Below are 144,179 nucleotides of genomic sequence, written 5' to 3' on the forward strand. Positions count from 1 at the left end.
AGACAAGCTCATGTACTGTAAAGCCACTACTGTGAGGAGGTAAGTAGGCCAATCTTCCTTGACATTTGCAGCGTCACACTCCCTGTTACTGCTGCTATGCTGTATCAAGGTGCAGTCTGTCAACAGTTCATAACAAATCATAGTTAAGGAGATGTTTTCAGTGCACACAGAATATTAATCAGTGCTCCTGTGCCACTATTCAGAAATCTCCATTCTCTAGTCTAGGCTCGCTGGCCAGTAGTTTGACACCCCTGCTTTAGAGTTTGAAATTAAAATGAGCTTGAAATCAAGTGTCCTTTTCGCAAATTTAATTCTACCATCATTGAGTGGCCATCAAATATGGAGTAGCAGGTAGAAAGGCCTTTTGAAAGACGCGACAATAGACACAGCGGAAGGCAGCGAGGCGGCCCCCCTCATTTTCTGCCACTGAATAATTCATGGGAGAAGATTTTAATAATTCAGTGAAATAACATGATGAGAGCGACTGCTGTCTTCATCGGCGACCGCAGGCCTCTGGGGTGAGGTAATGACTGGATAAAAGCATGAATGAAAGAATTCAGTCCATGACGTTTTAAATTATCATAGCCACTAAGAAGAGGAATCATCAACAACTAGAAATCCAAATTACTGATGGAACGTGGAAATAAAAGCCAATGTCATACAGCTGGCTAGTGCAAATTATTATTAAGGATTTGTTAACTATACATTTTCATTATGGATTTCATACAAGACTGCCAAGTATGTTCTTCATTAGTTTCAACAAATACTGCAGCTGATGGGGTCAAGATTTTGGATTTATGATGTTCCAACCCAATGAACAGGCTTAGGAAGAAACTGTGATGCAAATACATTGCCAAGACCTGTCTTCGCTTCGGTCACAAGCTGAAAAGTTTCCATTCCTCAACAAGGAACGGATTTTCCAAGGGAATTTAAGCAGACACTGTAAGTCGTTCTGGATAAAAGTGCGAGCTAAAAGTACCTAAATATAATATGTAAAGTACATATGAAGAGAGATGTTCAAGTGGAGTTTGCCTGGTTCTACAGTTACCAGCTGAACAATAACCATCATGACGCTTCACTCAATTGCACACAGACATGCCGCTGAAAGCAGAGAACGCTGCCTTGCCAACTGTAGATCGACACAAAACTGTCACGCTCTCGTGTTTCCTGAACCCAAGACCTCTGCTTTGACGACCTTCTCTACCAAATGCGCTTTCAGACAACTCAACATTTTAAATGTTTTGATTAAAATGGCCAAGAAAGGCATCTGTATGTTAAATATTCTGCAAATATATTTGTCTCACCTCTGAGAATGGTCATCTGAAAGATCAGCAGCTCCAGTAATACTGCCTTCCTTCTAACCCAGATCAATTGTTAATACTGAAGGTTAAGAAGACTAGTATTACATCACCTGCTGTTGGCTGGCAATAAGGGTTATAAGGTGACCAAAACACAAAGTCAAGTCTTTGGTTGGCTGTCTGACTTGGGAGTAGTCACGGAAACTGAAGCCCCCACCCAAAAATCCCCTAACCCATCCATTCAGAGGGTGAGGTGTTGGCGGTGTCACCAGGAGAGAGGTGTGGAATGAGGTGCAAAGGGGAGGAGTGAGACAACGATATAGGAAGTCAAGGTGTCAGTGTGTCACTGGGGACAGATGAACCCACCAAGAGCCCTGTATAATGGTACAGTATAGACTAGACTGGGTATGCGCAATTTGCGCATGCATGGCAGTGAATGGCAGATGAGTGGCAAAGTGAGTGACAAAGTGAATTTAATGTTGTTTAAAGTCATTAAATGCTGTTTGGATGTGGGCTGTCAAGGCCAGAAAGTATCGTTTTTTGCCACTCAGTAGGCTGAAATCTGACGTGACGGCACACTTTAAGTAACTTAATGGCATTGTACCTTGACAGATGAAAAAAAGACAACGTAGACAACATAGCCACACTGCTTTTGAGATTTTCAAGTGGGCCCCGATCCAATAAAGGTAGAGAACCACTGCATGAATTATCCGGTCAATGGTCATGTAATGTAAACCATACGTTCAGGTTAAACTATTACAGTGTGTGTACAGTCTTCCTCCCTGCAATGCTGATACGTGTGTGCATTGTAGAGGAACTCACCTCTCTTGATGTGTTTGAGCTGTCTTTCAGCCTCATCCCTCTCTTCTGTCAGTCTGTTACACTACAAGGGGAGAGAACAGAGAATAGGGTCAACAATGGCTCGTATTCCACAACAGACTGTAGGCAGGCTACTGAGACCATCAGAATGCAATTACATAGCCACGCTGTGACCGAGTACAGAAAGGTGCATCTACACAGACATAATATGCAGGCGTAATTTAGGGACTCTAGTGATTTATAAGGAGAACAGCATTACAAGTCTTTGCCTGTGAACGCCCAGTCGAGTGATGACAGTCACTTTGAAAATCTGAATGAGTTACTTGTAAAAGGTTAGCATAATTTGTTCTTCACGAATAACCAATAATATTTAATGAAGTCAGTTGCTTGCCCATTCAAACGCACTTCCCGTCGGGCAACCTGAAAGCAACCTGAAAGCCTGAATGTTTTATTTACTTGTAAATTGCCACGTGAAGTTGAACAACCATTAGTGTCAAGTTCTGTCAACCGCTGGAATCCCTATTCGGGGCACGCCATGATATGCAAAATTTCGAAATAGATAAGCAAACATTCTGCAAAGATAGCCTATTAATAAACTCAAAAGGCATCGTGTTGGGATGCGTTGTGAGCTTGTACTGGCTGTTTTCACTACATACTGGCTTTAATTAAGTGGTTAATAAATGTAATTAAGTGGTTAATAAATTCAAAGTGCTGTCAGTACCCACTTAACTACACAGATAACAGCGAAACAATCATTTTGTGACCTCAACACATATTTCATATTTTTATTAGATATGATCTCATCATTGATATGTTTTATAATACTAGAGGTTCGGGGGGCTATGCGACCCTCACATCTACAGTTCACAGTCACATCCAAACTATGTGATTATTTCTAATTCCTATTCTAGTTGTAAACTAGATAAAATTACTGTTCAAATACAGTTGAGATGCCCGTTAGGAATGATGCCTATGGGATACAATGCCCGTTGGGAACAATGCCTATGGGGTACAATGCCCGTTGGGAACAATGCCTATGGGGTACAAATACAATGCCAGTTGGGAACAATGCCTATGGGGTACAATTTTTGCCCGTTGGGAACAATTCCCAGCAGTTACGCATGTCTCTCCAGGTATGCAAATACCTGTTGTTGTAACTGTTATACCCATTGTCATACGCGAGACAGACAGAGACACAGACACACACAGTCACACACACAGTTTCTGTGCATTTATAGATAGATTTAGAACCACTTAAACACTATACTTTGTTGCACATTAAATAGTAGAAATTGCAGATCTACAAGCTGCTTACAAGCAAATTTTGCATGTGAAGTTCATGTGAACTTGTAAACTGTATCTGCTGAATATATGCCTCTTTTTAACGTATGTCAGGCTCGGAATATGGACTCTGGAGTTCATGAGGTTCAATACATTATTATAACCTCATCATTTGCCTATCTGGCTCACTAATGAGTGTAGTACTGACCATCTCCAAGGGCTGCAAATGTTGCATGAAGACCTTTTTGAGAACACAGAAATCCTATTAGCTCTGACCAGGGACAAATTAGCCATTGGGCCAGTGGGGCCGTGGCCCAGGGGCCCTTGGCTATCAGGGGCCCTTTGGGGAAATTGGACCGTGAGGTACTAGGTTTGACGCCCTGAAAAGGGCTTCTGGGGTCCTTCATTGGCTGTTGATTTTGTTACATTTAGGTTAAAAAGATGACAAAAACACGGAAAAACACGAAAATGCCGAGCGCACACGCGTAATGGGGGCCCTGCAAATATTACCGGCCCAGGGGCCCTCATGGGGGTTAATCCATCCCTCGCTCTGACTAATAACATATCATCTTCATCTGATTTTGCTGAAGGCCTATAGGGGCTTTCTACTAGTACAATGTGATCAGTGGTCCTAAGTGGGCATACAGGCATACATGTGGGCAGGTTCTCACTAGGACCCAAGTGTTGTGTAGACCAGTGGTGCTCAACCTTTTCAGGCCACGACCCCCCAAAAGAATCATATTTTTGATATATATTTGATATATTCAAGTCTTAGTGTTTTTTCTGGTTTTATCCTCGTAGCAGTTTTTGTATTGACCTGTACTTTTGTTGAAATGTACCCATTCTTCATAGTGTGAATAAAATGTTCAATCAATCAATCAACCAACCAATCAATCAATCAATCAAACAAACCACTGGGGACCCCCTACCCTGTCAAGCACTAGGAGTTGAGGCATTACATTTTGTGTGACTCGATTCCACAGAAAGATATTGTGAAAATAGCAGATCTACAAGGTGTTGTGAGCTTGTACGGCTACATTTTTTTTTGATTGTCTCTTATATTATATATAAGAGTTTGATCCGTTTTTATAGTATCGTTTGTTGGTTATGTTTGATCATGTGGGGACCCCCCTGGGGTTCGCGACCCACAGGTTGAGAACCACTGGTGTAGGCCAGTATCAGTGACTGATACAGTGGAGATTGACCTTAAATAACACATGCTCTTGTCTGCAACCTAATGTTGTGACCCACTTTTTTGTCCCAATTCTAAGTGGGCATTTGCAACGCATTCGAAAACATTCGAGGTAATGGGAAGTTGTAGAGTGACCCCTTAGCCTACATCAAATAATAACAGGATATATAAAGATGGGGAAGTAGTAGCTCTGGTCCATAGCCCAAGCATTAGGGCTATGGACCAGAGCTAGGGAAGAAGTAGTAGCTACACAGACAACACAGTTATCATTATAACATTCCAATTATTCTACAGCAATAATTGGCTAGAAAATGTTTCCTCCTCTGTCCTCTTCATTATCTCTGTCCTTCCTGCCCAAGAGCAGAACACAGACATGGCCTGGGAGAAAGCACATGGCCCACTTTCATCCACCTAACACACTAGTGGAAGATTTAAGACACGTTTGACTTCAAGTCATGATGCAGAGAAACCCTTTGGTATGGAATTACCTTAGGGTCATACTAAAAGATTTATCCAAAGACACAAGCTGCATCACCCTTCATTTATGAAATATACATGTTTTTCAAAATGGCCGCCGACAATAACCCACTATTACACCATACCCCATATCTTTGCTTCTGTTAGAGCTATAATAATAATATTGGTGTCAAAGTATACATTTTTAGGGTCAAGGAATCCAATTAAATAGATTTCAAGAATAAAAAACCCAATTGTTTTCTCGTTACCATGACAACAGGGGTAAAATATGCAAATTTCATTCGAAAAAAAATGTTTTAACAGGGTAACTTTACCCCCCCTCACCCACTAAAGCTTTCATTTAGTTTCCTCTTTGGCATGGAAGTACCTTAGGGTCATAGGAAAAGATTTATCCAAAGACACAAGCTGCATCACCTTTCATTTCTGAATTATACACCTTTTTCAAAATGGCCACCACCATTTACAGCAATACAGCATAGCCCGTATCTTTGCTTCTGTTAGAGCTATAATAATAATATTGGTGCCAAAGTATACATTTTTAGGGTCAAGGAATCCAATTAAATAGATTTCAAGACTAAAAAATCTAAAAGTTTTCTCGTTACCATGACAACGGGGGTAAAATATGCACATTTCATTCGAAAACATACGTTTTAACAGGGTAACTTTACCCCCCCTTATCCACTAAAACTTTCATTTAGTTTCCTCTTTGGCTTGGAAGTACCTTAGGGTCATAGGAAAAGATTTATCCAAAGACACAAGCTGCATTACCTTTCATTTCTGAATTATACACCTTTTTCAAAATGGCCGCCACCATTTACAGCAATACAGCATATCCCGTATCTTTGCTTCTGTTAGAGCTATAATAATAATATTGGTGCCAAAGTATAAATTTTTAGGGTCAAGGAATCCAATTAAATGGATTTCAAGAATAAAAAACCCAATAGTTTTCTCGTTACCATGACAATAGCTGTTAAATATGCGAATTTAAATCGTAAAATATGTTTTAACAGGGTAACTTTCCACCCCTCACCCCTAAAACTTTTATTTAGTTTTCCCTTTGGCATGGAAGTGCCTTAGGGCAATTGGAAAAGATTTATCCAAAGAGACGAGTTGCATCACCCTTCATTTACGAAATATACACATTTTTTAAATGGCCGCCACCATTTACAATAATACAGCAGATCTAATGTTTTTGCTTCTGTTATAAAATTTTGCTCATTTCCACTCATATCATCATACATCATCAGCCAATCAGCTGAGCACATTCCGTGCTCATGCACACACGAACACACAAAGCTGTGCATATAGGAGCGCCGCTAAAAAACCCCCAATGTTTTTCTCATTACCATCACCATCCATCCATCCATCCATCTTCAACCGCTTATCCGTAGTCGGGTCGCGGGGCAACAGCTCCACCAGAGAGCTCCAGACTTCCCTCTCCAGAGCAACATTAGTGACTTCCTCCTGGGGGATTCTGAGACGTTCCAAGGCCTGTGAGTTGATGTATTTCCTCCAACTGCGCCTTGGTCTGCTCCGGGGTCTCTTCCCAGTGTGTCGAGGACCTCCCTAGGGAGGCGGCCGAGAGGCATCCTAACCAGATGCGCGAACCACCCCAGCTGACTCCGAAGGCGAAGGAGCAGCGGTTCTACTCGTGTCTCTCTCGTGTGACTGAACTTCTCACCCTATCTCTAAGGGAGATGCCAGCCACCCGTCGAAGAAAACTCATTTCGGCCGCTTGTATTCGTGACCTTATTCTTTTCGGTCATGACCCACACTTTATGACCATAGGTGAGAGTAGGAACGAAGATTGCTCGGTAGACAGAGAGCTTTGCCTTCTGGCTCAACTCTCTTTTTGTCACAACAGTGCGGTACAGCGACTGCAATACCACCCCTGCCGCTCCGATTCTCCGGCTGATCTCCTTGTCCGTTCTCCCCTGACTCGTGAACAAGACCCTGAGATACTTGAACTCCTTAACCTGCATGGGTAATGCCTCATTCCCTACCCGGACTGCACAATCCACGGTTTCCTGCTGAGAACCATGGCCTCAGATTTGGAGACGCAGACCATCACAATTGTAATTAATCAAATAAGTCTCAACAAGTTGACATAAAAAATTCCCCAGCATTGCACAATACAGCGGTTCCCTGCTGAGTACCATGGCCTCAGATTTGGAGATGCTGATCCTCTTCCTATGGCCACCACACACTCGACAACATAATCTGCAAAAAGCAGTGAAGCAACCATTAGCTCCCCGAAGCGTACCCTCTCCTCCACGACTGCGTCTCGAAATCCTTCCCTTTCAGGTCATAGGGGCAACAGCTCCACCAGAGCTACAGACTTCCCTCTCCAGAGCAACATTAGTAACTTCCTCCTGGGGGATTCAGAGGCGTTCCAAGGCCAATTAATGGTTGTAATCCCTCCATCTCATCCTTGGTCTTCCCAGGGGTCTCCTCCCAGTGGGACGTGCATCGAGGACCTCCCTAAAGGGAGATGCCCGATAAGCATCCTAACCAGATGCCCAAACCACCTAAGATGGCTCCTTTCCAAAAGAATAAGCATGACTGAACTTCTCACCCTATCTGTCCCTATGTTGAAAATATGTGTCAAGTGTCAACCAATCCCCTCAACACCCAGAGCCTTCAGCATTTTTTGACGGATCTCACCAACCTCTGGGGCTTTTCCACTGTGGAGTTGCTTAACTGGCTGTCCCGAGTCTCCTGGGATACCATATACTGACCATAACTGTTATGGTCAGCCCATGATAGGCACAGAAGTCCAATAACAAGCCACCACTCGGGTTCAGATCAGGGAGATCGTTCCTCCCAAACACGCCACTCCCAAGTGTCTCATTGCCCACGTGCATTGAAGACCCCCAGTAAGACTACAGAATCCCCCACAACAGGCACCTTGAAAATGCTGCGTGTCAGAGCATACATGGCTCTCTGCAAATACTTGTCTCGTATACATTATGTGAATAGGATTTGCAACCCCGTTGTCATGGTAACGAGAAAACTTTTAGATTTTTTAGTCTTGAAATCTATTTAATTGGATTCCTTGACCCTAAAAATGTATACTTTGGCACCAATATTATTATTATAGCTCTAACAGAAGCAAAGATACGGGCTATGCTGTATTGCTGTAAATGGTGGCGGCCATTTTGAAAAAGGTGTATAATTCAGAAATGAAAGGTGATGCAGCTTGTGTCTTTGGATAAATCTTTTCCTATGACCCTAAGGTACTTCCAAGTCAAAGAGGAAACTAAATGAAAGTTTTAGTGGATAAGGGGGGGTAAAGTTACCCTGTTAAAACGTATGTTTTCGAATGAAATGTGCATATTTTACCCCCGTTGTCATGGTAACGAGAAAACTTTTAGATTTTTTAGTCTTGAAATCTATTTAATTGGATTCCTTGACCCTAAAAATGTATACTTTGGCACCAATATTATTATTATAGCTCTGACAGAAACAAAGATACGGGCTATGCTGTATTGCTGTAAATGGTGGCGGCCATTTTGAAAAAGGTGTATAATTCAGAAATGAAAGGTAATGCAGCTTGTGTCTTTGGATAAATCTTTTCCTATGATCCTAAGGTACTTCCATGCCAAAAAGGTTCTCTGCATCATGACTTGAAGTTAACGGCGAAAAAATCGGCCTTAAATCTTCCACTACACTGTCAACTCTGATAAATCCCTGAAGGGTGGAGAGAGGGGAGCGTGCAACATTTGAGGTTAGTGAGTTTACAAGTAGAGACCCATGCAGGCAGCTCACTGCTCAGTAGCCTATCAAAGGTGTGATGTGAGTGACTGTGAGCTGAGCTTTGTAGAGAGGCAAATTAGGCTAGTCAGTGCATCAATAGGTCCAATTCAGTCCACGCTGCATATCTTTAGGACCGCTGGATAAGATGACAGATACACCCCACTTCAGAGCACTAAACTGACGCACAGCATTCGGTGCACTATAATGAATAAATGCATCTGAAAAGGGAACCATAGTCTCGGGCTACTATTTCTCAGGCAGGATTATATGCCTGTGTAAATGGCGAGAGACTATGGAGCGACAATTTTAGGGAGGGGTCAGTCAGCTCTCTTCCATTAGCGACTATAATAAGAGCAAAGCCGACTGGCATTGGAAAAAAATAAAAGAAAATAAGTAAAAATAAACTTCACATTTCTATCTACATCAATACAATATCAGTGAGAACAATTTTAAATATATAATTTCTTTACCTCTATGTGGATCTGTGGTGGTGGGTCTATCTCATCTCCGCAGCCTTCCATCTGCGCTGATGAACAGGGTAGCATTTCAACCCCCCGCGGACTACAGTTGAGCAAAAAAGAACAAAAATAAAATGTCCGTTCTTGGTAGGCCCAACGTGCTAAAAAACAATGACATATATTTACAGAGCAGCAAGTTTACCGATGATCCTGCATGGTAACTCAGCACATGTTTAAATGCGATTCCATTTTTGGATGGTTTGGATGGAGACCGCTGCTAGCACCGCTGCTGGGACCCGGCGAAGAGGAGGATCCTCCTTCGCTTTCGCTAACAGCATCATCTGCCCCCCCGTACCAGCCCCCCCTGTAGCCCTCCTCCTCCTTGCCCCGATTCTACATTTTATTGCGCATGCATCTTTCGCCTAAAGCTAGCAGCTGAGGCTGCGCGGAGGCGACGTCTGCTTGCCCTGGTTTAAATACCGGTATAGGCCTACTTCGTGATACAACGGTGCCAAATGAACTGATACAGTGATACTTAAGCTAGTGTTACACACTACGCAGCATAGTCTCATGATTAACATGTCACTGACTGAGCCTGTAAACTACTGTAATAACTAGAAATCTAGAATAGAATCAGGGAATTCTACGTTTACACAGTTAGAAAGGAAGGGGAAACGTATAATATAGCCTACTTGTTTTGTAAAGAAAAAGTGCCCTTCTGGGCACAGGTATCCACCAGGAGGATAGGAGAGTGTGTGATGTTTGGCAAAATGTTTAGGAGTAATTTAAACATGTCCACAACTTCAGTTATGATATTTAGCGTGGTGACTTCTCCTTGCACCAGCCATCCAAATACACTTTGTGACTACCGGTAGTCCTGACCTTCATTCAGTCTCGATCCATTTTTCCTGTGACCATTTTCCAATATTGGTCTCCGCCAATTAGGACTGATCCTAATTCCACTGCATCCATCCCTATGATGGGTACATGATACATCTGCTATGGGCATTCCTTTTGCTTAAGTCCCTCCTTATCTTTCCGTTTGGCGCTTTAATCATCTAAGAGCTCAACTTGGGTGTTTCCAATAAATCAATGCTTTGATTGTTCTTAATATTTCTCAAACGAGACTTCACTTTCCTGCAGGTAATTATCTGGGGTGTTTTGGAACCAAACATACATACCGGTATTCAACGTTTCTTTACCTTGCAGGTAAACCCTATAGAGAACATTATCTCTATGGAGAGTAGTCTCTTGAGTTGAGACAGACTAGAGAGACCCAGATGGCCAGGTGGGGGCAGTAATGCTGATGTTATAGCCCATGCAATGGTTAATTGGATTGATCCCTTTATTTGCATTTTAGACTAGCCTACTATTGCTTGTGTTATGAAGTGATGTAATGAGGTGAAGTGTGTTATTTATACAAATAAGTGTAGGCTACTCACGGATACTGTGGGTGTATACAGTAGGCCTATACTCTCTTTTAAATAAAACTGTCCATACAACTTGACTTGAGTGTAAATGTCCTCTGGTGTCCTGTGTGCAGCTACCTCTGTTTGATGAACAGAAGTACATATTGATCCTGGTTGTCTCCCTACTATCACAGGAGGAGGCTGGTGAAGAGACACACCTACCTGAGCTGGTCACAGGCTGGACAGCACCATAGACCAGTGGTTCCCACAGTGGGGTCCTCAGCTAAATGATAGTTTGGAACCAAATGGACCCTTACGCGTCTGTAACTCTGAGAATGTACAAATGAAACCTAACAGTTCAATTTGGTTCAATTTGGACACTCTCAGAGTTAAATTAACATTGGCTGGGTTTCCCCAAACACATGTGGTGTAAGACTTCAACTTGTAGTGCTGCACATGCTCAGATGCCCATATAGGCCGCACACAGACGCCTGTGAACATTTCGTGCATAATATAATATATAATATTTATGTATATATATATTATTTTTTAAGAGTAAAGAGAGCCTACTGTCAGCTGTCCAAATATTATTAAATTAAATTTCAGAATGGCCTACCATTGCGTGGCACATCTGCACGAAATGTCTATGTTCACAGGCTTCTGTGTGCGGCCTAGAGGGCATCTGAGCATGTGCAGCACTACAAGTCTTACCATAATATGGTAAGACTTGTAGTGCTGCACATGCTCCCAAACTCATATTATGAGTTTGGGAAACCCAGCCATTGATTTTACAAATATAAATTGAGGGTCCCAGAGATAGAAATGCCATTAAATGGGGGTCCGTAGACTAATGCATGTCAAACTGGGGGTCCTTGAAATTAAACGGGTTGAGAATCACTGCTAGAGCAGTAGAAATATTCTCTGGCATGGGGGGCGGGTCTCTGGACCGTTGATAAGGATCGTTCCAATGTGAATGCATGCGTACCTAAAGAAGGAAGTGGACTGTTTTTGAGTGTCACACGTGTGTGATTTTTTTTAGAACGTGACATAATCTCTAGTCGACGAGCCAAGCGTCAACAAAAAAAAACACAGGCGCCTAACACCAGCGCATTTCTCAACGCCGCCCGTCTCCTGTTGAATCTGCTTAAATACACGCAGACTGGCGCAGTACACACTGATCTTATTCTGCGGACTACATGTGGCTCTTGGGCTTTGCTTCGCATATAGTCTCGGGCCGAGCTAAACAAAATAATAATGAAGCTAAAGTAGAATCCATAGCAAACTAATCAAACACGATGCTGGAGCACAGAACTGACTGACACAGTGAATAGCAGGCAGGCTGAAGTAGTATAGTATAACGGCAAAGAGCCAAATTGATTGATTGATTTATTAACAGTTTGCAGAATTACAGTACATTTCAAGTACAACTCAATACAAAAACTGTTAACAGTGAGTGGACGACATCATAAAGCATTACACTTGTTTACAATAGGGCCCAGTCAGTTTAGAATTGCAGGCGTCCGTAGGTGCCCTTTGAGAGCCGTTTTGAAGGATTCAAGGGATTCGCATGTCTTAATGACTGTTGGTAGGGCATTCCACATTTTGGTGGCATAGGAGCGAAATTAATTTAGTCCCTTGTTTGTGCCGAATTTGGGTTGCACATGGTTTATTTAACTTTCCCTGGTGTTGTGGGTGTGGACTTTGTTGACATTAAGGAAGTATTTAGACAGGTACATGGGTATCTTGGTGGTGTAGCGAATCTTGTGGACCAGACCCATTACAAGGTGCTGTACTCTGTAGTCAACCCTAAGCCATTCCAGCCTGTCAAAGTGGGCAGGGGTGAGGTGGGTTCGGGGAGTGAGGCCAAGTAGTAGCCTGGCCAGTTTGTTTTGGGAAGTCTGGAGCCTTGTTTTAAGGGCCTTAGAGGTGATGTGGTACCAGGAGATGCAGATTCTACCAAGTTCAGAGCTGAGCTGTGCTGTTCTGAAGCCAGATTGGAATTCATACATACATTTTTTTCGTGGCAAGATACTTTTCAACCTGTTCATAGACTATTTTCTCCATCACTTTCGAGATGGAGCTAAGAATAGAAATAGGGCGGTAGTTGCCGGGGTCTAATTTGCTCCCTTTCTTGTGCAAGGGGGTCACTTTGGCCAGTTTGAAATCTTGGGGGACCCTGTTTGATGGAGATGTTTATTATGTGGGTGATGATTGGAACTATAGAGCTGGCCGAGTCTCTGAGAAATTTGGAGGAAATATTGTCATGGCCAGTGGCCTTGTGGGGTTGAAGGGCACTCAGTTCATTTTTTCTAACTTGTTACCATTGTCAGCTTAAAATCATCTTTACAAACACCTAGGTTTTTGTAGAAGGCTTGGATGTGCTCTACACCAAAGAGTGGGAGGGCAGTTTGTTAACCAGCGTTGTTGTTGCAATGTTTGTAAAGAAGATGTTTAAGTAGTTGGCTACATCAAGTTTGTCAGTGATGAGGGTGTCGTTCGATTTGATGTTTGTTTGTAAACCTGTTTTTTCTAAAACATATTTTGCACTTTTACTCAAGTAAAATAAATTAATACTGTATAGCCTTTTACTATCAGAATACTTCGTCTACCACTGCTCATTGTAAACACATGCAACATTAACTTATTATTACATGATAGCACGGTTCTAGACAGTGCACAGCCGTCTATGTCATTTATTTATTCAAAATCTGCGAAAACACAGAGGTCAAACCCTTATTCTCAGTACAATAGAATTGCCGTATCAAATCAAAAACATCAATAAAAGCTAAACAATGACAGCTCGATATGAAATCAACAGAATCCACGGACCTGGCCTGGGCCGGCCGAGCGGTCCAGGCACCTAGGCAGCCTGACAGCGTGTCGCGGGTTCGAGTCCCGATCATGACGACCTTTGCTGCGTATCTCCCCCCTCCCCATCTCTCTCCCCCTTTCAGGTCTAACTACTATCAATAAAAGGCAAAAAGCACCAAAACATATAAATTTAAAAAAAAATCCACAGACCTGACTCAGTGGGATTAAAGTGTAGTAGGACTTCATTCCTACGCCAGAAAGAACTGGGAGAAAACAGTTGGAGGAAATCATCAAATGGTGTGCCACTGTAACAGACCTCTCATAATTACTGTATATACCATGTTTCTTTTATTTGAAAATAAATTAATAATGTTCATAAATAAAAACACTTTTATATCTCGCCATACAAGTGTTGTGAAAAACTAGCTAAATAACTATAATAAAAAATTGTTAGAGGATAGCTGAGCTACAGATCAGTCACACGTTACACATTTACATCATGTTTCCTGCAGAACACTGAATACTATATCTGTATGTAGGATTGTATGCTACATGATTGATTCAGTATAGATATTTAGTTATAGTAGTCATGCACACATGCAACAATATGCACATTGTGAAATAATATACTTATTGTATAATTTAATAACTCATATCTTGGGTGTGGGTATATGCATTCTTAAGGCTAGAGTGATATCGCGTCCTGGAACTCCCAGGATTCTCACCCAGATTTCCCGTGTGGGAAATTACACTAAAGCCAAACATCTTATCCTACAGCAGACACCAAACATTTTTGGCCATGCCCCCCGTTAACTCCTGACCTAACTGACGCACCCCACCAACGCTAAGTCTTGTATTTGCTGAAAGTATTTGCTGAAATTACGTCACATTATGTCAATTATGTAAAAAGAATCACTGCACTGAGAGACATGCAGCTGCTGTATACTCCCGCAGCTGCTCTATACATCTCCTTACAACAGTGGTTAACCGGATTTTGCCATTTGTGTTAAATAACACCATAAAACCGCCATTACCCTTTTCATGTCACGCACCCCCTAGACTAGGGCGTTCGCGCACCACAAGGGGTGCACGCACCACAGTTTGGGAACCCCTGCGTGACTAGCCTGCTACTGTACTACGTGTGAATAGGGAAAAGTGTTGGAGGTGCAATTAGTTAAAGGTGCTTCTCATTTAGCTCCTTTCTTGTGGCTCTGAAAAACAAATATTTGGGTGTTCCGTCGTGTTGGGGTACCTGAACTGTGACTGACTTACTTCCTGCTGCCTGTCTTCTTCTAGAACTGTAAAAGCGATGTCCAAAATGACCAATAGACTCCCGGTCCCCCATCCCCACGCCCTCGCGTGGTCTAGGTGGAAAGCCCGGTGGAGCGAGGTTACGTGGTCTCAGGCCTTCAGCTGTTCTTGTTCTTGTGAGACAGAAAGCTGCGCGGCATCCACTCTGTGCAGAGGTGCCATGGCTTTGCTGGAGCGGCGCATGGAGGTCAGGCGAGTGCGGAATCCTTCCCCGGAGAAGAAGTAGAGCAGCGGGTCGAAGCAGGAGTTGGCAGCGGCCAGGCACAGCGTCACCACCACGGACTTCTGCATAGCCACCTGCCAGTTGGAGGAGGTAGAGGTGCTTTTAGATATGGGGTCTTCAACGTTTTTCAAGCAATGGAGAGAGAGAGAGATGAAGACGTGACGTATTGTATAAAATCGCAGATCAAACATTTTCATAGATTTCATAGATAGCTTCATAGACTTGTTTGACAGCACTACCATGATTGTTGTTAACATGTTTTTTTCAATACGACAAATATGAAGTATAATCTTGAATAATCTACATCTACAAAGTACCAATGTAACTTTGTAGTAGTTTGTAGTAAAAAGTATTGAAACATGGAAAAACATGGAAATACCTTTAAAGCCTCGGACAAAGCCAACTCGGATCATGACAAATCATGAAAATAAACACAGTTTTTGGGCCGAACAAATAGTTAGAAAGAAGGGGGAAAAAGGGCAGGGTACAACATATTTTTTGTTGTTTTTCTTCTTTCTAGTTTTCTAAAGTTTTTGTTCATTTGTCACCATCCGAGTTGGCTTTGTCCGAAGCTTACAGGTCAAAATTTCCCATTCAAAATGAATGGGAAATTCTCCTTTGGGCCACTCGTCGTCATGAAAAGGGGCGGAACTGCAACGCTCTATAGTGCTACCTTCTCGGCACAGCTGGTGCCGCTCCTCGCCAGGAAGTTGATGTGAAGGCTGCGCTGGACGTGGTACGGCAGGAAGCTGACCAGGAAGGTCAGCGTGACGATGGCGATCATGCGGATGGCCTTGGCGCCGGCGCTGCTCTGCCTGCGCGACAACGGCGACACGCCGCTGCCGCGCAACAGCAGCACGCGGATGATGCCCGCATAGCACAGCAGGATGACCAGGAAGGGAAGGACGAAGCCCACCACCAGAGAGAAGTAGTTCAGCATCATCTGCATACAATTAAAGATGGAGTGCATTTTTCCACCCTAAAACATGATCATCAGGTCCTATGATTATACTAAGAAGAACATATATATATTTTTAAAGTATACAGAAAGCGTTAACATTATGTTTTTATGTGGCCAGTTCATTAACCAGGGTTAATTAAAGAATGATTACTATATGCCAGGATATCCCCCGTTCAACCCTTATTTTGAAGATCCAAAACACCGCGACCGGAACCGGATGTTGTGTGTGTTTTCAGCTTAGCACCACATATCTTAAGGATGGTGTTTGCCAATGATTTGGGGGGGCGCCTTGCAATACCCTCGAAGCCCGGTTTCCACCCGACAATGACGATATTCTATAAAAAAAAAGAACATCAATCAATCAGTCACCAGCTTGTCGATCTGTTTGCCCGGCGTGGGCGGCTCGAAGCACTTGGTCTTGTTGGTGTGGGGGTCCACGTGTTGTCCTCTCATCAGGAAGGGCGAGGCGCTGGCACAGATGAACACCCAGATGGCGGCGCACACCAGCCGTGCGCGGCACTGTGTCACCAGGTTCAGGTTCTGCACAGGGAACACGATGGCCACGAAGCGCGTGACGGACATGGCAGCCATGAAGAAGATGCTGCAGTAGAGGTTCACGTAGAGGGCGTAGGAGCTGCGTGTCATGGAGAGAGACACGCACAGAAACATTACAAGGTGCCAACTGGAACCAAAATGGCTTCTTAGTTCCAGTGGTGGAAAAAGTTCTCCCTTTCTTTTTTTTTACTTAAGTAAAAGTAATACTGCAATGAAAAAGTACAAAAGTACACACACACACACACACACACACACACACACACACACACACAATGCAATCGATTCTGAATCCATTCCAAGCATTAGTTTTGCACGAAAATCACTCCTTGGGCTAAATTCGGCCATAGTCGCCTTATATAGGTTTTAAATGGTACCCCAACGTTCAACCCCTGAATTGACCATGATCCACAATTTATATAATACTCAATTTTGAATATGTCATTTGGATGACCATAAAAGAAACCTTGAACGATTACTATTGCAATTTCTTTTTAGCTTAGATTGGCAGTAGGGCTTTCTTCCTTTCACTGGTCCTCTGCCGCCCCCTTCTGGTTAAATATTGAATCCATGGCAGTCTCAGAAATCTCACTCCCATCTCCAGAGTACAGCCTTCACGGAAACTGTTGGATCATAATTTTGTTCTTAGGAACTCCCCAAAGATTCTGAACCAGATTAGAAAGCGTTTTACTCTGGCTAATATTTCTGTATACACCCCTATAGCACAATCTATTATTTAAACCAGGAATTATGGATGGCGTATTTTCAGATTGGAGGGGACTGAGCTGCATGGAGATCTTTACATATAGAGAATAAAGTGGCATCTTTAGCTCAAATGCAGACAAAATATCATATTCCTCAAGCACATTTTGTCCGGTTCTTCCAAATTAGGCATTTTGTGAGTGAGCATATACCAGAATGTACAGTCAAACCCAAGGGCCACAGGTTCTATGACCTAATTCTCACACATCCCGACTCTAAACATTTAGTTTCTGGCTTTGTTGCTGCCTTTGGGGCGTCGGTGGACTCTGGTCATCTCAGAGATGCATGGGCTGAGGAGTTGGGCATTGCAATATCATATGAGTTGTGGGAGGAGGGCCTGTCTAGTATTCAGAGCTGCTATCAATTCTAAATATACACTTTTTTCGTTATTTACAAGTTAGACATTTTGTTCAAAATCTATTTAATGTTATCAACCTATAATCACCAGTATGTTCTTATCAAGAAGACCATTCAATGCAGCCAGTATGACATTTCCACATAGTGCGAAGTGGGCTATATGCAGCCAACACTTCCGCGTTCGACTTCCTTGGTCGAACTTTCCTTCCATGGAGCACCATGGAGCAACATGGCGTTGCCTGTACATTCTTTGCGTCTCGTCCTCTTTGGACAGTCCTTGATAACAACCAGGAACCGGAAGGCAGGAAGAAAGCATGCAGTCTAGGTGAGCTTGTATACCCTGCCCAATTGGTCAGCTGACTGCCACGTCAGCGTATGACATGTGGGTCTTGCAAACACTGAATACTATACACCCACATAGTAATGCAGCATATTAACCCCTCAAGCATATGTATGCGCCCTTGAGCATAGCATGAAGCCGCTCGAGTATATCTGACTGAACTAACTCTGCAAGCTACATATCAATTAGTTACATTCCACCATTTACCGTTAGTACACTGACCTGATCCGACAGAGGAAGTCGCCCAGGTTCCACTGTCCCTTGTTGACGTAGTAGATGACGCGCAGTGGCAGCGTGCTCACGCACAGCAGGTCGGACACAGCCAGGTTGAGCATGTACACGTGGAAGGGAGAGTTCTGCTGATAGGTCCGGATCAGGACCACCAGGGCGAAGCCGTTCCCGGACAGGCCCAGTATGGTGACGACGGAGTAGACCGTGGAGTAGACGGAGTTACGGAAGTCGTCGATGGATTCACACGGTACGGAGGAGCCGTTCTCTGCCATCATCTACATGGGGATAATAACAAGATAATAGAAAGTACAGCCTTGATTTCCTTCCTGGAAAGTTAGCACGCTGGAGGAGAAACCTTGGTCTTGCATTAATAGAATAAGAATAAGAAGAAAATAAAACACAGTCCACCAATGAGACACAGACTTAGTAGGCAGAAATGGTGACATCTTATGAGTAGGACCAATTATTAGAGATAGGTTGAAAATGGCAAAAGTGGTACTTTAAATAAAAGGGTTAGAGTTCAGAATTTTGGACTTAAAGCTGTAGGAAATACTTGCCATTAACATTATGGTTGCAAAGGTAATAATTGATTGAGTCCCGTGGTGGGAGTTCTGGTCTGGTTTGGGTGAATATTAAGTAGTTCCGAGCATCTGGGGCCAAGCATTAAAAATAAAATTAGCGTAATTTGTATTGTTGACCTATTTCTACCATATAGAGCAACTTTCGTTCAACTTTGACCCCCCCTGTTACATTACCATTTTTGTGTCCAGTATCACTACACCAGCAACAGCACAAAACCTATAGTTCCATGTGACAGAGGGGTCAAAGTTCTAATGTTAGAAATAGGTCAACAACACTAGTTTTGTGGATTAATTATTTTTATGCGTGGCCCTGAATGACTGAAACAACTTAATATTCACCAAAACACGAGTTACAGTAGCTACAACGCTAATAGTGATGCGAGGTTGAAAATGGTTAGTTAGTAGTTTTACAATATTACGCCTATGCTTCTTAATGAAAACATTGATAATTGGGATAAGATCATAGATTCTGCATGAGAAGTTGGACCGACATCACATATGAGTGAGTTCTGTGTTCCCAGAACTCACGCTTAGTACCACCTTCTCCCGAGCAGGGCCCAAATTAGGTTCTGAGAAACGTATCTAAAACCGAGCCGTAGTGTGTGTAACCCAGAAACATATCTTACGATACGGTTCACTGATTGATGACATCACAACTTCTCTCAGGTTCACAGCATTTATTGCCTACTCTGTCAGACAACAAACACATACACATGTGGTTGGTGGTGTGACTGTGTGAGGCTCACAACAGAGCTCCCCTAAACATCAGAACAGAAACAATAGATTTCAAATGGCTGCGCCATTACTGTTGTCGTTGTGCATCTCCATGCTGAATCTTGCAACTTGTCACGTTAGAAGAAAAGCAGTACAATTTCAATGTACAATGTACTGACCAATTACAATGTACATGTCCACAACATTCATATCACATGTACTTTGATGTAAGTGAAATTAGCTAAATACATGAAAAATCACAGCTATTCACCTACCATAAACAGGAAACACAGCAGCATAAGGGGACGGGCTGCAAGTTTCCTCTTACCAATATAGACACCACCCGCCACAAGAGCCCTTCATAGATTAACCCAATAATACAAAATAATTTTGACAGACTTCAAATGCAATAACAATCCTGTTACAAGAGGAAACCATGTACATTGTTATGACCATCATCAGATATGATCGTTTCAAGATTCTACATCCTGTGCGGGTCTTTCTTGTAGGTGTGGCGTTCAGCTGCACTTCATACCACCAGATACACTTATGGGTTTGTAACTCAGTGTACAAACATACAAATGGCCCGTACTATCTCCAGGATCCCAATCTACACTAAAAATCCTCAGTAGCGTTCGAACTGGCGACCTTGCGGTTACCATCCGGCCACTCTACCCCTGAGCCACCGCCTCGGAAGGGGAAGCGAGGGTTGTCTGTCGAAAATGTCAAAAAGTCGTCAAAATCATCAAGAGCACAAATTAACACCTTGAAAAAGGTTGTTAAAGACGTCATGAGCATTAATTTAAATTATCTGTTCATCATTTCCTTGCTATTCATTTAAAATGTGCTCGGCTAGCTACAAATGACGTAAGCAGTACGTTGTTCTGACTAGTCATTGGTCCGACAAACGACAACCCACCTCAAACCCTAACCATAACCCTAACCATAATAACCATAATCGCAAGCACAGGAGCAGACGCTAGTCCGACATGTGGACGCATGTCGGACTAGCGTCGGAATGACATGCGGTCCCCGGTTCATTGGCATTAAACAAGCAGAATGACATGCGGTCCCCGGTTCATTGGCATTAAACAAGCAGAGGGAATGACATGCGGTCCCCGGTTCATTGGCATTAAACAAGCAGAGGTTCATTGGCATTAAACAAGCAGAGGGCGCACGCCAACATTGCAGCGGTGCTGACCACGGTGCAGAAGCATGAACATGAAAGATGTCAGAACGTCTTTCCATGGTTCATGCCATGATAATATATATATATATATATATATATATAATATAATATTCCGGTTTGTGCACGAGAGACTGACTCTTGCAACAGGTCAACATTCCAGCATGGCTCAGATCCAAAACTTATATTTTTGACTGATTTGTAATCTGTTTCCTGTAATCTGTCATTTTACACTTAATTGCATGTTAAATCATATAACCTAATCAATAAATAATCTCCAACAAATATTTGACGTGCTGAAACATTTGCTGTGCCTTGGTGATGCATTTTAGATGAAAATGTTTCAATTCATGTAAAGCATCATCTCGTTTTGGCTGTGCAAGCCTCATTTCCTCCTTCAACAGTGTTGCATGTCACATTCCTTAATTATTTTTGTATGAATTAAACAATAATCGTGAGAAAGTATGCATGCAGCAAATGTCTTACCGTTCATGTGCAGCCTTATGATGTTGCTCTGTGTGGGTCAGGGAAGAAAAGGCAGGGCAGGATGCTTTTCAAAGTGAGTGTATCCGCTCTGAGGGTGTGTGTGTGTGTGTGTGTGTGTGTGTGTGTGAGAGTGAGTGAGTGAGTGAGTGAGTGAGTGAGTGAGTGAGTGAGTGAGTGAGTGAGTGAGTGAGTGCGCGCGCGTGTGTCTGATAACTGCAGCAGCAGCAGCACCAGCAGCAGGTGGTTGATAATGATAAAGCGATAAAAGTAGGACTGTCAGAGAGAGGAGTATTCTTTTCTGTTCTTGATCCGCCCCCCTCTTAGATCATGTGATTAGATAGCATGGATAGATACAGACACAGATCTGAATTAATCCCACAGGAGAAATTCTCGTAGCCTACTACACTGCCTCTGCCACCGGAATGTGGAACGCCCTGACATCTTTATAAAGGACTAGACCAGTGCCCGGCTGTAGAGCACCCGAGTCGGTAACGATGGAAGGCAGAGGCCTTTGTGGTGGTTCTGGACAACCGTGGGTCCGACCGGGTGTGGAGCGTGTATGAACACTGTACTACTAACCAGCATGACTGTGCCTGTCTAACGGGTTTATCTGCTGTCTGCTAGGGACTGACTGACTGCTACACATTATTAAAACAGGGAAAGTGATTTCCTTGTTACTAGACCACTTAAGCCCAGTCTACTCGGAAATGATGCAAAGTCAGGAACGATGCAAGTTGGGATATGCACCCAGTTCTGTACAACCACCTATCTGACCGACTCAACCCCAGCACCGCACTCCTTTGGGTCCTCAGCAATATACAGTACACGCTAAAATATCTTTCTGCGCATTTTTTGTAGTAGCAATAAAATAATCATTGCAATATGTTTGTTCAGTCTCTCCAGCTCTTTAGTGAACAGAAAATACATTTTCAGGACGGGATACCGATGATATGATTGGATTAAATTGGCGACCCACCTGGAACCTGAGAGACAGGGAGACCCTGGTACTAAACACTCAATAGAGGCTATGCGCGTGACATCCTACTAGGCTGAGGAATATATCCCACCCTATATTTGTACTGCCCACCCTGGGCAGTACATTTATAGGCCACATTTATAATATAAAACAGCCATCATCAGTATTATGGGAGGCTGAATGTTTTTTACTGCCGTGTGGTTTACCATGCCTCTGTATCAACTACGATTTCAGATCAAAGCCTGTGTTTGTGGACGAAAATGAATTAAACGGGAGTACAAGGGATATTTCACTTTAAATTTTTGGATTTGGTTTACTCAGGCTTATGTGAACACCCCAGACAGTTTTTTGCTCGATTCAGTATTCATTTTAACTGCCCGGCCCCCTTCCTATACAAACCCGTTATAATTTCAAACTCCATTTTAACCATGGTGACGGGTATTTTCCATCTAATATGTGTTTTTTTATTTAGTGTTTTTTAGTCTCCTACTCTCCTTCGTGGACTCCTGGAGGAGGAACCTTTCCAGAATATATATTTTAAAATGAAAACAGTAAATGAAAAAGCCTCCCCACATATTAGAAGGACAATATCAGTCACCAGAAAAAAGTATAGGTGTTTTCGATGAATCTATCTAATCTATGGTTAAAATGGAGTTGGAAGTTATAATGGGTTTGTATAGGAAGGGGGCGGGGCAGCTAAAATGAATATGAAATATCTAAATACTGAATCAAGCAACGTATAATAGTGCAGGGGTGTAAAATGACCAACGTTTTTTTATTCTTTTTTTTAAGTGAAATATCCCTTTAAAACGTTTGATAATGTCCCCTCAAACATGACTTATTTTTTATCAATTACACAGCCCCTGATAGTAACATAATGAACAAGACAGTACTGTTTGACTAGGGAGGTAAATTAAAATTAGGATTCAAGGATACAGATGCCTTACTCAAACAATATCAATGTAATTTGAGCTGTGAGTCAACAACAGAGGTAAATACAGTAGACAGGATGTGTTTTGGCTGAATGTGCGCCTCCTGGCTTCTCTGCACTTTTGACACAGCTGCTTTTACATTAAATAGTGGAACATTTCAACACGTCACTCGTGTTGTAAGCTTGTAAATCTGCTATTTCTGCCATGCAGACACAATCACTGAATTACATCCACCGTTGGGTGTGTGGATGTGAGGAATACAGTACTTTGTAAAGTACTGGAAATGTGCTAGTATGAAAATGCCAAATTACCATCAAATCTAAATTGGCCAAATGCAACGTTTAATGACAACATTACTGAAAACAAGGATCATATAGCTATTATTGAGCCATTAAGCTGACCTCACAACTGTTTCATAAAGCACTTTATGAGCACTTCAATCAACTGAAGTGTTGTATTATAGGCCTAAAGCAGTGTGTGGTCGACTCCACCTTCTTCACTGACACTAAGTGAGTTATGAGAAATCATATCAGATCTTCTAAATGACTGCTCCATTTTCTAATGCAGTATCCGCTCCATTTGTTGCACTCCATTTGTGCAACTCATTAACGAGATAAACAGGAAATGGTACAACCGCTTTTAAAAATCAATTCAGGAGAGTTTGTTTTGGTTCTCTGTTACAGAACCTTCACCTTGGCTGGTGGCGCTACAATAGGCCAATGTGAAAATGGTGCCATTTGTTCTTATGCCTTTGATGGCAATTGGATGATTTGAGGCATATTGTTCCAAAAATGTGTTTTGCTCAAATCCACCTGTTGGTGGCGCTATAGCAGGCCAATGTGAAAAGGGTGGGATATATTCCTCAGCCTAGTAGGAAAGTCTGTGAAAGATTTCACATAATTGCACGCTGCGTTCATGATTTGAGGCGTTTTGTTCAAAACGGGCCAATCCTGCCAACTTTGAAAGCCAATGTTAGCCAATTAGGATGGAATATGAAATATCGGACAGATCTCTTCTTGAACACATGACTATAGAGGACTATAGATTTGCAAGATTTTTGGACAGAATCTGGAGGAGTAATATAAAAAAAATGTTTTTCAAAAGTCGGCTTCCTGGTGGCGCTATAACAGACCGTTCTGGAAAATTTGGGGCAGAGGTTCATCGTTGGCATCCAGGATGTGTGTGCAAAATTTGGGCACCGGGTTTACGGTGCCAGAGTTAACTGTACACACACACACACACACACACACACACACACACACACACACACACACACACACACTATTTTCATTAACCCATTTAGACCTGGTGTAACCGATACGTTGTTTTACCTTAAATGCCGGCTTTTTTTTAAATACGAATTTGAAGGTTTACAGAAAACCTTAGGTTAGGTTTTAGGAGGCCTCAGACCTAAATGGGTTAATACATTTTTATTTTGACCAGTATGGTAGAGTAAGTTGTTACAATATAACTAACAACAGCGGTTGTATTTAGTCTCCTAGAAGATGCTCCTATCAACGTTATCAACATCAGCAACGTTCCCTACTCGCATCGTTCCTGAGGCTTGGCCAACATGCAACATTCCTGAGGTATAGCCAACTTGCATCGTTGTTGATGACTTGCGTGGCACTTCGGGTGCCAGCCTAGCTTATTCAAATGGAGGTTATGAACAATAGTGTCTGCCAAGTGCCAACACGTGTTGCAGAGCTCTAACGATACATACATTCAGATACTACTCAAGTGTAGGAGCTCAAGCATCTCGGGGTCTTGTTTGTGAGTGAGTGAGGGGAGGATGGAGCAGAAGATCAGCCAGAAAATGGGAGCAGCAGGACTCAGCGTTATTGCGTTGGCTGCATATATGTATACATATAATAGTGCAGCATTGTGGAAAAAAGGGGAGCCAGAGATGCCGAAGCTCTCAATCTACCGGTCAATCTTGGCTCTGCTTGTTTCTAGTTAATAGTGTTGTCTATCTAGGCCATCGTCTACGTTGGCTGTTCGTAAAACCATACTCAGTCAAGATAGGATCTTATCTGACATCCTCAAATCACATCCACTGAGAGGAAGTAACTTAGTTCACACATTTGTGTGTTGTAGTTTTTTTAACCACTGCAATAAAGACGTTTCTGAAAGGAAAAATAAAGTTCTAAGTTGAAGTGTGTGTGCGTGCGTGTATGTGTGTGTGTGCGTTGTGCATTTGTTGTGTGGGGGGTTTCAGTTTGTGTTGTATTTGCAGCGAAAACTCGAAACAGAAAGTACAGTAACAGACAGTGAATGGTTATCGCACAGCAGTGTGACAATAGTGTTGCATAAACCCTTATTATCAGTGGTGCCGAAAATACACGCAATGCAGACAGAAAAAGCACAAAAATAGAATTGCCGTATCAAATCAAAAACATCAATAAAAGCTAAACAATGACAGCTCGATATGAAATCAACAGAATCCACGGACCTGGCCTGGGCCGGCCGAGCGGTCCAGGCACCTAGGCAGCCTGACAGCGTGTCGCGGGTTCGAGTCCTGATCCTGACGACCTTTGCTGCGTATCTCCCCCCTCCCCATCTCTCTCCCCCTTTCAGGTCTAACTACTATCAATAAAAGGCAAAAAGCACCAAAACATATAAATAAATAAAAAATCCACAGACCTGACTCAGTGGGATTAAAGTGTAGTAGGACTTCATTCCTACGCCAGAAAGAACTGGGAGAAAACAGGTGGGGGAAATCATCAAATGGTGTGCCACTGTAACAGACCTCTCATAATTACTGTATATACCATGTTTGTTTTATTTGAAAATAAATTAATAATGTTCATAAATAAAAACACTTTTATATCTCGCCATACAAGTGTTGTGAAAAACTAGCTAAATAACTATAATAAAAAATTGTTAGAGGATAGCTGAGCTACAGATCAGTCACACGTTACACATTTACATCATGTTTCCTGCAGAACACTGAATACTATATCTGTATGTAGGATTGTATGCTACATGATTGATTCAGTATAGATATTTAGTTATTTTATAAGTAGTCATGCACACATGCAACAATATGCACATTGTGAAATAATATACTTATTGTATAATTTAATAACTCATATCTTGGGTGTGGGTCTATGCATTCTTAAGGCTAGAGTGATATCGCGTCCTGGAACTCCCAGGATTCTCACCCAGATTTCCCGTGTGGGAAATTACACTAAAGCCAAACATCTTATCCTACAGCAGACACCAAACATTTTTGGCCATGCCCCCCGTTAACTCCTGACCTAACTGACGCACCCCCCCCACCAACGCTAAGTCTTGTATTTGCGAAAGTATTTGCTGAAATTACGTCACATTATGTCAATTATGTAAAAAAAAATCACTGCACTGAGAGACATGCAGCTGCTGTATACTCCCGCAGCTGCTCTATACATCTCCTTACAACAGTGGTTAACCGGATTTTGCCATTTGTGTTAAATAACACCATAAAACCGCCATTACCCTTTTCATGTCACGCACCCCCTAGACTAGGGCGTTCGCGCACCACAAGGGGTGCACGCACCACAGTTTGGGAACCCCTGCGTGACTAGCCTGCTACTGTACTACGTGTGAATAGGGAAAAGTGTTGGAGGTGCAATTAATTAAAGGTGCTTCTCATTTAGCTCCTTTCTTGTGGCTCTGAAAAACAAATATTTGGGTGTTCCGTCGTGTTGGGGTAACTGTGACTGACTTACTTCCTGCTGCCTGTCTTCTTCTAGCACTGTAAAAGCGATGTCCAAAATGTCTCTGCGTGACCAATAGACTCCCGGTCCCCCATCCCCACGCCCTCGCGTGGTCTAGGTGGAAAGCCCGGTGGAGCGAGGTTACGTGGTCTCAGGCCTTCAGCTGTTCTTGTGAGACCGAACGCTGCGCGGCATCCACTCTGTGCAGAGGTGCCATGGCTTTGCTGGAGCGGCGCATGGAGGTCAGGCGAGTGCGGAATCCTTCCCCGGAGAAGAAGTAGAGCAGCGGGTCGAAGCAGGAGTTGGCAGCGGCCAGGCACAGCGTCACCACCACGGACTTCTGCATAGCCACCTGCCACTTGGAGGAGGTAGAAGTGCTTTTAGATATGGGGTCTTCAACGTTTTTCAAGCAATGGAGAGAGAGAGAGATGAAGACTTGTTTGACAGCACTACCATCATTGTTGTTAACATGTTTTTTCAATACGACAAATATGAAGTATAATCTTGAATAATCTACATCTACAAAGTACCAATGTAACTTTGTAGTAGTTTGTAGTAAAAAGTATTGAAACATGGAAAAACATGGAAATACCTTTAAAGCCTCGGACAAAGCCAACTCGGATCATGACAAATCATGAAAATAAACACAGTTTTTGGGCCGAACAAATAGTTAGAAAGAAGGGGAAAAAAGGGCAAGGTACAACATATTTTTTGTTGTTTTTCTTCTTTCTAATGATTTGATCGGCCCAAAAGTTTTTGTTCATTTGTCACCATCGGAGTTGGCTTTGTCCGAAGCTTACAGGTCAAAATTTCCCATTCAAAATAAATGGGAAATTCTCCTTTGGGCCACTCGTCGTCATGAAAAGGGGCGGAACTGCAACGCTCTATAGTGCTACCTTCTCGGCACAGCTGGTGCCGCTCCTCGCCAGGAAGTTGATGTGAAGGCTGCGCTGGACGTGGTACGGCAGGAAGCTGACCAGGAAGGTCAGCGTGACGATGGCGATCATGCGGATGGCCTTGGCGCTGCTCTGCCTGCGCGACAACGGCGACACGCCGCTGCCGCGCAACAGCAGCACGCGGATGATGCCCGCATAGCACAGCAGGATGACCAGGAAGGGAAGGACGAAGCCCACCACCAGAGAGAAGTAGTTCAGCATCATCTGCATACAATTAAAGATGGAGTGCATTTTTCCACCCTAAAACATGATCATCAGGTCCTATGATTATACTAAGAAGAATATATATATTTTTTAAAGTGTACAGAAAGCGTTAACATTATGTTTTTATGTGGCCAGTTCATTAACCAGGGTTAATTAAAGAATGATTACTATATGCCAGGATATCCCCCGTTCAACCCTTATTTTGAAGATCCAAAACACCGCGACCGGAACCGGATGTTGTGTGTGTTGTCGGTTTAGGTGTTGCTCTCTCACTAGCCGATGAGAAGTACAGGCCGGCGCCATTACAGCGACCGCTATGCAGTGTCATGGCTATAACAACAGATAGTCATCCGAAGCTAATGTGAGAAGCCTTTCGACTAGATCGGAAACAAAACATTTATATAACTGAATAAACGTACGTTTATTTATTTGCGCTTGCCGAGACTAATGATTAACGTAGGTTACGTTTTTCGGCGGGGAAAGTATTAAGTATACCTGCTTTTCAGCTTAGCACCACATATCTTAAGGATGGTGTTTGCCAATGATTTGGGGGGGCGCCTTGCAATACCCTCAAAGCCCGGTTTCCACCCGACAATGACGATATTCTATAAAAAAAAGAACATCAATCAATCAGTTACCAGCTTGTCGATCTGTTTGCGCGGCGTGGGCGGCTCGAAGCACTTGGTCTTTTTGGTGTGGGGGTCCACTGTCCTCTTATCAGGAAGGGCGAGGCGCTGGCACAGATGAACACCCAGATGGCGGCGCACACCAGCCGTGCGCGGCACTGTGTCACCAGGTTCAGGTTCTGCACAGGGAACACGATGGCCACGAAGCGCGTGACGGACATGGCAGCCATGAAGAAGATGCTGCAGTAGAGGTTCACGTAGAGGGCATAGGAGCTGCGTGTCGTGGAGAGAGACACGCACAGAAACATTACAAGGTGCCAACTGGAACCAAAATGGCTTCTTAGTTCCAGTGGTGGAAAAAGTTCTCCCTTTCTTTTTTTTTACTTAAGTAAAAGTAATACTGCAATGAAAAAGTACAAAAGTACACACACACACATAATGCAATCGATTCTGAATCCATTCCAAGCATTAGTTTTGCACGAAAATCACTCCTTGGGCTAAATTCGGCCATAGTCACTTGCCCAAATGTGATGACCTCATTTTTAGCCGCAGGACTGCAAATGGCTATGGCCTTATATAGGTTTTCAATGGTACCCCAACGTTCAACCCCTGAATTGACCATGATCCACAATTTATATAATACTCAATTTTGAATATGTCATTTGGATGACCATAAAAGAAACCTTGAACGATTACTATTGCAATTTCTTTTGGGTCACCCCCTTTCTTTTTAGCTTAGATTGGCAGTAGGGCTTTCTTCCTTTCACTGGTCCTCTGCCGCCCCCTTCTGGTTAAATATTGAATCCATGGCAGTCTCAGAAATCTCACTCCCATCTCCAGAGTACAGCCTTCACTCAAACTGTTAGATCATAATTTTGTTCTTAGGAACTCCCCGAAGATTCTGAACCAGATTAGAAAGCGTTTTACTCTGGCTAATATTTCTGTATACACCCCTATAGCACAATCTATTATTTAAACCAGGAATTATGGATGGCGTATTTTCAGATTGGAGGGGACTGAGCTGCATGGAGATCTTTACATATAGAGAATAAAGTGGCATCTTTAGCTCAATTGCAGACTAAATATCATATTCCTCAAGCACATTTTGTCCGGTTCTTCCAAATTAGGCATTTTGTGAGTGAGCATATACCAGAATGTACAGTCAAACCCAAGGGCCACAGGTTCTATGACCTAATTCTCACACATCCCGACTCTAAACATTTAGTTTCTGGCTTTGTTGCTGCCTTTGGGGCGTCGGTGGACTCTGGTCATCTCAGAGATGCATGGGCTGAGGAGTTGGGCATTGCAATATCATATGAGTTGTGGGAGGAGGGCCTGTCTAGTATTCAGAGCTGCTATCAATTCTAAATATACACTTTTTTCGTTATTTACAAGTTAGACATTTTGTTCAAAATCTATTTAATGTTAGCAACCTATAATCACCAGTATGTTCTTATCAAGAAGACCATTCAATGCAGCCAGTATGACATTTCCACATAGTGCGAAGTGGGCTATATGCAGCCAACACTTCCGCGTTCGACTTCCTTGGTCGAACTTTCCTTCCATGGAGCACCATGGAGCAACATGGCGTCGCCTGTACAGTCTTCGCGTCTCGTCCTCTTTGGACAGTCCTTGATAACAACCAGGAACCGGAAGGCAGGAAGAAAGCATGCAGTCTAGGTGAGCTTGTATACCCTGCCCAATTGGTCAGCTGACTGCCACGTCAGCGTATGACATGTGGGTCTTGCAAACACTGAATACTATACACCCACATAGTAATGCAGCATATTAACCCCTCAAGCATATGTATGCGCCCTTGAGCATAGCATGAAGCCGCTCGAGTATATCTGACTGAACTAACTCTGCAAGCTACATATCAATTAGTTACATTCCACCCCTGACCATTTACCGTTAGTACACTGACCTGATCCGACAGAGGAAGTCGCCCAGGTTCCACTGTCCCTTGTTGACGTAGTAGATGACGCGCAGTGGCAGCGTGCTCACGCACAGCAGGTCGGACACAGCCAGGTTGAGCATGTACACGTGGAAGGGAGAGTTCTGCTGATAGGTCCGGATCAGGACCACCAGGGCGAAGCCGTTCCCGGACAGGCCCAGTATGGTGACGACGGAGTAGACCGTGGAGTAGATGGAGTTACGGAAGTCGTCGATGGACTCACACGGTACGGAGGAGCCGTTCTCTGCCATCATCTACATGGGGATAATAACAAGATAATAGAAAGTACAGCCTTGATTTCCTTCCTGGAAAGTTAGCACGCTGGAGGAGAAACCTTGGTCTTGCATTAATAGAATAAGAATAAGAAGAAAATAAAACACAGTCCACCAATGAGACACAGACTTAGTAGGCAGAAATGGTGACATCTTATGAGTAGGACCAATTATTAGAGATAGGTTGAAAATGGCAAAAGTGGTACTTTAAATAAAAGGGTTACAGTTCAGAATTTTGGACTTAAAGCTGTAGGAAATACTTGCCATTAACATTATGGTTGCAAAGGTAATAATTGATTGAGTCCTGTGGTGGGAGTTCTGGTCTGGTTTGGGTGAATATTAAGTAGTTCCGAGCATTTGGTGGGGGTCTGGGGCCAAGCATTAAAAATACAATTTGCGTAATTTGTATTGTTGACCTATTTCTACCATATAGAGCAACTTTCGTTCAACTTTGAGCCCCCTGTCACATTACCATTTTTGTGTCCAGTATCACTACACGATCAACAGCAAAAAAAACTATAGTTCCATGTGACAGAGGGGTCAAAGTTCTAATGTTAGAAATAGGTCAACAAAACAAATTACACTAGTTTTGTGGATTAATTATTTTTATGCGTGGCCCTAAATGACTGAAACAACTTAATATTCACCAAAACACGAGTACTAGCTACAACGCAAATAGTGATGCCAGGTTGAAAATGGTTAGTTATTTTTTTTACAATATTACGCCTATGCTTCTTAATGAAAACATTGATAATTGGGATAAGATCATAGATTCTGCATGAGAAGTTGGACCGACATCACATATGAGTGAGTTCTGTGTACCCAGAACTCACGCTTAGTACCACCTTCTGCCGAGCAGGGCCCAAATTAGGTTCTGTTTAATCCTGTTACAAGAGGAATGTAAATGTAAATTGTTATGACCATCATCAGATATGATCGTTTCCAGATTCTACATCCTGTGCGGGTCTTTCTTGTAGGTGTGGCGTTCAGCTGCACTTCATACCACCAGATACACTTATGGGTTTGTAACTCAGTGTACAAACATACAAATGGCCCGTACTATCTCCAGGATCCCAATCTACACTAAAAATCCTCAGTAGCGCCGACAAACGGCAACCCACCTCAAACCCTAACCTAACCATAATCGCAAGCACAGGAGCAGACGCTAGTCCGACATGTGGACGCATGTCGGACTAGCGTCGGAATGACATGCGGTCCCCGGTTCATTGGCATTAAACAAGCAGAGGGAATGACATGCGGTCCCCGGTTCATTGGCATTAAACAAGCAGAGGGAATGACATGCGGTCCCCGGTTCATTGGCATTAAACAAGCAGAATGACATGCGGTCCATCCGGTTCATTGGCATTAAACAAGCAGAATGACATGCGGTCCCCGGTTCATTGGCATTAAACAAGCAGAGGGAATGACATGCGGTCCCGGTTCATTGGCATTAAACAAGCAGAGGGCGCACGCCAACATTGCAGCGGTGCTGACCACGGTGCAGAAGCATGAACATGAAAGATGTCAGAACGTCTTTCCATGGTTCATGCCATGATATTATATAATATATATATATATATATATATATATATATATATATATATATATATATATATATATATATTATATAATATTCTGGTTTGTGCACGAGAGACTGACTCTTGCAACAGGTCAACATTCCACCATGGCTCAGATCCAAAACTTATATTTACAATTCATGTAAAGCATCATCTCGTTTTGGCTGTGCAAGCCTCATTTCCTCCTTCAACAGTGTTGCATGTCACATTCCTTAATTATTTTTGTATGAATGAAACAATAATCGTGAGAAAGTATGCATGCAGCAAATGTCTTACCGTTCATGTGCAGCCTTATGATGTTGCTCTGTGTGGGTCAGGGAAGAAAAGGCAGGGCAGGACAGGCAGGATGCTTTTCAAAGTGAGTGTATCCGCTCTGAGGGGGTGTGTGTGTGTGAGTGAGTGAGTGAGTGAGTGAGTGAGTGAGTGAGTGAGTGAGTGAGTGAGAGAGAGAGAGAGAGAGAGTGAGTGAGTGAGTGAGTGAGTGAGTGCGCGTGTGTCTGATAACTGCAGCAGCAGCAGCACCAGCAGCAGGTGGTTGATAATGATAAAGCGATAAAAGTAGGACTGTCAGAGAGAGGAGTATTATTTTCTGTTCTTGATCCGCCCCCCCCCCCCTCTTAGATCATGTGATTAGATAGCATGGATAGATACAGACACAGATCTGAATTAATCCCACAGGAGAAATTCTCGTAGCCTACTACACTGCCTCTGCCACCGGAATGTGGAACGCCCTGACATCTTTATAAAGGACTAGACCAGTGCCCGGCAGTAGAGCACCGAGTCGGTAACGATGGAAGGCAGAGGCCTTTGTGGTGGTTCTGGACAACCGTGGGTCCGACCGGGTGTGGAGCGTGTATGAACACTGTACTACTAACCAGCATGACTGTGCCTGTCTAACGGGTTTATCTGCTGTCTGCTAGGGACTGACTGACTGCTACACATTATTAAAACAGGGAAAGTGATTTCCTTGTTACTAGACCACTTGAGCCCAGTCTACTCGGAAATTATGCAAAGTCAGGAACGATGCAAGTTGGGATATGCACCCAGTTCTGTACAACCACCTATCTGACCGACTCAACCCCAGCACCGCACTCCTTTGGGTCCTCAGCAATATACAGTACACGCTAAAATATCTTTCTGCGCATTTATAGTAGTAGCAATAAAATAATCATTGCAATATGTTTGTTCAGTCTCTCCAGCTCTTTAGTGAACAGAAAATACATTTTCAGGACGGGATACCGATGATATGATTGGATTAAATTGGCGACCCACCTGGAACCTGAGAGACAGGGAGACCCTGGTACTAAACACTCAATAGTGTACCACAGTTTAACCCATTTAGGCCTAAGGCCGATTCTAAAAACGCCTCTAAATCCTGACCTAAGGTTTCTGAAAAACTTCAAATATTTATATAGCAGCATCAAAAAATTTACATTTTTGAATACTGTACATACTGTACAGAACCCAAATTAGGGTGCCCGGCCTGAGGGGGTAAGATACCAATAGGGGTTCCCGCCCAGAATGGGTTAAACACTGCAATAAAGACGTTTCTGAAAGGAAAAATAAAGTTCTAAGTTGAAGTGTGTGTGCGTGCGTGTATGTGTGTGTGTGCGTTGTGCATTTGTTGTGTGGGGGGTTTCAGTTTGTGTTGTATTTGCAGCGAAAACTCTCCCCACAATAATAGAAAACAGAAAGTACAGTAACAGACAGTGAATGGTTATCGCACAGCAGTGTGACAATAGTGTTGCATAAAAGTAACGACTAAATCAGAGTAATGGTCCCAAGACACATGTTGGTGTCTGTGCACTGCGCGCACACACACACACACACAAACACACACACACACACACACACACACACACACACCTTTATAGTTACAGGAGCACCTGTTCAGGCAGGCACACACACTTGGTCCTGACATGCAACGCACGCACACACGCCTGTCAATCACACTGAAAGTGAGATGAGTCACAGGAAACGTTGATTAACATACAACACCCGCATTGTCATGGAGACAACACGCACGTTGCCAGGGACACACGACATGCCTGAACCAAGCCCCCAGTAAGGCTATCCAACGTTGAAGATGCCACTACCTACTGGCGAAATGTGGAATTGCAGCACTTTAATGGATAAATAAAGTGGACGGACGTTCATGACGTCACGTGCGTAAGCCCGTAAGCTCGCTCGAGCCATTGAGTTATAATTATACCTGGAAGTCTTCCGGGTGCTTCAAAACGCCACTGAGCAACTTCCACTGAAATGAATAGCGGGGGGTGGGGCTAACGCTCCAGTTCGGTCTCTATCCTTCTTTATACTCTATGGCCTGAACACACAAAGACACTTCACCTGACACGCTGTAGTCCTCAGGCGCCCTCTACAGTCTACAACATCAACCGTTTCTGGACCAGGGCCCACATAAAACTCTCAACAAGACGTACCTTACTACTATTGTATTCTATTTTATTGATTATTCTTTTAATTAATTATTTATCATTCAAATCTTGGGGCCAGAGTTGAGAATCTATTCTCTAGTCTACATTACAACACTGTATAAAAACACTCCATATCACCATGCATGCCATGCTCCCATGACGTCAACTTTTGTGACATGACCCCCCTCCCAAAAATAAATAATGTCCCCGCACCTTTTATGTCCTGATGGCGCCACTGACAGGAACTGCTTTAACATCATTGAGCTGGGCTTCTGGAGTCGCAGTAAAACTCACGGCTTGACAGGGAAAACACGTTTGCAATGTTAGACCGAGGGGGGGGGGGTGGTCTGACCTCATCAAACCCTGTACTCTCAGGACACGCTCCATATATGGCCAGTACAGAATTCATTCCATATGTGACCCCTCATGCCAAAGCGCCAGTGCTCGCCCAGCAGTCTGCCGTTACCCAGGCGGATGCGTGCATGCAACCTCGCCCTTTAGGGCTAGTTAAAAACTAGCACTTGTGCTAATACACTGTAAACAATGCATCTGCAATGCAATGTAATTTTGATGTCCATGCCAAATAAATAAACATAACCTAACATGTTCCAGCATGTCTCTCCTCACAGCTCTCAAAGGCAATGGCCATAGATGCATAGCCTACTCATGCATGATTCACTGCCGATACATTTATACTTATTGATAGTATGTGCATTATGTTCACTCATTCATACCCAGCACAGATGACTGGTGTTAGAATCTCTTTCATTTTGTTATTTTATTATTATCTTATATTTCCTAGGAGGTGTGGACATCGATTGGTTCAGCGTCTTGTTCATGTCATGCCCTACAGCACAACCTCCTGATCTCTGTGAGTCAAGACTGTGTCACTCTGTCTCTCTCTCTCTCCAAGACAAGACATTACACCTACAGGCAGGTACTGGGGAGCAGACGTGATGACATCAGAGCTACAGTCAGGCAGGTACTGGTAGCAGTCTTATAAACCTTTAGCAAAAGACAGGAGAGACAGTTTGACAGTCTCAGCCCAACCAGACAGGTTAGAACACCAGCCTCGTTGGGACAACAGAAGATGATACTTTCTCACAGGTAAGTGTTGTTCTGGTTGGTCAAACTGCATCTGTTCACATGATCGCTGATTCGCCATAGAGCTGCGATCGATTAACTTTGTGGCGATTATTCTATCAATTACTTTTGCATGGCTTTCTGAAATGTCATCACGTGGCAGCCAAGTCTATGGACTGTTTTGTTTAGAGCCTAATTAAAAAAATAACCGGTTGCCAGCCAAGTCTATGGACTTTAATGTTTGTTTAGGGCAGTAAATGACAACGTAAGACGTTATCTGACTGAATAAATATTGCCCTAGGTGCACCCCACTTCACATGAGTGTGATTTTTGTGAAGCAATCGAATATTCGTGAAACACACATATTTGTTGAGTGGCGCTAGCCCCTTCTATGCCCAGCTTTGTGTGTCTGTGTGTACCACGGAATGTGATGATTTGATGCGCCGAGCACGGCATGTGATGATGTATGATGATGAGAGAACCCCTCACCTCACACGAGTGTGATTTTTAATAATCCGCTAAATATTTTATATGCCAATGAACTGACACGATCATCCATGTAGTATGATTAACCACTTAAGTGAGGGGCACTAATATATTAAAGTCTAACTCATGTTGCTATGATTAGGTGATGTAATGGTTATGGTGAACAAATTGTCTTTATTGTCAATGGCGTTTTTAAAACAAACATTGAACTAAAAACAAACATTAAACCTGTATATAGGAGGGGCTAGCGCCCCTCAAAAATAGACAATCTATTAATCTCACTAACCATTGCGATGTAACACGTTGTGAGCTTGTATATTTACCCTATTGGCCTGAATATAAGACTAGACTATTTGACATTCAATCAGTGTTGATTCCGTCGACTAAAACTAAGGCAAAAAATGTTCGTCAACTACCTTTTTCCACTGACGAAAACTAAATGGACACTAAATAAAAACTAAGCTATGATGACTAAAACTAAGACTAAATATACTGACAATTTCGTCAACAAAGAAAAACTAGACTAAAATGTTAGGAAGGGACTAGTGGACTAGAGATCCAGTATAAGTCATTACTACAATTAGTTGCATGCTGAAAATAGCTGATCTACAAGCTGACAACGTGTCATGCTGCAACGCGTTGTGAGCTTGTAGATCGGCTATTTTCAGCAAGTGAAAAAAACGGCATCAAGTCCCACCAAAATACATTTTAGTCAACTAAATCAACTGTAGATTTAGTCGACTAAAATCTTATGATTTCGACTAAACTAGACTAAACACTAAAACATTACAGGTGACTAAAATGTGACTAAAACTAAATGAAGACTATTCAAGACATTATGACTAAAACTAAAATCTAAATATGCTGCCAAAAACAACACTGCATTCAATGTTCCTTTTCCAGGGTGCGCTTTTCGGACCAGTCTAACATGCGGAAAACGACCGGATTAAGGTTGGCAAACATGCGTTAAGGTTTGCGAACATGCGATGCTCCGTGCTTGTGGTTATGGTTAAGTTAGGGTTTGAGGTAGGTTGTGGTTGTCGGACCAGTCAATGAGTCTTGAAAAAGAGTCGTCTTATATTCGGTTTGATCTATTCTACTGTATCCCTAGATTATTAGGTGTTTTGAGCAGTCAATTCGCCTTGCTATAAAATGTGATTACCGAACTGCTTTAAAATTAAATTTCTCATTTTATGATCTGTAGGTACATTTGCAAACATTTCCACACTCTGAGTTAAATTAACACTGAGGATTTGCTGTGCAAAATAATGTTGCATTCAGTTATGTTAAATAGCAGCTGTAAAAGTAAAAAATATTTTTTATAGATGCTCGTTTGCTTGCCTGGGCATATGCCTGAGCAGTTTAATTGTAGCATAACACTGAGCACACGCACACACACACACACGCACACGCACACGCACACGCGCACGCACACGCACACACACACACACACACACACACACACACACACACACACACACACACACACACACACACACACACACACACACACACACACACACACACACACACACACACACACACACACACACACACACACACACACACACACACACACACACACACACACACACACACACACACACACACACCTGATGTAATGCCAGCTAGCATCCACTTGAGTTAAAACGAAAATTACTTGCTATTTATAGTAATCTATTCTCAGTCTCAGTCTGAACGGCGATTAACCTGTCAAACAAGTTAAAAAAGTACATTTGCTTCTGAGATATAGTAGAGTAGGAAGTATGAATACCAACAAAGTCGCCCTTTTACCAACACGCTCCAGGCATACAGCCGGCAGAACTGCTCAGCCTGGTATTCCTAAAGTAAGTAACCTACGTGAATTATGCTTAAACGGTTAAACCTAACCTTATTCCAAACATTAACCTCATAAAACGGTGCCAAAACCTAACCCTATAGAGGGTATGCGCATGCTTAAAGTGAATGGCACATCGAGTGGCAAATAGAGTGGCAAAGCAACATGCAAATGTGAGTTTAACATTGTTTAACGTTGTTTTTTTTGTTTTCCCACGATTTTGTAACCCATTTTTCACCCCTGTGCCAATCATCTACTGTGATACTGGGCTCTACACACCCTCCGCCAACCTGGGGAGAGCAACGGACTTAACTCATGCTCCCTTCATGCCTGAGTGTCCAAGTTGCTCCTTTACACCTGACAGGGGGGAGTTTCCCTGGTTGGACGTAGCGTGTGGAAGGAACACGTTATTCCAACCAGTTCCTTTCCCCTCCATCAGGCGCCCCGGCTGGCCAGGGGGAGGCAGTTTAGAGACCAGGATTACTGCATGTTTTTGTGAGGGTACCTACCCTAGGGGACACGGGGAGAACATGCAAACTCCACACAGAAAACTGTTTAACGTTGTTTAATGCATTCAGATAGGACTTTTCTGTTGGTTGTCGGTTGTCAAGGCCAGAAAGTACCGTAGTTTTTGCCACTCAGTAGGCATTCCTGCCTCTTAAACCCCACGGGGGTCCGGGAGGGAAAATCTAAAATATCGGAGTTGGAACCCGAGACCTTGACCAGCCCCATTTACCCGCTGAGAGCTGTTCATGAGGTGGACATCCGGCTGCCCCCGCTGGCGGGGGATTGGGGCTCAAAGGGTACTTCCGGGTTTGATGATGATGTCACGCGCATACCCTCTATTGGCCATATTCAGACCGCAGCCATCTTGCCAGCAAGGTGATGCCTAGGTGATACTTCCCATAGACAGCCCATTCATCCAAACGTAAAAAAGTCCTCTCTAATTATATTAAACAACGTCAAAATCACCAACAGCTGTAGGGAAAGCTCTTTCAATCTGTAAAGTTTTTGTTTAATACAAATCCACCATAGACATGTTGAGTATCAGAGTATGGAAAGGCTCGTTATCAGTAAAGCAACCTCCTGCATTATGTGCAAATTCAAAACAGGTGGTACACATGGGCCGTTGTGATATTCAACGAGCGCTTCTAAACTCCAGAACTTAGAAAAGAATCACATGCAACTTAAGGAATTTCTTGACAGGAAGTAGCTCATAAAATGTCTATGGTGGATTTTTATTAAACAAACACATTGCAGATAGAAAGAGATTAATTCAAGCTTTCCGTACAGCTGCAATGTTGGTGAGTTTGATGTTATTTAATACAATTAGATAGGATTTTTCAGTTTGGATGAATGGGCTGTCTATGGGAAGTTGCACCTATAGTTAGCACCTTGCTGGCTAGATGGCAGCCGTGTGCATATCGTCAATTCCTAAACTTAACCCCAGTAAAACTATGCCTAACCCTAAACTTACTTCTAACCTGATTCTCAGTAAAATAAAATAAAGAATACAAGAACTGCCACACCGAGCGGTCGGCGTGAGGTTGGTGGAAAAAAACGAGGGCCAGATGGATTATGGGCGACGCCGCGACGGTACCTGTTAACGGAAGTATCAAGACATGGAAAATGTACTTAGTTACCTTACGCCGCTGAAGGTCCTTTACCTCCCCATGCAGGGTCCTGTTCCGAGGCTTTCTGCTACTGAAGCTGGTGACGGTGTTGCTGTTCCCTCAGGGAGCAGTGCTGCCCCTGGTGGCGGGAGCCATGTACAGTCTGCAGGCTCGGTCGTGGCTCCGCTCGCCTCACATCTCCACCAAACCCTCCAATGTGCTGCTGCGACAGTTGGCCCTCGCCGACTCTCTGCTGTTGCTGTACGGGGCCCTCAGGCTGGGGGCGGCAGCGGCGTGCGTCTGGGTGGACGTGGCTGGCCCCGTGACGACCACGGAGATGTCAGAATGTCAGCGCGTGTGCGTGTTGTTGTGTCAGTGGCTCCTAGATGCTCACCACCTGGCATCGTTGCTTCTGCTGGGGCTCCTGGGCTTGGAGGCCACCCTCGTATGTCACTGGCCGCTGCAGACCCGCTCGCTCCGGACGTCTCACTTCGCCCAGCTCGGCTGCGGACTGGTGTGGGCACTGGTCTTAATGGAGGTCCTGGTCTCGCAGGCTGCCTCGGTTTTTGTCTGGGACACAGCAGCAGGGCTCCAGGTGAATCCTCGAGCTCTGACGCAGCCACGACAACACGCTGCTCTGTCCCACTCCCTGCCAACCTTCTCCGTTTACCTGCGGAGGGTGCTGTGGCTGACCGATTCCTGGCTCCACTATACCGTCCTCTGCAACAAACCAAAGAGAGCCAAGAGTTGCTTCCATTAGAACCGCTGCATGTGAAAAAGAAATATGCACAATGACTCATTAATTAGATATTTATTTTATTTATTTACTGCTTCAGTTTCCAGTAATAACAAAACAATAATAACTAGTGCCTTCAGGCACTAGTTATTATTGTTGTTGTTGCTGCAGTGGTTGTTGTTTTGGTATGGTTGTCTACTGCAGCAGCCAATATAGGCTAATGGATTGGTTGCTTTTCACAATTAAAATAAGACATTCTCATGTGCGACACAGTAATAATCACATCCTGGTTTATTTTGGTACTAGTCTGGCAGCCAACCAAGGGGCATTTTTGGCCAAAGTTAAAGTTGGCTAAATAAAGCTATAGATAGCTTTATTATCCGATTGGCAGCCAGTCAAGACAAAACAAAAAAACCAAGACTGGCCATCTTGCTTTATGTAGGTGTGACATATGTACCGGTAGTTGTCCCTTTAGTTTTAGGAGATCATTAGTAGGCTACTTTAGGTGTCTATTCATTCCAATGCAAACACAACTTCTAGCCCCATGGGCACTGAACAAAATATTGGACCCATGCTTTACAAGTCAACACACATCTTCTGAACATTGACACTAAAATGGCATTTAGGAGAAAATGTGTCATTGACCTATCTCTGTACTAGCAACATACATTTTGATGAATTGAACAAGGTGGACCCTCTTGTAAACAAGTGTAATGCTTAAATGGGTCGTCCACTCACAGTTAACAGTGTTTGTATTGAGTTTGTGCTTAAAATGTACTGTAATTCTGTTAATAAATATTTCAATCAATCAATCAATCAATCCTCTCGCGAGATCTGGTAAGCTATGCGATCAACAGAAATTCTACATTTTAATAATGTACAATGTGTACATTATTGTACACGAAACCCGTCGCACCAGTAGCTCTGAGTGCACTTTGACATGGCTTTGACTGTAAAAAATATTTCCCATTCCCATCTATGTCCAAAGAAGAATGGATCTCTTCCAATGTAATTAATTAGATTTAGACCAAAAGAAAAACACCTACAATAAATCTAAAATAGAAACAAAAAAGGAGATCTAACGTTCTTCTTTTTCTTTTCTTTTTTTAACTTAAAACTATTTTCCCAATTATTTTGGGGACCACTTGAAATATCCGTACGGTCCACCAGTGGGCCCCGCCGCCCGGCCTACAGGTTAGGAATCTAAAGCATTTTAGCTTAAGCAATGATATTTATAATTTATGCCACCTTCCTAAAAGCTTAGTTTTTACATCATCACATTTGTCCGATTAAAAAAAAACATCAAACTGTACCAACCTCAGACTGGGCTGGTCCACCGTCCACATTACACGCTGGTCCCCGAACTCAAAGATGTTTCCTAATGGAATAAATTGGTTCCACTTTCACATTAAAAAAAATGGGCTGGCTGAATTCAGCTACACTACAGACAATCTCGTGTCGTGACTCGTGTGCATGCTTTGTATCAGCTCAGCTGTGTGTAAAACAAGTCAAACAAGCTGTTTAATGTTGATTGATGTGATGAGACACATTACTGTAGTAGTGTAGTTGTAGAAATGCTTTCGAAAGCACGCGATACACACGCACAGAGTGAAATCCAGCCGCCACACTGCCACAGCCATCGTCCTGACGTTGAACTAATCAATGTTATGGTTGTAACTTGTCCTTATCCTAATGCAGAAACAACTGAGCTACGTTCCTTGAAACTTTGAGAATCATCTGAATCACTGATTTAATTACTCACCTCGCCTGCGTGTAGGGGTGAAACCGTCGTCACAGGACAACACTGCCATCTAGTGGCAAAAAGGATAAACAAAGTGTAAAAAGAATCGTTTATTTTTGTTCCTCCCCACCAGTAGTTCAACAATCAGACTGAAAGAAAAATAGACTAAAGTACACGAAATGAACGGAACTTTAGTATATACCACAATAATTCATATTGTTTATTTTTTAATAAAGCATAAAGAATATGCTTAAAACTAATGCCAATGTCTTGAGCAGAGTTCAAGGGTAATAATCCCGTGTCTGGGACTCACCCTGTTAATAAAAACTAGAGTGGTGGTGTGTGTGTGGGTGGGGGCTGATGTTAGTGAGCACAAACATGAACACAAAATCCAATCAATTACCCATAAAACAGAATAATGCATGGTTTCACGCACCACTTTCAATGACAACTCATAGTTCATAGATTAAGGCCTATTCATACTCCACATATAGTGTGATAAGGTGAACTGGAAAAACTACATGACGTCACGCCACAGTGATAAACGACTCACCACTCACCCCAACACATATCTGTTTTTACTATGCACCGTTTCGGTGGTCACCCCATCACCTAAAACTGGAGTATGAATAGGCCTTAAGAGTGATGCTTTCCTACATACAGGCTGAGAGGCAACACCCAATGCCATTTTTACTCACTGACAAAAGCTCAGAAATTGTCCATTATCTGGGATATATATATATATATATATATATCCTCCATACACGTAAATTACAAATAATAAAAAAATAGCGGGAGAAGTAATTAAAGTGCTGTCTACTGACTCAAACATACATATCTCAGAAAAGTATTTATACAGCATGTTTGAGATTTGTTTTTTAAAAGAACCACTTTCTTTCTGATTAACCGAGTTCAGTGCTTGAAGAATAAAGAATTTGACAGATGTAAGGCTTGATTGCGATTAGATATTTTCTGCGGAGAGAGCTCTGTGTCATCATGGGGAACATATTAAGCTTAATTTATACTGGCGCACGACACCGCTGAAATGGCAGACCTACAAGTAAATCTGCTATTTTAGGGCGCGTGGCGAAGCATACAGTAGGCTTTAGGCGAGACGGTAAGACCTGACAGCCATCACTCAAGAGGTTACGAGACATTAATGTTAACAGTCTGTCTAATAATCGCCAACATCGAGCAAGAAAGCAAAACATTTTTGTACGCTAAAAGGATATTCCACCAATGTAATCAATGGCACCTCAATTCCATCTTTCTCCAGACATAATAATCTCACCATTTAATAAACACCCATAAAACATAGTTCTTTTTTTACATTTACAACAGAATATACATTATACATGATTATTTTTTAGAGTGCTCAGACTTGTGAGGAAAAACAATATACAAAAAAGAAATGAGGTACAGGTTAGATTTATGGAATACCCTTTAAAATAAAAAAGGTGTGCTATTGATGTAAACATTGCTCCAAACAATTTGATCTCAAAAGTGGCTCTTCCTGCGCCTCGGATTATGGCATTTAAAAACAAATGTCGAGAGTAAAAGCTGGTTAGAAAAGGAACAAAATGATACTAGTTGGTAAGTGTGGAGAGAGAGGGGATGCTTGTTTCTCCTGTATTCATTCCACGTAGTCTCAAAGCAGAACTGGCATTACGGTCACAAAGCACCACTTGCTATGTTACAGGACACGGTTGTCATTCTTGCAGCATTTCAGCTGAGTGGATATAAAAATATAGAAGATTTGAAACCCTGAATATATATATATAGTTCATAATGTGATTCCTCTGCAGCAAAACAAGACAAAAAAAAGTTACAGCTGTCCCACAACATGAATACACTCTTTTTTTTCTCCTTTTTCTTTAAAAAAAATGTTTTCTCGCATCACTTCCAAAGTTGGTGGTGGTGGTGGTGGAGGTGGGGGGTGTATTAGACCCATGTCACCACGGAACACAGAATGGTCAATTAAAATGTTGCCGTCATCTTCATCATCATCAGTCTACATCCTTTTCTTAAAAGCTTTAGATTACCTCTGGGGTTGTGAAACTGATTTGCTCGGGAAAGAAGTGTGTGTGAAAAGGTTATGTGCGTGCGTTGTTTGTACGTGTGCATGAGTCATGGCATGTTTACATCAACATGTCTTTGTGATGCCTGGCTATATGCTGGCTTTTCTCCGAAGGCCTCCTAAAGCCCTTGGTGCAGTAGTCACAGCGGTGGGGGTAGTCCTTGGTATGGATAGAAATGACGTGCCGCTTGAAGCCAGAAGCGTCCGTACTGTTGTACTCGCAGTACTGGCACTGATAGACTTTCCTGCCGCTGTGCGTCTTCATGTGTTTCTTCAACTCGGCCGGCTGCCGGAAGCCCCGCCGGCATCGCTTGCACTTAAAGGGCAGGTCCTTGGTGTGAAGGGACAGGATGTGGCGGCTCAGGGTGAAGGTGTCCACGGCGGTGAAGTTACAGTGCCTGCACTGGTGCACCTTGTTGCCCTTGTGCGTCTCCGCGTGCTTCTTTAGCTCCGACGGCCTGTGGAAGCCCTTCTCGCACACGTCACACTGATGCGGGAAGTCCTTGGTGTGCACAGAGATGATGTGGCGCTTCAGGTCGCTGGAGTTGGTGCTCTTGTGCTCGCAGTGTGGGCACTGGTGCGTCTTGTGACCCTGCACCATCTCTATGTGCCGCTGCAGCTCCCGCGCGTCGGCGTAGGCCTGCGGGCAGTGGCTGCACTTAAACGGCAGGTCGGCACCATGCTTGCTCTTGATGTGAGTCTTTAAGTTGGACTGATCCGCACAGCGGAAATCGCAGTGCGGGCAGTGGTACGGCTTCTCGCCCGTGTGGGTCCGCATGTGTTTCTTGAGCTCCGACGGGTGGCGGAAGCCTTTGGCGCACTCGACGCACACGTGGGCAAAGTTCTTACTGTGCACGGCCAACAGGTGGCGGTTCAACAAGCCCTGCTCAGCCGTCTCATAGTCACAGTACTTGCAGTGGTGTAGTTTAGGCTCGCGGTCCTTGACGATGAGCTTGTCAGAGCCCAGGGGGCTGGTCTCGTGATAACGCCTGGCATACTCCGTGTACTCAGGAGAGTGCTCGCTGTGATGGCTCAGCAGCTTGTGGCTCTCCATGTGGTTGTGGAAGTTGACCTTCTTGTTGGTGGTGAAGTCGCAGTCGGTGCACTGGTACCTCTTCTTCAGCAGGTGGTCCGGGTGGTTCTTCATGTGGCACTTCAGGAAGCCTCGCGAGCGGAACTTCTTCCCACAGATGTGGCAGGGATAAACGGTCAGCGGCAGGCCGTCTGGGCCGATGATCACAGCTGAGAGAGATTAAACGGACAGAGACATTCTTTTACAATGATGGAAATTATATTTTAAAAACAATAAAAACGATTCTTCCTTTAAAATGCAATGGGAACAGCTAGGGCCATGTCATTTCTTCAAGAAATATTTTTACAAAATCATTTTGATAATATGTATATTGACCAAAACAAATATTAAAACAATAATTAACATATAGGGCACTGGTCCTTTAAGAAAAGCATAGGCAGGGTCTAACGCCAGCTCACGTAGAACAAGGACTATTTAAAGAGGACACGAAGCGAAGACTGTACGGTGGACTGGAATTGAAGGCACAATTTTCCCGAGATTTCTTGCAAAGCATTTGCCTTCAATGAGCAGCTTCCGTGTGCGTCCCGGAGAAAGACACGCTGTGATTGGCCAGTAGTCACTTGAGCGACAGCGAGAGGCATGGAGGAGTCGCATGAGTGAGCGATGCTGCCCAAGTGTGGTCAACAGAAAATAAAACGTTGATGGTTAATTTACGAAAAAACTGAAAAAGTTAAATATGGACTATAAGAGTGTGATGGCGGCTGATCATACCAGTCTGACACTGCCGATTCTCGCCCTTCTTCTTCTTCTTGGGTTTGGGTTTTAGTGGACGGTTCGGTCCGAGTCCATCTCTGATCTGCAGGAAAGGTGTTGCCGTTCCATTCTTCACCGGTTCAATGTTGTTACCTGCATAGACACACACACAGCTCATCACCATCCGCATGGATAGATCCTAGCTCTGGTTCTATCCAAGAATATTTTAGAGAATAATTTTTATATGATACTTTTCATGCTATGAAATGGGGCTGGGCGGTATGACTTCAAATCAATGTCAGGATTATTTAAAACTTTTAGTGGTTAAACAGACTAATTGAATTTGAAGGGGGGGAAAAAAGAAGGAAAAGAAAGAAACTTGTTTCTCAATTATTCGGTTATAGATGTCAGTTATTGAACCTAAACATCGATTTCAACATATTTTTGGTTAATTGCCCAGCCCTACTATGAAAACAGTGTACATCCAAGCCGTAATGTTTTACCATAAGCATTTGCCCAGGACACGGGCACAAACGTCTTGTTGTTTAGGGAGTCGTCGTCTTCCTGATCTACTACCACCTCCATATACACCTGCTCAGCCATGTTTCTCTCTGTATCTACAAACAGTCACAGAGACAACGCCGTTTTAGCGCCTAAAACCTGACCTGGGGCCACCTGGGGACCTCCTGTCCGATGTCTGGGTTTCGGTCACTCAGTAGCAGTGGTGGACAAAGTACTCAACCCCAGTCAAAGTACAGATTTGGTCTAATATTAACTCCTCCACAGGTGAAAGTTTCTCAGACAAATGTACTTGAGTTAAAAGTATTTAAAATTACAAATTTGTATATTTTCGTTTTAATATCAATGCATTGATCTATTGAAATTTAGACATGAAAATAAATCAATGTAAGTGACAATAGCTGATCTTGCACGTGAGCTTGCGGATCTGTTAAGTACAGTACACTACTCAAGTACATGTACTTCATTGCTGTCCACCACTGCTCCACAGCGGGGCTTGTTTCACACTTACTGGTGTCTTCGTCGTCATCGTCGGTGTCTTCGTCCTCCTCCTCCACTTTGGGCTGGTTCTTCACGGCCATGTAGACCATTTTGTCCCGGCCTACTCCTAGCCTGCCCGACGACGCTGCCTCCAGATCAGGATGGCTGTTGTGGTAATCATCCTCCGTTATGACTTCCGTTCCTCCTACAAGACACAAACGTGAGGGGAAAATACATCCCATGAGATTTAACGGAGGAGCACTGGTACCTTGTACTTTATTTCTTGTATGTCTGTTTTTGAGTGGTGCAACCACTCCCTTACGGAGCTATGTGTGTGGGTGGCTGGGTGTCTGGGTCTGAGCACGAAAACAGCATGGTTGTTTTTCACCACCTGTGCGCAACCTAACGCACACACAAACACACACGCACGTATTAACTGTATATATGATGCTTTCGGGTGTGCCAGTACATTACAGTGACAGTACAGTAGAGTAGAGGGACCGCCACACGGTAACGCTGTCATTTCTCAACCGTTTCGGACGTGGGGTGGCACACCGGAACCCGGCCCGGCCCCTTGGGCACGTTCCTGTGGGTCTGGAACATTACTAACCCTATCCTCACAGGGTCAGTCTTAACCGGCCACGTATGTCGAACTCCGTCACGGTCTAAAGCCTCCTCATCCCCTCCACATATTTCTGGCAAAAGCCCTTGAGGGGTGATTTCTCCATTCTTCAAAATGTGCTTCACTGTCTGCCTGTTTTGCTTTTATGTTTTGTGTGGGGACTGCGGATGAAAATGATTGCTAAATCTGGTGTACCCTATTGGCCTGAATATAAGACTGTGACATTCAATGTTATTTTTCCACAAATGAGACTTGAAAATGGGGGTCGTCTTATAATCATCATCGTCTTATATATAAGGGACAATTTTTTACATTGCATTTGTGTGTAATGTCCATTAATATGCTTTGTCCCATCGAAAAACTAAAATAAGGTAATGTAAAAGTAAAGCTGCCAGGAAACGTATTATTCAGGCATTGGTCTCTTAATCGCAAGGTCGCTGGTTAGATCCCAGCTGGAGATCTGAGTTACATGCATTTACCAGATAGGCAGAGGGAAAACAATGGACGAATTAGAGGAATTGTTGGCCATGGAGGTTAGGAGGTAATAGATATGAGCACGGTGATGGACTATGAGCACCACTTTCAAAACCACCGTTTTCGTGAAGTGGTGACCACTGAAAACGTGGCCACCTAAAACTAGAGTCTGAAAATAGACCTTAATATTCCACTGATAATCTGAATGATAGCTCAAATATCACAGCCAGTGTGAGTAAGCGGTGCCTACGCTGATGATTGTGTGCTGGAATTCAGGCGGTGCTGCTCTATTTGACATGTGGGCGCTGGTATTCATGAGTGCGCTGACTGTGTTGGTTCCCCGTGTGTGTGTGTGTGTGTGTGTGTGTGTGTACACACACACAAACACGTGAGCACTGCAGCGCTTGCTTGTTCAATTAGTGTAATTGGTTGCATCTTTGTGTTGTTTGGCTGGCAGATATGCCAGCCAAACTATTCAAGAAAATATATATTTTGTGGACACAGAGCACCAGGCATTCCGCAAGGCTTCCTTTGTCCCTTTGTGGAGCACAATCACAATTCACATGATAACTGGAGCTCTTCTAGTTGAAGTTTGAACTAAAAGAAATAAGATAATATGCGTGCATATTACACGTTTGATTTGATACACTTTGTAATTTCCGACGACGCATTAGTCCAACAACGTGGCGTTGCGTGCGGTTAGGGACAGGGTTAGTAATGGGGTGAGTCGGAATAATGCACTATTGGAATAACAATAATAACTCAGACAAGACAGGAGTCGGATTGGATGTCGGGTCCTCGTGACTCACAAGGAGCATCTGTGCACTACTCTGTGCACTAACTGGCTGAGAAAACGCCCCGACATTGACTTCACCAAAGTATTCCTTCAACTTTTCAGTTTAAGGAATTGTGGAGTTAAAGGTGGTTCCAATTATGCACACACACACACACACACACACACACACACACACACACACACACACACACACACACACACACACACACACACACACACACATAATCTAGATGATTTCACTTGCCTAAATCATCGTCTGCCTCTGCTTTGAAAATGTACACCTTGATGACCTCAGACCCATCGTCCTCTTTGCTCTCCTCATCTTCCATGACCTCAGTGCTGATCTCCAGAGGCGTGTCTCCAATGTCCAGCTTCTCCCCAACCTCATCCACTGCAAGGACATGCATTTTGCAACAAATAGTTATTAAAAATGGCACTTCACCCAAGATTAAAACTATGTAATTGCATAACACATACGGTAACTAAAACTCATATAGTCTCTGTCTGGTGGAAACCTCTAATGTCCAAAACATACTTTTCAGGATTCAAATTCAAAAACAGCAAAAGCAACAGATCTACGAGCTCAAAATGCATTGCTTTGTGTCACATTTCAAGCTTGCGGATCTGCTACTTTTCATGCTTTTCTGTGGCGCTGTAGTATGATCGAGCAGGGCATTCATTTACAAAAATAAAAACACAAAAGGTTTGTTTCTGCCTGACAGCGACGTTATATTCAATGTAGCTTCAATGCATTCAACTCACGAGAGATCATGAGATAATCTTCAGAGCTGCTTCTGGCGTCGTCATCCTCATCCGTCTGGAGGGCGACCGCCTCGGCTGGAAGCTCCTCGTGGATGACGGTCTCCGAGTCGGCCTCCGTGACCATCACCTCCTGGGAAACGAGCTCCTCATCCAGGGTGTTCCCTTGGTGCTCAGACAGCAGCTCTGCCACAAACACCTGGTCTGGCATAACGTGGTGATGGTGGTGGTGGTCCGAGTCCTGGATGAGGCCTGAGGTCAAGACGTGGTGGTGGTGGTGGTCCAGAGCCTCCTCTATGGCCACCTCCGTCCCCAGAATGTTCTCAGGCATGATGACGTTATGCTCTGAAGGCACCATGTCCTCGTGGCTTTCCACCCCCTCTACGTCCACTTCGAGGCCTTCGACCACCCCCTCTTCCAGGCCTTCCACTTCCACCTCTTCCTCGAGGCCCTCCACAACATGGCCTTCCAGGCTTTCGACGTCCACCTCTGTATCCAGGCCCTCCACCACCTCCGCCTCCAGACCCTCCTCTTCCACCTCGGCTTCTAGCTCCACTACATGGGTATGTAGGCCCTCCACCACCTCCGCCTCCAGACCTTCGACGTCCGTTTCCAGGCCGTCCACCACATGAGTCTCCAGGTCCTCCACTTCAAGGCTGTGCTCCAGGAGAATGCCCTCGTCGGTCATCACATCGGACAGAAGCATGCCCTCGGGCACCGACACCACAATGTGCTCCCCATCGATGTGAGCCAGGCCTCCCATTCCTGCCACTGCAAACACAAACACGTTCAGTGTGTCAATCATTCCAAGGATACTTTGCAATAATATGTAATTTGAGTTGAAGTGCACTGATGAATAGTAGGTAATGATAAGGAGGAGGAAACGATTGACAAGATAATTCTGTGCATCAACTTTAATAATACTTGTGGGTGTCTGCCTATTAAATTAAATAATATTTCTGTTGCAAAGCACATGATGAAAAGCGCTGTTCACAATGAGTCTGCCAGGCACTCTGTCTACTTCGTTCACCTACCAAGATCTTGCATGATCATTGCATGGGGCATCTTCAGCTCCTGTGTGTGCAGCTCCAACACCCCCCCACCTTGGTCCATGTCTCTTTTCTCTCTCTCCCAGAAAAGAAGACTGAAACACGCGCCATGGGGAATTGCATTAGACACTTCTTTCATTGTGTGTAATTCAACATCAATGTGACGAGGACTGACCAGACCAGTCTGACCAGACCAGACTGACCAGTCGGACGGACTGTGAACAGACAGTTCAGCATGCATACCTACCTTCACATTTGATATGCCAAGGCTCTTCAGAAGGAAACCAGGAAGGTGTTAACGGCACTCCCTTCCATCAGCAGTCATCATGGTGCTGTACACAAAGGAAAATACACAACACTGTTGGCATACATTTTTAAAAGGTGCAAAGGGGAAACAGACTTTTTTGGTATTGTATTTTTCTGTATTCTTAAGTGCCCTTGGTTTTTTGGAAGATGCTATATAAATTAAAGTTATTATTAATATAATTATTGATGAATAAAGCTGCACAAAAAACAACAGACATCTTTATAAATGCTTATAAATACTAAAAACGAACATGGTTACTTCACAAGAACAATGTTGGTAAAAGAGATCCACTGTTATTAATTTTTTTACATGAACAGAATTTCAACTATGACCCAACTCTAAAAACGTCTCTCTGCATACTGGTTTCACTTTCACCAATCACCAAACACCAACAGGAATGTCAGGCTGTCCTGGCCAGAGATGGTTGTGTTTCGTGAGGCCAAGCATTAGCATTAGCTGTGATTGGACTACTTTTGAAGGCGCAGTAATACATTGTTTCTGTGAGGCAAAAAAAATCCTTGTATATCCTTATTTCAACTTTTTATAAATTTGTTTTGTAAATGAATGCCCTACTCTGTCATACTAGTAGTAAATTAGTAATGTCACTGAAAAGTAGCAAACATAGTCAAACTACAAGCTCACAGCGTTGTGAGCTTGACAATAGCCCTGACAATAGCACCGGGACAATTTGTTTATTTTTGTTCCATGGTCTTATATGAGATGATTCTAAGATGACCCAATGTTATTTTCCATACAGAGAAACACTTCTGTGACTGTGACCCAGGGGATGAGCGAGTGACATCCGGACTTGGGTACTCTACTGGAACACAGCTTTAACAGAAACAGTTTTGGTCTGGACAATGGACATAAGAGGTTTCCACCCAACAACAATTATATACAGACCATAGACCAACCCTGTTCCAGGTGGCTTAGCTAATAACCACGCTCGGCTGTAAAAATGACAAAGTAGGAGCAGCCACTTAATATCAGCTTACCCTCGCAACGTTTAATACTGGCTGATAAAAGACAGAGAAACAAGGGTGACTAATGAGTGTGCATGCATGAAGAATGCAACCCCTTCTTAGTGTTAAGTATGGTGTTGTAATACAGAGCCCAGGATTAATGGCACTTAAAACTGCAGTCCATTTCATAAGGTTTACGTCCTCTGGTAATTGTAACCTGTGATTCCAAACCAGATCTCCCGTGTGGGAAACGGAAACCTAGAGTGAATATACCGTTCGGCCAGGGAGATTTGGGCCACGCAGGGCACATTGTCAACCAGTAGGTGTCCTACTCCTACCTAGCACCAAGGTAAGAATGTCTCAAAGGAAGAGTAGGGAGACCACATCCAACAACTGGATGGATGCACCAGTTATATCATATTAACTACACATTGGTTAAAATAACATTTTATTTTACCATTTACTCATTAGAACAAGTTCCAGATAGGAGCTTTAACATGTATCCGGCTTAGATATTGGCATATATTATGGATGTTTTCAACAGGTCAAATTCAGTGCAGCAACATTTCACTTGACAAGATATTTAGATAGATTGATACAAACAAACATCATAGTTACTGTTATCATGGTGAGGAAAGCGGCAAGCGTGGGATGGGTGCACATTTTAAATGGCATACTGGATATGATGACCACATGTAATTGTCCTGGGGCAACATTGCCTGCATGAACAAACCAAACATAAAAACGTGTCAAGCCCACTAAGAGCAGCAGAGGCGTTTTAATACATGTCACGATGGCAAGTTGTTTCCAATCCAGAACGTTTGGGGACAAAGCTCTTCACAGACAGAACTGAAACGTGAAACATACGTTTCAGGTCAAATTTCCCCATCATGTTCCCCTCGAAATATAACACAATTCTGGTTCTCAACATGCCATGGGTCCAAACCCCCCAGGTTCTTGAGGGTGTTCCATTCAGAAATTACTGATAGTAAGGAACCAAATGGAGCCTTGCAGGTCTGTAACTCTGAGGCCCCTTTTCCACTGGGGTTGAAACAGTTCAGTTATTTTTTCCTTCCCAATATTGAACCAGTTCAGAGTGTTTCCACTGAAAAGGAATTGGTTCAGAACCCTATAAGTTGGATCGGAACTGGAATTTCCGTGAAAACACCATGGTTCCACGAATCTAAAACAGAACCAGTTCTAGAACCAAAGTTATTTGGGTGGAAAAGGGGCCTGAGGCTGAGCATGCAAAATGTTAAATTAGCAGTAGCACTGAGGATTTTACTGTTTTTACAGTGTAGATCGGGGTCCCAGACAATATAAAAAACCAACAACAATCGTATGAGTTGGGGGTCCATTGCATATTGCATATTCAAACCAGGGGTCCTGGAAACCGAAAAGTTTGAGAATTACAGCTTTAAAGGGGTGTGTGTGGACTGTGGACTCAGTGGCGAACTTCCTCTGCCCAGTCGTTCCATCCTGTTAGGAGCACTGCAACATGCTCCCCCACCAACCAACCCCGAAGCATCATCATCATCCCTGGCTTGGAGGAAGTTCATCATCACAGATAAAAAGGGGGCTGAGCTGAGGCAGAAGAAAGACTGCCTGGGGGACTGGACTGATACATGTAAGCCAGAGCCACTTTGTTTTATGGTCCAAATGGCCTGGGTATCTTGCCGGACCGGTCCATAATGGGTCCTCCAAACCAAAATACCAACAGTGGCTTTAAAGGAGCAGGAGATACTTTCGTAATTTAATAGTGGGGTATCTTATCAAACTCTAATCTTTAATATAAAACCAGTTATCTTCCTTGTCATTCATGACTCTTTACACTTTAAAGCATTCTCCATAAAGACCCAAGCCAAGACTCTTTGCAGCAAAAAAAAGAAAAAGCCCCGAATTTATGGCCGCCAATGAAAGCACTGCAAACATTATGCAATGAACAGCGGCTAGCTTAGTTACCGCCCTGCCCTCCACCCACTGCTGCTAACAGCTAGCCACCATGCTAGCCACCCAAGCTAACAGGGCTGGTCCCCCGCCCGGCGCCATCTTGTTTAGCCAAAATAGCTAACATATGCAATGCAAATAAATCGATACCTCGCCGCTATACAGACAGTGTGAATACTTAAAATGCACCAACACTATGCAACACACACACACGAGAATAATACAAGAATAACCAGCCAATGGTATCTCAGCCGTGCATATTTTACGCCCTTTATTCGGCGCAACAGCAACCGTCTGGCTGAGTTAGCTAGCGTGCTAACAGCTAGCCCGCATTATCTTCCATGTTGTTTTGGACGCTCGGGCTCAAAGAGGCCCGCTGCGGCCGACTGGGCCCCCTCGGCCATTTCAATACGCATTTCCAACGGATTGCGAATAATTTTACCTGATAACGTAGTGTTCCGAGTGTCGCGGTGGTTTTATCCCCCTTGTCGGTTCAGTGTGTTGTACTTGGGGTTTATTTTGGACGGTAAGCTAAGTGCGGCCTGCTGGTTTGGATCCCCGGGCGCTCTTTGCTAGGCCTCGGCCAATCAGGTCGCTTCCTGACAAACCGAAGCGTACATGCCACATCCCATGGCTCGAACGAACGGCCGCGCTGTGATTGGCTGGTTTGGTTACTCAGGCAACCGCGCGGTTAGGTACACTTCCAGACCCCGTTCGTTTAGTTCAGATTCAGAAACTCGTTTTTTATTTAAGATCAAAAGCTTCTGGGTTTACTACTTTACACAAGTCGAAAGGCCTGCCAGGGCCAGGGGGTCTGTGTTTACTAACTATTTTATGTGTTAATATATAGGACTACAACTACAAGTGGAGTTTGTTTACTACCACCTCATCCCCTCTTTTTACTGTACATATTTAGTTTAATGACGTTTATATGACTTTTCTCCCTTTGTTGCATAGTAACTTATATAGGTTACTGTATACCGGTATATGTCATTAAATGTTCTGATGAATTGAAATTGGAGGTAGAGGACCCCAATGGAAACAAGCCAGTGCTTGCTTTCTGGGATTTGTACTGCTTTTAGCAGAGTTTGTATTGAACTGTACTGCCTGCCCTGCTGTGCAGTGCTTTTGCAAACGGAATCAATCAATCAATCAATCAATCAATCAATCAATCAATCAATCAATCAATCAATGTTAACACACTTGGATGTAAGCCTATTAGCCTACTTGGAACTGTCTTGCCTAATGGGATTTTAATTACTTTATGAGTTGTCTGTTATATTTACTTTATCTTTAGTTTTCCCCAGTTGAAAACATAATTTAGGGATCGCATCTTTTAATTGTGTTTGTGACTGTCTGCAGTACCACTGTACCTACCAGTCTACTATAGCTGGCTTAGCTGCCTTTTATTTACCTCCGTTTTTGTACTTTCTTTGCTGTCCACCGAGTAAATATTAGTAGTTACACGGTCATGTGGATAGTGTATAATATCAATCAACGTCAATCATACTATTATTACGACTCGAGATTGTCCTGTCATATACGTTGTCGACGCTCAGAGCAAGTTGCCGGGGCAACCAACTAGCCAATTAGTATTGCTATTGTTCCTCCCGGCAATGGGATGTAGTGTATAGCCACTCCAGAGGGAGGGCGGGGTGGCCTCGTTTAGCGCGCTGATCCGGCCTGAGTATTTGCGTCATGCACAGCAGAACAGAACAGAGTAGGCTACATGTCATGAATGCAGTCATTCTGCGCTGCGGAAGGAAGGACTACTTAATTTATGGGGATTAGAAAACTCGGTCTCAGTCCCAAATACTCAATGGACCGTGGGTAATGGATCAGTTTCCCAAACGTAAGGTCGCGACCCTTCTTGGGTCGCGGACCAGTTTTTAGGGGTCGCGACTAAATATCCCGTTTTAAAAAATCCTTAGATTCCTTTAATAAAAAAACTCATGTATGAATGCCTCCTTTTTGAACATTTGTTTGAACACGGCTGCTATTATTGCTATTGTAGCTGTACATTTTAGAGAATGCTAAAAAAAATAAGCGTGTGTGTGTCACTCTGTAATCTGTATGCTCAGTGCAGTGAGCCTGTATCTGAGCCAGTTCAGTAAAATGGTGGGTAAGGCTATTAGGCTAATGCTTTCATTTGATAACTGCTTTTAACAATTAAGAGATAAACGTCTTGTTACTCAGATGGAGTGCATGGCTGCACTGACTCAGTGGTGTAAAGCAGGGATACTCAAATAGATTTACCTGTGGGCCACATTACAAAAATGGCAAGGGGCCAGGGGCCAGTAGATAAAATTACGACATTAATGATACTTGATAACTTCTCTCTTTCAATTGCTTTATTTTCGCAAAATGTATCAAAGTACAATGTGCATGCACACAATATGTAAATAAATAAATGTGTTACATTTTCTTGCATAAACACAAAGAGCTGTTTCCATAACTGCACAAATTATTGCACATAACATGAGTAGCTGTTATAATAACATAATAACATAACATGAGTAGCTCTTTGCCTGCCTGCCTGCCTGTCTGTCTGTCTGTCCATGAGTAGTTATTTGTCTGTCTGTCAATGAGTAGCTGTCTTACTGTCTGCCTGTCTATGAGTAGCTGTCTGCCTGCCTGTCTATGAGTAGCTGTCTGTCTGCCTGCCTGCCTGCCTGTCCAATTGTCCATGAGTAGCTGTCTGTCTGTCTGCCTGTCTGAGTAGCTGTCTGCCTGCCTGCCTAATTGTCCATGAGTAGCTGTCTGTCTGCCTGTCTATGAGTAGCTGTCTGCCTGCCTGCCTGCCTAATTGTCCATGAGTAGCTGTCTGTCTGCCTGTCTATGAGTAGCTGTCTGCCTTCCTGCCTGTCCAATTGTCCATGAGTAGCTGTCTGTCTGTCTATGAGTATAGCTGTCTGCCTGCCTGCCCAATTGTCTATGAGTAGCTGTCTGTCTGTCTATGAGTAGCTGTCTGCCTTCCTGCCTGTCCAATTGTCCATGAGTAGCTGTCTGTCTATGAGTAGCTGTCTGCCTTCCTGCCTGTCCAATTGTCCATGAGTAGCTGTCTGCCTGCCTGTCCAATTCTCCATGAGTAGCTGTCTGTCTGCCTGTCTATGAGTAGCTGTCTGACTGCCTGCCTGTCCAATTCTCCATGAGTAGCTGTCTGTCTGTCTGCCTGTCTATGAGTAGCTGTCTGCCTGCCTGCCAGCCAGCAAGTTGGTTAACAGAAAATAAATTGTTATGGCTGAGTAAAATAAAATACAATAAACACAATTTGCCTGAAAATAGATTACCCAGCTATGACCTTTTTCATGAAAAAAAATGAGTAGTGATATGGCTGACTGAGTAAAATAAAACAATCTACCTGAAAATAGATAGCTATAAGTGAAGAGCAATTTCCGCAATTTCCGCAATTACCATTTCCGCAATTTCCATTTCCGCAATTTCCGCAATTTCCATTTCCACCATTTCCGCATTTCCGCAATTTCCATTTCCACCATTTCTGCAATTACAATTTCCGCAATTTCCATTTCCATTTCCAACTATTAATGGCAGCTGGGTTTCATCATTCAAATAAAATAGAATTCTGTCCGTTTAGCTATAAAATTATGTCAGGGAATAGGGATACACAGTATATGTCTTTCATTTGCATTGCATCTCCCCCCCCCCAAGCTTTTATTTTCGTTCGAGTAATAGTACAACTCTAATAGTATTACTTATAATAATGTAATTAAAGATAACTTCATTCAGATTTATTTATTTTTATTTCATTTTCCAGATTTTTTTTCTTCTTTTTTTTTAGATTTTCATTGGTGGGCCAGTCATAATGGTCCCGCGGGCCTGAGGTTGAGTATCACTGGTGTAAAGTAACTGCATGAGTACTGTACAGTACAAATTTGAGGATTTCTTTTTTACTTGAGTGTTTCTAATTTTCAATATATTTACTTATACTCCTACATTTTGGATCCAAATATTGTACTTTTAGTTTACATTTGAAAACTTTGTAGATTTTCATTATTATTACAAAACATACATTAAGCACTTCAGCACGATACGTTTCGTCCATTTGAAAATAGAATCAGCTCACATCACGATGAGATGACTTTCTACTTCTGGTACTTTAAGTACATTTTGTATTTCGACCTTGCAGTATTGGTGCTTTTACTTAAATAAGAAATGTCAGTTAATTTCCCACCACTATAGACTGGACTAATATGGATGTGTTCAGAATAATAGGCATTTTACTCAAGGTTCTGGGTTGACTTTATTACTTTTGAAACATCTAAATTTCAGAGGCACTCTCCACATGAGGGTGCATAGCTGTCTATAAGGCACAAGGCCTTTTCGTGCATAAACATTTTGTTTATTATTACAGTGGTATCCAAAAGCAAAACACTTTAATTCATATCCAGATATGCAGTAAAAGTGCCTGGACAATGCTTACAGTACCTTTTTCGGTTAAGAGAACATCTCAAATAAGAAATAGTGCTGCATGTGGAATGCACCTTGGCACAATTAATTAAACACGGAAATGTTCTCTTTTCTTCAACAGCAGTTTTGTCATAGACTAAGGGCAGTGTGGTCCCGGAGATGTCGTTGTATTGCCATGTCGGCAAACGGCACAAAAACACAGAATATAACACAAATATAGAAGGAATATCCTAATCTGCAGAAAACGCCACTCAAGAAATGTTAAAACCCACCCACTAACCAGTGTGGGAGGTGTGAAATATTGGTTGTTGCATTTGGATCATAATGAGTAAGATGCTACAAAAGGCGGACGGGGGCAAAACCAAACATGCAACACTCATATTCTTGCTGTCGGGCAGAAACCTTGCGCCTCCATATATCAACTGTTTTTATTAGTTATATTTTAAAAATACATTAATGCCCTACTTTGTAGTGTCAGATTGTCTCGCAAAAGCAGAGAAAAATATAGCAGATCTATTTTCAAGACTTTGAAAGTGGTTAAGTGTCTAACTTTTTTGAGGGGCAGTAGCCCCTCCAATGTCATGTGGCAGCAGCCAAGTCTATGGTATTTTTGTTTAGAGCACTTATGACGTAAATCATTTGCAAGCCAAGTCTATGGACTTCAATGTTTGTTTAGGCACTAAATGACGTAAGACGCCATGTGGCCGATATAAATACAGTGAGCGCCCCTTACTTCACAGTGTGAAGTAAGTGTGATTTTTGTATAAATATTAAAAGGATTAATTAACAAGCTTGTGACTAATAACTCCATTGGAACAATGCTTCTTTTTTTACATTTCCTGAAAAGAAACGGCTGTGGACATACAAGGTTTCTGTCAGACAGTGACGACATCACCTTCAGTAAGGTTTCACAGAGAAAATAAAAAGACAAACTGTCCACCACATATCCTTCATTTCAATTACAATAGCCAGACAATGTCATTTACAGTCCTTATTGTCCCTAACAGTTTCTCACTGTTACTAGTGTAAAGTATCGACTGAATTTGACACAAACAAATCTTCTGGGAAGCTCCATATTGGTCCATACAGCAAATGGAGTCTGTATATCGTGTGCCTCTTCTCCATGTGCAAGTCTGTTGGATGAGAGGTTTTCATGCTCGGGGGAAAGACATTTCAAACAAGTTTGTGTGTAGAGGTGTTGTGCAGCTTGTAGTGCTCCATTCTGAATGGGTGGACAGAGAGGTATTCCAGTACACAGGGCTGCAGTGGTTGTTTGTCCTATTAGGTGAGGTCCAGGTTTCACTCCTTCATCAGTGTTTACACTCAGTAGCAGCCATCCTTCCACGCCTCGTCTGAGATTTTCGTCATCCCCAAAGACCTGTAAATCAAATAAGAAGCTTGACCTGAGATGACGATGACGGACCCCAACCTATACTACAACTGGGACCCCAACCTATACTACAAAAAGTGTTCATTTAACTCTTAAAGTGTTCAAATGGAACGTTGGTTTTGGTTCACTCGACGCCTCCGTTATGATCGCACCAGAAGAATAATTAGCACAATGCTGGTCGCAATTTCGAACCACGATCAGTGAGGAATATATCTGGTGGTATGTTGTTGCGACCGCAGGTCATCAAACCCTGTACACTCAAGACAATTCCTTCTATTTTTGAATATTTATATTTGTATGTGCCTTTTAATTCAATGTATCTTTGTTAACCCAATCATTCCCGGGATTCCTTCAAAATAGGAGCTCTGGGGTGCCGGAAAGACATGGCCGCTTTTACTCTGAACACCCCCCATGGAATGTGTTAATGGTACAAGACACCAGGGTTGTGGCTCTTTCAGAGCGGGAACTCTGGGGGGAGGGAGGGGTGAAATGCTCAATTTTTGTATGCTATTTTTGACTCATATGTGACTGAAATTAATAAAGAAACTTTGATGAACGAAAAGTATAAATTGTAAGTAGTCACCTCCTGGAGGGCTGTGCAATTCTGCTGCGGGCATTGGGTGACGATGCAACCTGCCCTCTGCCCACCACTGGCCTCCCTGTCCCAGCGGACTGATCGGAGGCCCTTCCGACCGGGTAGGCCCCTCCTCCTCCTCCGCCGGCAGGGCCCGGTGACTGGACCCTCCGGACACCTCCTCCCGCCGTCGTCCCCTGGATGACGGGCAGACCCCTGGACTGCTGTCGAGACGCTGCAATGGAGCCCACAGGCGTCATGGCTTTCACCGGAGCCCGGATGGAGAGAGGAGACTGGCCGTTGGCCCGTAGCCGACTGTTAGTCATACCTTTAGGAGCAAAAAAAAGAGCAAGAAGATACATTAATGCCCGAGATATACTTGTTATATTATTGTTATGAGTTGTTAGCCGGTGTCACGTACTGGAAATAGTGGATCTATGATCTCACAATGCTTGTAGATCTGCTATTTTTGTCACACAACTCAGTTTAAACCAGGCTTAACGGTGCTTATCAACACCCTGAGCGGCATAAACGGAGGTCTCTGTCCTATCAAATAGGTCGATTGCCTCGGGGGTGTTTTGGCTACATCTGGCTACTTCCAAAATGGAGTGGAGCAACCTTGAAATAGGTCTTGAAGAAACAAATCGTCCTGATTTAATGGTTACAAATACCCCCGGGCGTTCGGGGACAGGGTGTTAATTTCTAAGGAAAATATCACACAGTGGCAATTATAGAGGGTATGCGAGTGACATCATCAATACCCGGAAGGTATGCAGGAACGCCTACTGAGTGGCAAAAAAACGACTGTCATTGACAGCCCATACATCCAAACGGAAAAGTCATATCTGATTGTATTAACGTTAAACTCACTTTGCCACTCACTTTACCCTCTTTAAGTTGCCACGCTAAATTATTGTGTGATACAGTAAGGCTTTTCAGACCCAAAATACACATTGGTCCAGGGTAAACTGTTGCAGCCTTCTTTGTCCAAGGTTCACGGCAGGTGCGGCAGAAAAGACTTGCCCTCCACAAAGACTTTAAAGATATCCTTAAGACAATTGTATCATGCTCATAAAGTGCTCTGTGCTCAAAGTGAAAGGTGCAAAAAAGCAGCCAATAGGACGTTGCACTGACGAAGGTCCTATGACTGAAACGTTTACTGCCACTTTTCCTGAAAATACATATTAACATGAATCCAACATCATATTTGCAAAGATGAGCATTCAATTCACACAACACTCATTATGATAGCACTGTATGAAGGCATCAACACTGCAGCATCACTTGGAGACAACAGACTTCACACTGTATAAGAAAAAGCTGTGGAATACTTTAAATTTTCGCAGCGGTCAACAGACATGTTAGCCTAACTAACATGAGCTAGCTTTGAAAGCCCCTCATCAAGTTTCATAGGGGAAAAAAGTGTGATGCCCCACACACATTAGACACACAGTATGTGTAGTGGTGCACCTGCCTAACTGTCTCCCTGTAGGTGAGCCTCGGTACTTCTTGATTGCTCATTGGAGAGCACCTGGGCCCGGTGCCTCCAGTGAGCTATAACAGCAAGGTCCCTGCCATTCCCTACCAGAGATCCAGAGGAGGCAGACCTGCCGTCTGTGCCTCCATTCCCTGCATGCTTGCCTCCATGTTCCGCTGATATTATGTCCACCTTATTCTTTCCATCCACACACACACCACACCATGTTCCACACATCCACCACCACCACACCACTGATTACTGACTCCACACCTTATAGGATTTGTTGCCGGATTGTGTTCAGTTCAATTCAGTTTAAGTTAATGCCCAAGCCTATGTTTCAATAAACCTATATTGTTCAACTTTCGACGGTCTCCTGCTCCTCATCTTTGTCATGGCAAGAGCCAGCCATGACAAAAGCAACACAGTTTCACACAATTTTTGTAGGGGGTCCATGCTTCATTTCTCGCTCAGCTAAGGAGTCGTTTGGCCTGGAAAAACATTGAACACCCCCTGTTCTGGTCAAACATGTACAATCATTACATGTGGAAGGGAAGGGGGTACGTGTGGAGGACTTTCAAACTAGGAATTGTATGGCCTGGTCAGCCTGCAATAACATGCATAAGATGAAAGATCTGGTCATCCCAGCTTACTAAGAGGTTCAAAGTAAAAAATATTTAGGACAACCGTCGAGCCGATTCTACTCTATGGCTCCAGGCATGGACACTTTATACAAATTAGAGAAACGGCTGGATGGCACTTCTCACCCGCCTTCTAATGAGCGCAAAATCTCTCTTGGAAGAGCCACCCATCGACTTCTCTAATATACGGCAACCTTTCCTGTGTTTCTTCACTAGTCCGATCCAGAACAACACAGAGAGAGCTGATCATGAAGTTATATCTTCCCTTCTCTGGAATCCTGCCTCAAAGCAGACCAGAGGTAGAAAACTGTCGTTCCTTGATGTCATCACTAGGGAGTAGGGACACATGCATCAGTAGGCAGGAACTGGGGATGGCAATGAAGGACCGGGAAGTCTGGCGTTGCATTGTGAAATCCATGATCTCGGTTGAGAAATTATGATGACTTCAGGAGGGGGAGGGGGTTATGCATGGAGGGGAAGGGGTTATCTGTGGAGGAGGCGGCGGTGGAGGAAGAGGGGTTACGTGTGGAGGGGGAGTGGGTTACGTGTGGAAGAGGTGGGGTTACGTGTGGAAGAGGCGGGGTTATCTGTGGAAGAGGTGAGGTTACGTGTGGAAGAGGTGGGGTTACGTGTGGAAGAGGTGGGGTTACGTGTGGAAGAGGTGGGGTTACGTGTGGAAGAGGTGGGGTTACCTGTGGAGGGGGAGTGGGTCAAGCGGGACATGCGGTTGCCAGAGCTCTGAAGGTTAGCCTCCATGCTGCGGCTGTTTCGCACTGCTTCCAGGGATCGCAGGCTGGTGCGGGGGGCCAGGTTAGGCATGCTGTGCCGCAACTCCTCTGGAACACGCACACGCACGGACAGACAGACACACACACGTCACATTTGAGTACAGCATAATTGTACACGTGTCTGTTCTTATTATTCCAGTGATGTGTGGTGGTGTTGTTAGTGTTGTGTATTACTTGAATGTGATTGCAGACCGGAGCACATGACTCTAGTTTGAGAACAACACGCGTGTGTGTGTGTGTCTCCTAAGTGATGTTAATTTCCCACATCCGCATGGCTGCAATTATGCTCTCGTAACGTGAGAGCAAAATGGCCACGGTGTGAATAGAGTAGTGGTTCTCAAAGTGGGGTCTGGGAACCCCCAGGGGGTTCCAGAGGGTCCCCAGAGTCAAATCAATTAATTGAGTAGCTAAATCCGTTTAACCACTTTAAACTCTATTTTACACTTTGGCCATTTAAAAATAGCTGATTTATAAGCTCACAACTCATCTCATTGTGACACATTGTGATCTTTTCAGATCACAATGATTTTCAAAAACAATCCTGAAAGACCTACATAACAGGGCTTCACCAATATAATGGGGGTGGGGGGGGGGGGGGGGGGGGAATACAAATAAATACAAATCAATTTGGGGGTCCTGAAATTAGAAGCTTACCCTCGCTCTTGGCGAACTTGAGCAGCTCGGGGCTGGGTCCCTGCAGCGAGCGACGGGGCACTCTGGTGCGTGCCGGCGGATAGCCCTGTCACGATTATAACATTTACATTGACGATTAATTGTCACACAAATAATGCGATTAACGAGTTAGTTTTTTGCATTGGAAGATTCTTTAGGCTTCGTAGTCACAAATTGCAGAGGGCAAATATGAAAGATAAGATCACTGACACATTTAATAATGTTTAATAATTGTTTCTTCCAAAATAAATGTACAAAATAGCGGAAATAGTTGCTTGTAGATTTTTTTTCATTTCCTTTTTTTGAAAATGTATGGACATTTTTCAACATGGAAACGACTATGTAATAATGGTGCCAGGCCTACCTGGCCGTGGTTGGAGGTGGAGGGAGAGAGGCAGCGCGGCGAGCCCAGCGGGGACGGTGTGAAGCGATGGCGGCGCTGCGGCAGCGAGCAGCACTCGTCCTCTTCGTCCTCCAGGCTGAAGCTGTCAAACTCCTGGTCGCTGGAAGGCAGGGTTATAGAGCGTTAGAGGTTATAGACGTTTTCAACCCTTTTCATATCAAGGCCATTGACCTTTTGCATTCTCTAAATGTGTAGACATTAAGTATTGCAGATGTTTAACATAATTTAATTCGAGTGTAAAATTAAACCAAATGGACCGGGAAGACTAAAAGACTATGGTTTTTCAGAAGACTAAATAGGACTAAGACTAAATGGTGTGTTACTCAAAAGACTAAGACTAAATCAAAATATTCGGAAAAAATGTAACACTGATAATAAGTCTACGGTGGATTTTTATGAAACAAAAAAAGTAGAAAGACTTTTCTGTTTGGAAGTATGGGCTGAACACTAAAACACTAAATTAAAACTAAGCCTTTAAAAACATCAATACAAATCAAATAAAACCATAATATAAAAAACTATAATAACCTGTAGGTCCCGCCGCCTCCTCGCCGCAGGGACTGCAGCGAGGCACAGGAGCTGCGGCGTGACGCAGACGCAGAGTTGGACGTAGCGTAGTCCTGCCTCAGACCTGAGAGACAAACAAAGTTAAACACACAATACATGGGAGACCAATACTGTACCCATGCGGCTGCCGCGGTAGCCGCACTTTGCAACACTAGATTTTTTAATCTAGAGTTGCAACTCCAGTCACTGACAGCCCATACACCATGTATTAAACAACGTTAAACTCACCAACATTGCACCTGTACGAAAAGCTTGAATTATCCTTTCTATCTGCCAAGTGTTTAATAAAAATCCACAGTAGACATGTTATTATGATCTGCTTTCTGTCACTACATTCCGTTTCGAGTTTGGAAGCGCTCCATGGAAATCACTCACCACCCGTTCTGAAATGGCACATAATGCAGAAGGCAGCAGGACGTTGCGGTATTAAAAACAAGCGCTTTCAACACTTACATTGCATTGCATTTCTTCACAGAAAGCAATTCATAACATAATCGTCTACGGTGGATGTCGTTGTCGGTGAGTTTAGTGTAAACAGATAGGACTTTTCTGTTTGGATGTATGGGCTGTCAATGGCTGGTGTTGCAAATCTAGTGGCTCGACTCTGGAAAGTATCTATGGTTTCTGTGGCGAACGTGACATGCGAGGCACGGCGACTACTCACTCTCCTCTTGCAGGCGAGCCATGATCTGCACGTCGGTGAGGTCCGCAAGCTTGTATCCCATGGAGATGGAGTCATCCGACGTACTGAGCTCGCTGTCGATGGACGACTGTGAGCTCAGGGCAGAGTGCACGCCCATCAAACCTGAAACCCAAACATCCACCACTTTAGACAAACGGCATTTTGCTTCACTTCAAATGTAATCCGAAAAACTAAATCCCACCCCACCCCGACTTCTTTGGCGTATGAGACTTGTAAATGTGAGTAGGAATCAGCTACAACATGTATGTCTGTCTGACAGTGAGCTATGGCCTGCGTTTGAATAAATATGTTCTTTTTGCAGTCCAGCAGAAATGCAACATTTTTGGGTCCGGGGCCGATTCATTTTGGAAGATTCCTAGACCATTGATTAGCAAAACAATGCTAACTTTAAAATCAATAATGCATAATTTCTGGTACTGCTGTCGTCAAAGTCAAATAATGGCTGATGTTATTATGTCTGGCTCAAGACATTTTGTCTTCACTGCCAGCTGAGCCTATCAGCATTAATCTGGAATGTCCTTGTCTGGTGATAATGCACATGGCTGTATGCAAAGTCTGCCTTCCAGGCTTGTCCGTCTGTCTGTCTGTCTGTCTGTCTGTCTGCCTGCCAGGCCTGCCTGTCTGTCTGCAAGGCCTGTGTCTGTCTGTCTGAACACAACACACATCCATAGCACTGGGTGACAACATAACATCCAGAGGCATTTGGTTATGTAAAATTTTAAACAAGGTCACCCTCACAACTCCCAAGCCAAGCAACAAGTCCACAGGTTCATGCAAAGATTGGTTATTTAAAGAGTTTGCACAACAACACAAGTATCGTTGGTTTTGCACAGTGCATATTAGGGATGTGCACGGCTAGTCAACTAGTGTATACTATAAACACTTCTGTCCCTGATAATCGTATGCTAAATACTAGATAGATTATTTTGTTTGTAATTAACATCCCACGGTCATCGCAGCTCCATTTCCACTTGCTGAAGGCAACTTATTTCCCTGAGTTACTCTGAGCAGTGAGCAATCATCAGTAGTGTAAAGTAACTAAGTACTTAAGTTTTTTTACTTAAGTACTGTACCTAAGTACAATTTTGAAGATTTCCAAATTTCCAGTACTTTTACTTTCTACTCCACTACATTTTGAATTATTGACTTTTACTTGTAACAGAGTATTTCTACATTACATTACACACATTTAGTTAAGTAAAAAAATGTGAGTACTTTTTTACACCACTGGCAATCATCGCAGCATTGTACAGTGAAGGTTGCCCACACATACATTTAGAAAGACAAAAAACCGAATAAATACTTTCCGAGTAAATTTAAAAGGCTGGAATACAAGGCAATTTCACTTTTTCAAGTAGGATATTTCAGGTCTCCGGTCATGTGTCAGTTAACAAGACTCAACTAGAACCATTGTAGTACTTTCTGTCGTATTATAATAGTATGCATCTTGGGTGTTTTAGTTGATTTTTTATATTTGTTTGATCAGGGCTTGTGATGAATTGTCATATGCCCTACTTTTAGGCGGCATTTAAAATATGATTTAATTTCCAGATGGCTTTTGTATACCTACTTTACACCAACCGTGTACTAATATGTACAATATGTATAAGAACGTGGGTCGCAGTGCACATCCCTAGTGTCGATAACACAGGTGCAAAGTATTTTATAACCAATACTGCCACAAAGCCAAGCTCACCGATATCGTTATCATAGTTCAGTAATTCACCTCGCATGCAATCACACACACACACACACACACACACACACACACACACACACACACACACACACCACACACCTAGTATCCTGAATGCCATCTCCAACCTTCCCTTGTTACTCTGCAGATCCAATCAGAACAGTGATTCTCAAACTCGTTTTCATTTCCAGGACCACCACTATGATATGGGTTGATACCATCCTGGGCCCCGGAGGTTTAACACTGTTTTTATACACTTAAGTGTTAAACTTAACTATCAATAAACCCCATCAAGGCACCCCGGACCCAGAGGAGGGGACTGCCATGGGTCTTACTTTAACTCTGACAGTTTATTTAACTGTCAAGAGTTCATTATTAAACACAGAGGATCCCAGAGAGACCCAGATCTAAAAATGGTCTTCAAATGAGGGTCCATGGCATGAAAGGGAAGAGGTTGAGAAACCACTGCTTTATAGGACACATTAGTGCATGTAACTTCTTTTCAATGCAGTTGCAGTTACAGCACAGATGTTGTGCAGAGCAGAGGTTGAACAGCACAGTGTTAATTAGAGCTGCAACTGTCCATTATCTTTTCAGCCTTTTTATTAATCGAGAAGATTTATTTCATACTGTACATCAACGAGCTGATTAACTTCTTAAGTGTAATTTTATACTTTGTCACACAACGGTACTGTGAAAATAGCTAATCTACAAAGATCAGATATTTTCACCATTTCTGAAATGTTTTGCCTATAATAAGATACCCGAAATAGGGTTTCTTTCATTTGCAATAGATTTTAAGTTACAGATGATCAATTACTGTATTTTCTACAATTGATTAAATGGATGACGTTGGGTTTCATTGTTGCACCCGCAGTGTTAATCTCATCATGCCATACCTGAGTTGCCACAGGTTAGTAGGGTGGATTTGTTAGTTGATTTGTGGTACCCAGGAGAGGTCAGGCCTGAGCTGTGGTTGAGGGCATCCCCCGAGGGACTGCTGTACATGTTCCTCCACCGGGATGCTGCAGGGGACAGGACAGGACAATGTTCATTTAGTTGACTAATAGGTTTTGATATTTAGTCGACTAAGACTACTAGAACTAGACTAAACAATTTCAGATTACTAAATAGCACTAAAAACTAAATGGTGTTTTATTCAAAATACTAGGACTACATCAGAATTTGCTGTAAAAATCAGGACAGGACAAGACACACATTAAAATAAGCTCCTGAGTTATATTTTAAAGTAAAAAGAAAATAAAAAAACTTAATGACACAAGAAAAAATCAATGTAATTTAGTAATGCATCCCTCAACACCAAATATCTCTGCCAGAAATAGCCGATCAACATAAGCTCACAACGCGTTGTGTCGTGACGCGTTGTCACTGGGTAGAGCTTTTATTTTAGGCAAATGTTCCACGCAGTATAGGCATTTAATAGGGCTCAAATGATCAAACACTACAGTATATTCTTAATTTACCGGGGCCCCTCAGGGGTCTGTGCTTGGCCCTCTCTTTGTTCTCTCCCTCTACAGCAAATTTCTTCACTGCAGCGATGCGTCATCAACTCGTAAATCCTCTATTTTCTCCAAATGTTTGCGCCAGAACTAGGGCTCATGTGGTTAAGTATGTCATGATGACGCGTGTCGGATACATTGTACCTTGTGTTGAATCGGTGAGAAGTTGGGAACAAAACTTTGAGTGAATACCAGACGACTCGCCCCTTTACCAACTCACCCCCGCGAAAAGTGTTAATGTAGTTAACAGTTAATTTCCTTCCGTCTCTGAAATTATCTTGTATACATATTTATTTGATTGTATAGTAGTCATCTCTATAGTCATCTCATAATTACATGAGACAGAGACGGTGACTGATAAATTATGCACTTTACTTAATTTCGTTTTATTAAACACATCCATGTAGCCCATGTTTGTAATGGCATCATCATGCTATTATGCCTGTGGATATACAGAGTGAACTTAACAATGATAAATTAATATGATAATCAGATAATACCTTTCATATAATCACCAACATGAATTATGTTTGTTATTTACAGCTAGGTGGCAAAATGGAAAAAGGGCGACCGTACCCGTTACCCTTTGAGTTGGATGCACAGAACCATAAAAGAAACCCCACACACCTTTTAGGTAGGTCATTTCATAATGCCAGAACAGGTCCTATTTTTGACATAAAGTAGAGCTCTGTGATGAGGGCATAATGTTCCTTACGTACACCACTACACCTGTTGGAAAGCACCTTCATTGTTAGCTGTACATCGATGTGTGAATGCCACAGTGCTGGCAGGCATCACTGGTGGAAAGTAACATGAGTACATTTACACACTTTAAGTACTGTACTCAAGTGCAATCTTGCTGTATTCTTTACTTTACTCAAGTTAGTATGTCCATTTTTCGATACTTTATACTTCTACTCCACGACGTCTCACGAGGAGAATTTGGTACTTTTTACTCCAGTACAATTATTTGTAAACACATTCAGCCTATTGAACAGCCCATATGTTGTTATATACAAAGTAACTCAAGTTTTCAAAGAATTCTAGTCGAGCAAAAAAGAACAATAAAATGTGTCTCCGAGGTGCAGTGGAGTAGAAGTATGAAGTACGGTTTAATTACTTTCCGGCACTGGCGGACGTTGGTATTTAAACATGTGGGCTGAGCCAGGGCCATGGGGGAAGGTAATCCAACCCAGGCCTCATTCAGAGCTGGTGTGAATAGCTTTGTTGTTCCATTCTGTGGTTGGTGCAGGAAGCACTGGCTTCAAGCACCGTCCGTAACGAATGGGATCCAAGGTTATTCGAAATAATAATAATAAATCTAAAGGGAAATATATAAAAACATATCTTAGCACACACAAAAATCGGAAGCTGTGTTGTTTTTACAAGACAAACTAAAACAAAGTAAATAAAATCACAGAAAAAAAATCATATTTTTTTGTATTTTTGGGTGATTAAATGACTCTTCATGTTTTGTGAACTGTGAACTGTTCGGCTGCCGTGTTGAGTGGTCAGATGTGTGGGCCGCGGAACGCCTTTCAAGAATTACAAGTGGGCTCCCTGATCCAGAAAAGGTTGAGAACCACTGCGGGAAGCTATGTGAGACGTTGTTGTCAACATGATTCACAGGTCCTTGTTGTTGCGAGCAGTAAATAAGACTGCATTCACCGCAGAGAACCAGATGCTCCACAACTTGGTCAGGAAATTCTATGGTAGTAAAAAAGTCACAGAACTTGACAGAAGCCGTTCTCGCATGAATGCAAATTGAAACTCATTTGAACACCGTCTTTTGTAAGACATAACGTTCCGACATAGCGGTATAACAGTTAAACTAAATTGTGTACTGACTGGCGTTAGGCCTACATAGAGTGGACTGCATTCATGGTGGTGTAGTGATAAGATTGATTCTTATCTCTTGTTTTGTATATACAACTGTTTGGTTTTTTGTTTGGGGGGGGGGGTATTTTTATTTTTAGATACCGTAGTGTCATTGGCCTCATGTTGCGCTTTGTTCATAGTGCTCACAAGAAAGCATTTCCTTGCATTGTTTGCACTGCGTGTGTACCTACTGACTTTAAATAGCTTGGCCAGTGGTGGACAAAGCACCCCTGCCATTACTGTTTGGGCAGCCCTGGTGTAAATAACAGTGAAGACACATACATTCCAGACGTGTCATCAGCGTGCGACGTGCCACCTCCGTCTCGGGGCTGGGATGGTCCAGAACCTGCCGGCACCACTTCAAAGGAGACTCTGGACCCATGTCTGCTGCCTGCTTCTTAGGAGACACATAGAGCCTGCAATGAGGCGAAAAGAAAAGACAAGTTAAAGAAACACTTCAACCATTTCCCCCTTTTCTTCATGTAATTGCTCCCGCTGCATGGACTATGGATGGTTCAGAAACCTGCCTACCAATGACTTCATCGATGGGCTGAAAGAAGCTGAAAGACACTACAGTTTATCACTCTGGAAAGTCAACATGCTGAAATAAAGGCCGTTCTTGAATTAATACACAATAAAACAAAACTGTTAAATCGTGTTCTAAATGACCAAAACTGCCTAACGATAATGTCACTGGTAGTAGGTAGACAGGTTTCTGAGCTGTCCACAGCCTTCCTCTGAGACAGAGTGAGAAAACAGAATTATTTTATAGTTAATTAGTGAGGACCAGTTAATATGAACAGAGGTTGAAAGTGGATGAAGTTAAATACATGTGGCCTAACATTAATATTATACCCTAACCTATTTTTCTAAACATGTTTCAACCTGCCATCCTTATTTTAGGTCAACATAAAAATACAAAATCAACCTGAGTTTTCCAAAAATAGAATAGAAATCTAGCTGTGACACATTGTGAGCGTGTAGATATTCTTGCTATTTGTCATTACTCATCATACGACAAAGTATATAAAGTAGGGCGTTAAGTGGTTATGTGTCAAGCTAGTCTGTAGCGGAATGTTTGGATAAGAGCATTTAAATGCTTTTGTTGGCCTGGCGCCGTGCAAAAACAAAAGGTGCCGTGCGCTTTTTTGTTTTGGTTAAAACAAAAAAGGTTATTGTTACGGTTCAGGCTCTATATTCTGATAGTAATCATTGCTATAGAGTGTGTTTATCGGGTAACAGTACAGAGGTTTCCCCATCTCTCCAGAAAACTGAAAATACAGTTGAGATACCAATTTCATCCAATCAGGAGAGAAAAAAAAATAGTCTGTTTGCCAAAGAGCTGAAGAGACAGGAAGAGCCCTGTTACCGAACAAACACTATACAGTCTAGAAATGATTACTTACTATCAGAATATAGAACTATTTAACACTTATTTCAACAAAATAATATATAAATTACACCACATTTAATAATGACTGTATATAATGTGTAATGTGTACAGGAAGTATGTCTTAGCTAGTTATAACTTATAATGGTTCTGCAGCTAAATGAAAAAGTGGAGAAAAGGTGTACAATCATGAAAATAGACACAAGCTCACAAGGTGTCACATTGACAGTTTTTTAATGATCGTTCATCAATAGTAATCGAGGCAAAAGTTTTAAATCATCATGATTACTGATTTGAAGTCATATTGCCTGACCCTACTGTGACATGAGGTGAGTAAATACAGAACAACCTCCGGCCCAAACCAAGAGAACTGGTTTTTCCCTACCCTAAAGCCTATCCTGTCCAACAAACCAGGCTTTTTAACCAGGCTTCCCGGACCTAGAGAGGTTGTCCAGACTTGCTCAGCAGCAATAGCAGCGGGGTGCTTTGCCCTGTATCTTAATGTGCTCTGAATGGTCTGATCCATCACTGCACATTACACTGAGAACTCTTCAAAACATCAATCTACTGTAATAGGGATTGATGTGCTAAACGGCACAGTTTAGTGGAGCATTAAGACCACACAATGCCACAATAGCACTGGTGACTGGTGTGCAGTACTTAAGTAACTAATTGATTTAATCAATTATGAAAGATAATCGATAATTTAATAAATAATTGATCATTTCATAAAATGCAATGAAATAATCTGAGAACAGTACAAGCTTTGCAGTTGTAGATTTTTCCCTATAGACTTTCTGCCTATAACCGAACGCCTATGCCCAAAACATGGACAGAGCTTATATATTGATTATTTTATTAACACCCCTAATGCTGCTGGTGGAGCGTGTGTGAACCATTGGTCAATCACGTGGGAGTCAGTCAGTCGGCACGAATGCCTGCGCCCACTGGTTCTAAACGAATCTACGCTGGCTACTCATCATCCCACTGGACAAATACAAAGAGAGCCGTGATGTTCCACTGGGATGAGAAACAATGCAGAGAGTTATCCAGGTCACACAATGGCCTGCCGGAGAGCACAGCCTCTGAGAGACAGAGAGTCAAACCATGCCTAGACCTGTCACAATGAATACATACATACCATATAATCGCCTAATTGCAATTATTTGAGATAATCACAATTATTCTTTGCATAATAGTCATAATAGTTTCCATGTTCAAACATCTTTAAAAAACAGTGGAAATAGCAGACATACAAGCTCACAAAGCGTGGCGATGTGATGCGTTGTGAACAAGCAGATTGGCTATTTCAACTATTAATGTTTTTTTAAGTATAAAGTTATTAAATATGTCAAGTCATTTATTTGTATATTTAGGTTATTTGTCATATCTAGAGAAAGAGTAGAACTGGCACATCTACTGGATGGCAGGTGCAGGACCAAACAGTGGATAAGGCAATATAAAAAATAGAAGTCTGCACACTGTAACTTTACCCTGTGCAACTTCAAAGCCTAAAGGCCAAATAGAAATGGATTTTATTTATTATGTTAAGTGTTCAATGCCAAAAACACATTGAGTGCCACCTGGTGGATGAAAGTGGTGGTGCTTGGGTGCCACCGGATCAGAATCTGTTTTAGTATGATGCGGGTCCGGTTTTGGGTTCCATCTTGGATGCTAGATTATTAGCGTTAATGCTAGCGAGCTAAAATAGGCCAATCCTTGCCATGTTCCAATCGCGATCACCGGATAATCACAAATGACCTCAGAACATCGGCGGTTTGTTCAAAACCACGGACAGCACTGTAGTTTCCGAGAAAAGAGCGTGCAAAGGCAGCGGCTAATACAGAAGCTAATGGCTATGGAAAAACATAAACAGTGAGGGCGGGGCCCTAGCAACCGGAGCTGTTGAAAAAAATCACACCCGTGTGAACCGAGTGGTGCAACTCCCCTCTCCCCTCCTTCCTCCCTCTCTCTCTCTCTCATTAGCAGGCAACAGTCTGTCAGCACTGTCTCTCTTTCTCTCACATACGTGACACGGACATTGATGGTTGTAGGAGTGGTTGCACCACTCAAAAATGAAACACAGCAAGGCTTTCTTATAGCGGTATATCATGAGCGTAATTAATTGCCAAGTGAAATTTAATTTCAGCCCCAACCGTGGTCTGCCGGAGAAAACAGCCTCAGAGAGATTCAGACTAGAGTCAGAGCTACTTCTGAATGCTTTGGCGCTAACCACTTCAGCCCTATAGATTGGACTGCTACAGTTAATCGATCGAATCAATGATGCAAAAATGATCAATAATTGATTATAATAATTGATTAATAATATGTCCCTATTTGGGACATTTAACTACAGGCAAAACATTAAAATATACAGCCGTTATACAAGCCGTTATACTGCTATTTTCATCTTTCAGATCTGCTATGACACCATTGTGCGATAAAGCAAAAAAATGACCTATTAGTAGTTAATCGATTTGTTGATATATACTGTATGTACAGCATATACTTTTGTGCATATTTTCTAAAGTGCTTATATTTGGTTAATCCAAAAAGTAATTTATAGTTTTGCAGCACTAATTTAGAGAGTACGCAAGTAAAGCATAAGCATGCAATGCCAGTGTGGCACAGGAGATAAACCTGGGGTTTATAAGCATGCATAAGAAACAAACGTGGGTTTCTTCCCAAAAAAAAAGACATGCATGCTATGGAGTCGAAAAACACTCCTGCCAGGTCCCTGGTCTTAAGAGTGGCTGTGCTCCTGATCGGTGAGTCCACAGAGATCAATACTAGAGCCCACTAAAGTTCCCAGAGCTCAGGGTTAGTATCACCTCCTCAGCTGGGCCCAAATAATGTGAAACCGAGCCGTAGTATTACTAAAGAGAAACAACCCCCCACCCCCGGATCACATGCTGTGTTTAGCCATGCCACAGCATCCAGCCCAAAGCAGATCAGATTATGGACGTTGTGTGTGGATTACTGGATGTTGTTGCTACTGGCTCCTGGGATGATAACCTCACAAAGCAAAGCACATATGGTAGGGCTGTGCAAATTGCAACAGATTCAGATGATAACAACTGGTTTGTCTGCTAAGCCCAATGGCTGATCTGCTAAAGTTAAGTAGCTAACAGCAAAACAACATGGTCAAGATCAGCCATACCAGCACACAAACATGTACCTAACACACACACATTAAGAAAGATTTGTAATGCAAATATTACATGATTAAACTGTCGTTGATGAAATCCTGTTGAGTATAACCTGTCTGATTAGACTTTTGTCCCAAACCAAGACAATAAGGCAGACATACATGTACAAACAGTCAAACACTGAAACTCATAGTTTAAAGTCATCCATGAACTAGGCCCAATAGCTCTTGCCTTGGTCGAAACAATTAACATCCCAGATAAAAAAAAGTTTTAAAGGGAAATAAAGCAGGCTTTAACCTTTAACGACTAGTTGTTTAAATAAAGGACGGTAAACAGAGTGTCCTGTTGAAATTTGCCAAAGTGCTGTTAAGTGAAGTCACGCTGGCAGCCGATTAGCTGCTGTCACATGAAAGAGCCCAGCTCAGCTGTAAGCGAGCGCCAGCCCCCTCCCTCATAATGTCAACACTGCTATGTTGCCTACAGCTCACTGGCTATATCACGCTCAGTGCTGCCAGATTGTGTGAGAGAAATAAGCAACCAGGTCCTCCATGAAAACAAGCCCAAAAGAAGAAATAGACGATTTACAAGCTCACAACGTAGATAGGCTATTTTCAACAACAAAAAAGAAAAGTGACATGTGGAATATCTGCATATCATCCCATTATAAAAAACAATCTAGAGTTGCAAATTGCGGCTACACAAAACCCACTTCTTTACAGCTGTGGCTGTAAACCTGTGTTAAATAAAGCTGCTTCTGACTGAAACGTTTGGACCGCGGCTGGTCCCTGGTCCAGACATTGAGAACCAGTGCTTTAGCTTCCTCCCGGTCACTAGTCATGATCAAAGTGTGCCACTGTCATAAAGGTAGACCTTTGGAAGTACAAGAATAGCTCAGATTACACTCTCCCTGCCTCTGTTGCTGCCTGGGAGGAGGGGGAAAAACCCTCATCTAGTCTTTTTCAGATTGTCACTGTCGGAGGGAAACCTTAATGTAGGCCTGTCACGATCACAAAGTTAAGTTGAGGAGTCATTGTCACAGAAATAATTGTGAACGATTGAATTGTGTTTTTTTGCATTGAATATTGGAATGTTACAATTTGTACTTCTGCTTGCCTTTTTTTAATCATTAATCACTTTTTTTAATCATTTAAAAAAATATATAGAATAGCGGAAATAGTTGATCTACAAGCTTACAACACATTACAAAGTGCCGTGTTATAAGCTTGTGTTATAAGCTTGTATTTTTGAAAACATTTTTCAAAAAGTTTCAAAGTGTTACTTTTTAGGAAATGGAAAAGAAGAACCTGTGTTCCAAACAGATCCATTGTAGTTATTTAGTACAACTACAAGCTCTTGTTAATGCTTTTCATTACTTAAGATACAGCAAAAATAGCATATCTACAAGGTCACAACGTGGCGCTTGCAATGTGTTGTGAGTTTACATGACGCTCTTAGACTTGTATGACACAAGCAGTGCATCAATTTACATGAAATATAAGGTTCCTGCCCGACAGCAACGACATCATGACTCCCTCTGCCGCCAAGATACTTCCACCTCCGTCCCTTAAAGGGCAAACGTGGATGTAACTAGAAAAATGTCAGTGACTCATGTGGCTCAAAGGGCTGTTCTTCAGAAAGACATACAAAACAAACAAATACAATGATGGAACACTGCTTGTGACATCATTGCTGTGATGTACGTGGATATTGGATAACGAGTGTCACCTCTCTCCGCTGAAGACAATATATCACATGATTCACATCATATCGTCGCTGTCAGGCAAACCCCCCCCCCCCCTAAATTATTGCCCTACAAATAAGTAGCTTGTAGACAGGCTATTTTAGCTACACATTTTGTAAGTGAAAATAACAAGTGAAAGTGAGAGTGAGTTTTAAAATGTATACATATTGAAGCAAAGAAGAAAGTTAACAAGAGCTTGTGAGTTATGGCTAAATAATAACATTTATATATAGTATATATATGTAATGTACAGTATGTATATATTATATACATACTGTACATTACACCGTCTCTCTGCATTCTAGGTATGCGTTTACCTGGCTTATAGTCGCTCTTGATAAGAGCGTCTGCTAAATGTCTAAATTATCAATTGTTGGGAAGACACTGGAGACACCACTGACACCTACCAGCTGTCCTCGTCCTGCACCTCCGCACACTCGTCCTCCAAGTCCAGCACGTCCAATTCGTCCAGGGCCGTCTGATCCACCCCCGAGTCGCTGTCCGCCAGGGTCTCCGACTCGTAGCTGTCCTGACAGGGGCTGTCGTCCGCCGTGGGACTCCCCTGGCTCAGGGTCAGTCCGTTACCTTCGTCCTCCTCCTCCTCCTCCTCGTCCTCCAGCCTCCCGGCGGCCGTGGGGACAGGGGACATGTCCTCGCTGCTGCTGCTGTCCAGGGGAGGGGACAGCTGCTCCAGGTCTGTGTTGCTGCTGCTGCTGTGCTCCAGCCTGAGGCGAGAGTTGTTGGTGACGCCTCCTTCACAGGACAACCGCTCGTTGATGTTGGTGCCGCCGCCGGCTGTGATGTTGTTGCTGTTGTTGCCGGTTCTGCCGTGGAGTTGGGCTGTGAGTCACGAACAGGACATTTTAGTTGATTTATCGTCAATGTTGAAATTCGTGTTTTAATAGTGTTTTTGGCACTGAGAAAATTACATTTGAGCTTGCCTTTTAGGCTTTTCTAAACACAAACGGCAGGCAATATAGTTTATAATTTCAAACGCGAGCTCACTAGACACGAGGGACTATTTTCGCAAGTGTCCTTTTGGGGGAAAACTCATGAATGTTTTTGAATGGAAACAGTTCCAACAATGAATTAAAAAAAGTACACTATACAGTAGTGATTAGCTCAAGTAAATCTGCGATCAGACCTACCTCCGTGGAGCCGGTTCTTGCCTCCCCGGTTGCGGAGCGTCTGGTTCTGGACCTCCAGGCGTCGGACCAGCTCTTGCAGCTTGCGAACCTCTTCCAGCTCCACCCCTGCCTGCTCCTCCTCGTACCCGGGCTCAGAGCTCTGCAGGAGGCCGCTGGACCCTCCATGGTCCGCCTGCTGGACTATGCTGGTGCTGTCTGGGACCACCATGCTCCCAGTCTGCCCGCCAGGGATAGAGAGACAACAACACTGATGTAGGCATCTCACTAGTATTACATAATCGCCTAAAAGCAATTCCTTCAAAAATGCAAAAATAGCAGATCTACTAGCTTGTATGTAGATCAACTATTTCAACTATATTAATATTATAAATTATTAAATGTGTTAAATTTGTAATCATGACAGCCCTACAGTACACTGATGTCGTCTTAGGGCTAGGCAATTAGCCCAGGCCATAATATATCAAAGCCGATATGTAGGATCAATAACCAAACCGACCTATGAGCTAATAATCCAGAAGCACGCTTTATACATTTGTTCTTACAACAAATTGACACAAAATCAATTTGTCTAATTGACCTCTCTTAGCCATGAATTATATTTCGTTGTACAATACAAGGCAACAACGTTTTATGCACACCTGATAGGCTGCGTAGGCAGGGCTCAATGTATTCAGCAACAATATATTATTTAATTATTTTGTCGTCATTTTCGGTCATAAGCTTAGACTTTTTAGTTTTTACACATTGCACCACCTCTTTTAGAGCGGTTTTGAAGGAGGGTAAGGAGTCACATTTTTTATAGCTGTTAGGGCGTTCCACATTCTGGAGGCATAGCAGTAGAACGAATTTGCCCCCATTTTTGTGCCGAAACTGGGTTCAATGAGATCAGTGGGGCTCTGGTGTTGTGCCTGTGTGTCTCTTCTACGCTATTGAAGTAGTCTGACAGTTACATGGGTATCCCTGTTTTAATGCGCATTTTGAAGTGTGTCCTCTCTACCCTCAGCCATCCCACCCTCGCATAATGAGCAGGGGTTAGGCGAGTTCTGGGTGTAAGGCCTCATAGTAACCTGACCTGAAACTGTCTGTTTCAGGAGATCTGCAGTTTTGTTTTAAATGCCTTTGAGGTGCTAAAGTGGGGTCTGGGGGTTCCCGGCTCCAGGGGAGGGGTCCTTGAGGGGGTCCACAGAAAAATTAGGAACGATTTAACCACTTTATAATTCTATTTTATAATTTGAAAATAGCCGATTTACAATCTCACAAGGTTAGCGTGCAGTGTTGTGAGCAAGATTCAGTAGAATTTCTTTCTTTTCTGAAAATTTGGAATACTTTTGGAGGGAAAAAAGTTTTCAACACAAATATTCTCTTGTTGGAGGTCCCTTGTACAACATCTTTTCAGATGGGGGTCCTTGACATGAAACTGTTTGAAAAGCAGTGGCTTAACACACTGCTGGTATTATTATGCAATACTGAAAACATGGCAACAAAAGGCACACCGACCTAAACATTAACTAGGTTGTTAATATTATGAATTATAATCATAATTGTTTTGAACAGGGTCACATCACAGGTAGCCTTGGAGACCACAGGCATTTTCCTTTCAAAAGAAAAGGTCACAGGCAGTGGTGGTGGACAGACAAAGTACAACAGTACTTCAGCGAAGGCATAACAACAAATGGCCCCCTAGGCTACTAATGCTTGAATAGCGCATTGCTGGTTCGAGTTCCGTTCCTGACAAAAAAATCACTAGATTTGAAAGAGGTAAATGGCGGAGAAAACCATGCAAGCCACCAACCTGCATATAGGGAGCAATTAGGGTCCCGACTTGCTTAAGGACACTAGCCTCGGAAACCCATATGTTTTTATTTCCAGGGACACCAACTGTGGGGGAGCCTGGGAACTCACGGTTTCCCATCCAGTGACTCTACCGGCCACTCTACCCCTGACCCACTGCCGACCAAGGTGTGTGTGTATGTGTAGCCTACTTTATTTCACCCCTTCCAGGCAAGAAATGTAGTGCAGTCGAAAGTACAATCATATTTGAAACAGCAGTGGAGTGAAGTCATAAATAAGTGAAGTACAGACACCCAAAATGTTAATACTGTACAACAAGTACCGGTAAGTACATATAGGACACACTGTGACATAATGAATAAAACAGGGTGCAGTTACGTCATGACTGTCATGATAATCATCATGGCAGTCATGTTTCAGGGCTAGGTGTAAAGTAACTAAGTATACATGTACTATACTTACCGGTAAGTACAATTTTGAGCCATTTGTATTTACTTGAGTGTTTCCAATTTCCAATACTTTTACTACCGGTAGTTTACTAGCAGGCTAGTAGTATTACTTCTACTAATCCGGTCCATCTCAGATCCAAATATAATTCAAATTTATTTTAAAACTTTAGTTACTAGTTACTAGATTTTGATTATTATTACAAAACATACATTAACAAATTATTGAAAATAGCCGCTCTACAAGCTTGTAGATCTGCTATTTTCAAAAGATCTTTTTTATAAATGTCAAAACTTGTGGAAAGGGACATTCTGCATTATGAATAGGCTACTTTTGGTATCAATACTTTTGTACTTTTACTCAAGTATTTTTTTTATTCCAGACTTAACAGAGTAGTTCTACATTGCGGAATTGATACTTTTTTACTTAAGTAAAAAAGTACTTTTTCCACCGCTGCTTTGGGTCAGCGTTTGAATGCCCACCACCGCGCCATTGATAAGCTTAGCTATGGCTAACAGTAAGCAACGGTCATCATTATGCCTATTACTCGGTCATTATAGAAGTCCTACTGTAAGTGACACTGCTGCATCTACTACTAGTGTACTACATGACGCTTATAGCTGACAATGCACTGCAGCAAACACACAACCCCGGTGATATATTAACAAAAAAAGCGAATTTTGGACAAACTAAAAAGACATTATATAATCGCTTTCGCGATTGTTATGTGTTTGCAATCCCAGGTAACCCCCCTTCTTTTTGCTAGCGGCATGCTAATTCTTCGATGAATTGAGTATGCGAGAACACTCAGAACACCAATGGGAACAAGCCGAAATGCTTTCTTGGTGTCATCGTTTTAGCAGACCTTGTGTTGTAACTTGTACTGTACTTACTACTTCCCTGTGACTGTCCATGCAAACTGTTAATAAAGTGTTCAATTAATCAATCAATAACACTCAAAACAAAACGTACCTACCGGCGGCGGCGGTGCGTAAAGAGCCGTGTTGTCCTTATGCAAAAACAGGGGGTTTAAACTTCAAATCCTCGGTGCAAAAAGCGACTGCATGAATCAGTCCTCTGTGCGCTGCGTGGCGCGTTGATAAACGCCGTGTTTGTAGTGTGATTGTCTAGATAATACTAGTGTAATTAACGGTAGATTAATCCATGACCATGGCTGCTGTGCTTCACCACCATCACTGTGTGTGTTGCTTTGCTGGCTGCTAAAACCTATGGACGCTAGTTAGCCCTCGTGTTGCCAGATTGTGTGAGAGAATTAAGCAAACATAAAAACAAGCCCAAAAGAAGCCACAGGAACACTTTAATTATTAGCATCTGCTTTTTGAAAATATCAGATGAGGAATGTAGAATCTGCTATTTTCAAAATAAATCTTTAAGTAAATGCCATATTCATATTTTCAGATGGGGGCCCGGGTGTGCAGAGCCACAGACAAATACATATTTTGGGGGACTTTGACATGAAATGTGGTTTGAGAATCACTGGTTTAAACAACCCCCAAATAAGCCCAAAATATATTAGAAACAAGCCCAAGAAACAGCAGACCGCAACTATAAATATAATATGAGCAACTTTACAGAAATACCGCAAAACGTCGCTTATAATAAGCGGACATGGCAACACTGGTTCGCCCTCAATCACCACGGGAGACTCTGCAGTCCCATAGCCCGAAGGGATGGCCGCGCTCTGATTGGCCAGTTGGGATCCGCTTTCCCCCAAAACAGGTTGCGAAAACAGCAGATCTACAAGCCCACAACGCGTAACTGCCTCGATGCTTCGGGTAGGTCGGTTATTTATTTCTGATGCGCGCAGCTAGTATGAAATCAGGCGCAATAATTACCCTGGTAGCATTTTATTAATAGAATAGAATCTAAGTTGAATATACTCGCGTGCACTGCACACATCCGCCTGTGTGTGTGACAGCAGAGCAGACTGCTGGGCGCTCGCTGGCTCTTTGGCATGGCCCATGGGGGTCAGATCAACATGATGAATTCTGTGTCTGTAGGCTACAGGGTGTGATGGAGATCTAAGGGTGGCAGTGGGGGCTATGTCTTGAGTGTATAGGGTTTGATGAGGACCCAGGTAGGGCCGTGCCTGTTGAGAAACTTTTTGCCGACTGCAGGGCGCGACTGCACATACCTTTCGGGCAGGCTGCATGCAGGCACGTCTGGAGTTTAAATGGACAGGTCAAAAGGGAGACATCAAAGAGGAAGGATGGATGGGGAAAGGTCAACATATGGAATATCAGAACAGGTCAGCTACATTCATATATGGAGATCTAACTAAGGTCAGATGTAGAGTTGCTGGTCAATATTGATGCCCATATGGAGATCAGGGATCTCCATATGGGCTTTCCCATGGGCTTGATGACATCAGGGATCTCCATTCTCCATCCCCGATGATGTCAAGTGATGTCACATGATGTCACAATTCATGCCTTGGGTGACTATACCTAACTAACTAACGTTAACTGACTGACGGGAAATGGACGAAAGAACGGAACCGTTTCAACCCTGGTGGAGAAGGCTCCAGAGTGTACCTTCTTACGGGTCTATTTGGTTCGATACTGCACAGTTAAATTAGAGAGAGAGTCGAGACAGCTCAACATTTGACCTAGTATTTTCTACAGTCTATTTGACTATTTGACTCAAATTCAAAGGAAAAGAGGGCGCTGTTTTTCATAATTTTTTTGACGATGGGTTCTCAGATTGCAGTTGTAGGAGCCATTATGATGGTGCTATATTATTGGTTAGGTTGGCATATTATTTTTGAACACTTGGTGGCGGGCTTTAGATTTGACAGCACTGGGTGTGTATTTAGAGGGTCACTCAGGTGCACTAATCAGATCAAACGACCCAACGAAACGGAGGAAATGTCAAGAGAAGAGGCCAAATTCCTTGATATTATAAACCACTCAGCAAAAATTAAAGATGGACATTACTGCCTAAACTTACCTTTCAAACAAGAAGATCCCATCATGCCAAATAACCGTTGTATTGCAAAGCAACGCATCCAGAGCCTGAAACGCAAGTTCCATGATGAATACACATCTTTCCTCACAGACATGATTAACAGTGGCTACGCTGAATTGGTGCCAGTGGACCAGCTGAATCGAAGTGATGGAAAACTCTGGTATATCCCACATCATGGTGTGCAATGTGCAACTGTGCATCACTCAAAGAAAGGCACCTTGAGAGTGGTCTTTGACTGTGGAGCAGTCTTTAAACTAAGGAACATCACTTAACTTTCAACTGCTTCAGGGTCCCGATCTGACTAACTCACTTATCGGAGTCCTCACCAGATTCAGACAGGAACCAGTTGCCTTGATGGCAGACATCAAAGCCATGTTCCATCAGGTTAAGGTCTCGGATGAACATGTTGATTACCTACGATTCCTATGGTGGATCAAGATGCGCAGCAAGATCTGGCCGAGTACAGAATGAAGGTACATCTTTTTGGAGCTGTGTCATCACCAAGTTGTGCCAATTTCTCTTTGAGAAAGACTGCTGAAGACAACCGAGCTCACTTTCCATCTGAGGTGACAGACACAGCTTCTAGAAGGTGATCACTTATAAGGTGACACAGGGGCACTGTGAAGTAACTGCAAAGGAGACTGGAAACTGGAAAAATGGCAGTTACAGCAGTTAAATAAACACTGGGTTTTACAGTATAGATTGGGGTCCTATAGTTGGCGACTGCATGATCCGCATCAATGATTAAAAACCTTTTTTATTTTCAAAGACCCCCAGCCCCAGTACCCAGTTTGTATATAGCCTATGCATTAGAATTTAGAGGCCACAGACCCCCCCATTTGATGCCATTTACCGCTGTCTGGAACCCCAATTCTACACAGTAAAACTCAGTATATTGCGGTACACTACACTCTTGATTGATTGATTGAAATATTTATTAACAGTTTGCAGAATTACAGTACATTTCAAGCACAACTCAATACAAAGAGTTGTGCAGAGTTACAAACTTACAGACCCGTATTAAGGGTCCATTATTTGGACCCCTGGTGGTCCCCGAGCCTGACATTGAGAACCAGCCTGCTTTGTCATTCTCACTCTGCACTTGCAATGCAGTCATTCATTGATACCGGTACATCATCCCAATATCCAGCAGATGGCGCTAGTGTGAGGTGTGGCTTAAATGGACCAAAGCAATTTATGTGCATAGGCTAGCACTGAGAAAGTGAGGTTAAGACATTGTACTAACACAATACATATGTTTTACTGTTTTCTTCCTGTAAGTGTTGTTGTGTTTGCTTTTGTAATCATCATTTTGAACAAACAGATCTTTCATTCATTCTGTGTGTGTTTCGTCAGATCAGTATATCGATTCTGTAGAAAGGCTTGCATGGTTTCCTGCAGAACTTGTTTTGGAAGATAATAACACTGCATTTTATTACCATATTGTTTACACAGACACACCCATGTGGATGGAACACAGCTGACATGGACGAGACACGAAGACACGCAGAAATACAATGCATTTACATCCAGATTATAAATACAAGACTAAGCATTATGGGTGCAGCAGCTAAGAGAATTAATTGATTTCATTAAATATTTAAAAAATAACTAATCGCTAGTTCATTTCATAACTATTCATCATAAATTACATTTTCCCATACGCTTTCCTTCAAAAACATTACAGAAAACAATTGATCTACAAGTTCACAATGCGTTGCAATGCAATGCATTTGTTTGCATTGTGAGCTTGTAGATCTGCTATTTTAAGTAATGCATTTGAGTATTTCTTCCAGCACTGCTGAAATGTAGCCTACACACAGTATGGATGTAGGATTGCATGAAGCCATCATTTTGGGGGATTGAACAGAATGTCTTCACCCTGAAGCACTGTTGGCCCACTACAACAAAAGCATGTATAAGCATGTTGCCTCCCACTCTACTCTACGTGTTCACATAAAGATACACCACAGCATTATATATAGACTATGAGGCACAAGGACACATCAAATGCACACTCCATCCCTTTGGAATCCTTCTCTGTTCAGACTCATTTCAGCTTGTAGATCTAAATAGAGCTTAATTGTTTTGTAATAGTATTATACAATCTAGTAACTTGTCACTGAGGTTTTCAAATAATTGTACTGGATTTTTTTTTGTTAATTTTGGACAATATTTGCCTCTGAGATTGATGTATAAACTATTGCAAAATGACCATGATGTTGGACATACTCAAATAAGCCTCGACGACCTTGCAGGCGTAGGCTATGCAAAGTCTAAAATATTTATTTTAGATAGCATATTATGTAGACATAGCATTCTATAGTAGCCTGATTGTCAGACTCTGAGAGCTTCCAGCAACCAGTGCGCTCAGTCGAGTGGGCGGGGTCTATGGGCTGGAAACCAGGCTAATTCTATAGTGTATAGTGTATACTTATTGCGACCTTCACCGTAGGTCGTATACTACCAGCAACCAGCTAAACCTGTCAGTCAGTCCGTAACGCCTCATCTGACGTCATCAAACCCTGTACACTCAAGGCACTTCCCCCGCTGCCACCCATAGATCTCCATGGAGTTGACCTGTTCTGACATTCCATATGTTGTTCTGAACTCATCAAACCCTGTACACTCAAGACACGCTCCATATAGGCTTATGGCCAGACCTCATCAAACCCTGTACACTCAAGACACTGCCCCCGCTGCCACCCTTAGATCTCCATATATGGAGCTGACCTGTTCTGACATTCCATATGTGTTCCGAACTCATCAAACCCTGTACACTCAAGACACGCTCCATATATTGCCAGTACAGAATTCATTCCATATGTTGATCTGCCAAAGCACCAGCGCTCGCCCAGCAGTCTGCCGTCATCCAGGCGGATGCATGCACACGACCTCGCCCTTTAGGGCTATTACGACCTTTGACCCAACATGGGGTCTTGGCTCCAAAGGAGTAATATATGATGCGGCTGTCAAGAATCACAAACCAGTTCCAGCAACAAAGGTGTACATTTATTGGAAAGCTTCACAATATTCAATATCAACAGGGCAAGCAATGTATCTATATGGCGTCAGGGTGGCCAGCGCTAAAAATAACAAACAAAACACCCCCCCCAACCCTACCTAGAAAAGAAATAATCCTAAACTACACCAAAAAGAAAATTACAATCTAGGCTCCCTACCTACAAGTTAAACAGTGGGTCAAAACTGGGGCACCAAAAGAAATAGCAGCACACCCTTACCAGATACAGCTTCCCTGGGGTTTGGGATACTTGGACAGTGGATACTAACTGTGTTTAACAACTTGGTCAGACTAGTAACTTAAGCAGACTAATATGCTTTCATTGGAAAAACTAAAGAACAGGGTCTCAGCAGCAGTGTTTGCATGTGGTGTTGATACAATGGCAGAAGAGACTTGTGGGCTGTTCTCTCTCTCCTTTTATAGTGGGTGGTGATGAGGCCCAGGTGTGTTCCAATCTCCACGACACACCTCCAATCCCTACTGCCACGCCCACCATCCATCATCAACCCTGGAAAACACTAAAGGTGTATTATGTACAGACCAAAACAATACTAGGGCCACATAGGACCGTAACAAGGGCGTCTTACTGGTAGTTTCATTGTACAGATATTCTACTGTTAGATGAATGTTAGGTCCTTAGTTTTCTTATGATGATTTACCATGTGTTGTTCTTGTTTACTGTAAAACACTGTGGATTCATTACAACTGTAAATAGTAAAGTATATAAAACTGCCTCAAAATTGAACCATAGTACTTACTTAATTAAATGTAAGTAGTTAAATTCCATCACTATGTGGGCAGCGGTGGCCTAAGGGTTAGAGGAGCACCCTTGTTGCCGAAAGGTTGCCGGCCGGTTCGATTCCCTGGACGGGCAGGAAAAATCTGGGTGGGGAAGTGATTGTCATCACTCACCCAACACCGCTGAAGTGCCCTTGAGTAAGGCACTGAACCCCCAGCTGCTTAGTGGTCAACAGTATAATAAGACTGTGGTTGTACTGCATGGTCAGCTCCCAGGTTTTAATGTGTGTCTGTCTGTGTGTTTCTATGTGCAGGGCGTTGCTGAAAATGAGCACCTGTGCTCAGCTACTTCCTTGGGTAAATAAATAATTAAAAAAAGAAAATGATCCCTGTGAATGTGTGACAAAACGGCTCAATGCACGATCCTTCTCTGTTCGGGCTAATTTCACAATCCAATAAAATTCCTTCATCCATCATGAGAACAATTTATTGCATAGCAGCACCCGAGTAAGTGTGATGTAACACCTGCAGCAGCAGGTACAGACCTGTTGTACAAGTATGTGCAGGGGATCAGCCAAGATGACTGGCTCGCCCTCAACCATGCACATCTAAAAACCAAGGCTGGACACTTCAGTGCTTCTCAAGCATGTTAATTTCAAGGACCCCGTTGGTACGCATTAGATTAGATTAGAGTTAGCCTTGTAGACCAGAGTAGACCACTGTTTCCCAAAAAGAGGATGGGGACGACATTTTTGGTCGCAGACACATTTTTATTCAAATTCAAAAAGACAATCAGTAATTTGACGAATAATTTCTCTATTGGGCTAAAAGGTTTGGGAACCAGTGCATTAGACCACGGACGGACCCCCATAAGTCTCCAAGAAACTCTCAGTTACAGACCTGTAAAGGACCCATTTGGTTACTAGAAACTCTCAGTTACAGACCTGTAAACTAAGGACCCATTTGGTTACTAGTCAGTCTAGTCTATATAGCAAAATTCAGCTTGGGGACCCCCTCAACCGAAATCAAGGACCTCGCTTTGAGAACCACTGGCATACTTGACATAAGTGCAGCAGATTGCATAGTAAACAGACTCGTCTTATAAGAAATAGTATTTTCATGTAAAGTGCATGCATCATTTTCTACGCACAAACATTGTAAACATGTAATCTTAGGAATATACATTAAACTGGGCCTGCGAGAGTGTGAGAGAAGATGATAATGGTTCCACCATGTTTTGTTTATTGCAGTGCCTAGTGTTAGATCATGTAAATATTTGCCTTTGTAATCCATGGCTGACTGGCGCTAAATTCACATGTCTCGTATTACACTAAATACAGGACTCCTGTCCTGACATGACATTGTCTTTGCTCTGATCATGCCTGTAATTACACCACTGGCTGCCTGGCTCAGACATTTTCATGTCAGGGAGCACTAAATGTACACTACAGCCGCATCTTAAATTATTTTGTGTCAGAGATCCAAATAAGAAAACAATTATTTTTAACTTTTTCAAGAAAACTATTTTCAAATGAAAGTGGTTAAACCACTGATAAATGTGACAGATCACTTTTTAGTTTATAACTGTCAAAAATGTATCATTATGAATATCTGCGATGTAATACATTTTATATCAGAGCTAGATTAAACCAGTAAAACGCCCTGAGGTCATTCCTTTTCGAGTTTATGATCCGGTCGGGAGCGGCTGAGCAGATGATATCGTTACGCCATGTTGGAGTCATTGAAGATAAAGCTTTATTGTCCATTAAATTGACATAAAATGGAAATTTGTCTTTGGCACACCGGCAGTCAGTTACAACAATAAAACATTACAGAAAATACACAGAACATGCAATCACATAAACACAGCAACAGTGATCAACAGTGGGGATTAGGTGAACTATTTTGTTGTAGTCATCAGGCAGGAACCCTCAATATGGAACCCAATAAAAACAGAAGGCTATGAGAGAAAAAGTCACTTTTACGTTTCACGTTTATTCTTCCGGTTTGAGGGAAAGGAAGTTCCAGATTGAGGGTTCCGGCCTGATAACTACAAAACAATGACTACAACATGATGTAACAATATCATCCGCTCCTGACCGGATCACACAGCAATTTTGTAACACAGACCAGGCTTTCCTCCGAGGTGGAAAGCCTGGTGACAAGAGTTTAGATCAACATATGGAATAATTCTGTACTGGCCATATATGGAGCGTGTCTAAGTGTACAGGGTTTGATGAGGTCAGATCAACATATGGAATGTCAGAATAGGTCAGCTCCATATATGGAGATCTAAGGGTGGCAGCAGGGGCAGTGTCTTGTGTACAGGGTTTGATGAGGTCAGATCAACATATGGAATGTCAGAACAGGTCAGCTCCATATATGGTGATCTAAGGGTGGCAGTGGGGGCAGTGTCTTGAGTGTACAGGGTTCGAGGTCTGGCCATATATGGAGCGTATCTAAAGTATACATTGAAACTACTCAAAGAGTAAATTTGAGGATGGATCAATAAAATCACAACATTTTGACAAAGAAAAATTTGTATTTATTATCATTATTACTAAAGCAAAACAAAAATATAGGTGTTACTTTAAAGAATTTGTCCTGAAGACACTGGCATCATTTACAGGCATACGTAGGTACATAGTACATACTGGATTTTGTTGTGCTGCTGATGGCAGATTTGTATTGACATATTTTACAAGGTGCAAAAGGCGAAATAAAAAACTCAAAAGACAAACTCAAAGACAAATCAAACTTTTCAATCACTGACTGTATTAGATGAAAAAAAAATCCTTGTAAATTCTACATGGTAAACATTATTATGGTCCTACAAAAAGAAGTTGAGACTGATAGGATGATGGATGGAGCTTCAATGATGGCGATTGTGTTTCACTTCTTGGCAGCTGCCTTCTTCTCTGCTTCTATCTCTGTACGAGTATGAGGGAGACAGAGAGAGGGCGAAAGGAGGATCAGTCAAAAACATTCATTGAGTCATCATCACAACATGTATTTGTCAGTCAAATTCTCCTTCACTGTGTACTTAAAGATAATTTCTTAGAATATTGTAGCCTATTATGTGGGTCCATTCCATTTTTACATTTGACATACATGTCAGACTGAGTTAAGACGAACTGTCAGAATCTTAACTGTTCCCAAAATGGAACTCGTGCTTTCATTTGGTACACAGCCATATTTTCAAATGACACACACATACCATTCATTGAGTACACACAACTAAGCATTCATTGCACAATGAAGTGCAAAATTGAAAACGCAATCAACACATGGAACACACATGAATGACAATGACTATGGAGAATGAGCCATTTCTCGTTTTGTAAAATGATGCAGTGTAGGCTTACTTTTTCATAGTCAAACAAAACAGCACACAAATACGTAACGCAGCAAAAAAAAGTTTTATTTAATATAGTTGTATTACTGTAAACGGGTTAGCTCAAACTGCTCAAAAGGAACCCCCAAGAAACGCCTTGAGTTGTGCATAAAGCTCTGACAGGCAACTCGCCTCGCCACAAGCCTTCTCCATGGCCTGGAGCAGTGTGACCCAGCTATGTGGCTTCCGTTTATATACCGTCTACCTCCAAGCTGAAAATAACTCCTCAATAGGATTCAGGAAAGGAGAATGAGGTGAAAGGTATAGAACTGAAAAATGTGGGTGGTCCGACTCCTAGAACCACTCATGCACTTGAGCAGCCCGGTGGAAGCTCGCATTGTCCTAGATGACAATGTAGGCGATTTACTGTGCTTTGAGAATTGAAGTGTGTGCAACAACTGAACATTGTGTGTAGTGTTTGGACAACAAGGTGATGTGTATTTGACATCAGAGTGTAAAGAAGGAAAGTCTAATGCAGATAAGGGAGTGTGATGTAGTGCAAATTGTGTTGAACGATTAGATACTTGAAGTGAAGGTTATGCAAATTGTGTGTTAACAATCGTGAAAAACCGTAAGCGATAATCTTAAATGGTTGTGACCAGGTGAGTTTGCTAACGAGAATGGTGCTTTCCCGACTGACTTGGCGGAATGGTAGCGATGTCACAATCAAGACGGCAAAATAACTTTGACAGATCTTTGCTAAACCCCACCCCAAAAAGCGATTGTCCAATGCGAATCCAAATAGTTTAGCAACTGTTGCTATGCAGGTCAAGCTTTCGCCACCTCATAGCTGTCAAAGTTATTTTGCATGGCTGTGTCCTGTGTTGTCTTGTTGAACACATACACAGCTTAACGACGGGAAAGTTACACGCCTGACCCACCCAGGTGATGGCAATAATACAAATGACCGTAGTCTTACATTGCAACGTGAAAAGTTGATTTCCTCGTATTTCTAGTTTATTTAAATAATGTCATGCACATTTGTCCAGTGCATAGCCTACTGCAGGCCTACTTGACTAAATTTAGAAGACATTTTGATGCTCTTGCTACTGAAATGATCGATTATTTATATGGAGAAATCCCATCATTTCACATGCATCTCTATGGGTGAGGACAGCTTGCCCTGTCTCCTCGGTGCTAACTTGCCAATTGGATGAGGACGGTTTTGTTGGGGAGGGACTTAGCGAAGGGCTAATTGTGTTTTTGCATTACATTTCTGTTTTACTTTTTGCAAACAAAAATACTCTTTTAGTTTTTTTTTAGCTTCTTAAAACAGTGTGGTTGCAGAAATGCAGACAGATTGGACACTTACCCTTCTGTGTGGGCAGTGGGTTCTTCTCTTTGGTCTCTGTCTTTTTCAGAGAGGTCTTGTTGAAACCCTTCACTCCGTCTTTCATCTGTTCTTCCGTCTTCTCTGCTTTTATCTCTGTGTGAGTGTGTGAGAGAGAGAGTGTGTGAGTGTGAGTGTGTGAGAGAGAGAGAGAGAGAGAGAGAGAGAGAGAATCAGTCAAAAACATCAAATATTCACAACCTCTACCTTGAATATTGCAATCCGACTCATCTCTACTGACTGGGGAAGGCCCCTGTTAGTGAACAAACACTCCAGTCTAACAATAATTACTCTCAGAATACAGAGCTATTTAATATGCTACTTACAATAATAGGAGCAGTAAGTCATATATTCATAAGCAAAATACTGCCATACTGTTTTCTTTATTTCTTTTTTGAGTGGTGCAACCACTCCATTATAGAGCTATGTGTGTCCCTGGGTCTGTCCCTGGGTCTTTCCGAGCCATGACAATAGCTTGGTTGGTTTTCACCATTTCTCAACAGTTTCGAACGTGGGGCGGCTCGCCGGAACCGGGACGGACCTCTGGGCTCGTTCCCCCCAGGGACCCCCACACGGAGTTGCACCACTCACTTCACACAAGTAATTTTTTTTAAAGCTTGTGGTTGCAGACAGATTGGACACTTACCCTCCTGTGTGGGCAGTGGGTTCTTCTCTTTGGTCTCGGTGGTTTTCAGATTGTTCTTGTTGAAACCCTTCACTTCATCTTTCATCTGTTCTTCCTTCTTCTCTGCTTCTATCACTGTAAGAGTATGAGAGAGAGAGAAGATCAGTCAAAAACATTCATTGAGTAATCACATGTATTTGTCAGTCAAATTCTCCTTCATTGTGTACTTAAATATTATTTCTTAGAATATTGTATTATGTGGGTCCATTCCAGTTTTACATTGTCAGAATAAATTTGATGAACTGTCAGAATTTGATTGTAAACATAAATTACAAATTCACAATCCCTACGTTGAAGCAACATGACTTTTCTCTACTGACTGGGAGATCAATGCCTGACCCAACCAGGTGATGGCAATAATACTAATGACCATAGTTTTACCTTGCAACATGAAAACGCCTGTCAGGTGGTCGTGAAAAGTTGATTTCTCCCTCTGTCCTTTCCTCGTATTTCTAGTTTATTTAAATAATGGCATGCACATTGAATGTGCATGCCATTATTTAAATAAACTATAAAAAATGCACTGGACAAATTGTGTCCAGTGCATAGCCTACTGCAGGCCTACTTGATTACGTTTAGAAGACATTTTGATGCTCTTGCTACTGAAATTATCGATTATTTATATGGAGAAATCCCATCATTTTACATGCATCTCTATGGGGGAGAAGGACAGCTTGCCCTGTCTCTTCGCTGCTAACGTGCCTATTGGACGAGGACAGGTTGGTTGGGGAGGGACTCAGTGAAGGGCTAATTGTGTTTTCTCATTGCATTACATTTCTGTTTATGTTTTTGCAAACAAAAATGCTGCAGTGCACATGACAAATAATTTAAACATAGGGCAGGGACATATTGTGTTATCCTTTTAGCATAGCGTTGTTACCATACTACTGCCACGTGTGGTTGCAGAAATGCAGACAGATTGGACACTTACCCTCCCGTGTGGGCAGTGGGTTCTTCTCTTTGGTCTCGGTGGTTTTCAGATTGTTCTTGTTGAAACCCTTCACTCCGTCTTTCATCTGTTCTTCCGTCTTCTCTGCTTTTATCTCTGTATGAGTATGAGAGAGAGAGAGATCAGTCAAAAACATTATTTAAGTCATCACAACATGTATTCAGTCAGTCAAATTCTCCTTCATTGTGTACTTAAATATTATTTCTTAGAATATTGTATTATTATTATTATTGTATAGAATTTGATTGAGCATGTAAACCTATATTACAAATTGAATCACAACCCCTACTTTGAAGCAACATGACTTGTCTCTACGGACTGTGGGATCAATGTCCCGGTTAGTGAACAAACACTATGTACATTGATTATCTCAGAATATATAGCTATTTAATATGCTACTTATTTTGCTTTAGAAAATATGACTTACTGCTCCTTTACTACATACTATACATTTTGGCCATTAGTATTCATTGAACAAGAACGGACTTTCCGGACTGACTTGGCGGAGTGGTAGCGCCGTCACGATCAAGACATTTTAGTTTACGATTAGTTGTACAAATAATTGCGATTGCGAGATGCAAAAGCATTGCATTACATTTCTGTTTTCCATTTTGCAAACAAAAATGCATATGACAAATGTGTTTAAACATACACAAAAATGTGTCAACTGTGTCTCTCAATGCGACGGATTGTGAGCTTGTAGATGGGGTATTTTTCTTAGGTGAAACCTGACTAATGAAAGCTTATGAAATGTAAGCGACAGTCATCAATGGGAGTCGACCCCATGCCGCCTAAGCCAATGGGAGCCGCCTAAACGCCACCAGTCAATCGCGTAGTAGCGACCTACAGTATAGTCATGATTGGCTGCCTCCTAAGCTATGACACGGGCACGGCGGAAGTCTGCAATGCCCAGATCACACTCACAACCATAGACATATATAAACACTGCAGCGGAGCGCCTGATAGCACTGGCTAATGTTATGAGCAAAGGAAAGATGCACAACGGAGACAGCGTTTGTTTCATCTGACAAATATGACTTGGCAGAGTGGTAACGCTGTCACGATCAAGATATTTTACTTGATGATTAATTGTTGTACAAATAATTGCGATTAACGATGTAATTGTGTTTTTGCATTGCATTACATTTCTGTTTTCCTTTTTGCAAATAAAAATGCTGCATATGGCAAATAATTTAAACATAGGGCAGGGGCTTATTGTGTTATCCTTTTAGCATAGCGTTGTCTTTTTAGTTTGTTTGTTTTTTAGCTTCTTAATAAATTATTCAAACAAAACAAAAAACAGAGTGTGTTTGCAGACTGATTAGACACCAACAGATATATAAGGGGTGGCGCAAGATATATGTCAAACTCAAGTGAATGAATTATCTTTGGCCCGCGCGGGATGATATTTAATTAGTATTAGAACTGGCCCTCTTATATTGCACGGACTACAAGTCCGACAATGCGCTGCGAGTGCATTGGCACATATCGAGGGCCTGCAAGCGCAAGCATGCGTCTACGCTTCACTATTGATCAGCAGTGAAAGTATATCGCTTCTACCGGTAGTCAACTTTCAGCTACCTCCTCTCCCCAAAAATGTCTAAATGAAGGTGGACTCTGAAAACTGGGGTTTTCAAGTCGGCAAACCTCTGTGTGTCTTCTGTGTGGAGACAGTGTGGCTGTAATGAAAGAATATTATCTAAGAAGACTATGATAAGAAATGAATGCAACTGATTTGATTTATGTTCTCATTTTACTATGAAAGCAGTGCTTGGTGAGGATCATAGAACAGGAAACGGGAAAATAATAATGCATTTTCAGTTTGAAATGCATTTACTTTTTTGCCTGGGCTGTCCTCATGACCACGGTGCCCGTGTGTTGAAACACAGTCTGGCCCTCGACTTGTACCAATTTCTTAATTTTGGCCCACTGTGTATTTGAGTTTGACATCTCACCTTATCCCTAAACTTTTTAAAAACATTTTAAATAACTGATCTAGAAACTCACAACGTGTCAATGTAGATTGGCTAGTTGACCATTTAAAAATGTTTTAAAATGGCAAATAAGTTTAGGGATAAGGGCTAAGATAGGGCCCATACCTTCCTGTGTGGGCAGTGGGTTCTTCTCTTTGGTCTCGGTGGTTTTCAGATTGTTCTTGTTGAAACCCTTCACTTCATCTTTCATCTGTTCTTCCTTCTTCTCTGCTTCTATCGCTGTAAGAGTATGAGAGAGAGAGATGATCAGTCAACAACATTCATTGAGTCATCACAACATGTATTTGTCAGTCAAATTCTCCTTCACTGTGTACTTAAATATTATTTCTTGGAATATTGTATTTATTGTGTGTGTGTATATATATATATATATATATATATATATATATATATAGTCTGGGCGGGAACCCCTTCTGGTGTTAGCATTATGTTGTGCTTTAGCTATTGAAAAATAGCAGATCTACAAGCTCGTAGTGCGCCACTCAGGAGCTTGAAGGTCTGCCATTTAAAAAAAATCGAAGAACGACACAGAAACTGTCAGGATGTAGAAGACATTTTTAGAATCTGTTCTCAGGTCAAAATGGGTTAACCTCAAATAGCTTGCGACCAGGTGATTATGTAATTATTGTGTCAGGGCCAGGGAGTGGAACAAGTTCTTCCACGGCTGCAGGCTGCGAGTTAATCAGTAATTAATCTTCTGTTTGACTTCCTCATGAGGACAATGGAGGGGGAGGGGCTAAACCGAACTGAAAGACAGCATGAAGGGTGGGGTCACCATCAACAGTGGTGGGAAGTAACAACTACATGTTCTCAGGTAATATGTGTGTACTCTAGTGAAACCTTATGGTACTTTTAAGTTTCCACTTTTTACTTTTGGCACTTCAAATATACAGTATGTTGAGGAGTATATTTATGTAAATATTGCATTTTGTAAATGGTTAAATCTGTCTGTGGGTTTTATAAATATTGAAGAAATGAAATGTATTAACAAGAGTTTGTGACTAAATAACTACTTTGGATCTATTGGAACACAGCTCCCTTTCCCCCCCCCATTTCCTGAAAAGTAGTTTTGGACATTCTACCAGCGACGAGGACCTGCATGGAGTCCTTCAAATAAAAAGAGGGTACCAGGGGCTTATTGTGTTATCCTTTTAGCATAGCGGTCTTACAGTACTACTGCCATACGGTTTTCAAACGTCTTAACAAAAAACGGACAAGTGTGTTGGACAAATACCCTCTGGTGTGGGCAGTGGGTTCTTCTCTTTGGTCTCGGTCCTTTTCAGAGAGTTCCTGTTGAAACCCTTCACTTCGGCTGTGACTTGGTTTGGGTCCGGCATCTTGGATTAGTTCTGCTGGAGGAGGAGGGAAGCAGAAGCAGAATCAGCTTGTGACCAGATGGCATCCGCGGTTCCCAGTTCGATCCCACAGACAGAGTTAGTTAATCTACAATCTATGTAAAGTGCTTTGGATAAAAGCACAACAATGTGGAGAGAAGCAAAATGATTTCCGTGCGTGCTCCATCATGTTGTAGCATTCAGTGAGAAACAGAAGATAGAGGATGACCAAAGTGAGAGCAAAAGGAAAGAGATTGAAAACAGGTTACATGGAATGTACACACACACTTAAAAACATGGACTTTGACTATTGTAAGGAAAGGACATGCCATGAGGAACGTGTTCGTACAGGTAAAAATCCTGAACCACCTCAGCTAAAAAGGAGACGCTGATCCTTGACTACCCCTGAAGTTATGTGTACTTCACTTTTAGAACAGGCCTGAAAAGCCACCTTCTGGTAGGCCAAAGGGAGGGGAAATAATCACTTCAGTTGATCTTTACACCCCTATTCTGTACATTGTATTTAATTGAATACATAGGGCCCGAATTGTGCTGTTCCTTTTTGACCAAAAGTCAGTCTCACACACACACACACACACAGACACACACAGTCACACACACACACACACACACACACACACACACAAACACAGGAGAGCAAACATGTAACTTAGGTAGTTGAGGTGTCATGTTACACTCTCATTCTGTAATGTGTGCACCAGCCTGGGAAAGGTATCATGTCATAGGAATCGGATAATAGGGCAGTGGTTCTCAACGCCTAGACAAGGGACCACGAGTGGTCTCTGAATGGACCTTTACGGGCCTGTTACATTTGTGCCTGGTTGAGAATAGATTGGCTTCTATTGGAAGGATGAGGATGTCTGAGCAACCATTGCAGTGAAATAGGCACTTTTTGCCTTTCTCATGCCAATAAAGCCCTTTGAATTCAGGCCCCATATCCTGCTAAATCCAATAGTCCAATCCAATAGTTAAAAAGATTGACTGAAGCCAAAACAGCCTTCTTAGAATCAACTAGGAACATGGAAAGATATGGCATGCCAATAATAATGCATACCGTAAACATTAAAGCTATAAACATAAGTATGCAAGTATTTATTTATGTATAGAGATTTTTTTTTTACCTGATGATGTACTGTGCTCTGCGGGTTCTATGCGTCTGGGTGTAATTTGTACCAAGCAAACTGTTTAAATAGAGTTAACACGCCCTTCTAGCTGCCAACGTGACACCAAGTCACACTGTCATTGGCCAGAGCCTTTCAGGAGAAACAATATCATTGGACAGAGCCTTTCAGGAGAAACACTATCATTGGACAGAGATAGAAACCAATGCTGGAATACCTTCAGATCTAATCTAGTAATCTGACTCAGCCTCAGGTTTGATATGCCTGCAGTCAGTGGTGGAAAGTATAAATTGAGCTACTTTCCATGTTTCCATTCATTCTACATCCCAGGAGTCATATCGTTTAAGTTTAGTGAATACAGTGATTTTCTTTTTTTATATACTTTTACTTAAAGGACCAGTTTACTTAAAACACACAAGATTAAAAAGAGTGCTGGCAAACTCGTCCTTTAAGTATTTCTTCCAGCACAGAAAACAAACAGAATTTCATCATGTCCCATAATGTAGTAGTATTTTGTGCCACTGAATTTCACACAATAAATTAATGCAGCAGATGCTCATACTGAGTCATGTCTCTGCCGAGTGCGTTTGCTTCACTTGTAGCACCATCTACTGGATTGAAAAGGACACGACAGAAGCCTTGACGAGGGGAATCATGTGATACCGATAGCCTACCTTAGATTTTTAAAAGTGTTAAAAGGTTAAATAACAGGGCTAGGAGTCTCCCCGTCTCTCCAGCTCTCAACAGAAAAATCAATGTTCAGGCAGGGACACCAATCTAATCCAATCAGGACAGAGAACAAGAGGTATCCGGAAAAGTCGAGCCTTTTGTCCTTTTCCGACTAGTCTCACGTAGCCAGACAACTATTCCAGAATCTCCGAATGCTATATATAGAGTCTGGACCTATAGCCCCCATGAGCTGAGTAACGGAAGCTGCCATTTCCTTTCACGAAAATATATTTTAAAATATCTTTAGAGCTTATTTCTTTCCTTTTCTGATAAGCAACACGCTTAGATGTTTTCTATTTATATTAGGATAAATGTGCGCGACTGTAAATACGAAACGGAAGTGGCGAGGAGGCTCCACTTCCGCTTTATAGTTTACTCATGACAGCTCTTCCGTTGGCCCAGACTGTATGATGAAGCATTTGCAAATTGCGGAGGCAACAGTCTGGTAGCGCGAGACTATTTTCCGACCCGCTGCGAAAAGGGACCGTACCCAAGTTCCCTCAGCCTTATGTTCCCTCGGCCCTATATTTCCTCATTCCAAAACAGAGACCCTATGTTCCCTCCAGTGGGGGCTGGTGGCGATTTGGGGTGGGGGAGGGGGGCTGTAAGGCATCAATTATACTATAATGCTACCCATAGTTCACCCTGCAGCAACAGTATCACATTGCAGATACCAAGTTACAGCAATGACACTACTGGTGTCTATAGTCTATCTACTTTGTTATAGCAAATGCTCCACAACAACACAGTGAACTCCAGTCGTATGTCTGTATATTACATAATATTCACAATTTTAAATATATAGTGTCAGGATGACATGCTCATTAATATGTTGCAGGAAATTTGTGGTATTGTATGCGATATTGGTACGACATTTGTCATGGTATGCGAGTCAACCATGACAAATGTGGTACCGATATTGCATACAATACGGGTGCAGTACGTAGTTCAGACTAGTCATTGGTCCGACAAACGACAACCTACCTCAAACCTTAACTTAACCAGAACCGCAAGCACGGGAGCAGCGCATGTCCGACATGGGGACGCATGTTGGACTAATGCTCCATCAGAAATTACATGTGGTCCCCGTGGAAAAGAACATGACATAACATAATTGTTAAAGAGGGCAGAACTGGACAAGTAAATAGTTATATTTTTTTGTCAGTTGAGAGAAAGTGTTTCAAAGTGTCAAATTACAATAACAACTAAATCATAATAACACTCAACAAGCATAATTCATGGAAACCCTTGATCCACAGACCACCTCCTCAGCTCTGATCAAGGTTGGGCACCCTAATCAAACTACTATTGTGACACTGCATTCCATGAAATCCTGACATGGCCTTCATTAATCACTCATCATGTACTTAATTATCCGTTTTGAATCTCAGGTATGTTGTCATCGGCATAGTTTTCTCATCAACATAGAGTACAGTACCACACATTAATTGACACCACAACTATTTAAGCTACATTGACAAACACAAATGTAGTTTAGCTTATAGAACTTCCCGTCTCCTCATGTCCCCAAGTAACACTGTCCTCTGAAAGGCCATCTGCAATAACCTAATATGAAGTATACTGTGCACCCATTCACCTTTGCAGCTAAGTGTCCCTTTCTCGGACTGCAATTGTACCTACTTTATGAGACCCATTTATTGAAATCCCAAACATATAATGCCTGTCTCAGGACGGCCACTGTTGGGATAAAGTAGACCTTTTAAGCCGTTACCATTACTTATAACAGTGTGCACCCTAGCTGTGCTCAAGGTAACAGAGAGACTTTCTAGTATATAGTGTCTGAAAAAGTAGACACTTCAGAATTCTCCAGGACAGATGACCCCTCTGGCCTGCGCTTCAAGGGGCGCCCGATCAACGGACTGATATGATCGAATCTGATTCGTGATGTAACAGGTCGTATTTGCTTTCATCTATGGATAAGTATCCCGGACAATCATTAAAATATGCCAGATCTATGATTCCATGACTTATGTTTACTGCCTGTTTATTGGACTATTAGATAACTCTCCCACGGTATGTTCATAATCATATGCATATCACATGACCATTCAATTTGGGATAAGTATCCCGGGCAATCATTCAAATATGCCAGATCTATGATTCCATGACTTATGTTTACTGCCTGTTTATTGGACTCTCAGATAACTCTCCCACGGTATTAATGCATCACCACCTGCCAGTATACAGTGGATAACTTCCCAGTCTTGCTGGGTAACTACTAGCTAACTACTTTAACCCTGACATCCCAAATTTGGGATTTAGGCTCAGAAGAAAGGACAATTGCTGATCTACAAGGTCACAACATGCCGTAATGTGTTGTGAGCTTGTAGATCAGTTTTGATAAGTGACTTATTTTTAAATGTGTAGCGCAATGGAATATAGTAGACACTATGACACGTCAAGAGTCAATTAGTACTATGTAGGCTATACATTTGTGTTCTGGTAATATCATTGATCACTTGTTTTGCATGTCCGTGGCAAAAATAAAACATTAATGGAAATGTCCATCACATTCACAAGCTGGCATAGTGATGCCCCTGGGTGCAGATAGCTGCTGTACTATAATGGTTATTGGTGGCGGCGGCAATACCTATATTTATTTATGAAACTCAAACCAGACAATTAATTAAAAGGTTTCATAATTACAGTCTGCTTGAGGTGTAATGCAGCTTTAAACAAAATAGCAGACAGTGGAACTGGTACATATAGAACTCATCTTCTCCTCCTACAGTGCATGTCAACCACATTAATCCCCATAGCAGACACTGGCATGGCCCTTCTCAGCTTCAAGGATGTTTTTCATACCAAGCATTGCATAGAAACATAATGGTTTTGTTATGCGTACACACCCATGGTACTGTGTCAAGAGAACTCACAAATCAAAACAAACGCACGCGGCCTGGCCCGTGGCTCAGCGGTCCAGGCAACTTGGCTGGTAATCCAGTCTGGCAGTGTGCCGCGGGTTCGACTCCCGAACCAGACGGCCTTTACTGCATGTCACTCCCCAATCTCTCTCCCCATGTCCTGTCTGTCCCTCTATAGAAATATATATGGCTGAAGCCGCAAAAAAAACATTAAAAAAAAAATGCATGCACGCACAAGCAGTCAAGTTGTTTACCGATCTCAAACCCTCACCCTAACCTAACCTCCCACGGGGCAGCACACCTAAACCTAACCTTGTCCTTAACCCTCTCCCAACCCTTAACGCACCCCTCACCAACTTTAAAATTCATCCACCACAGAGGAGCTGTCATTGGTCAAAAGCCAGTGCACCTCACAGGGCCAGAGGGCTGGGCAGAGCCTTCTAGGCTCTTTATCTAGGGCTGACATTAGCCCCAATGTTGAGTAAATCAGAGGCGTGGCACCCTCAGGAGAGAGTGACTCAACTTAATGTGTTTTAAGAGTCTGTTTAATTATTTAATAATTTTGTTTTATGAAGGTTTACATTTTAATACTGTGAATTAATTGCACTAGCAAAGTGTAACATGCAGTGAGGACGGAACGTTTGTTCTAGCCCAGGTTATCTGGGGTTCTAATATAAGGAGCGCAGATTCCGGTTCCCCTCAGTTACATTCTGGAAAGAAAAGCAACACGTCAAATCTTTTCATTGCTCTGTCTATATCCCCGTTTATTCAGGTTCAGTTTTGTTAATGAGGTACTGTTAATGCAAATATTTGATGCTGCTGCTTTAGATTCTACCAGCATATAAACACAGCAGAGGCCCTTCCAGGGACCCCTGGGTGCCTCAGGCACCCAGTTTCATTCGACTATGAATGGGCCTTTTGCGCCATGACACAGTACGTGCCCTCTTGCCCGAGGGTATAAATGCACGTACGTATACTCACGAAAACTTTATATGCCTTATATGCTCCAAGGGCTAACTGAGCTGACAGTCCTGGTCCGCCTAAATGCTCCGGGGTATGCCCTATGCCCTATGTACCATTGTACCAGGGTCAACTCACATAAGTTACCCGAACCTAAAAGTCTATGTACGTGACCTGCCTCGTCTTGAGGCGACACCCAGGACTACGTGAGCCATAGCCAGCTCCGCCACATCCAGGTTATAGAATCTTGCAAAAAGTTGACGGAGATGAGTCTGACCAACTTGCAACCGTACACACATAACACATCCTGTATCTAAACAATAGTATAGTTCCCAGGATGCCCATCCTGTGTCGTCAGGCCTTCAGGAGGCTGCAACCCTGTACTGGCATAAGCCAGTTGGATGGCCTCCACAATCCACAGGGAAAGCCGTACTTTAGTAATAGGGTTTCCTTTAGCTACGGCACCCCATGTCACAAATACCCATAACGTACGTTCCTAATCATTTGATTTAGAGAGATACCGATACCGATTTTTCCCGATCCTATCTTTATTTTTATACAACACTTAGAATATATCAGAATAGTAGCCTATAATTACAGAAATAAGAAAAAATACAATACTACTCTAAGCCGATATTGTTTTTAAACAATTGTTATGCAATTTATGTCACATCTTGACTAAAAGCTCAAATAAATAAGGTTTTCCCATTCAGACAAATAGCAGTACATGCATAGGCCTACTGCATTTCATTTCATACCTTTGGTTGGTTTGACTTTTGTCTGTTTTATTGTTTTTGTTTTTGTTTTGTCTTCTTCTTTTTCATAATATAGGGCAAATCTAAGCCCGGCTTAGATTTATTAGATTTCTCACAATCAATGGCCAGAAGTTCCAGAACCCTATAGTTTTTATTTTATTTTATGTAATCTATGTCTGACATTATTCTCTGCTTTAGTGTAATTTGAGTTATGTTCAAATAAGGGTAGGCGCAATAAGCCTCGACTTCTGCCTTCACTTCTTCGGTACCACTAGTTATTAGTGGATTTTAATGTGTACGTGACAGTACGTCTGTACTCCTTTTTTCCTTTTATGGACCGAAATAAAATGTCGTTTTGGCTCCAGCCCTAAATCGCTAGCCACGCCCATTAAAGGACCACTTCACCACTTTTCTCAAGTTCAGAAACCGTCCTTCAGTGACATCATCGATGGGGAATACAAGCTAATAGAACATGCAGGCTTTCTAGTCCTTAAAAGTTGCAATGCGAAAATGGAAGCCATCGTTCTCACGATAATGAAAATCTAAACATTTTTGTAAAACGATCTTGTTTATAAAAGAAAAACTGCCTAATGATGATGTCACTGGAGAACGATTTCTAAACTGCCCACAGCCCTCATATGAGACACAGACTGAGTAGAACAAAATCGTGCCATTTTATTTTATCATGATTATTAGTGAGGACCTATTGAAAAGTGGCGAAGTGGTCCTTTAAGAAAATATGTTCTGGCTATGAATAATAAAGTGAAACGAAATGAAAATTCAGACCGAGTGTCAGGCTAGGCAGCGACCGCACCACTGTGGATCAACACCATGCAGGTTGGCATCTTGAGAGACACAGTTATGCTCAGCATTAGGCCAGTTTAAATATGTAGCAACGTACTTACTTTTAGCAGCGACAGTTGAATCTGTGCTAGAAGTTTGGACAGGATTCACGCTGTAGCTTGTGATGTGTTGAGCTGGAGTAGACCCAGTGGACTGGATACAGCTGAATATATGTCCAGGTATTTACTATTTCACACAGACAAAGATAATGTCAATAAGCTGGTTTATTTAGCAGCCAACAAAGGGAGCATCGGTCACTCTGTCTGCGCGCCAACGCAGTAACGCACAAAGAAATCAACGCACGCACGCAGCGTATATAGTGGAAGTGACGTCAGATCTTGTACACACAGCAAAACAAAAAGGAGCAGTGCACCACCCTGTGGCACCAACCGGCACTGCATACTGACTGTTACAAACTTCACAGATGAGGCAGCAGTGTGCACGTTTGTCTAGTGCCAGGGTTTCATTCTGTGGCTGTGTCAAGGGACTGGTGTCTGGTGTGTGTACGGTGTAGTGCCAGCAGGCCCGGCAGCAAGCATATCCAAGATAAAGACAATAAGGAAGTAAAAATAGGTCAATAGTAAGCATGAAATAATAAAAGAATCAGAAATGTATCATAAAAAGTCACTCATTAAGATTGAAGTTAAATTTAACCTAGGAGATTCATGTAAGATTCACCGGTAAGTAAGTAAGTAAGTAGCCTACCGGTAAGTACATTTTATTTATAAAGCACCTTTCAAAACAAAGTAACAAAGTGCTGTAGGCCTACAGTAAAAACAACAATATAAACAATCAAGTTAAAACAAGGCACAAAGGAACAAACACAACAAATAATAAAAGCAGAAACATTAATTGACAACAATGATGGTCAAAATAAAAGTTTACAAGATAAAATGTAACCTAAATAAGTGAGTTTTTAACAAGACCTTGACTCAGCATTTTTAATTGATAAGGGTAGGGCGTTCCACAGTGTGGGAGCAACCATTGCAAAGGCCCGGTCCCCCTTGGTTTTGAGTTTGGGTCCTACATTTGGTTTTGCCAATAGTAAGTCTGTGATATAAACTGGGGCTAGGCCATGTAGTGCTTTATAGGTTGTTAAAAGGATTTTAAATGTATTCTGGATTTGATAGGGAGCCAGTGGAGTTCAGCCAGTACCGGTGTTATGTGTGCTCTGCGGTTTGTATTGGTGAGAATTCTAGCGGCTGTATTCTGTACTAGTAGTTTATGAATAGAGGAACAGTTAAGGGTAGTGTAGAGTCCATTGCAGTAGTCGAGACGGGATGAAACAAAAGCATGAATGATTTTTTCCAGATCTTGAGAAGTGAGGATTGGTTTGATTTTTCATATACTGTATTCCTTAAGTGATAAAAACATGATTGGGTGACCTTCTTTATGTGGGGCTCGAAGTTCATGTGTTTATCGAAAAAGACACCCAGATTATTTGTAATCTCTGTTATGTTGGAAGCCAGTGGGCCCAAGGAAAGCCGGATTGCGTTAGTTAATGATGTTTTCACGGCCTATGACAAAGATCTCTGTTTTATTTGCATTAAGTTAAGTGCCATCCAGTAATTTATTCCAGCTAAAGTTGCTAAACAATCACGCAGGATATCGAGTTTGTTGATGTCATTGTGCTTAAAGGAGATACGTTGCGTATCATCAGCGTAACAGTGATAGGATACACCTTCAAAACTATTTATAAGCGCACCAAGTGGCAACATGTAAACTAAAGGGAGAAAAGGATTGGTCCTAAGATGGAGCCCTGGGGGACCCCACAGGTCAGAGGAGCTGAGGAGGAAACATAGCTGTCGACAGCGACAGACACGCTTCTCTCTGACATGTGCAAGCCACTGAGGAGACCTGACCGTTGGATTTGAACTTAGGGAAAATGGAGGAAGTCTCTGCATGTAAATTACTGACCTAGCGTGTCCAATATTTAGTTCAGTGACCATGGGGGCTAAAGAATGATTCAGGCTGTTTTGGTGTTCAGATTCAGATTTAGATTCCTTTATTTGCCATTGTGTAAAACACATTTGCGTGTGTGCATTCCATTTTCCTTTTTTTCGACATATAACAAATAAATACGAACAATACAAATACAACATACTGTGCTCACTATTCCATTGGAATTAATAGACTCCAACCTGCTTCTGGTACAGAAATTACATCACCTCTGACACACTATTATTAGAAATTCTTTCTATTCCCATTGGTTTTTATAAGTGTTTATTTACCCCTGGGCCACCGACACAGGACTGGGATTCGAACATTGAATTTACGGACGTACAAAAGTAGCTCTTTTTGCTGTCCTTGGCTGACATTCTAGTGCTCAAGAAAGAGTAGTGTAGAGCCTATTTTGCTAGCGTTGCATATTTCATTGAAGGGAATAATAAATGGAGCTCTTATGCTGCATCGCCCTGACAGTGAACGGCACCCTGCCCCATTACTGTAGCTTCACATGCTATGGAATAAGTAGGCCTATAGTCAGATTTTGACATAAATTGTATTAAAATGAAAGCAGTGGTTCTAAAACATTTACGTGTGAAGGACCCCGCAATTGTATAACAAAATTGTGCTCAGGTACAGTACTTGAGTAAATGTAGCCAACCCTTATCCCTAAACCTATTTGCCATTTTTTACTATTTAAAAAAACCTTTTAAAATAGTTCAAATAGCTGATCTACAAGCTCACAATGTGTATAGATCGGCTATTTGAACTATTTTAAAATGATTTTCAAAATAGTAAAAAATGGCAAATAAGTTTAGGGAAGTGTGGCGCAAGATGGAGCCCTGTGCTGTGGGCCCACATAGCCTGCATGGAGCCACTTCAAGACTAGCAGTGACAGGAGACCAGTGGAACCCCACTGGGGAAATCACGGGCAGAATGGGGCCTCTAGAATCTAGAGGCCCCATTGTGTGTGTGCAGTGTTCAGTGTCTTCTCAGTGCCATCTAGAGACTAGATGGCACTGACACACACACACACACGCACGCACGCACGCACGCACGCACACACACACACACACACACACACACACACACACACACACACACACACACACACACACACACACACACACACACACACACACACACACACACACACACACACACACACACACACACACACACACACACACACACACACAGGAATGTAAATCCACATTATCAGTCTGGCTAATGCCAGGCTAAGGGTCCAGGTACACGTGCTGTACCTGGACCCTTAGCCTAATGCCAGGCTAAGGGTCCAGGTACAGCACGTGTACCTGGAGTGTAAGGGAGTTGTGTGTCACAGTAGTTTGGGTCAGAACGACACTGTTCGATTAGAGCAGCCGACAATGAGCCGGAGGCTGTCGAGATGAAGCTGTGAATGGCTCAGACAGATCTCACTGTGAACTAGAACGTCCCCGCTGCTCTCAGACAGGTTCAGTGTGACCTGTAAGTCCCCGCTGCTTTGGCAGGTCCGTTCATTAAAACGGATAGAGTTGGTGTCAAAGTCTTTTCGCCACTTTGAGGGGTTGGCTATTACTATATATGAAGCATTTTAGGACACAAATTTATGCCATTTTTCTTTTACTATATTATATTATATACTAACTATATCTCTAATCCCTAAATCTAACTTAACTAAATCTTTTTTTAACCATAAAACAATCATTTGTTTTGTGAGGAGTGAGGAAAATGGTCCCCACAATGTCTATTTCTCATATAATACTTTTGAGTCTTGACATTTGGTCCTCACAAGGAATACCAGAACCGTCAAGTATAGTAGGCAGTAGGCACACGCACGCACGCACGCACGCACGCACACACACACACACACACACACACACACACACACACACACACACACACACACACACACCATTAAGCCTATTGAAATGTTACAACATAAACAGCTTGAATGTAGTGTTTTTATTTTAAAATGTTCCAACTTGTTGACTCTTTTGAAAGCTTCCCAGAACACACTGATATAATTTGTAGCCTTCATCATCACAAAATACTTTTCCAGGCTTTTTTACATTCATTTTTCAACATAATTATTTATCTGCTAAAACCGATATATTATTTTACAGATACTGATTAGTGATATATTGGTTTAAGGCCAATATCACACAGTACATTAGGCCTACAGTAACAATAACAAAAAATGTATAGTTGCACCGCTCAGTTCACACAGGTGTGACAAGCAGTGCCATGTGACAAGAAACAATTGGCATAAGAGGGGTGTGGCATGTCAGCTTTAGTTTACTGTAGTTACTTTGCAGGTTTATTATTATTATACTTTCCAGATATATATTTGTAATAACTATTAATAGCCTATACTTCGGCTGATCTACAAACTCGAGCTTGTAGATCAGCTATAAAAAATAAATGTAAACAATTTAGTAGACTACTTTATTGGTGATCTAAGTATTGTGATGCCAATGGTTTGTACTTTTACACGTTTAAAAAATAATACAGTCCAATTGTAACGGAGTATTTTTGTTTTTTCACATGTAGTTTTACTTTTCCACCACTGGTTCATAGCCTCCGCTGCTCCGCACCATAGACAGGCTTGAATAATCCATGGTGCGTAAATATTAATCACTAGATGGCGTTGTTACCCCATAATACAACAGTAGACCGCTCTGATTATTATAAGTAAATACATTTTAAAATAAATGCACATTCTACACACAATTTTGCAACATTGATGTTGATGTTGAACTCTTTTTAAAAATAAATCCAGGTTCAGATTTCCAATAAAAATGTACCAAATAAAGTAATTTCATTGTAGGCGTTAAATTGAAGTTAAATAGGCTACTGTAGTCCATCCATTGGTTCCCCTCAATGGTTTGTAACAATCTTATACAATTCACACTTGAATGTATTGATTATAGCCAGGCGGGCTAGTACTGCATTGGGGAGATAAAAAACCCCCAATAATATTAAGGTTCATGTCCAATTTAAATAATTATCAACGGGCCGGGGGCCCTTGAAATTAAAAAGGTTGAGCAATGAGCATCAAGAGTCAAATGAAAGCGTGGAAAAACAAAAAAAACAAAACACTTTATAGTTGCAGAGCTATATTGGACGGCCTGTAATAGCTAGGCAGGCCGCGTCATCCGCGGGTAGGTGTGGTTTAGCTTTAAAGCAGATTAATATTACAGTGAGCTCCATAAACGGTGCAGCTTCAGTACAGTCTGACATTCTCACAGGACAGAACGGAACAGAACACAACACAACAGGGCGGTTGGGCTGCATGTAGGCAGCTATAACCGCAGCTCGCTGCTGGTTGATACAATGAATGATGGAAAAGTGGCATGTCGGCTTATTCATGTTCCTCAGCAGCACTCACTAAATCGGAACATGCCTCCTCTGCCTCTGGCTCCTCGAAAACTATGGATGGACTCAGCCTGAAATGCTTGAACATTGAACTCGGGCCACCCGACCCATTTTTTTGCGCCGAGACGACCCAGCGAAAATGAGTGAAAGAAGAAGCCTTTGTTGTTGTTGTGGACCGTTAATGCCCGTGCGTGTCCAGGTAGTACAAGTCGGATTTCATTTTCGGGATATTATCGCTGCTAAATACGCGTAAAGAAGCCACATGGAACCAGTTTTCATTCTCTGTAATGTGAACTTCTCCGCTATGTTTTAATCGTTGTGAACAGCTATTAGTTAGAATAGATGGCTTCGTAGCACCTTAACACTGGCTTATTATACATGCTTGGTGTGAGTGTGTAAAGCTGCCTTTGCGCAAAATATAGAGCACCGCATTTTTATACGCTTCGTTTACTACAGTGACAGTGTGTTCTTCTGAGTGCATCTGGAGCTTCGAGCTTTATCCTGACAAAAACACACCTCACTGACTTGAAGTGTGAAACGTTTTTTTCCCCGGCTCCATATTAGGCTAATTAGGCACTGTAGTGCAATTTGAACTCGAACCTTTACCGAGTTGACAAAGAAAGGTTTTCAGTTCCCTCAGCCTTGACAAGGAGTCAAGGACTCAAGCCACCATGGCTTTACCAGATAGTAGCATAGCCGCAGAGGAGGCAGCCTTCCCAGAGATTATAGAGCTTAATGTCGGCGGCCAGGTGTACATCACTCGCTATTCCACGCTCACAAGCGTGCCGGACTCCCTGCTGGGGGAGATGTTCACCCGAAAGTCCAGCAAAGGACTGGCCCGGGACACGAAGGGGCGCTTCTTTGTGGACCGAGACGGCTTCCTGTTCCGGTACATCCTGGACTACATGCGTGACCAACAGCTGGTCCTGCCGGACCACTTCCCGGAGCGAGGACGTCTGCAGCGGGAGGCCGAGTTCTTTAACCTGCCGTTGCTGGTCAAGCAGCTGGTGCCCAAAATCAGCAAACAGAACTCTCTGGGCGATGAGGGCTGCCAGAGCGACACGGAGGACTCCTCGCCATCGGTCGACAACACCCGCGCCCTCGGGTCCCTCGGTGCGACTGGTGCCGCCTGTGCCAGCCTGGCGCCTGCCAGCACAGATGGCAAGCGCGCTGGCTTCATCACGATCGGCTACCGCGGCTCGTACACCCTGGGTCGCGACAGCCAGACCGATGCCAAATTCCGGCGCGTGGCGCGCATCATGGTATGCGGAAAGACCGCCCTGGCCAAAGAGGTGTTCGGGGAGACCCTGAACGAGAGCCGAGACCCTGACCGGCCGCCGGAGCGCTACACGTCCCGCTACTATCTCAAGTTCACCTTCCTGGAGCAGGCGTTCGACAAGCTGGCGGATGCGGGCTTTCACATGGTGGCGTGCAACTCTACGGGAACCTGCGCCTTTGCCCACGAGCAGACAGACGACAAGATCTGGACCAGCTACACAGAATATGTGTTCTACCGTGAGTGAGACCTCATCACCTTTGCTCTCCTGGCCTACCCCCCCCTCCCCCCCCGCCTCCCCGTCTTTTCCCACCTCTCCCCCGAATCTCCAACTCCACTCCAGTCCACGATCCTCCAGCCATCCTCGATCCCAGCACCAGTAGATGTACCATACCGCAGAGATGATCCATCCCCACATCTCTTCCTACAGAGTCTGGATCTTCTTTGAATCTATCCTCTGCATTTTGGGACCCCCCCCAAACCCCTCCCCACTCTTCCCCCCCAGCTGATCCATGCTGTCCCTGTTCCTCAGCCAGCTCTAAACCCTCGACCAGTAGACCTTCTGACTGCTCCAACCCCTCATCCAATGCCTGCAGAGATCCATTCCTTCTAATCAACGACTCCTAATATCTGCTGTACATACCGTATAATATTATTGCAATCCGCCTTGGTGAAGCACAATGCTGTATCTACTTTATTCTGGAATTGAGCCCCGATGTGTCAATAGAAGTGGTTCTCAACCGCTTTTCATGTCAAGGACTCACCAAATGCATGCATTTGGCCGTAAATATTTTGTGCAACAAATCTCCATACAAGATTTGCATTGTTAAAATGATTCAATAACTTTTCAAATCTTTCACATTTTGTTCCAAGATTTAAAAAAGAAATAGCCGACCTAGAAGCTCAGTGTGAGCTTGTGGATTGGCTATTTTCAAACAGCTGATGTAGGTATGGTTAAAGTGGTTAACTGTAATTTAGGGGTTTCTATGCTATATCAACTAATCTTTCTGACCCCAAGGACCCCTGGGAGTCTCCAGACTCCACTTTGAGAACCACTGCTCTATATTAATACAGAACTAGCCCCATAGGGCCTCATAGAAAGGGCTTTAATCGGTGGCCATGGTGTACAATAATACTGTAGTACTGTACTGTTCTCTCCTCAAGCACATTCAGACTCTCTCCTGCTCTCGTCTGAACTAAATTACCAAATAATTGGACGTCTTATCAGCCTTGAGGGATGTGAACAGCAGCGCCGCACAAGAAAAAAATGTCACGTGGAAAATATAATTTCCTTAAGGTTTTTATTTAAAAAACATGTCTAGCGCCAGAGCAGCTGGGAACGGGGCCCGTAGTTTTGACTGTGTATAAATAATAATTGTCGTCTTGAATTATGCTTTTTGTTCATCCCCCTCATCTCCTCATAAAAAGGATAATATAGCCACATGGATGAAGGAAAAAGCACAGTGAACTCTTTGTTGTGAAGGGAAAAGACTGTGGCACCGAAAGACAGTTCTCTCTGTCTGCTGGTGAAACGTAGGACAAGTCTGCTTGTACTGTAGGTGCGTGTGGAATTTCCTGTTAATACAGATGTTGGCCGTGTGTCAAACAAAAGCGAACAAAATGCCGCTGAAAACGCTCAAATGTCAAGATTTCTTGATAACTGAATGGAGAAAAAAAACAAGGTCGACAGAGGCAGAAGATTAAGTGTGTTTATTGATTGTGCAAAGGATCTTTCAAAATTCTACACAGTAGAAATCCTGTGTACAGTACATAAGGTTTTTTGCTGTGTAGGCTACTACTCGCCCACGCCTAAAAGGGCAGAGAAGATTAAAGGTGTGCTATCGCTGGCTAACAACTCTTCACTGTTATTCCCTCTTTATGCTCGTTTAGCTTAATTGTTCATGGAAATGTTTTTACAGTGAAGTGTTTATTTGGAAGAGCCTTATATGGCCCCAGAGCCCATTCTAAATGCTATGGTTGCCGCACTTTTTCTTTTTTCCCCCTACCACAGAGTGTTTTTGTAAACGACCACGCTATTCATAATATTCATTTCATTATTGCAGATTAAGCTGTTGCATATTTGATGATAGCTCTCACTTAGTGTAAGTGAATACCCATGAGGCTTTGCGCCGGCCCATAGCCGAAGTGACATGTTTGCCCTAAGCTGTAGCCAGGTTGTCGCGAGGGACGTTTCCGAGTCGACAAGACGTAAATGATAGTTGTTAAAGAAACAGTACTGTAATTTTTTCAAGTACTGCCTCAGGACAAGTTGTGCACCTCAGGTACCTCAGGTTGAAAAGGTTCACGGCGAATCCACCTGACAACTTCACATCAGCACCATGCCAGAACGTGAAAATACAGTTTGAGAAGTCTACATAACCTAGGGTGGCAACAGTTAATCGAACAAATCCGAATCAGAATTAGTTTTATTGGTTTGAAAAAAAAAAAAAACATTCTGATTGTAATAAGAATAGCCTATCTACAAGCTCTACGGCTATGTTTGTGTGACACTGTTGTAGGATAAAGTATTAAATAGGGCTAAAGTGGTTAAACGGACTTCTCTGTCTATCGATAGAATAATCACCAATAAAATAAATAAAATAATAAAACCTATTATGGCCTATATGTAATGTTAGGGGACTGATTATCAAATTGCCGCTGTTGGGCAGAAAACTATGTACCGGTTTGTCTAAAAGCCAATGGAAAAAACTAAAACAAAAAAAGTGTTTCAATGTAGTTGTTATTTTTTTGTCACAAGCTCTTGTTATTGTTAACATACTTAAATTTCATTGGTTCTATATTATAAAACCCACACATTCGCTTAAAATAAATAAAAGAAATAGCAGATCTACAAGTTCACACTGCATGGTGAGCTTGTAGGTCACCTACTTTCCTACCTTTGTGCGACACTCTTGTACGACCAAGTAGGGTATTACTTTATGGAAAAGAAATATGGAGATATAGGGTTTCTGTGCGACTGCGGTGAAACACAAGTGCTCATTGGGTTGAGGTGCTGACAGGCCTGGCTGTGTAGTGCAAGATTTCATTTGAGCGGAGGTGTCAGGTCGTACAGCGGAGGCAGCAATGATAAATGTGTCTTTCTGTGTTTCTAGAATTGGACGGTGAGACTCACCAATACGTTCAGCCGCCTCGCCGCAGATAAACTCTGACAATAGAAAAATGTTTGTTTGAAATAAAAAGGTGAAGTGACTTGTCCAATAAAAAGTTATTTTATTTCTATTCTACTTTTTATTCTCCTTTCGTGATTACTGTCTGCCTGTGATAACAAGCCCCGGCAAGCCGGGTGGAAAAAGTACTTTAGTAGTATTTGAGCACACTCATATACTTAATACTTGAATGCAACAAAAAAAGCACATCCATATTAAAAATATACATTCTTCACTTGGGCAAAAGCTCCTTGTGACACCGCTATAAGTTTATCAAACTTTGAACGTAAACCCATTAAGACCTGAGACTGATTCTACATTATTCAAGCATGCCTTCTAAATCAGTAGAAACCTTTTTGTTTTAAGGACCCCCAAATTGATTAACTGTATATGACCACCATTTGAAAACATTTTGTGCCAGGAACCCCAGAAAAGATTTGTTTAAAAAAAATGAAAAATTAGATTTAGATTTTCAAATACTTTCCACAACACATTATTCAACTTTTGTTCTGCTTGTATCTGCTGTTTTCGAATTGCCAACGCTAATTCTAAAATAATTAGATTTTAATGGGTTAAGTCAAGTAGTTCTCAAAATGGAATCTGGGGGACCCCCAGGGGTCCTTGAGGGGGGTCCGTATTGATAGTTAGGAACCCTTGCAGCTCTGTAACTCTGAGAGTGTGCATGTGAACCCGTCACCATTTGTACACTCAGTGTTATATCGGGATGGCGTGGAATAATAATGTACAAAGTACCTTGAAATTAAAAGTTTGAGAAGCGCTGCTTTATTGGTCCATGGGGACTAACCCATAAAAAGGGACTGTCCTTGAACAACAAGCTGTTCCTCATATTAATGATTAATGATCAAAGATCAGCCTGCAGGGACTCCTCTGCTCACCTTCTATCGTCTGCCTTTTATGCTCCTTCATTCTTTGTCCCATTTTTTAAAAATCTGCCGATTTACTAAATCAGTGGTTCTGGTTGGCTGCAGAACACCGTCTGAAAGGATTTGGGTCCCATAAGAAAAGATTTGTGCTGTTTTTTCGTAAGTAGAAGATCTACAATGAGAATATTCCACAGAAATAGCTGATATACAAGCTCGATCGTAACTTGTAGATCGGCCATTTTCTGCAAAGATTTGGTGTAGAGGGACTATAGCATAGAGCTCTGGGGAACCCTGGTCAGCTTTAAGCGGTTATAAGTAGAATATACAAAGACAAAGGTTTTAATGATCTACTTAGTAGAACATTAATACCCTCATATGTTTGTGTGTTGTTGCTAATAATCTCTCTAATTAGTCTGGAGAGCACACCCAAATCATAGTAGATTGAGCCAAAAACATTCAATAAAGGATTTGTATCACAGCTTCAAGTCACGTTTGCATCTGATGTAAAAGATAAGAGGTTGTTGTTTAAGGACTGTTGCAATCTTACTCTGAAAACACAGGCAGGCAGGCCGGCATGCAGAGTGGATGTTGTCATTTTTATCAGCAATAGACCAGCAATCACTGTTGTATGTGAGCCGGTTCCATACAATGTTTTGAATCAAATATGACTCAGTCAAGTCTATAATATTGTCTCCTTGCCAGTGGGAAGAGGCCGTCTGAGAATCAGATGATCCCTGGTTCACCCCCCTGACCCCAGTCTGTGTGTCTCTGAGCAAGACAGTATAGTCAGTAGAAAACATTAAGGCCAGTGGTTCTCAAACTTTGATTTTAATAATTTTTTATTGATTTATCTATTATTAGCATTGTGTACAAAACAGAAGATGCCCATTTTAGTTTACAGACCTAAAGGTCCATGTGGTTCCTTTTGTAGACATCAGCTGAAGAAAGTAGAAGAAAGAAAATTGTAACGTATTCAAGTAAAGTGTGACATGCGAAAAACACGCCGGCTACCTAGAGAGAGCTCCCAACGAGAGTATTTAGCACAAACATGAAGAGAGAGGTAGGGAATGTATCTGTATCTGTACTACTGCTGTCTGTGCGAGTGTGCGTACATGCCACTGCGAGGTTCTCTGAGATGCGACATTCAACACGAGAGGAGTAGAAAATACAGATTAACGGTACGTAGCTATAGCGGCTGCATGCAGGTGGTGACGGAGGTGCAGCTAGCCAGTGACAAAGTGCTGCTTCACATCTCTGCAACAGTGTTGGATAAAGAACCCAAGTCCAGTGCTTGAGTCAAACTAGATAATATAGGTTATTATTGCTTTATAGTAAGTAATAATAATAATAAAGCAATAATAGTTAAACTACTGCCCTCATACCAGAGGGCAGTAGTTCCGGGAAAATATTGTACTTTTACCCCACTCCAATTATTTGAAAACTTATTTCAGCTTACTTTATAGAATTTGATTATTATTACAAAACACATCAAACCACTTCAGCACTATATATTTCGGCCAATTGAAAATGGCAGATCTACAAGCTCACAATGCGTCGCATTGTGAGCTTATAGTTCGGCTATTTCCAACTTTGGAACTTGTGAAATGGCCCTGGGACATTCTGCACAACGAGTGACTTTTACTTTTGGTACCAATACTTTGGTACATTTTTAATTCCGGGCTTTTATTATATAGTATTTCTACATTGCAGTAGGCCTATTGATACTTTTACTCAAGTTAAAAGAGAGTATATATTTTTTTTTCTTCTTTTTAGCTTGTCCAGCGTAGCCTGCTCAGATCTGGCATCACAGTCTGGTTTGGTAATCTCTCAGTGCGACAGAGTTTAAAATTGGCCGAGCTGATGCTCCCCTCTGCAGGCTAATTATTAATTAATTATGACAAGGCTTTCCAAGACTGCTAGAACATTTTTGGGGGAGTCAACAAACACCATGAACCATGTAGTCAACAGACTGCCACAGAGGCTAAGCTGTCCACATGAATTCCAAGTTAGTGAGTTGTTAGATACCCAAGTATTTATATGAATCTGAGACCTGTGAGATGGCTGAATCGTGAATAACCAAAATAATATAAGACGTATTTTCAGTTTAAAAAACAAAAAAACACCTCCTAAAAATGGTCAAAACAATTTAATGCATTAATTTTATTTATAATATAAAAAACGAATGAATAAATAATAATAATCTGACTATAAATGCACCAAGTCTGTGTGACTGTGTGTATGTCTGTAATTCACATAACTCGAGAACCGTTCGCCCCACCGACCTCAAATTCGGCACACGTGCTCCACCCCATCACAGCGGGTGCAGTGCCCCATGCCTAGTCGGTCCAGAACCACCCCAAAAAGGCCTCTGCCCGGGCTCTGACCAGTGTTCATATACATGGAGCTGGCCTGTTCGGAACTTCGGACATCAGAATGATGTCTGCATAGACTCCATATTTGGGCATGCCTGACAAAGAACATAAAAGGGACACATACCAGTGCCCAACGGGCACCGCTGTAGAGGCCCCACGGGCACCGCTCTAGTATCTATAAATGTCTCACCATGTATACACCAAGTCTCTGCGCATATTTACGTATATGTGTGTAAGTCTGTCATCCACGTAACTCGTCTGGCACAGGCGTTAATGCCGGTTAATTCTGCACAAAGGACTTGCGTGCTTCAGCCACGACAAAAAGGATTTGGTGATTGGTACGTCAGCCGCGACAAAAACACTGTAATGACGTGGAGAAGAATTTTGAGCTCTGTACCTGGCGGAAGCAGTCCGGCCCATGTGACATGATGCACCACATGGCAACCGTCTCAGCCAATCACAATGCAACACACACACAGTTGGTTCCCAGCCAGGTAGGTCAGTGTTTCCCCTGACAGTGGAAAGCATAATGAAACGCATGCAGGAAATGATGGGCGACACAGGAAAACAAAGTGTCAAACGAGACGAAGAGCAGCGCATCTCTCTGGGCGGCCAGGCCAGAGCGTATGTATGGCTCCACTGCCAGAACTATAGTGTAAGGGAACAATGCCGTCAAACGTATTTCACACTGTTCTGGATTTGTTTCCACATGCTAGGTTTCCAAAACACTGGTGGTTTTGGAATAATTAATTAAAGGACCACTTCACCACTTTTCAACCTATCTTCATGATAAAATAGCACAATTGTGTTTCTCATTGCGAACACAGTGAGCACTTACTATGAGACCTAGCAGATCATGTCTGTCTGTCTGTCCGTGTGTCCATGTGTCCCCCCTTTGTGCCCATATATGGAGCTGAGTGATTTGTCTGTGATTGATGCAACACACTCCATATTTGGACGTATAGCTGCTTTGGGGACTCCTTATATGGTTATGGCTAAGTAATAACTTAACTTAAAAAAAAACAAATATGTACGAGCTGCGTTCGCTTCCCGCGTTTGCGCGTCTTACTGGTAGGAGGGCTGAGGGCAGTTCAGAAACCTGTCTTCCAGTGACATCATCGTTATAGGCAGATTTCTTTAAAAAAAAATATATATATATATATATATATATTTCTTTTTTTATTATACCAGCACCAGCACACATATTTAGATTTGTATTACAGTGAGAGCGATGGCTCTCCATTATCACATTGCAACTTTTCAGGAATAGAAAGCCTGCAGTAGCTTGGATTCCCCATCGATGATTATGCCACTGGAAACATGTTTGCACGACCACGCATAGGCCTATGCGTGTGTGTGTTTTAGATGAGTTTTCCATCTGTGTTTGCACACATTCTAGTGCTCTGTACTTGCGACTGGAAGGTCATTTTTGACAGGGGTTGTGTGTGCTTTGAGGAGTTTGTGTGGCAGCGGTAGATTTGGGTTTCTGCCCTGGGTCGGTTCTGGAACCGGGCGCTTGCAAGGCCCCATGGGTAATGAACCGGCATGCTCCCTGACTCACTGCTGAGGCGGCAGTCTCTAAAGTGTCTCTCTTGCATACCATACGTGCCCTGCACCACGCACACGCACGCACGCACGCACACACACACACACACACACACACACACACACACACACACACACACACACACACACACACACACACACACACACACACACACACACACACACACACTTTGTATTACTATATTTGTGTGAGCATCAACAGTTTAAAATGGCGATCCAAAATAGCCCATCCACAGGCTTGTAGATCGGCTTTCTTTGGTGCACACAATGGCATACAACTAAGTATAAATCAGACATAACCACACGCACACACGCACACACACACACACACACACACACACACACACACACACACACACACACACACACACACACACACACACACACACACACACACACACACACACACACACACACACTTCATTTTGATTGGCGGGCTCCAGCTCTCTTCTCCATGCACACTGAAAAATGCATTAGCAAACAAACAGCCCCCTCCCCTCCCCTCACCCCCACAGCAATAACCCGGAGAAGAACATGCTAATAAAGAGAAGCATCATGACTGCCAATTAGCCGGCACTGTGTGTGTGTGTGTGTGTGTGTGTGTGTGTGTGTGTGTGTGTGTGTGTGTGTGTGTGTGTGCGTGCGTGCGTGCACCAGCCTGGAGTCATACGGGCCAGCTGAAAGGGTTGCTGGTATCTCTGCTTTCATCAAGACGTCCAATGTGTGTCATATATTTGCCGAGGGGGTGCTTTTGTGCATTTACAGCTGCCCGGTGGTAAACTTGTATCTTGTTAGTATGTACATACAACCATTGCTGTCCAAAACCGTTACTTTTATATCGGGGTCCTAGAACAAAATGCCATCAAAGCCGCCCTGTGTCGTCATATCTGCTTTGGTTACAGTGGTAACCACTTAGGCGCCAGTTGATTACATTCAGCAAATGCGACACCAACAAAAACAAATACATGTACTGTATGCATGATAACAGTGGAGAATGGACATCTCAGCTCGCCGTCTACACCGTAGCGCACATGCTAAACTATTGTTTTATTTTCATTACACCTTACACCCACCGCTTTAACAAATCAAGATGCAATTCTCGCGGCCTGTAATGATATCAGGGGTGCTCAGGTCACGTTTTGGACACTTCGACTGGTTGGTGGTGGTTATAGATCACGTTACTGCGTTCTTTAGACTGACATGCATCTTTAGAAATCTGATTTGAATCAGATCTGAAACCACCTCTGAACGTGTCTCAAGTCGGATTTCGCAAATTCATGTGTAGTTTACCCTCCACGAACGAATGACAAATGAATGACGAATGACAGCAGGAATGTCCACTAGGAGGAGTCGCCGCTGTTAATTAATTAATTAAATAATTAATTGATTAATTGGGTTATTTAAACAAATCGGCTTCCAATCTGGACGTGGCGCAGATCTGATTCAGGCTGGATTTGGGATTTGGCTGAGTGTATTGGTCAGTCTGGCATGGTGGGTGGGGCCGGGCCCCTGCTGTCTGCTGTGCACAGCATGCAGCTCTGGCTCTTATGGTCACATTCATTGTACTATGAAGAGACCTGCATGACACTGAGCCACATGTTTAACTTCACTGCACTCCACACTGATCCACGCACGCACACACACATGTGCACAGGGCCTTGGAACACTGAGAGGCTCTGTTATGCAAGGACAGATGTATTCATGTGATTCTGAAACCAGATCTAACAGCCCACAGGGACACTAGATGAGGTCACACTGTACAGTATATACTGTCTGTCTGTCTGTCTCTCTCTCTCTCTCTCAAGTCTAATTTATGCTTCATCGCACAACAGTGTTGCTAGCCAAAAATAATGGGTTTTCAAGCTAAAGATGGCATCGCATCGCAATGGCTCTTTGTTGGCTTTTTGCTCTGACTTTCTTCAGAATCTCCCTCACGGTCTGTTGTTTTTAAATCTTTAGACGAGCAGCTCTCGTTATTTATTTCATCCCCTCCGTCCTCTTTCTTTCCTCTTTCTCTCTCTCTGTCTCATGTGACATGGCACCAGAAGAAAAGGGGGGGGGACGACGACCCATAATGCATTTCTGCTCATGGAAAACACTGCTGAGCTGTAATTACTGTGAATCCATTAAGGACTGTGATTAAAACCTGGCATGACAACTGACGGACACACAGAGAGAAGGGTGTGTGTGGGGGGGGGGGGGGGGGGGGCAGATACAGACAGTGGTGTAACTAAAACATTTACTTAAGTACTGTACTTAAGTACAATTGTACTTTACTCGAGTATTTCCAATGTATTTACTTCTACTCCACTACATCTCGGATCCAAATATTGTATTTTTACTTTATTTGAAAATTTTTCTTTTTCTTTTATTATTATTACAAAACATACATACATTAATCACTTTATATACACAGCCTTTATATACCGTACATTTCGACCATTTGAAAATAGCCAATTGCGAAGCATTGTGTGCTTGTAGATCTGCTAGCTATATATTCAAAAGATTAATATACATTTGAAAACTTGAAACGGGACATTCTGCATAATGGGTATTTCATTTTTCGTAGTTTAACTACATATTGATGCCAATACTTTTGTACTTTTACTCGAGTGCATTTTGAATTCCGGACTTTTAAGTGTAACAGACTACTTCTATATTGCAGTATTGGTACTTTACTACTTTTAAGTAGCCTAATAACTCCATCACTGGATACAGAGATGGAAAATATGACGGAATGAAGGAGCACTAAAGCATGCAATGAGTTAAGCCTATAGCCGCGTTCACACTTTGTCACACGGCGGTGCCGCTCAATGAAATAATCGACCTACAAGCTCACAGATCAACTTCTGGCAAGGTATGAATGAGGCTTTAGAAGTACTGTGTGCAAACAGGGATTAGAGGACAACTGGAGCAGCGAGGTATCCCCGCCAAAGAGTAAATACAAAACAGTAGAAGTAATACCATTTTATTTTACTGGACAGTGGAGTGGCGTGTCCAGGTTTTTTTGTCTGGGGTGGCCCTATTAGCGCGTGCACGCAATGAGCGTCACGCCTGGCACAGATAAAGTAGGGCATTCATTTACGAAAAAACTCAAAAAGTAGTAGAAATTGTAACAGTGTAGGATCTGGATCTCCAGACTGGTAACCTATAGGCATTTGAGATTATAAAATACTAGACCGGTGCCCGGCTGTAGAGCACTGAGTCGGTAACGATGGAAGTTGGAGATCCAGGACCCACCCGGCTATACAATGCCTGTTGTACCCGTGTCAGAGTACCCGTTCCACCCATCTGTCTGTGGCCCATATATGGAGTTCTGTGTAAGGCATATATGGAGTGTTGTGATGTCAGAACAGGCCAGCTCCATATATGGACCCTGGGCAGGGGCCGTGTCCAGAGCCCGGGCAGAGGCCTTTTGTGGCAGTTCTGGACCGACTCGACACCGGGCACTGCACTCCCTGTGGTGGTGGAACACGTGTGTCGAATTTGAAGTCGGCGGGGCGAACCGGTTCTCCAGTTACGTGCATTACAGCCGTACATACAGAGACGTGGTGCATTTATGGATAGATAGAAGATAAGACGTGAGATGGAAATATGAAAGCATATATGACTTACAGTATGTGCTATTGTATGTGGTTTGCGGATGTATTTATGGGGTGGGGAGGGGTATTTAGGTTGCAGGGTAGACTGGGTTAGTAAGTTGTGAATTGTGAATGTGAAAGTCACCATTTTAAAGACATACAGTACATACCCAGCTGATCGCTGTTCTTGGGCCCTGATTGGCCGAGCGACACCACTGACATACGCAGCCAATTACAGTACTTGCACAAGTAATCAAATCAAATGTATTTAAATTCTCTTTATTGTTAACAGTGTTGTAACTAACGCCCTTACATCACGTTACGTTACCTAACGAAACTACTTTTTGCAGTAACTTGTAACCTAACGCTTTACATTTCCCCATTCCATAACGGCGTTAGTTATTGTGCGTGTGTTACCCACGTTATGGCGTTATTATGTCAATTTATGTAATCCAAGTGAAAAGTCTCCCCATCCAGCGCTGTGAGTCTATCTGTCATACAGGCGTCTAGTCGTGTCTGTGCTGACTGCTGAGAGAGCACTCTCTGTGTTGTAGGCTACTGTGTTGACAGTTTGTGCTCTCATACTAGCCTCTGAGCCCACATGGCTTCTCATCCAAACTTGAACAAATCACGTCGCAGAAGAGTTCATTGATTGGCTAACGTAGGGTCAGATTTCAGGGTAAGTCAATCAGAGACAGTCTGACAGAGTAGGGCAGGTCTTACTCTTATGGCTGTGGTAAACACAGTCACAGACACACAAACCCTTGTAACGCATACACAGAAAACGCCGGTTGAACGAACATTATTATCACACGCTACAATGGCAAATGCAGATGACAGCGAGATCGGATGCTTTGTGGGTTGGAAATACAAGCATTATTTTGAGCTTTATAGTTTCTCTTTGTGAGGCTGAGCTTTGTTTGCTTGCCAATGTTGAAGATGTCTTCAGTTGATTGAACTTATTTTTCTGTAATGTCATGGCAAAGGAGTGTAGTTGATTTACTTGAATACTGCCAAAATAGTATTGTTAACTAATAAGTAAGAAGAGTGTACTCATTTCTTATTTGATTATTGTTTATTTTCTTCATATTGCACAGCACCATTTGTTTTGAAGGCAAGTTGAGGCTACAATAAAGATGTCTGTCAAAATGTCTGAACATGTTTTATTGTTCCACTACATTTCATAATGTTAGGAGGGAGTTGTCTTTTCTCTTACTGTGCGGCAGAACAAAAAACCTTCTTTTAAATCGTTTTTATATTATTATTTTTTAAAGTAAAGTAACTTGAAAATAGTTACTTTCATAATTTAATAACTACCGGTAGTAAATTAACTAGTTACTTTTTTAGATAAGTAACTATAACTATAACTCTTTACTTTTTTAAAGTAACTTGAACAACACTGATTGTTAATGGCATTTAATGTTTGCGTTAGGGACAAGATGACGTACATTTTCCCTTCATTGTCAATGGCGTTTTTTAAATAAACATTGAACTAAAAACAAACATTAAACCTGTATATAGGAGGGGCTAGTGCCCCTCCAAAATAGACACCATGCCTATTTGCTCAGACACTATGACATAAATTCTCCATTCATTGTCATTGGGAATTTAGTGTTTGTGTAGGACGAAGTTTGTGAACATACACTAAAAGCTGGATATAGGGGCTAGCGCCCCTCAAAAAAAAAAAGAAAAAAGGAAGGAAATAGGATTAAATATAAAAAAAATATATAAAATGTGGAAAAATATTCTACTGGCAGTGTGCACATGAAATGTAGTGTGGATCGCTCCAGTGGTTTGCGAGATTAGCCCCAGACGCGAGTGCGCGCGCACACACACACACACACACACACACACACACACACGGCTCAGTCCCTACAGGGCCATTTGCTGTATAAAAAAAGGGAAAATAAATGTTGAATAACTGGCAGCACATTATGCAATCACTGACTATAATGCAGCTCCCATACAGTGGTGGAAAGTAACTACCGGTAAGTGCATTTACGTAAGTAGGCTATTACTTTTTGAGGTATTTGAACTTTACTTGAGTAATTCCAATTTCAAATACTTTTAAATAAAGGCTTTTTTAAACTTGATTGCACCAGAGTCCCTTGGATCTCCTTTGTTTTCCAATACTTTTACTTCTACTCTACTATACATCTCAGATCCAAATATTGTACTTTTACAACATATCATTTGAAAACTTTAGTTACTACTATTGTAGGCTAGGACCTCCCTAGGGAGACTAACCAGGCATCCTAACCAGATGCTCGAACCACATAAACTGGCTCCTTTCCAGGCGAAGCAGCTACTCTACTCCGAGTCTCTCTCGTGTGACTGAACTCTCACCCTATATCTCTGGGAGATGCCAGCCACCCGTAGAAGAAAACTCATTTCGGCCGCTAGTATTGACACTTGTACTTAAGTATTTAAGTGTGTACATGTTCCACCACTGAACAGTATTCCAAGCAGCAGCAGGGCCTGGAAAAGCACACTGCATGCAGGCCTGTGTTGTTGTCCATGCATGCTGCTGCTTACTGAGGCACTACGACACGCTGCTGCAGCCATCTGGACACCGTGGACTCTAACCTATAATCTCCCCCACACACTAATTATCACTAATCTGGACGCACTCACCACTGGCTGTAAAGTAACTAAGTACATTTACTCAAGTACTTACTGTACAACCGTGAGATTATTATTATTATTGTGTTTTTACTTTCGTCGAGTATTTCCACATTTCCAGTACTTTTACTTCTACTCCACTACATCTCACGAGGCAAATATTGTATCATTGGATTAATGATACATAGCTTGCAGAGTTAGTTCAGTCAGATATCATATAGTCAAGCGTTTTGCAGTCCGTCTGTGTGTCTGTCCGTCACATATGCTCTTTATAGCGCCACCAGGAGGCCGACTTATGTAATGTTTTTTTATAGTACAAGTAGCACTTGCCATTGCCCGACGACCTTACAGGCGTATGCAAAGGCTCAATTTATGTAGGCTAACTTAGATTAGCATTTTATGTAGACATAGCACTATATTATATTTATGCATAGTTCATTATATACTGTAGATATTCCACTGTTCTTAGCATACATATATGATTCATGATGACGCATATTCCCACTATAGTTGTAGAGGAGCCTAAAGCTCAGAAGTAATTGCTTCTCAAATTAATGTATGTGGGTTTGGCCGCAGACCCCCACCTGAAAAGATTTTGTGCCAGGGACCCTCCATACACGATTTATGTTGATAAAATGGTAAAATAATATTTAAATTTGTTTTGCCTCCCCCTGGCAAGCCGGGGCGCCTGATGGAGGGGAAAGGAACTGGTTGGAATAACGTGTTCCTTCCACGCACTACGTCCAACCAGGGAAACTCCCCCCTGTCAGGTTTAAAGGAGCAACTTGGACACTCAAGCATGAAGGAAGCATGAGTCAAGTCCGTTGTTCTCCCCAGGTTGGCGGAGGGTGTGTAGAGCCCAGGATCACATTAGATGATTGACACAGGGGTGAAAAATGGGTTACAAAATCGTGGGATAAAAAATATATTTAAAAAACAAATTTGTTTTTCAGATTTTCTGAAAATAGCCTATCAATACCGGTAGGGTTAAAGTGGTTAAAGATTGACGATATATTGACTAATTTTGTTGGGGACCCCATGGAACCCCATGGAACACCCTCGAGGTCCCCTGGGGACCTCACTATGGGAACCATAGTTTTAATCTGTATAGTCTCTCAAGACTGACTATTGGCTACTAAAACAACATTTCAAAATGCTTCTGTCCTACTTTTTAAACCAGATTAGTCAAAGCCTATCATACCTATCAAACTTAATTATGTTTGAAAGATATTAATTTGGAAATGACAAACAGCATTTGCGAGGCGGACTCTTTCATATTTGAAGATAGTGGAAGATTTGTCTTTTTTTTTAAAAGCACCTCTCTAATCTCAGCCAGTGAACCACAGCAAGAGTTTTCCATGTCAACCATTAAGAACAAAATTAATCACACAGCTTGTAATGTATTGTAATTCGCCTTTAGTTGTTTTTTGGTGACATTTCAAACTGTTGCGGAATCTCTATAACTTTGTCAGGTCCTCACCTTTATCGTTCGAAATATCACCAAAAACAAAAGGCGAATGACAATTCATACACAGCTCACATTCTGCATATAATGGAGTTGGAACAACTGATGTTCAGGAGGCGGAGTTAACACACCATGACCATACTTTCACGCCATCCTCCGCCCTCCATGACAATCTACCTGAGCCTACTTATACCCGCCCCAGACAACCCAGCATCCTCTATGCTTCTCGTATGCGCGCACACGAAAACGCACGTACACAGACAAGCAGGAACAAGCAAACAGCAAACAAGCAAAACCAGCAACCAGCAACCATCGGCTCACCTTGCCATGGACTACTCCACCTCGGACGACGACCTCCCCGAGGTCTATCCGACGCCCATCCCCGACACTGCCTCATCCAGCAACGATGACAGCTGTCCTACCACCGCTCCCGAGGCCGCCGCCTCCCAGCCATCCAGGCTCAGCCTGATCCGGAGCCGGATTCGGAACCGAATCCGAAAAATCCGCTCCGAGAAAAGGAAGAGCCGTGAGTCTCGCCACCAACCACCGGCACCTACCCTCCCTCCACCCACCCAGGTGGCACTGCGCTCCAGGCGCGTACACACCGCCGCTCGCAGCTCCGCCACCTCGCACCAACCCAGCCACCCAAGCCCGCCACAACCCTCCATCTCTGACTGGACCGTCGTAGGACTCCAAAGACAGCTACGCACGCTCAACATCCCGTTCATCCGCTCCACCAACAAGGCGGGCTTGTTTAAACTTTTCTGCGACAGCACCATGGACAGCAACGACAACAACAACACCGCAACAACTCCCTCAACTTCCTCAACTCTCTCAAACCCGCCCACCGATGACGTCACGAGGCGCGCTCCCAGCGCGGCCGCCACCCATGACGTCACCCGCCGGCCCAAGCGGTCCCGTGCCGTCTCAACCTCTCTCTCCCCCCCCACCTCCAGTGTTGGGTATTTACATTATATTGAGTTACTTTCCGCTTGTTTAATTAATCGTGGTCAATTTACAAGCATTGAGTTACGTGGTGTTGGTTGCCCAACACTGCCCGGTGTTGGGTGTCTTGCATTACATTCAGATTACTTTCTGCTTAATTAATTGATCTTGGTTAGTTTACAAGCATTGAGTAACGCAGTGTTAGTTACCCAACACTGCCCGCGTTGGGCGTCTTGCATTATATTCAGATTACTTTCTGCTCGAATTAATTAATCATAATTGATTTCCAAGCATTAAGTTACATAGTGTGGTCACCCAACGCTGGCTTCCTCTAACTCCCCCCCCCCCCCCCTCCCCCCCTCCCCCCATTCCTACCTCATTTCTTTCCACCTTCCCCAAACAGCGCAATTCCAACAAGCTCAAGCTCCCTCCCCCCCGCCATCACAATTCCTCCAATCAGTGAAACCCCCCCTGTGCCCGCCCCCCACATCCTCACGTCCCTCCTTTCCCTCCTGACCTCCGCCGCCGCGCAGGCCACACCATCCCCCCCCCCTCCCCCCACTCAAATTCCTCCCAGCCCTCCATCCATCGCAGCTCTCGTGGCTGCGTTGATTCAGGCCTCCGCCGAGGCTCCCAACCTCCCTCTGGCCTCTCTCGCCTTCCCACAGGCCTCAACCGCCTACCCGCCCTCCCCGGCCCCCCCTCCCCAGGCTCTGCCCACCCTTCCTCTGGCCTCTCTCGCCATCCCACAGGCCTCAACCGCCTACCTGCCCTCCCCGGCCCCCCCTCCCCAGGCTCTGCCCACCCTTCCTCTGGCCTCTCTCGCCATCCCACAGGCCTCAACCGCCTACCCTCCCCTCCCGGCCACCCTCCCCCAGGCTCCGCCCACCCTTCCTCTGGCCTCTCTCGCCTTCCCACAGGCCTCACCCGCCTACCCGCCCCTCCCGGCCACCTACCACCCCACGCTGATACCTCCCAGCGTCCTTTCCGACCCCTCCTACCCCCTCCCCCCCCGTCCTCCCAACTTCTCTCTCTCCACAGCGACCCCAGCAGCCATCCCGCCCAATGCCCCAGCAAGAAATCCTCAGAACATCGGCACCACCCTCCGGAACCAGATCCTCCTAGGTAACGACATAGACCTAGCCACCCTCCTCCGCCCCTCCACCACCAACTCCGAGTCCCGTATAATAGAATGCGGAGACATCGCCATCCAACTCCGCAACCCCACCCCTTCACGCTCCGCCATCCTCACTGTCGCCGAGTTCGGCCTGGCTTTTTCCCTCTTCAGAGACGTAATTTGTTCCACCTTCCCAGCCCGGCGCCAGGAGCTGGACGACTACCTCACCATCATTCTCGACCTTGCAGTGAGGTTCGGCGGCTCACTCTTCCTAGAGTACCACCGCCAATTCTCCGCCACCGCCGCAGCAAGGCTCAATCAACTTAACACCGCCACCTACTGGGGCCAACTGGACCTAGAACTCTATTGCCGTATTTTCGCAGGAAGGCTTGCCATCGCCTGCAATCTGTGCGGCAACCCCACCCACCCCGCCAGCCAGTGCATCCACGCAGCCCCACGCACCTCCGCCGCCAGCCAGTACTCAGCCGCCAGCCAGCAGGTCCACGCCGCCGCCAAACCCACCACCAATCCCACCACCAGACCAGCTTCCAGCGTTCCCTCCCTTCTCGCCATCACTGCCCCCGCAACGACCCCCCCAATACCCAGCTTCCAACCAAACCACCGACAGGTTGGGCCGCCCAGTCCTCTACTGCGGCACACAAGCCATCTGCAATAACTTCAATTCCAAAGGATGCCCTGTTTCTTCCTGCAAGATGCTCCACGTCTGCACCCACTGCGGGGGCGCCCATGCCCGCATCACCTGCCCCCAACACCCCACTAATCCTGCCAAACAGAGCTGACCATCCCGGCACCTCTCCACCCCCATCAACATCCCAGCCCTGGCCGCCGCACTTTCACGCCACCCAGACCCCGCAACCGCCTGCTTCCTCCTCGGAGGCTGAACTTCGGCTTCTCCCCCGGCCTCATCACCCTCCCCACCAACAGCCACACCCGCCAAAACCTCCAGTCCGCCATCACCGACCCCGACTCCGTCACCACCCTGCTCGCAAAAGAAGTCACAAGCGGTTTCATGATCGGCCCATTCTCCACCCCACCATTCCCCATCTACCGCATCAGCCCCCTCGGCATCGCCACCCGAAAATACTCATCCGTCTCATCCGTCTCGCCGGCCAAGGCGCCCAGCTGGCCAAAGCCGACATCACCGCAGCCTTCAAAGTCCTCCCCCTCCACCCCGACAGCTGAAACTTTTTTGGGGGTTTTCTGGCAGGACTCCTACTTTTCGCCGTCCGCCTCACCTTCATGTCCCTCCTGCGCCGCCTAACCTGGCTCTCAGTCACCCACCAGTTTCTCCTCCGTGCTGCTCATGTCCCCGGCCACCACAACGCCATTGCCGACTCCCTTTCTCGCTTTCTCATTCAGAAATTCAAGACCTTGGCCCCTCACTCCGATCCCCTTCCGGTCCCGGTCCCTCCATTTTCCGACATCACCTTCCCTTAGAGCACCCTCTCCACCACCTCATCCTCCAGTCCCAGCAATCCATTCTGCTGAGCATAGCAGACTCCACCCTCTCATCCTACCGGACAGCATGGAACAACTTTCAGTCCTTCCACCTCCGCCACAACCTACCCTTCCCTTCCCTTGATCTCCTTTCCCTCTCCGCCTACATCAGCCACTGCGCCTCTGCCCTCTCCACCCGTTCCTCCACAATCCGTGTCTACCTCTGCGGGATCAGTTTCTTCACCAAACTCCTAACCGGTTCACCCCATCCATTCACTCAGCACCCCCAAATCCTTCTCCAACTCAAAGGATTACAGCGCTGTGAACCACGGCTCCCTCCACGGCGCCTCCCCCTCACCATAGAGATCCTGGCCTCCTGCATCCACACCATCAGATCCGGCTACGCCAACCAAACCCTCAACTCCACCCTCGAATCCATGTTCCTCCTCGCCTTCTACGGCTTCCTCCGCTGCTCGGAGTTCACAGCCGCCAACCGGAACTTCGACCCCGCAATCCACCCCTGCCTCTCCGACATAACCTCCCACGACCACGACACACTGGTCTTCACCCTGAAACGAAGCAAGACCTCCCAGCATCGCCCAATTCCCATCTACCTCTTCCGCCTCAACTCTCCCACCAGTCCCTTCGAATCCCTGGCCAACCACGTCCGCTTCAGACAATCTCAGCACGCTCTCCCCCCGGACCCCCTCTTCACCGACGAACACGGAACCGTCGCCACCCGCGGCTGGTTCCTCCTCCACCTCCGCCAAATCCTCACCATCTCAGGCTACCCCGCGGAAAACTTTTCCGGCCACTCCTTCCGCATCGGCGCCGCCTCCACAGCTGCCAGCCGAGGCCTCCAGGACCACACCGTCCGCTTACTAGGCAGATGGTCATCCCAGGCATACCTGACCTTCATCCGCTCCTCCCTCCACGACATCAAGCAGGCCCACAACTCCCTGGCCTAGTGGTCGCCCCCGTAGTCCTTTTGGGGATCACGCCTCCAAGCGTACCGCGGGCTGACCGACACGCGGTCACGCCCCCACGTGTACCGCGGAATGACCGCCACACGACCCCCTCCCCAAAGACTTCAGGGTCGGCGAACCCCCCCGGAACCCACGCCTCGCTCTCCTCCTCATCACTCTTCTCCTCATCACTTCATTCTCTCATTCAATAAAACCTTTAAACCTTTCCACATTGGTGTGTTTATTCCAACTAGTGAAATGGAGTTGGAACAACTGATGTTCAGGAGGCGGAGTTAACACACCATGACCATACTTTCACGCCATCCTCCGCCCTCCATGACAATCTACCTGAGCCTACTTATACCCGCCCCAGACAACCCAGCATCCTCTATGCTTCTCGTATCCCGCCACCATCCCCATCACCACCTCAAGACCAGCAGCATCTCCACTGCTCCATCTCCTTCTCTCCTCACCTCCTCACAGTTCCCACGGGGATCACGCCTCCAAGCGTACCGCGGGCTGACCGACACGCGGTCACGCCCCCACGTGTACCGCGGAATGACCGCCACACGACCCCCTCCCCAAAGACTTCAGGGTCGGCGAACCCCCCCGGAACCCACGCCTCGCTCTCCTCCTCATCACTCTTCTCCTCATCACTTCATTCTCTCATTCAATAAAACCTTTAAACCTTTCCACATTGGTGTGTTTATTCCAACTAGTGAATTAAACGTGATATTTAGATGCCTCGGACAAGTCAGCGGTTCTATTATCCACACGTTGGCAATGTGACATGCATGGTGCCGTTTCAAATGAACTGCAGTAAGTAACATGCTTGGTGTGTTGCCATTCTCCATACTAATGAACAATGCTGGCGCAGTGCTTTGGCCTTATCCACTTCTCTTTCCCTGTTGTAGTTTTGGTCTTATCCACTTCTCTTTCCCTGTTGTAGTTTTTCACAGAGAAACCAAACATTTTCTAATAACCACTTGAACCCCAGCATCCATATTCTGGGGCAGGAGACGGACAGATGGACGGACGGACAGATGGATGACGACACATTAGTACAGAAAGTACAGAAAGACAACTCCGCTCCAGTTTATTGCCACGTTTACAAGGCAACTGTCTCTAGAGTAAACGGCACAATAAAATATCAGATGTGCCTTCCGTTTAGACTGCAACGGGCCGCGTTAGTGAAACCACCTTCCACTCCGCAATACGGAGATGCAAAAGATGGTACGCCCATGCATAAAGTGAATGGCAAATCGAGTGGCAAAGTGAGTGCAAAGTGAGTGGCAAAGTGAGTTTAACATTGTTTAACGTAGTTTAATGCAATCATGTAGGACTTTTCTGTTTGGATGTATGGACTGTCAAAGCCAGAAAGTAGTTTTTTGCCACTCAGTAGGCGTTCAGGGTTTATTCAAGTTCTTCATTTACTTTGTCCACACACACACACACACACACACACACACACACACACACACACACACACACACAGCTCTCGATCATGCAGCTGTGCACAAAAGGTTCCCTGATGCACGTTGATAGGGCATACCAACACACACAATGCAACACATGCAAACACCATTACACACACATACATAACTAATGGTAACTATGCATATGCAAACATCTACTGTACGTGCATGCGCGCGCACACACACACACACACACACACACACACACACACACACACACACACACACACACACACACACACACACACACACACACACACACACACACACACACACACACACACACACACACACACACACACACACACACACACACACGGCCCCTTTACCCGGTTCCTCCTGCACGGCTCATCGTCAGAGTAACCCGGCTTATGTAACAGGAAAAGCAGCTTGTGTCAAATGGAGGAGGTGCACACAATTCTCCCACTGCCACCCACACACACACACACACACACACACACACACACACACACACACACGTTACGTGGTGCAATATGAAGCTAGTGCATGTCACGCATGGCTAATATGCCCATGCATGGCTAACGTGCACATGCATGGCTCTCTGTATGAGTGGTTCACTCTCTCTCACACAACTCTCAATCATGCAGCTGTGCACAAAAGGTTCCCTCATGCACGTTGATAGGGCACACACACACACACACACACACACACACACACACACACACACACACACACACACACACACACACACACACACACACACACACACACACACACACACACACACCCATCTGGATTATTCCTCACTCAAATGTTCGACGTGAAAAATATGTATGAACTAATGATTGCTGGCTGTGTGACATTGGTTAACTGAAGGGCCTGCCCCATGTGTGTACTTAAGCCTTACTGTGTTGCCCCCTCAGGCTATGATCTGACAAAGATGTAATTGAAACATCGAAATGTTGTCGCTTTTTTACTTGCACCCTGATAATAAAATAAGGGCTTAAACTGTCTGAGTTGCTCCAGTGCCTCCTTTCCTCCTGTAACCTGTCCTGCCTCTGAGATGCGCTAGACTGGCCTGCCTGCGGACACACACCTTTGTATTACTATACTAGTGAGGACATCTTAGGTCAGCAATTGTGTGTCGTTAGTTGTATAAATTATTAAACTCTTTATATTCATTTTATATACAACAAGATATATTAGTGAACGAAAACCATGAACCATGAATTAGGCTAAATAACAAATAGCTCACGTCATTGGAATGAGTTTGGACACCCACAGCCCGTGATAACCGCACACACACGTTGCTCTTTTGCAAATAGCTGCACCTCCTGTCCTGTCTGTCTCTGTCACTGTGGTGGTCCGTGACACCGTGACCATGCACGTTTATGACAGTCTATATTAGATAGCCTCGCTGGCTCGCTGCAGTGGCTGGGCTGTCAAGTGTCAATTATATAATAGGCCTAAACCTTAACGTAGCCTATGTGGTAGGCTACTGGTGGGCTGATGGGTTACCTATCTCCGATGCGGATGCGGTCCCCACTTGCGCTGGCAAGGCACATTTGACATTTGAGCGACGCGTCGGGTTTATCCTTAAACGAGGACGAGGAGATTGCACATACCATAACTGAACTCCAGAAAGACATGGGCCTGCTGTAGATTAGGCTACAGTAAGCTACCCACGTTGGGAGACTTGACTCTCCAGCTGCAGCAGTCCTCTCTGCACTCTCCAACGTCTCTCCATGTCATGAAAATATTCCAGCAGAGGCAGCTCAAATCCTTGCATGTATGCGCTCATGCAAAACACTGTTTAAATGGCTTAAGCATCTAACTTGCAACATTGTTTTTAATTTTAATTGCTTGTACACTTGTACACCTTTTTTTCCACGTGTATAATATAGTTTTATATATATTTTAGAAGTGACAGCCTGTCAGCTGGTCAGTCAATGCTGCTCCGCTTGTCTACGACAGCTCCCGACCGGACGTGATATTTGGACGGGCGCACGCCAAAGTTTAAGTTCACGCTGGAATGATAAATGCATAAAAATCAACCCTATAACTAAAGCAAATAGCCAATTGATAAACTGATAATGCAGGTGTCACCACGCTGGGCACAATAATGCGCTGATGCGAGTGCATTGATGGAATTTGGTGGAAGTACGGGAATTTGGTGGAAGTACGGGAATTTGGTGGAAGTAGTGGGATTTTGGGGGAAGTACTGCTCAAGGAAATGACGTTGACGCTTTACAAATCTGTTTACGGGGAAATAAGTCTGACGGATGTTCCGGCCCGACATTTCCGACTATGCACTCTATGCCTTATATTGTGACCAGGATTTTCTCTTCACAGATGAGTAAGCCTGGGACCTGCAAGGCTAAGTTACTGTCACTTTTTGCCTACTAAACACCCACAGATGGGCCCAACCCCACTGACTATGGATGAAACTATATGTGAATGGTCATTGTCCTATTGTCTTTAAAGTGCTTTAAACAGTGCATTTCAATTATTGCAAAACAATCTTCAATCGGCTGATGCCATTTTGTCACACCGCACGGTCCGCATTTCACTATGCTGCTGTGACACGTTGTGAGGTTAATCAGGCATACAGTAACTCCATACCCTGACCTCTCAAGCTTTTCCTAATTGTAATTCCATCTTTAAAAGATGCAGATTATCCAAGGCGCTTTACACATAGATTATGCATTACATTCACACACACGTTCATATAACGATGGAGGAGGAAACCTGCATGCAAGCCACCAACCGGCACATCGGGAGGATGTTTTAACAATAAAACCATTTGCCTGATGAGGACGAGGAAAATGGACTATTTCTCAAATTCTACTATAGGCCTACTTGTGGTTGTGGGGACATTTAGCCCTTACTAGTAATAACATGCAGCGGCGGTGGCTCATGGGGTAGAGTGGCCGGATGGTAACCGCAAGGTTGCCCTTTCGAACACGGGCTCTCCCAGAGTTAGTGTCGAAGTGTCCTTGAGCAAGACACTGAACCCCTAATTGCTCCTGATGTGCTGGTTGGTGCCTTGCATGGTTTCCGCCGCCATCAGTGTATGTGTGTGTGTGTGTGTGTGTGTGAATGGGTGAATTGATGCACAATCTATGTAAAGCGCCTTGGATAAAGGCGATATATAAATTTACCATTTAACACACACACACACACACACACACACACACACACACACACACACACACACACTTCTCCCACTGCTTTCTGAACGACTCAATGTGCATGCATGAATACACTGTGTGATTATAAGTGGGCCTGCCTGTACGTGTGTGTGTGTGTGTGTGTGCACACGTTGCTATATTCTCAGCATGATGTTTGAGAGAAGAAGCGATAAAGACAGACAGAAAACCACGGGGGCGGTGAGGGGGAGGACGCAGTGTGTGTGTGTGTGTGTGTGTGTGTGTGTGTGTGTGTGTTGCTGGTGTGGCATAGCCATTTGTTCGTATAGTTCACAGTGCTTCTCATAATGGATCCATGTGTTTGACGACTGCACAGAGGTTGGAGGTGTGTGTGCGAGTGTGTGTGTGTGTGTGTGTGTGTGGGTGTGTGTGTGTGTGTGTGTGTGTGTGTGTGTGTGTGTGTGTGTGAGGTGTGTGGGCATAGAGCAGTAATCCACTGGGGGAAGGATTCTATCTCTCTACGTCTATTTATTACTAAGCCTTTACAGAGAAAATACTCCCACCCAATGCTATAGAGTCTGGAACTACATCTCCCGAAATCAGAGTAAGGAAGCTGGCATTCACTCAACTCACGATACAATTTGAATCACGATATTAGGTTCACGATACGACTTTTCACAATTTATTTTAACCACAAAATCTTCCAGACAAATGGCCGACAAATATTTTCTTTTCTCTCCGTCTTTATTTTAACAATAAAGTTTTTCAATACTGTATACTGTTTTTTAACAAAAATCTTACCCGCTTTTCAATCATCCTCTTTTCAATACTGTGTAGCAACTAGCAAGCAAATGATAGGAAACTTTTTGCACAAATCTTAAACCCTTGGAATTTTACTAAATCGATTTAAATTGTCTCCAGTTTATATCGATATACAATATATCATTACATGCCTACTGATGATTTATAATAAGATACATTTGCGCGACTGTAAACACGAAACGGAAGTGGGGAGGAGTGCTCATGATCAGAGCTTCCGTTCTCCAGACTGTATGTTTGAAAATTGTGGGAGGCAACAGTCTGACCACGCGAGACTACTCAGGCACAAAAGCCAAACCACTTTCTCACATCTCTCTCACTCCCCCGTCCCTCTCTCTGTCAGCTGTTCTTTTTGACACACCTCCAGTGCCAGCATCATCGCTTCCATTAGCAGCTTTAGCGTGCCACTTCACCAGGGTTTAGCAGTTTGTGTAAAGATGTCACTGCCTTCACCGAGCGCACCGCATGTTTTCTCTCACTTCTGCCCACACCATTTTATTTCATTGGTGACACACAGATCAAAACATCCGTTTACACGCCCATTCTGTCGGCTGTCCAATTAGGCCTCAAATTCCAGATAAACACTTTCAACCTGGTGTCCCTATTTTTGGCATAATATAGGGCAGGGTTCCCCAATTAGCGGCCCGCGGGCCATCTTTCGGGGGGGGGGGGGGGGGGGGTCAGTAGCCTCTGCATGTCAAACTGGGGGTCCTTTTCAAATGCCCTGAAAATTTATTTTCGTGGCAAGACCTCGACCTCGCGCGTGCCGACTCGGCCCCCAGCCTGGCACCCTAGTCAAAATATGGCCCTTGAGGAAAATTAATTGGGGAACCCTGATATAGGGTAACATTTAGATTTAGATTAGATTTAGATTATTTCATTTATTAAACTTTAAATAACCAAAGTAAACATACTCATTATTATGAATGGCCCATTTCACTATTGTTTTTAAAAACACTCGCAGACTGCAGATCTATAGGAGGAGGATAGGATCTATTTTCGTCACATGCTATATCACACACTGCAGCTGAGACACTCATCCATGCCATCATCAGATCCAGACTCGACTAGACTACTGCAATAGCCTCCTGTATGGCATCAACACCAAGGTTCTCAAAGAAAACTACAGTATTATGTTCAAAACTCTGCCGCCCGCCTGCTCAACAGAACCCGATCCAGGGACCACAAGCACTGCCAACCAACTGGAACCCCGCCCCCTCCCCCCCCTCACATTATGAGCTGCCCCCACACCTTCGAAATGTTCAAAAGCACACTCAAAACCCACCATTTCAGACTTGCTTTTCCTACATATTCCTCACCCCCCACTTTTTGTTTGTCTACCTTAGTTTCTTGTTTTTTTTTATCTTTATCTAGTTATTTTTGAGTGGTGCAACCACTCCTACAATCAGCAATGTCCATGTACCTACCTGTGTGTGTGTGTACCTGTGCACATGAGCCTGAGTATGTTACTGATTTATACCAGTAGGGGGCGGCAGAAACAGAGGGAGGGGTAGTGCTGTGTAATGAGAGAGAGAGAGAGAGAGAGAGAGAGAGAGAGGGGGGGGGGGGGGGGGAATTGCACCACTCAGTTCACACGTGTGTGATTTTTTTCTAATACGACTGTATTTATTATTTTATTCTGTAAAGCGACCTTGAGTACCTTGAAAAGTGATATATAAATTGTATGTAATATGAATTATTATAGGATAATAGGAGACAGCAACTTTCCATTATGTGTTCCTATACTCTGTATTCTGTTAGACCAGCAGTTTTGTACTTTTCTTTCCAAGACTTTGTCTGTGTGCAGTCCACTCACTGTCTTTTATACGGACAAGGTCCCTGCAGTTTGTGCCTCTGCAAATGTCTCAACACTTTATTGTCCTTTGACAACAATACGCCCACAGAAAGTCCTGGCTCGTCTCAGAGGTTCCACTGTGAGCGAGGCTGGCCGTTTAGTGCCACCCTGGTTGTCATCAGCGAGGCCTCCAGTCAGTGCACCTCATTTACCACAGCATACGCTGCATCTCCTTCATTGCTGTCAGGCAGAAACCTCCTATCTCCATATTTCAACTCTTTTACAATCTACGTGTTCACAGTGCAATTTATGATGTGCTGTGAGCTTGTAGATATGATATTTTTGAACCTTCTTCAAATTGAAAGTGGTAAGATGTTTTTAAACATCGACAACTTTCAGTGTGTACCTCTGGAGGAAAATATAAGGGTTAAGTCTTTCTGATCTCAGTCCAAGGGAAGGTCAACTAATTTTTACTTTGAGTCCAATGGAGCATCATGCCATTTTGAATTCATAACTAGTCAATCAGTGAGACAATGACGGTCGTTAACAATCCATCAACACACTGTGAACTACTCAGTCAAATGTCCTTCAGAGAGAGAGAGAGTCTATTCAGCATCTCAATGATGGTGATTGGTTCATCTTTTTTCTTTTATCACTTGGGGAAGGTCATTGATTTTTCAGATGGAGAGTCAAGGCATTTTATACCAGGGTACATACATTTTCTCCAGCGGTACACTTTTAAAAAATCGACCTGTCCCTGAAGTCTATCTGCAGGTTTTTATAAATATTTAATCAATGCAAAGTGAGTGCGACAAAATAATAGCAACATTGGCTTTTATTTTTGTCCAAAGTGGCACTTTGGACATAGGTTTTCCACCACATCACACACAGCGACGATACGATATGTGAGCTGAATGCTGGCTAATTAGCCTCCGTATGAAACATGGTGTTATTGAAGGGAGTGTGTTGTTCATCCCTTCAGAAAGCTCTCAGTGCAGGAGGCCATATGCACAACGTTTATGCTCCGAAGAGCAACGTTCCCCATCTGACACTATAAGCGCAGGCATAAGTGCACACATAAGGTGTGTGCATGTATTGTACGCGCACGCACACCCACGCATGCGCACACGCACCCACACACCCACACACACACACACACACACACACACACACACACACACACACACACACACACACACACACACACACACACACACACACACACACACACACACACACACACACACACACACACACACACACACACACACACACACACACACACCTGAATGGATTCCAACCACAAAACAATAATTTACCTTGGACCTTGAACCATGACAATAATTGTCCTCATTTGGCCCAAGTATAGTAGGCTACAAAACACACACACACACACACACACACACACACGCACACGCACACGCACAAAAACTCGGAATAATAAGACACCCCATCTGAGAGCCATTATCATGCATTTGTGCTTCTTTGCACATAATTTCAGCGTTACCATGGCGATCCCCTTCTCACCATCCCACCCCCCCATCCTCAGGTCAAAAAAACACCTGCCAGTTACCATGGTGACATGTAGCCTATACTGGCTAAATGACCTGAGCATCATCGACGACGGGACGCCTTACAAACAGCTGGCTCTATATGCGCAGTAGCACGATGGCAACGCATTGAGCCCGAGACAAATAGGAAAACAAGACCCGCCATCTCCGGCCCCTGCCCCTTTAGGACAGGGGTGGGCAACTTTAACCATGGAGAGGGCCACTATATTTCCACAGTCCACACTCACTCCAGACAGAGTGCCACATTGCATATGTGCATATAGAAAACATAGCCAATCTACAAGCTCAACAAGCAAGTGCCCAATAGGAAAATAGCAATAGGAGACGGGAATAATGTTGTAGTCTATTCATTTCCAATGGGAGAATGAACGTGAACACAGCTTCTGAACCATTCCTTAACTCCATGGTCACTGAACTAAATACTGGACCCAATCATCACAAGACACACAATATTTCCAAGATATTCATACTAAAATGGCTTCTTTTAGCGAGACAAATCAGGAGAAGATCTACTTTATCGACCTCTCTTTAGCCCAGCAACAAACTCTTGCGAGATTTGAGAAGAGTCCGGAAGAGTCTCTCTGTCCATCCAATTTGACGCTCTGGCCATATTTAGACTTTTTGTAATTAATGTCCTATTCTATGTCACAAAAAAGGTAGCAAAAATAACCAATCTACATCTACCTAATTCTTCCAGCACTGCACAATCCTGCCCAAAATTCGAGGATCAAATGCGGCTCTCAATGGCATCCCATCTTCTCTCCTCTCCTACTCGGCCTCGTCCCTTCTCCCCCGCTCACTTCTTTTCCCAAAATGCTCCCCAGGTGTTTACTTTGGTCTCCTTGGCAACATAATGCTTTGAGTAATGCTTGTTTCTATGCCAGCCGTGGCCTCCTCTGACTCACCGAGATAAGGCCAACCTTACCTTCCACCCAGCAGTGGTCAGAATCACAATGACTTTGATTTGTCACATCACAGTTTTGCAGGTTTAAAGCAGAGTTTATTCAATGTTTTCGTGGCCTCCAGGGTTTTGTATAGCACAGAGAAGGGAGAGGATATAAATGGAGAGAGAAAAGGAAAAGAGACAGAACACAGATTAAATAGAACATGTAGGGACATGCAGTAATGTGTGTACATACATACTGTATCTGATAGTGTATAATATGCACGTGTACTGAATTGACTTATGTTTCTTATGTCATGTTTATGAATTGAATACAGATAGGACCTGGATCGAAACAAGACCGCAAGGACTTGTTTTTGGTGCTATAATTTTAGTACTCTGCTGTTTTCAAACTTCTGTCGAATAAAGTGTTCAGTCAATCAATCAATCAATCATCAATCAATCAATACATTTTGAAACATTAGCATAAGGTTCAGTTAACCTTAGAGTATGTTGTCTTACTCTGTATCTGTCACTTAAAAGCTGTGCTGCCTCTAGCGACTGAATTCCCCCCCACGGGATGGATAAACGTCTATCTCTCCTGTCTGTGCCCTGCAGGTGGTCCTTTGGAGGGTCTCACTGGTGTTCCCACTGAGTTCCTCATGGAGCGTCCTACTGAGGCTGCAATCTCTGACACCGTTACCTCTGGCCCTGTGACGTCCGACCGCCCCAACTCTAAACCAAGGTAATAATAGTTTTCTGCATTATATAATAGTTTTCTTTCTTTCTTTCTTTCTTTCTTTCTTTCTTTCTTTCCTTCCTTCCTTCCTTCCTTTCTGTCTCTTTCTTTCTGTCTTTCTTTCTTAGTTTAGTTTCAGTTTTTATATTGTAACATCATGTGGTAGTCAGGGGAGAGATTTAAAAAGTTGCTATTTTGACAAACTGCTGTAGCTAGAATACTGGACGATTTCATACACACCCACATTGTAAGCCATGGGATATTGACAAAGAATATGCTCTATGATTGTTGTTAGTTTTTGTTTTGTAAAACACACAATATAGTCTCTGTCCATTATTTAGTTCCCTTTAGTTTAGTTTCTTTTCTTTAACTATAATAAGCGTGCTCTAAACCCTGCAGCATTCGCGCTCACCCATCCCTAGCAGCGTCGCCGAGTATCACCAGAATCCAAAGCCTTCCGGAGACCGCCGCCAGCAGCCCGGTGGACGCGCGGCGAGTACCCTCCCCCCGACACATGGACTCCTCCCCTTCTCCTCCCCCTAGCCCCCCGCCGCAATTTGCCCCCTCCCCTCCGCCCCCTCTCCCCTCACCCCCGGCGCCGGACAGTCCCACCCTCCCGTCTCTGCCTCCACCCTCTCCTCCGCCCGCCCTCGTCCTTCCCGTGGAGCTTCCGGGGTCTCCCCCGTCCAAACCCGCGTCTCTCTCCATCCCACCGTCTCCCTCGTCCAAACCCGCGTCTCTCTCCATCCCACCGCCGCCCACCGAGCTTCCGCCGCCGACCCCGTCCAAAACCACGTCCCTCTCCGTCCCGCCGTCTCCCCCGTCTCTCTCCATCCCACCGTCTCCCCCGTCCAAACCCGCGTCTCTCTCCATCCCACCGTCTCCCCCATCCAAACCCGCGTCTCTCTCCATCCCACCGTCTCCCCCATCCAAACCTACGTCTCTCTCCATCCCACCGTCTCCCTCGTCCAAACCCGCGTCTCTCTCCATCCCACCGTCTCCCTCGTCCAAACCCGTGTCTCTCTCCATCCCACCGCCGCCCGCTGAGCTTCCGCCGCCGCCCCCGTCCAAAACCACGTCCCTCTCCGTCCCGCCCTCGCCCCCGTCCAAAACCACGTCCCTCTCCGTCCCGCCCTCGCCCCCGTCCAAAACAACGTCCCTCTCCGTCCCGCCCTCGCCCCCGTCCAGGTCCACGTCCCTCTGCGTCCCGCCCACGTCCCAGTCCAAACCTGAATCTCTATTTATCCCACCGCCACCCCTGGAGCATCCGTCGTCGCCCCCATCTAAACCCGCCTCTCTCTCCGTCCCAAGGCCGCCCCTGTCGCCACCACTTCCGCCCCCTTCGCCCCCACCTCCCCCTCCGGCCCTCGAGAGCCCCCTGCAGCCGCGACCATCCACCCTGGAGCTGAAGACGCTGCCGCGGCCGCCCACCACCACCTTCACCACCACCACCAGCACCACCACGATGGCGGCCACCAACGGCAAGGAGAACGGGGCGCCCCAGACGCCCCGCGCGGCGACGGCGGACCACGACGACGAGGACGAGAGAAGGATGCTGGAGTCGGACCTGAAGAAATGCATCGAGGACTTCAAGAAGATTCGCCTTCCCGAAGCCTTCCCCGACCGCAAGAGGCACTGGCAGAACGACCTGCTGAAGAAGTACAATGCCTAGAGAGACATTTCAAGTTTTCCTGTTTGTTTAGCTCCATTATGGAACCTCTCCCTCCGCTATGGCTCCGAGATGACGTCCCACTCATCTGGGTATACCGGCATAGGTCGAGACAAATATTGTCCACGATACACAATTCTGACCTTTTTCCGCACAGACGTGTTCTATTGGTTTCCGGCAGGCTTACTCTGTATAACGAAAACCAATTTCTGGACTAAGCGATTCAACCTGTTCTTGCCCGCTAGTAAATAATACATCTGAGAGCAGATAACTTTACTTTTTGGACACAATGGGCTGTATTTTGTACTTAAGTACCAGGTCTTATGTAGGCGTGATCAATGCCATTTGGCTATTCTGAGTGACCAAAGAGCATTGACCACGCCTCCAGGTTTTAAGTAATAAGACCTGGTACTTAAGACACGCAAAATACAGCCCAATGTGTGGAAAAGGGTAAGAATTGTGAATCCCGGAATTTTCTCCGGTGAGGGGTGGGAGGGTCTGGGAAGGAGCGGGTGGGCGCAGTCAGCGCACACAGAGGTCAAGGCAGACGGCTGTGTAGTTGAACGGCCCTGTGTCTAAACCTGTGTCGATACCCGGTTGTGTGGAACATCATCTGGAAGCTACATGTAGTGGAGGGACAGATTCCATATGGAGCTAATGTTCCATATGCATTGACATGCATTTTGGTACCTTTTTTCCATTTTACCTCTGGCACCCCAATCCGCACGCAATCTTCAGACCCCACATTGAGAACAACTGAACCAATAGACACCCCCATTAGATATATCGCTGCCCTTATAAATGACATTAGTGGCATGCCTTTTTCCACCAAGCCATTTGGAAATAATAATATATTCTTGTAAATACTTTCTGCCATTTGATTATGCTTTTAACTCGCTCAGAGATATATAACTATATGTAATATTTTTTTTAGATATGTTTAACCTGCTATCTGCACCATGCACGCCCAGGAACACATAATGCTGGCTGGCTAATAAAGATAATTGTTTTAGGGGTTTGACCTTTGACCTTGTTGATGCAGAAAAATACAAATAAAAATAAATCTCTCTATAAAGTATTTCAGCTCATTCACAGTATGACTTCAAGGTGTGCAACAA

General features: G+C 43.5%; 8 protein-coding genes across 17 annotated transcripts in view; 2 read left to right on the top strand and 6 right to left on the bottom strand.

Annotated features, from left to right (window-relative positions):
- Positions 1 to 9,399, bottom strand: part of shtn3 (shootin 3) — a 30,608-nt gene extending 21,209 nt beyond the window's left edge. For both annotated transcript variants that reach the window (XM_080773661.1, XM_080773660.1), the window contains exons 1-2: positions 9,294 to 9,399; positions 2,121 to 2,181 (exon numbers count right to left, since the gene is read on the bottom strand). In XM_080773661.1, the coding sequence (XP_080629787.1) occupies positions 2,121 to 2,181; positions 9,294 to 9,368 (136 nt within the window). In that variant the 5' untranslated portion in view covers positions 9,369 to 9,399. The remainder of the gene's footprint in view (positions 1 to 2,120; positions 2,182 to 9,293) is intronic.
- Positions 9,400 to 14,576: 5,177 nt separating this feature from the next.
- Positions 14,577 to 21,258, bottom strand: LOC308322628 (cysteinyl leukotriene receptor 1-like). 2 transcript variants are annotated; one of them, XM_080774004.1, is made up of 5 exons: positions 21,206 to 21,258; positions 18,230 to 18,513; positions 16,366 to 16,630; positions 15,709 to 15,874; positions 14,577 to 15,109 (listed from the first exon to the last, which is right to left on the bottom strand). In XM_080774004.1, exons 2-5 carry the CDS (start codon positions 18,511 to 18,513, stop codon positions 14,676 to 14,678), a joined length of 1,149 nt encoding a protein of 382 aa, XP_080630130.1. In that variant the 5' UTR covers positions 21,206 to 21,258; the 3' UTR covers positions 14,577 to 14,675. The 2 variants fall into 2 exon arrangements, with proteins under 2 accessions (XP_080630130.1, XP_080630131.1); XM_080774005.1 differs by lacking the exon at positions 21,206 to 21,258 and having other exon boundaries at positions 14,827 to 15,109; positions 15,709 to 15,978; positions 18,230 to 18,886.
- Positions 21,259 to 26,631: 5,373 nt separating this feature from the next.
- LOC308322709 (cysteinyl leukotriene receptor 1-like) lies at positions 26,632 to 32,805 on the bottom strand. The gene is given in 6 exon segments (XM_080774103.1): positions 26,632 to 27,163; positions 27,708 to 27,971; positions 28,610 to 28,677; positions 28,680 to 28,870; positions 30,522 to 30,805; positions 32,677 to 32,805. Coding segments are annotated over 5 exon segments (1,008 nt in total). The 5' UTR covers positions 32,677 to 32,805; the 3' UTR covers positions 26,632 to 26,962.
- A 2,516-nt stretch (positions 32,806 to 35,321) lies between these two features.
- On the top strand, positions 35,322 to 40,998 carry LOC308322710 (uncharacterized protein). The gene is made up of 2 exons (XM_080774104.1): positions 35,322 to 35,942; positions 39,921 to 40,998. The coding sequence occupies exons 1-2, from the start codon at positions 35,926 to 35,928 to the stop codon at positions 40,612 to 40,614; spliced, it is 711 nt and encodes a 236-aa protein (XP_080630230.1). The 5' UTR covers positions 35,322 to 35,925; the 3' UTR covers positions 40,615 to 40,998.
- Positions 40,999 to 42,428: 1,430 nt separating this feature from the next.
- znf711 (zinc finger protein 711) lies at positions 42,429 to 54,687 on the bottom strand. The gene is made up of 10 exons (XM_080773259.1): positions 54,552 to 54,687; positions 52,781 to 52,881; positions 51,141 to 51,225; positions 50,879 to 50,988; positions 49,848 to 50,615; positions 49,330 to 49,476; positions 47,225 to 47,398; positions 46,698 to 46,811; positions 46,213 to 46,347; positions 42,429 to 45,650 (listed from the first exon to the last, which is right to left on the bottom strand). Exons 4-10 carry the CDS (start codon positions 50,955 to 50,957, stop codon positions 44,470 to 44,472), a joined length of 2,598 nt encoding a protein of 865 aa, XP_080629385.1. The 5' UTR covers positions 50,958 to 50,988; positions 51,141 to 51,225; positions 52,781 to 52,881; positions 54,552 to 54,687; the 3' UTR covers positions 42,429 to 44,469.
- A 3,670-nt stretch (positions 54,688 to 58,357) lies between these two features.
- LOC308322409 (SLAIN motif-containing protein-like) lies at positions 58,358 to 81,716 on the bottom strand. 3 transcript variants are annotated; one of them, XM_080773662.1, is made up of 12 exons: positions 81,489 to 81,716; positions 78,275 to 78,491; positions 77,534 to 77,966; positions 71,129 to 71,262; positions 68,348 to 68,473; positions 65,714 to 65,854; positions 65,011 to 65,113; positions 64,444 to 64,582; positions 64,062 to 64,146; positions 63,312 to 63,455; positions 60,511 to 60,829; positions 58,358 to 59,915 (listed from the first exon to the last, which is right to left on the bottom strand). In XM_080773662.1, exons 2-12 carry the CDS (start codon positions 78,480 to 78,482, stop codon positions 59,861 to 59,863), a joined length of 1,887 nt encoding a protein of 628 aa, XP_080629788.1. In that variant the 5' UTR covers positions 78,483 to 78,491; positions 81,489 to 81,716; the 3' UTR covers positions 58,358 to 59,860. The 3 variants fall into 3 exon arrangements, with proteins under 3 accessions (XP_080629788.1, XP_080629789.1, XP_080629790.1); XM_080773663.1 differs by having other exon boundaries at positions 81,485 to 81,716; XM_080773664.1 differs by lacking the exon at positions 63,312 to 63,455.
- Positions 81,717 to 88,992: 7,276 nt separating this feature from the next.
- LOC308322629 (uncharacterized protein) lies at positions 88,993 to 104,560 on the bottom strand. 6 transcript variants are annotated; one of them, XM_080774010.1, is made up of 7 exons: positions 104,323 to 104,555; positions 96,847 to 96,961; positions 95,718 to 95,831; positions 93,601 to 93,714; positions 92,631 to 92,744; positions 91,967 to 92,080; positions 88,993 to 90,190 (listed from the first exon to the last, which is right to left on the bottom strand). In XM_080774010.1, exons 2-7 carry the CDS (start codon positions 96,947 to 96,949, stop codon positions 90,153 to 90,155), a joined length of 597 nt encoding a protein of 198 aa, XP_080630136.1. In that variant the 5' UTR covers positions 96,950 to 96,961; positions 104,323 to 104,555; the 3' UTR covers positions 88,993 to 90,152. The 6 variants fall into 6 exon arrangements, with proteins under 6 accessions (XP_080630136.1, XP_080630132.1, XP_080630134.1 ...); XM_080774006.1 differs by having other exon boundaries at positions 96,847 to 96,964; XM_080774008.1 differs by lacking the exon at positions 104,323 to 104,555 and adding an exon at positions 103,421 to 103,611 and having other exon boundaries at positions 96,847 to 96,964.
- Positions 104,561 to 109,433: 4,873 nt separating this feature from the next.
- On the top strand, positions 109,434 to 114,103 carry kctd12b (potassium channel tetramerisation domain containing 12b). The gene has a single exon (XM_080774452.1). It carries the CDS (start codon positions 110,254 to 110,256, stop codon positions 111,103 to 111,105), a length of 852 nt encoding a protein of 283 aa, XP_080630578.1. The 5' UTR covers positions 109,434 to 110,253; the 3' UTR covers positions 111,106 to 114,103.
- Positions 114,104 to 144,179: the final 30,076 nt, after the last annotated feature.

Source organism: Protomyctophum bolini (assembly GCF_963924005.1).
Source record: "Protomyctophum bolini genome assembly, chromosome: 10".
Lineage (NCBI taxonomy): Eukaryota > Metazoa > Chordata > Actinopteri > Myctophiformes > Myctophidae > Protomyctophum > Protomyctophum bolini.

Coding starts and splice junctions, on each gene's coding strand:
- LOC308322628 (XM_080774004.1), bottom strand. CDS start 18,513: ATGATGGCAGAGAACGGCTCCTCCGTACCGTGTGAATCCATCGACGAC. Junction 16,631..18,229: donor GACTTCCTCTGTCGGATCAG/GTCAGTGTACTA, acceptor CATGACACGCAG/CTCCTACGCCCTCTACGTGA. Junction 15,875..16,365: donor GCAAACAGATCGACAAGCTG/GTGACTGATTGA, acceptor GTTGCGCGGCAG/CGGCGTGTCGCCGTTGTCGC.
- znf711 (XM_080773259.1), bottom strand. CDS start 50,957: ATGGACCAAGGTGGGGGGGTGTTGGAGCTGCACACACAGGAGCTGAAG. Junction 46,812..47,224: donor CGATGACGACGAAGACACCA/GTAAGTGTGAAA, acceptor GACTGTTTGTAG/ATACAGAGAGAAACATGGCT. Junction 46,348..46,697: donor GTCCTGGGCAAATGCTTATG/GTAAAACATTAC, acceptor GTGTCTATGCAG/GTAACAACATTGAACCGGTG.
- LOC308322409 (XM_080773662.1), bottom strand. CDS start 78,482: ATGGTGGTCCCAGACAGCACCAGCATAGTCCAGCAGGCGGACCATGGA. Junction 64,583..65,010: donor GGAGGCGGCGGGACCTACAG/GTTATTATAGTT, acceptor CCTGCCTTCCAG/CGACCAGGAGTTTGACAGCT. Junction 63,456..64,061: donor CAAGTTCGCCAAGAGCGAGG/GTAAGCTTCTAA, acceptor TGCGTGTTCCAG/AGGAGTTGCGGCACAGCATG.
- LOC308322629 (XM_080774010.1), bottom strand. CDS start 96,949: ATGCCGGACCCAAACCAAGTCACAGCCGAAGTGAAGGGTTTCAACAGG. Junction 95,832..96,846: donor CCCACTGCCCACACCAGAGG/GTATTTGTCCAA, acceptor ATACTCTTACAG/CGATAGAAGCAGAGAAGAAG. Junction 92,745..93,600: donor CCCACTGCCCACACGGGAGG/GTAAGTGTCCAA, acceptor ATACTCTTACAG/TGATAGAAGCAGAGAAGAAG.
- kctd12b (XM_080774452.1), top strand. CDS start 110,254: ATGGCTTTACCAGATAGTAGCATAGCCGCAGAGGAGGCAGCCTTCCCA.